General features: G+C 37.6%; 1 non-coding gene across 1 annotated transcript; it reads right to left on the bottom strand.

The window, feature by feature from the left end:
- Window positions 1-77,729: 77,729 nt before the first annotated feature.
- Window positions 77,730-77,836, bottom strand: LOC138834558 (U6 spliceosomal RNA). The gene has a single exon (XR_011374186.1). It is a non-coding gene; the product is annotated as a U6 spliceosomal RNA (small nuclear RNA).
- Window positions 77,837-144,179: the final 66,343 nt, after the last annotated feature.

Genomic DNA, 144,179 nt, shown 5'->3' with positions numbered 1-144,179 from the left:
CTTCTTACTTCTATTGACTTCCCTGCTCTGGTTAATTTTGAAAGGGCAGGCACAAAGTGGCTGATGTGGTATCATTTCCTCTTACTCTTTTCCATGTTCCTTTGTTCTGCAGAATGGCTGATTCTATGTGTCATTGGTGGGATGGTTTGTCCCAGGTGGTATTCAAGGAGGTTTGAACTCAATTCTTGGGCACTATCCCTGAGCACTTCTGCTCAAGGATAGCACTCTACCACTTTGAGTTATAGAAACTCTTGCCGTGTTTTCTGGTTGAAGGTAAGAGGCTCAGTCCAAGCTTCCAGCCTGGCTCTTTGCAGGTTAGTTGGGAGATGAAGTCTTAGGGATTTTTCAGCCCGTACTGGATTTTAATTGCAATTTTGTCACGAAAATCCTTTGTTATTTCCAATTAAAGCAACAAGGAGATCAAATAGAATAAGTAGAGCTTACCTGGTCCTTATCAAGAATTGACCAAATATTTTTGCAATGACAAAACTTGTTAGATGGGAGAATCTGAACACAGATATGCCCAATATTTTAGAATCACAAAGTCAGTACTAGCCTAAACAACACAAAACAAAACAGGCAAAACTCAAATCCTAAAATTTTAGACAAGTTTCAGACATCTTTGCTAACAAAGCACATCAGATGGTTGGGCCTCCGTTACCAGAGTCTGTGAAAAGAGCAACTTTTTAGCAAGGCACATTTGAATAGATGGATGGAGGAGAAGAAAACTTGGTGGAAGTGTAAGGATTGGAGGGGGCAAATCCTTCAACCACCATTTGGCCAAAATGGCGAACTCAAGATGCCAAATTTCTAAAAAAAAAATGCAAAGAAAGCCTGAACAAAAATCAAGCCTAGTTTGGCTAGCCTTTTAGAGAGAACCTAGAATGGGTCTCCTGGATCCATCCCATGTCACGAGCTTCATGGCACAATACAAATAGTTGTAGAAAAGAAAGGGAGAGATAGAGTATGTTGGACATGATTAGCAGAGAGCAAAGAGATCCTGAAAGTGAACAGAGATCGGACCATTTACTATTGCAGAGGCAAGAATTGTCTAAATCTGAGAAAAGCATAAAAAATTACATGGTCTGGCTATCCAGGGAGTGCAAGAGTCATTTCAGAGGGGTTTCATGGCTCGGGCATGACTCGTAGCACCCCGTTAAATGTGTAGAAGAATCAGTCTTGTGAGTGAAGGAGAGTGACCAGGCTGAAGCAATGTCCCTACTTCCCCTAGAGCAGTCTACAGACAAATGGCCAAGATCCCATAACCAAGCAATCTCGGGTTCGGAGGAGACCAGTCTTTCTGATAAAGGCTATAGGAACTCTCTAGCATGGTGTCACATCTGAACAGAGATTGAGCAACAGAGAGCCGTAGAAAGTAGTTTCACTCACCAGAGAAGAGAAGTGGTGTGGACGTGGATGTGAAGGCCAGCAATGGTATTGGTGAAAAGTCTTGTGTGGTGTCTCAAGGCAGTTTAGTTCACAGAAAAGGAGTGGTTAGGAAATTCTAACATTTCCAGCTCTATAACCCCATCTGAGTTATAGCATCATATGTAAGGAATATTAAATAGGTAGGTTTCATTCAGTAGCCTATGAATACGACACACTATTAAGGCAGGAAAAAGAAGTTTATTTACCGAACTGCTGCTCCAACCATATATGGTGGAGAAGCAGGGCCAAAAAGGAAAGGGGAGATAGCAATTTGTATTTCTGTAGAAATTCATCCATGTCTACTAGGTTTTCCTTCCTTTGTAAGTAGAGTCTGGAATTATTTGTTTATGATTGTTTGGATGTCTTGGATGTTTGTTGTAATTTTTCCTGTGGAATCTCTGATAATATTGATTTGGGTCTCCTGTCTTATTTTGTTAGTTTCTCTTGCCAGTGGTCTGTCACTCTTATTGATTTTTTTTATTAAAAACAGTTTTTTGTTTTATTAATTTTATTTATAATTTTCTCAGTCTCTATCTCATTAAATTTCAGCTCTTATTTCGGTTATCTCTTTCTGTCTAGCAACTTTAAGTTCAATTTTTTTCTTGTTTCTCTAGCAGTTTTAGTTGTGTCATAAGATTGTTTACTTGGTCTCAGTTTTCTTGATATGTGCACTGAGAGCAATACATTTGCCCCACAGGACTGCTTTTGCTGGGTCCCATAGGTTTCTTTGTGATGTTTCTTTATTTTCACTGAATTGTAGGAACTTTTTAATTTCTTCTTTAACTTCTTCTGTGACCCATGTATTGATCAACTTAGTGCAGTTTAATTTCCATGTGTTTAAGTTTTTTCTACTTTATGCCTTGTTATTGAGAACCAGTTTGATTCCACTATGGTCAGATATAATACAGGGTATAATGTCGATCCTCTTGTATTTGCTTAAGTTCCTTGTATGAACTATGAAATGATCTATTGTAGAAAAAGTGAAGGGGTCGGCAAGAGTTAGACCCTGCTGGTGTAAATGCCTGTAATTGTAGCTACTCAGGAGGCTCAGATCTGTGTATTCAGGTTCAAAGCCTGAAGAGGCAGGAAAATTCATGAGGCTTTTTCTGGGGTTTTTCAGCACCACACCCTGCGTCATGTCCGGGGTTGTTCACCACCTTTGCCAACATGGGCTGGGCTGGGATGCTTATGCAAGCCAGTATGGAGAGGCCCTCTACCCCACCAGGAGTGAGGTGTTAACCAGTGCTGTTGCCTCAAGCTGGGCTGGGCTGCTTATGTGGACCGGTATGGAGAGTCACAAACCGCCATGGGTCTGGAGTTGTTTACTGCAGCTGTCCCCATCCCAGTTATCACTGCCAACCCAGGCTGGTGTAGGCTGGTCCTGTGGGCTAGTGCCAAGATGCATTGTGCCCAGAGTCTGGGTGGTTTGCCACTACTGCCAGCTGCTGCTGCTGTTCCAGGTTAGGCTAGGCTGTTTACACCAGCAGAACAGAGGTGCCACACTGCGAGTCTAGGGTCATTTGCCACTGCTGACAGCTGCTGCTGCTACTGACTGGGTTGGAGTGCTTGCACCAGCCAGGCAGAGGCGCCCTGCCAGGGAGGGTGAGGGGAATCTTCATGCCGGCTCTTCTGAGATGTCAGTTTGTATTCTCTGGGTTGGCACTGGACCTGCGGCATCTTCTATGAGCCTTGGGATGTTTGTGGGTGTGTGGTCCTCGGAGGGTCCAGAGCCAGGCCACTTAAGCAACCGGGTACAAAGCTCCACCACTTAAGCTGCTCAGCGAGGAGCCCCATCACCAAAAAGGGTTGGGGAAAGGGTTTTCCCACTTTACTGTCTGTGTAGGGTTTTCCCTTTTCTTTTTTCACTTCCTGTATCTCTCTGAGTAATCGCCTTTTTTTTGTGGGTCACTTGCAGAAATGGAGCTTTGAAAACAAAACTCTGTATTTCGTTGGGGAGAGCTGTGGTGTTTCCCTGCTGTTCGATCGCCGTCTTGGCCCCTCCCATTCAGGTGGAGTTTTTCTTAGGTGGCCGGTGGGCCTTGGTTAACAAAGGATAGGTCCATAAAAGAATATGTTGTAAAGCCTGCAGATTGTAACTAGACATTTCTGTTAATATAGCCTTCCCAAATTTAGGAACCAAAGAGGGTGGTCCACCCTAAAGTATTTCAAAGGGATTAAATATTTTAACATAAGGGCTACATCTTGGTCAAAGGAGAGCAATGTGGAGGAGGCTCACCTGGCCATAGACAGACTCTGTATTTAATGTAGTTAGTTTCCTTTGAGGGCATATTCATTCTTTCTAATGCCTTGAACTCTGAGTTCTATAAATGGATTGTAACTTCCAATTTATTCCTAGAGTGTTAGTTAATAATTGAGAACTTGGGCCATGAATGCAGGGCCATTTTTGGACCCCACAGCTAAGGGTAAGCCAAATCAAGGGATTATTACATGCCTCAGCTCAGCCTGAAAATGTGTCCGCTATTACTAATAGATACCAATACCCATACTTTCCAGGCTTTACCTCTGTTAAGTCCACTTTCCCAAATTCATCATCTGAGGTTACTCACATATGAGTTCTTTCCATAGGTTCCAGCTTTTCAGCATTTGCCCATTGGAAATTACCTACACACCTTACAAAGTATTGTCAGGCTAAGGCCCCAATGGTTTTCAGATTTTTAGGTAGTGGCCTCGGGAAATTTACCAAGGTGCAAATATCTACACGTAAACTGTCTGAAAGCTTAATCACGTATGCATTTTTCACAAGTTCAGTGTCAACATTTGCACACTTATTACAACTGTTTTTGCTTCTTCCTTTAATTTTAACGACTAGTAGCTCTAGAGATCCCACTGGTTTTATAGAGTGATCTCAAAAGCTACCTGATCAGCTCAAATGTTTCCCTGTATCTTAGGGTCTCTAGTTTCTTTAACTCTTATACAGTACTCTGAACCTTGGAGACTTCTTCCATTTTATTCTCCTCCTCTTCTCTCAAACTTGTTTTCAAGATCCCACTCTCCTTCTCAATGTGCTCCTTAACCTGTAACTGTTTTGGCAGGGTCACAGGAGAGTTCCTTTGACTGGACAACTGTTGCTCCTTCTCACAACAACTTTGCTTCCTCTTCAGTTCCTCCCTTAAGTTCACAAAGGTGCTATTGCGAGGTAATTTTTCCCACCTCCACCTGTTCCATTGGGACACGATGCTTATGTATTACTTTTATGGTGAAGATCTCAGCAGTCTTCTGAGGCTTTTACTGTAGTAATTTCTCTTTCTGATTTTCCACTTCAGTGTATTTTTGTGACAGATCTTTCAACTGTTTGTTTAGCTCTTCTATTTTTCTTCTTAATGCTCTTTCCCTTTCCCCAGCATTCCCTATCAGAGCATGTAGTCCTTTAACTCTTTCTGAAGATTAATAATCTCTTTCTTGAGCCTGATATTTTCCTGTTTACTTTACTTTGCCTCATCTTCTATGACACAGCACTTCCCTGTCTTCTCTGCTAACTACTTGTTCCTTCTTCCTCTAATGGTTTGAATTTCTGGTGACACTCTTCAAAGCTTATAATCGACATGTACTTCAGCCTAATACTTTCTTATATCAGGTCCAGCTCATTTTTCATGGTCATGATTTCTTAATGCTGCGTCAGAATCTCTTCTTGACCTCATTTGTGTTTAGCAAGGATGGCAGCATTGCTGACCTGTGCTTCTGTCAGCCTCTGATCTGTGTTTCCCTAATTTGCCTCATGCTCACCGAGGCTACTGTACTTGAATTTCATTTGATTCTGAGTGTTTTCTAGGTTCCTTTTGAGGATTTTCTTATCATTTTTGACTCTCACAAGTTCCTAATTTATATCTTCAAATCTTTTCTTCACATCAAATAATTCTCTCTGTTTTCTCCAGTGTGCTCTTCTATGTGCTTTTAATCTCTTGATGGGTTTTGACTGGCACATATTGGTGATTCAGTCTTTTATAAGCCTGTCTTTTGAGATAGAAGTGTGTGAATATTTTCTTTGTCACATTTCTTCTTAAGTTCAGAGGCTGCTTTTAAATTGAACACAGTTGGAATTCAGAGCCCCATGCTCCTTTGCATATTTCTCAGAGATATGAACACATTTTCCAGATGGTTAATGTGATTACTTAACCTGTTATTTTCTGTCTTTCTCCTCCTTGGACATTCCTTTTCCCAATGGTCATTTTGCTTGCAATAAGCACACTGATCTAGTCCTAGAGGTTCCCTACTGCCAGTTGCAACTGAATTGTACTGTCTTTGCCAAGGATTTCTTCATCCTTATTCTGGTACTCCTACCAAAACTCAAACCCCGTTCTTAAACTCTTTTTTTCCAGGGTATCTCTGTTGTCAGACACCCAATGGGCAACCACTTCCAACTTAAAATACACCTTTTCCTCAAATCCTTCTAACTTTTGAAGGTTTCTTCTTCTAATATCTGCGGCTGACTGGGTAACAAAGGTCATATTTAGGGCTCTTTGATTCTCCAGGGCTTCAAGATCTATAGGCTTATAGATCCTATAAGCTCTGGGAAAAGTTCCAGAAAAGCATTAAGGTGCTCACTGAGGAACTGTACGATCTCACTCACTTTAGATTGATGACTTGGCTTTCTAGCTACTGCGGTATTCCTGCTAATCTAACCTGGCAATAATTGGTAAGCATTTCTATGCCTCGATCACTGTTAGTCTCAGCTTGGGTAAGTCTGGGGAACGACTTGCTCCAGTTGGTCTGGTTTAATAGTGGGCCTACTGTCTGGTCCTAGGACCAACTTCAAGTCACCGAGCAGGATTCAGTCACTTTTCTACCAGGTGAAAAGCACCTGTAAAATTTGCTGACACTTATTCCAGATGTGCTTGTTTATGAGAATTGTTGTCTCTAATGAGGTAATGAGCCCCTGGTTTTTTTTTTTTTCTGAAAAGGATGGATTTTTCGGTTTCCAGTTATACAGGTCACTAGTGGTAAAGGGACCATATATTAGAAAGGGAGCCTGCTCACCATGTCCTCCATATTCCTGTCTCAAGGGTAATAAGGCTAACATACCACATTGTACCACCTCAGGCTGGTACAAGTAACCACTTTTGGTATGGAATGACTTAATATTAGAGGTGCTGATGGCAAAGAATAGTTGAGAGAGTACATCAGTGCATCTTCCTCTGAGGGACTCTATAACCCTGGGGGAGAATTTTTTGGATATGACAACTTTAGGCTTTGATCTCCCATCCTGAGAAAAGGACTAAACAGAAGTGCATACAGGACACTGAGAGAAGTATCAGCACACACACAGAGACCAATAGCCACGAAAACTTAACCCACATGTCCCACACTTTTCAATTTTGAACGCTACAGAAAGTCCCAGATGACAGACAGAACATCCCAGATTGCCTCTTGAGGAGGTCACAGATGACCTGGAGGGCGTCACATATGTCCTTCCTAGGAGGCCTTAGATGACCTCTCATGGAGGTTCCAAATGGCTTCCCAAAATGTGTCAGATGACCTCCAAAGGAGGTCCCAGATGTCCTCTCAATGAGGCTGAGATTACCTCTCAAGTATCTCAGATGGCCACTCAAGTAGTCCACATATGAACTCCACAGGAGGTTCCAGATAACCCTGTTGAGAAAGCCACAGATGACTGCCAGAGAAGGTCATATATGGTTTCTCAAGGAAGTCCCAGATGATGTCCAAGATGCTCATATTTTTCTCATCAGAGTAACCCGAGATGACCTCCCAAAGAAGCTCCAGATGACCTCATAAGCGGTCCTAGATTACCTTTTAAGGAAGCCCCAATGACTACTTTTGAAGAGTTCTCAGGTGGCCTCCTGAATAAGCCCCAGATGACCTCTGGAGAAAGTCTAAGATGGCCCCTGAAGGCCCCACATGACCTCCAGGGTAGGTCTCAGATGGCTTCTCAAGGAAGTCGCAGATGTACTCATGATGAGGTTCCAGATAGCTTCCCAAGGAAGACCTACAATACCTCTCAAGAAGGTTCCAGGTGGCTTCACAAGGAAGCCCTACATGACCTATCAAGGAATTCCCAGATGGCTTTACAAGGAAGCCACAGATGACCTCCAGATTGAGTCCCCGAAACAGGCTGGCAAGCTTGCCCAGACATACCCCTAGAGGTACCTAAATGACTTTTTTCCATGTTGGTCCTCCGGAGACAAACACTTGAGGTAGACTCTCAACCCTGAAGGCTGACACTCTCACCTATGGGGATTTTTCCCTGGGGCCAAGGCCTGATGCCATCCAAATGTATTATATCGATGAGGGTCTCCAAATATTAGGACCTCTATTGTTCAGGAGAATCCATCGAGACACAAAGGGCAAGCATTTTATCCCCCTTCCCTTAGTCTATTCTTCCCTGCAGACCTATAATTCCTTCAAGGTCTTTCCCTTTTTCCCTTCTACCAGTTCTTTCTTCTCTTCAGGCCTCTCCACTCTCCACAGGCCTGAACTACTTTGCCTGGGTCCGTTGCCATCCTTTACCTCCTGTTCTCCCTCAACTTCCTCTCCTCTCAGGTCTTTCCCCTTCTGCTTTCATGCAACTTCCTTCCTTACAAGACGTTTCCCTTTTTCTCTTCTCTTCTATTGCTCTAAATAAGCAGCCTATATAAAGTCTGTAACCCTTCTCCACACCAACTGCTTGACAGTTTTCAACTGTCACATCCCAAACTGCCCACAGCCCAATCACTTCTTTACAGCTCAAAACTTCGTGATTACTGCCCCAGGCCCTCCCACAGAATGCCCTATCTTCTTTGGTGGCATATTTTGTCCTCTCCAGCTGGCCAAGAGATGGGGCCACGCTGATTATCAGATCCTATAAATTATCAGGGTCATGCTGATTATTACAGTATTATCCTTGTGAACTAATAGCAATTGAAATTGGAAATTTGATTGTGATATTACAAACTCATTGTGACATCACAAACCCATTTTGACATCACCACCACCATGACATCACACACCCAATCTGATAAGATTGTCATTGTGACATCATGATTCCATTGTGACATCTCAAATCTGTTATGATCTCTTAGCTCCTTTGGAAAATCACATGCCCTTTTCAACATCACAGTCCCTTTGTGTACCCATATCCTTGTTGTTAACTAATGACAATTGAGATCAGACATGCCATTATAAAATCAAAAAGTTTTTGTGACATCCTCAATAGTGTGACATCACTTTTTATAAGATCATCAGCTCATTGTGACATCACCAAAGTTAATGACCTAATCGCATTATGACAATTCTCATTGTGACATCATAGACAAATTGTGAATGCTTATTCTGTATTTCATTGATTCCAAATATGGCATGAGAATTGCTATCAGAAATGAATTTTTGTGCCTACATAACAATTTTGAGCTGGGCGCTTTTGGCTCATGCCTAGCTACTCAGGAGGCTGAGCTCTGAGGATCACGGTTTAAAGCCAGCCTGGGCAAGAAAGTCAGAGAAACTCTTATCTCCAGTAAACCACTCGAAAAACGGAAGTGGCTTTGTAGCTCAAGTGGTAGAGTGCTACCCTTGAGCTGAAGAACTGAGGGACAGTGCCCAAGCCCAGAGTTCAAGCCCCACAACCGACAAAAAAATTGACATCATAATCACTTTGTGCCATCACAGTGCCATTGTGATATCACTAACACAATGAGACATCACAAACCTCTCATGTCCTCATAACTTTTGTGACATGCTTACATTGTGATATCTTAGTCATTTTTCGCCTCATAATTTGTTTTCAACCTCATATTTCATGTATGACATCAGATACCAGGAATCCACTGTGACATCATGACCATTGTGACATCACACTGACAGATGCCATGATCATCATGTCACATTGTGACATCACAAAAGGTTTTGATCTCACAATTAGTTGGTGATGCCATACAGGTAAGAGATCACAGTAGGTCTATGATTTCACAATTGGTTGGTGGTATTAAAATGGCATAAAGTATTTCATTCATTATGAAATCACAGAGAATATGAGTTCACAAATGAACTGTGGTTTCTCCAAAGGCATGTGTTGTCACAAATGTGATGAAGTCCTAGGAGGATTATGATGTCACAGTGTGACACAATGTTCATGATGACAGGATGGGTTTGTAATGTCATGGTGGGTTGGTGATATCACAATGGCAATGTTTTGTACAAAGGGATTGTAATGTCACAAAAGTTATGATTCACAGTTTGTTTATGATATCAAACTACAAGCCACATTTGAAATAGAATGAAATCACAATAAAAGTTTTTCATGTCTATGATGTCACGATGACAATGTGAAATTCTAATTCATATCATTTTAGTTTTGTGATTTCACAATTATCAGATTGTGTCACAATGACAATGTGATGTCACAATTGTGATGATCTCAAAAATGTTTCTGATGTTAAAATGTCATGTCTGATTCTCAATTGTCAATAATACACAGTGGAGATTTGGGTACACAAAGGGATTGTAATGTCACAAATCTATGTATTTTTTCAAAGGTTATAAGAGGTCATAATAGATTTGGGATGTCACAAAGTGATCCTGGTGTCAAAACAGTAATGTCACAATGGGTTTGTGATGTCACAGTGGTGATGAGGTCACAATGGGTTAGTTATGTCATGAGTTCATAATATCACAATTATTTGTCCAATTTCAATTGCTCCTAGTTCAACATGAGGACACTGTAATAACCAGCAGTGCCCCTATAATCCACGGGAACAGATAGTCATCATAACCTCCTTGTCTGGACCAACAGAGAAGGGGGTGCATGCCACTGGAGAGGGGAGGACATGCTGCTGAAAGAGATAAAGTGTCAAGTCCCACATGGTGATCTGCCAAGAAGTAATTGGCCATGGACATTAGGGAAGTGATGATTGAAAATTGTTATGCAGGAAAGATATTGCAGTGGGGGAAGGGTACAGCCTATATATAGGCTGCATGTTCAGAGCAACAGAAGGATAGAGAAAAAGGGGAAAGGCCTGGAAGGAAATACGTGATGAGACTGCAGGAGTGTAAGACCTTGGAGGAGAGGAAATTGAGGGAGAGAAAGAGGTGAAGGACAGCAACTGGCCACCTGGTCAGGGCAGAACAAGCCTTTCAAGAGTAGAGCAGCCTGAAGAGAAGAAGGGAATGGTGGAAGGAAAAAATGAAAAAAAAACCCTGAAAGGTAGGACAGGTCTTTAGAGAAGGAGGATGAAGAGAAAGGAAAAAGCCTTGTACTTTGAAATGTGGAGCTTCGGAGATCATTATTTTGGAGATTGGTTGTTTGCAGACCAGTTAACAAATGGCTGTGCTGCTCTTTGAAGTTCTGAGGGCCCATGGTTGAGGCAGAATTTAGCTCTGGGCATCCAGCCCAGGTCAAGTTAGTCGCCTGTTATAAAATGTAAGACAAGACAGGTTTGTGATGTTACATTCCATTAATGATTTCACAATGTCATAGGGATTGTAATGTCATAATGGTGATGTGGTCACAATGGGTTTCTAAAATCAACCTATATGCCACATTTGAGATAGAATGAAATCACAGAATAGGCAATCACATTGTCTCTATGACCTCACAATGAAAATGTGATGTCATAATGCTATGATGTCATTGTCATTTTGGGATGTCACAAGGGGCCCTTGGTATCATAACAATGTGATCTCACTCTGGAGATGATGTCACAAAGCGTTTGTAATGGTAAAATGGCATGCATATGGTTACCCAAAGGGACTGTTATGTCATAAACACCATGTGCTTTTTCAAAGATGCTAAGAGGTCACAACAGGTTTGGGATGTCACAAGGTGATTGTGATATCACTGTGGCAATGTGATGTCACAATGGGTTTGTGATGTCACAGTAGTGACAAGGTCACACTTGGATAGTGATATCAAAATGAATTTGTAATATCACCATTATATCTCCAATTTCATTCTATTTGATCACAATGAAGATACGAGTTCACATAAGGAGCTAGAAGTCAGAAAGGCCATGAATTTTCTAAAATATTATGAGAACATAATAGGTTGGTGAAAATGCAATGCGACAGAGATATCTCATTGGCAATGTAATGTTACCATTACATGAGATAGTATTGTTTTGAAGTCACAAATAGTTTCTGATGCCATACAGGTGATGAGGTCACATAGGTTTGTGATTTCACAATGGTATGGTGATGTTACAATCTCATGCCAGATCTCTAATTGACAATTATATAAGTTCACAGGGATAATTATGTATCCTAAGGCATATTTTGACACAAGTGTAATGAGTCTTAACAGGTTTGTGATGCCACAATGTGTCTCAGTGGTCATGACATTTGGCAGTGTGATGTCACAGTGGTCGTGATGTCCCAGTGGATTTATGAAATCACGTTATACCTTAAGTATTCTGATTTAAACAATGTATGAACTCAGAGAGGCCAAAGAGATGACACTGGCAGCATGTCAAAAAATTATGAGGATAGGACAGTTTTGTGATGTCACAGTGGGTTAGTGATATCATAATGGCAATAGGTGTCATCAAGGTATTGTGATGTCATAATATTTATGTGGTCAGAATGTATTTCTGATAACAACCCACCTGCCACATTCAAAATAGAAAAAAAAATCAAAGAATAGGCATTCCAATGTATCTGTGACATCACAATGACAATGTGATGTCATAATACTATGATGTCATTTCTGTTTTATGATGTCACTGTGGGCTGATGTTGTCATAATGACAATGCGAAGTTACCCTGGTTTTGCGATGTTAAAATGGTATGTCTGATCTCAATTGTCATTAGCTCAAAATGAGGATATGGGTACACAAAGGGCCTGTGATGTCACAAAGGCCATGCTTTCTTTCAAAGCTTTTGAAGTCATAATAGGTTTGGGATGTCACAATGTGATCATGGTGGCCCAATGGCAATGTGATATCACAATGGATTTGTGATGTCAACACACTGATGAAGTCACAATGGGTTAGTGATGTCTCATCAAGTTTGTAATATAACAATGATGTATACAATTTCAATTTCTTCTAATTAATGATGAGGATACTGTAATAACCAGTGGGGCCAGAATTATCTGTGGGAGCTGATAATCATTGTAAATTATTGGCCTGGCCCACCAGAAAGAGTTGGGAATGCCGCCAAAGGTGGAGGTGCCAAGCCTCACATAGTGAGCTGTCAAGAAGTGATTGAGCATTGGAAAGATTGGGAAGTGATGATTGAAAACTGTTAGGCAGGAGACCCGTTGGAGTGAGGAGGTGTACACCGTATATATAGGTTGCATTTTCAGAACATTGGAAGGGGAAATAAAAAGGGAACTACCCGGATGGAAGAAAGTGGTGAGCCAGGGAAAAACCTGACAAGAGAGGAAGATGAGGGAGACCAGAAGGTTGGCATGTGGTCACTGGGGCAGAGTAGGGCAGGCCTGTGGAGAGTGGAGAGGACTAAAAAAAGAAGGAAAGGGTGGAAGGGAAAAAGGGAAAGACAAGAAAAGAAGGACATGTCTGTAGCGAAGGAGGGAGGAATGGAAAAGTAAAAAGCCTTGCCCATGGAGGTTTGGAGCTTTGGAGATTATAATTTTTTGGTTGTTTCTTTGCAGACCGGTGGGGCTGCCCATTGGAGGTCTGAGGTTTGGTGGTCAAGGCTACTCTTGGACCTGGGTATCCAGTCCAGGATAAGGTAATCACAGTCCCCTTTCTAGTGTAAATTAGTTTATTATATTAAATGTGACTCTATGATTTGTCTCCTTGGTGATGAAGTCATAAGAACAGGAGTTCACAGAAAACGCCTGAAGTCTCAAAGGCCATAGATTTTCTAACACGTGATGTGGCCATAAGAGGTTTGTAAAAACACAATGGGACAGTGATATCACAATGGCAATACCACAATATCATGTTAAAATAATGCTTTGATACCACAATTAGTTGTTGATGCCATTCTCGTGATGAGGTCACAATAAGTTTGTGATGTCACAATGGGTTCATGTCAGTGTGGCATGGCAGATCTCAATTGTCATTAATTGGCAATGAATATATGAGTTCGAAAAGGGACTGGAATGTCTCCAAAGGCATATGTAGTCACAAATGTGATGCCATTCAAACAGTTTTGTCATGTCACAATGTGACATAATGATCATGATATCTGGCAGAATAATGTCACAGGGGATTTATGATATCACCTGTCATGCCAGAAATATGAGATTGAAAACAGATTATGGGCTCACAAAGGACCTAATATATGAAAATGGCAGCATGTCACAAAACTGATAAGGACAGGACTGGTTTGTGTTGGCACAGCAGGTTAATGATATAAGATGGCAATGTGATGTCAGAAAGGATTGTGATATCACAATGGTTATATGGTCAAAATGGGTTTCTGAAATAGAATGAATTTACAGAATAGGCCATAACACTCTTACGTGTATGAAGTAACAATGTCACTGTGATTAATAATGATATGATGCCATTGTCGTTTGGTGATATCACAATGAGCTGATGGTGTCATAAGACAATTTGATGTCACTGCTGATTTATGGTTTGGCAATGGTTATGAGGTCACATTATGTTTCTGATATCAACATACAGGTCAAAATGAAATAGAATGAAAAAGCCGGGCATGGGTGACTCATGCCTGTAATCCTAGATAATCAGGGCCCTGAGATCTGATGATAACAGTTCAAATCCATCTCAGGCAGGAAAGTCCATGTGATTTATCTCCAATAAAACCACTAGAAAACCAGATGTGGCACTGTGGCTCAAGTGATAGAGAGTTCATCTAGAGCTGAAGAGCAAGGACAGCACCCAAGCCCAGAGTTTAAGCCCCATGATAGACAAAAAAAAAAGATTTAAACAGGCATTCACAATCTGTCTATAACATCACAATGACAACGTGATCTCATAATGTTATCTTGTCATTGTAGTTTTGTGATGTCAAAAGTAGTTGATGCTGTCATAATGACAATGTTAGGTCACACTGGTGATGTCACAAATGGCATGTTTGAAATCAATTGCCAGTTCATAATGAGGGTATAGTTACACAAAGGGGCTGTGGTGTCACAAAGGCCATGTGTTTTTTCAAAGGTGCTGAGGTCCCAATAGGTTTGGGATGTCGCAATGTGATAGTGATGTCAAATGGCAATGAAAGCTCACAATGGGTTTGTGATGTCACATTGGTGATGAAATCAAATAGTTTTGTGAAGTCACATCTCCTAATCACATGACCAATTTTAGTTGCTACTATATCACGATGAGGATATGAGTTCACAGAAGACAAGTAAAAAAGGTCATGAATTTTCTAAAATGCTATGTAGACATCCTAGGTTTTTGAAAACACAATGGAACAGTGATATAACAATGGCAATGTAATGTTGCAATATGACGACTTAATAATGTTTTGATATCACAATTGGTGATGCCACACTAGTGACAAGTTTACAAGAGGTGTATGATGTTACAATGGGTTGGTGATATCAAGATGTGACATGTGATCTCAATCGTCATTAACTCACAATGAGTATATGAGGTCACAAAGGGACTGTGATGTCTCCAAAAGCATGCGTTGTCACAATAGTGAAGTCCTAACAGGTGTGTGTTGTCAGAATGTGACAAAATACTCATAATATCTATCAGTGTGATGTCACCATGATGTAGATGTCACACTGGATTCGGGTATCACATTTCATACCTGAATTGAGTATGAGAGGATTATCATTTCACAGTGGTTTAGTGATATCACTATGGAAATGTGGAGTCACAAAGGGATTGTGCTGACCTTTTCTGCTTGACTCATACATGTACTAGATGTTGCAAATAATGGAAACCATGGGACCTATGTTTCTTTGGGCTTGGCTTTCTTCATTTAATATAATTTTAGGTCAGATAAGTGTGATGTTAGGAAAATGAACCCTTAGATATGTATTTAAATGTTTATTTCTTTCATGCATTTGTTTCTAATGCATATATAAGATTATTTCTTTGTTGCTTTGTATGTCCCTCCCCCACTGTATAACCCCTGCTTTCGCTGTATTTGATGTCGGTATAATACGTGGAGGAGATGGGGAAAAACAAGTCGTTTAAGGATACAGGTGGACCCGTTGCAACTATGAGAAGTACAAGTTGTCTTGTCGAAAACGAATTTTACAACTTTGGTGTGTGGGGGGGGATTGGGGTGGGTGGAGGGCAGGCTGGGAAGGGATGTGAAGGGTTAACAAAGGAGGAGGCTGCAATGCTTGATAAGAAATGTACTCATTATCTTGCCCATGTAATTGTAACCCCTCTGTACAGTATGTTCACAAAAAATAAAAATTAAAATAAAAAAAGGAAAATGTTGATGGAGTGTTTATATGCAGAAAACCTGAGAAGATAGCTCAGTGGTAGAGCACTTACATTGCTTGCCTGAGGCCCTGGGTTCGATTCCTCAGCACTACATAAGCAAAAGAAGAAAGCTGGAAGTGACGCTTTGGCTCAAGTGGTAGAGCGCTAGCCTTGAGCTGAAGAGCTGAGGGACAGCGCCCAGACGCAGAGTTCAGGCCCCACGACCGGACCCCCCCCCCCCAAAAAAAAGAAATGTACTCATTATCTTGCCCATGTAATTGTGACCCCTCTGTACAGTATGTTCACAAAAAATAAAAATTTAAATAAAATAAAATAAATAAATAGGGATAAAAAAAACAAAGGGATTGTGCTACCACAATGGCTATTAGATCACAATGTGTTCTCACTATAGTAGGTTTGTGATGTCACAATTCGCTGGAAATGTCACAATGGCATGCTGAATCTCAATTGTAATTAATTCACAATGAAGATATTAGTTCACAAAGGGACTGTGTTGTCGCCAAAGACCTGTGTTGGCACAAATGTGATGAAGTCCTAACTGATTTGTGAGTTCACAATGTGACACCATCCATGGTCTTGATGTTTATCATAGTGATATCACAATGGTCATCATGTCAGAGTCAATTTCTGATATGATATATTATACCTGAATTATTATGTTTGAAAAGAGATTATAAGCTTACTAAAGGCATAAAATATCCTGATGGCAGCATATCACACAAATTATGACTAAAACCTCATGCTCTTTGGAGCTTTCTTTCTTTGAAATTGTATCCTTATTGTGAACTAGTAGAAATTGAAATTGGACATGTCATTGTAATATTACAAACTCATAGTGACAATAGTGACATCACAAACTCATTGTGACCTCATCACTACTGTGACATCACAAACCCATTGTGACATCACATTGCTGTTGTCCCTTCACAATCACATTGTGACATCACAAAACTACTGTTAACTCAGCATCATTTAAAAGACACATGACCTCTGTGGCATCATAGACCTATTGGTTACCCATATCTTCATAGCGAATTAATGAAAATTGTGATCATACATAGCATTGTATCACAAATACTTTGAGTAAAAATTATGACTGTGAAATCACATTGTCATCATGACACCATCATCTCATTGTTACATCACCAAATCTCAATGACACCATACCATGTTTTTCTTTTTTTTTTTCTTCTGTGCATTTTTTATTGTAAATATAGTATACAGAGGGATTACAGTTACATGAGCAAGGTAATGTTGTGAATGCCTATTCTTGGATTTCTTTCTATTTCAAATGTGCCATGTGGGTTGATATCAGGAAACCATTGTGAACTCATAACCTTTGTCACATCAAAATCTCTTTGTCACAGCACATTGCCTTTGTTACATCACTAACCCACTGTGACATCAAATACCTCTCCTGTCCTCATAACTTTTATGACATGCCATTGTGATATATTAGGCCTTTTGTGAGTTTAAAATCTGCATTCGGTCTCATATTTCAGATATGACATGAGATAGCTAAAATCCAGTGTAACATCATGATATCACACCGCTGGACATCATAACCATTGTGTCAACTTTGTGACATCTTAGACCTGTTAGTTCTTCACCTTTTTGACTACATATACTTTGGTGATATCAGAATCACTGCCCAAACTCATATATACTCATGCTGGGTTAATGACAATTGAGATCCCACATGCCATTGTGACATCACCAACCTCTTGGGACATCTCAAATCCTCATCAGTATGGCGTCACCAATTGTGACATCAAAATATTATTATAACATGATGTTGAGACATCACATTGTCATTGTGAAATCACTGTTGCATTGGGTTTCACATAGTATGCGCTCATACTGTGAAGCTTCTTTTATCACCTAGTATCCTCATATTGAATTATGAGTAATTGAAATTAGATATATCATTCTGAAATTACAAAATGTGACATCAGAAAACCATTGTGACCTCATCACCACTGTGACAGTAAAAACCCAATGGGACATTTCATTTCCATTTTGACATTACGGATCACATTGTGCCATCCCAAGCCTATTATGACCTCTTACCACCTTTGAAAACACACATGACCTCTGTGACATCACAGAAATTTTTTGTATTCATATCCTCATGGGAAACTAATTACGACTGACATCAGACATACCGTTGAAACATAACAAATCCTTTCTGACATCATCATAATTGTAACATCATGTTGCCATTACAACATCAGCTCATTTTGACCTGTAAACTACAATGCCATCATAGCATTGTAACATCACATTGTCATTCTGATGTTATAGACACGTTGTGTTTGCCTATTATGTTATTTGATGCTTCTACTAATGTGGAATGTCAGTCGATATCTGAAACCCATTGTGAGTTTGTGACCATTGTGATATCACGATGCCTTATTAGCATCACATTGCCATTGTGATGTCACATTGCCAAATTGATGTCACAAAGGGATTTTGATGTGACAATGGTCATGATATCAAAATGAGTCTCTGATATCAACCCACATGCCACATTTCAAATACAATGAAATCACAGATTAGGCATTCATAATGTGTCTATGTTATCACAATGACATAATGGCAAATGCTATAATGTCATTGTCATTTTGTGATGTCACCATAAGCTAAAAATGTCATGACAAGAATGTGATGTCACACTGGTTATGACGTCACACAGGGTTCATAATGTTACAATGATTATGAGGACACAATGTGTTTCTGATAGCAAGTGATATGCCACATTTGAAATAGAATGGAATCACAGGATATTCAATCACAATGTGTCTGTGACAGCTTTCTTTTTTGGGGGGGGAGGGGTCCGGTCATAGGGCCTGAACTCTTGTCCTGGGCACTGTCCTCAGCCCTTCAGCTCAAATCTAGCACTCTACCACTTGAGCCACAGTGCCACTTCTGTCTTTTTTTCTTTTTGCTTATGTTGCTGAGGAATCGAACCCAGGGCCTCATGCATGCAAGGCAAGTGCTCTACCACTGAACTACCTTCCCAGCCCCTATGACAGCAAAATGGCAATGCGATGTCACAATGCTATGATGTCACTGTAATTTGGTGATGTCACAATGAGCTGATGGTATCATAATGACAGTCTGATGTCACACTGATGATGATGTCACAAAGGGTTTGTGATGTCACAATGTCATGTCAGATCTTAATTCCCATTAGATTATAGTGCAGATAAGAGAATGATGTCACGACATACACAAATGAACTGTGATGACACAAAGGCCATGATTTTTTATCAAAAGTGCTAAAATTCCTAACATGTTTTGGTTGTAAAGTGTTAATTGAAGAGCTAAAGTAACTCATTTTAAATCAAGCCCCCTGAGCTGTGCTGCCCTCAGAGTAGCATCCTGAGCTGTGTTGCCCTCAGAGTAACCCCCAAAGAGAGCTGTGCTGCCAAAGAAAAAAATAGCTCTCAGGAAAACCGCAGGTTGCCACCAACCCTGCCCACCCTTAAGGAACAGAATAGTTGCCAAGGTGTTCCATCAGAAAAAGGGAAGTGCAGTCAAGGTGGACTTAAACCCCCTGAACTTATGAACTTGCTTGTGTGGAAAACCCCTAAACTTGCTTGTGTGGAAACCCCCTGAACTTGTAAACTTGTTTGATAGTATAAAAGCTGTGCTAATTTTGTGCTCTGGACCTCTTAGCGTCACCAGTTACCGAGTGCACAGAAGATCAAGCTCGAGCTTGCAATAAACAACTCTTTGTTGTTTGCATTGATCGTGGTCTCTGGTGGTCTACGAGGGGGATATCCGAAAATTGGGTACTTCATTAATGATATAAAAATGGGTTAGTGATGTCAAAACCAGTTCATAATATCACATCTTATTTCAAATTTCAATTGCTACAAGTTCACAATGATACAGGTTAACAGAACGAGTTTGATGTCCCAAAGGCCATGAATTTTCTAAGATGTGAGGAGATCATAATAGGTTTGTGAAAGCATGATGTTACAGTAATATCACAATTGCAATATGATGTCATATTATAATGTCATAAGAGTGTTGTTATGTCACAATTAGTTGCTGATGCCATAATAGTGATGAGTTCAAAATAATTTTGTGATGTCACAGTAGATTGGTGATATGACAATGTCATTCCAGACCTCAATTGTCATTAACTCACAATGAGTATATGAGTTTAGAATGGTATTGTGAGGATTCCAAAGGTATTTGTTGGCACAAATGTGATGAAGTCAGAACAGATTTGTGATGTAACAACAGAACAGATTTGTGATGTGACAATGTGACAGTGTGATGTCTAGCAGTGTGATGTCACAATATTCATGATGTCACAGTATATTTCTAATATTTCATGTTATACCTGAAATAATGTTAGAAAAGAGGTTGAGCTCTCAATGGACCTGACATTACACTGTGGCAACATGTCATAAAAATTATGAGGACAGGACATATTTGAGTTGTCACAGTTGTTTAGAGATATCACAATGGCAATAATATGTCACAAAGGGATTGTGATGTCACAATGGTTATGAAGTCAAAATATGTTTTTGATATGCAACCACATGCAACATTTGAAATATAATGAAATCACATAATAGGCATTCACAATGTATATATGATGTCACAATGACAATGTCATGTAATAGTGGTAAGATGTCATTACAAATTTGTGATGTCACAATGAGCTGATGTTGTCATAATGACAATGTGCTTTCACACCGATGATTATATTATAAATGCTCTGTGATATTACAATGGCATATCTGATCTCAATTGACATTTCACAACGAAGATATGGATACACAAAGGGAATGTGAAGTCACAAAGGCATGATTCTCATAGGAAATGATAGGCAAGATGTATGGCACAAAGATTATTTTCAATTAAGAGTTCATGAAGTCTGACAATAAGAATCACATTCAAGAATTGGAGGCATTGGGAAAGATCCAAGAATCTGTAATCACATGGTACATAGGATTCCAACACAGCTCACCACATCTCCTACTCTATCCAAATAGGTATTTATTAGCATACTAGCTTCAGCTTATGAATGGATGAATATTGTGCCCCACTCCCACCCAGGGGCTCTATCTCAGGTTCTGGGTATGGCCTAGCTGCTTAGTGGCTCACAAGATGGTAGGCTCATGTGGACCCATTGGGCTGTTGGGCCTGCTAGGCCCTGAGTTTAAATCCCAGAACTACTAAAAGGTCATCCTGATGTGAGAAGTCAATCCTTGCACCTGTTTTCCTGTACTGTGTAAGTGCTTGGTCTCAGCAAAAATAAAGAATCAAGAAAGCATAGGCAACTCCACACCCATGGGAATAGGGTGTCATCCATGTCAGCACAGTTACATATGTCATCCTATAATCAACAAAATACACAATACCTCCTTGAAAAAGAAACAAAATAAAAAGAATAACTACACTGAATGCAAGATGCATACTACACCTGTATGTAAATAGAGATCTTATGTTTCAAAGAGGTGGGCTTCTTATTTTGTCCACAGTTGGGGCTTCAAATCAGGCCCTGGACCAGGCCTGATATTCTAGTCTTCAAAGATGGTGAGCCTCCCCACCCTCCACAGTGCAACAGTTACCCATACCTGAGTTCAAATCCCAGTACTGACAAAAGATTCATCCTGATGTCAGAAGCCAGTCGTTGTACCTGTTTTCCTCTCCTGTTAAAGTCCTGGGTCTCAGCTAGGATGGAGAATGAATGCATAAGCAACCCTATAACCATGGGAACAGGTTGTCATCCATGTCAGCACAGTTATGCCTGTCACCATACTCAGTAAAACACACAATATCTCCATGAATTAGACACAAATTAAGGAGAAGTGAACCTAATGCAAGAGGCTGCCTGCACATGTATGTCAATATAGATCTTATGTTTCAAGCATGAATCTCTTCCTATCCTAGCCCTTCCTGGGGTTTGATGTCAGGTCCTGGGAATGGCCTAGCTCCTTAGTTGCTCACAGGCCTGTATCCTCACCTAGACCCTTTCCCCAACTGGACCTGTCAGCCTCTGTGTACAAATCCCAATACTGCCAAAATATGAATCCTGATGTGAGAAGCCCATCGATCCACCTGTTTCCCGGCCTTTGAAAGTCCTAGGACTCAGGGAGGATAAAGAATGCTATATAGGCAACTCTATAGCCATGCAAATAGGTTGTCATCCGTGTCAGAACAGTTATGTGTGTCATCATACTCAATAAAATGCAAAATGCATTAATGACTAAGACACACAATAAAAAGAATAACTACACTGAACATAAGACACACTCCACACATGTATGTAAATAGAGATCCTATGTGTAAAATAGGTGGGTATATTATTTTTGCCCGTGCTAGGGCTTCAATTCAGGCCCTGCAACATAGACTGATATTGCAGTCTTCAAGGATGTTGAGCTTCCTTTTCTCCCCCAGTGCTATAGATTTACCACGAACTGAGTTAACTCTACATCAGCTTCAATCATCTCAGGGTGGTGGGCTGCCATGGGTACATAGCCGACCCTGGGATCCTAGGCCCTGAAGTCTTGCCGGAAAAAAAAAACAACAAAACAAAACAACAGAGAGAGAGAGAGAGAGAGAGAGAGAGAGAGAGAGAGAGAGAGAGAGAGAGAGAGAGAGAGAGAGAGACAGACAGACAGACAGACAGAGACAGAGACAGAGACAGAGACAGAGACAGAGACAGAGAGAGACAGAGAGAGACAGAGAGAGACAGAGAGAGACAGAGACAGAGACAGAGAGAGAGAAAGCCGTGGGATGGATAGTTTATATTTTGTTCCTTTTTCTGGTAACCATCTTGGGTCTCAATGACACACCTACAAAAGGGTACTTCACTTTGCATTGGGGAAGGCTAGTGGGCTATGACATAGGACCATTCATCCATGTAGGCCCTAAATTCTTGTCCTGATCCTGACACCTACCAGTGGGGTGATTTCCCAAGAGACTCTTCCTATGTATGGGAGTAGCAATAGAATGTGAGCAAACTCATGATTGAATGAAAAGTTTCTGCGTGCATTAGTCTAGTCTAAAATTAGACGCAATGATACTAGGATGCTGATTGATCTTAATGAATATCTTACTAAGCATGAAAAGAATCCTGTTCCTTCAATGGTGGTGTAATAACTAACTAAGAGTTGGTAGGAACATAGTTGATGTCATTGAATCCTAGGTAGATGTCTCTGGCACTCCATACAAATACATATTTCTTGGTATACTACCACCTGCCTATCCATGTATGGCTATTTTGTCCACCCCTGCGGCTTGATCTCAGGGTCTGGGAACTTCCTAGCAGCGTCCTGGGATAGAGGTTGCCATGTTGACACACCCATTCATGAATTGGGTTTGCTAGGCTCTGAGTTCATATCCCAGCATTTCTAACAATTGGATCATGTAGTAAGAAGCATAGTGTGACACCTGTTTTCCCTTTCTCTGAGATTCCTGGGTGTCAGACAGGATAGAGAACACGTCAACAAATCTAGATACTATGTGATAGGATGCCATCAATATAATAAATGGAATGTGTGTTATCACAGTCAATAAAATAAATGGTAAATAAATGAATAAAACAAATACAATAAACAACCACTACAAACAAGATATGGACTGAACCTCTATAGGTAATTACAAATCCTATCAGGCCTAGGGCCCAGGCCTGACTTTCTTGTCTTCAAGCATGGTGAGCTTCCCCTTGGTCCACAGTGCTGCAGAGTTACACAGACGCTGAGTTCAAATCGAAAGCCTGACAGATAAAATGGCACTAATTGCAAGCCAGGGAGATAATTTTTTTTTGCCAAGCAAGATCTTGAACTCAGGTCAGTGCAACTCTGCCTCAGCTTCCATCACCCTAGGCTGGGGTGCAGCCACTGGAACCACAGCCAATCCTGGAATCCTAGACCTCCAGGCCTTGGGGGGTATGCCCAGAAAAGAAGAGGGGGGATGGTGCTTTTACATTTTGCACCATGACCATCTGTGTCTGAATGACAGGGCTCCAAAAGGTACTTCACCTTGCATTGCTGAATGCTGGTGGGCTATTGGGTAAGCCATAGTCCTGCAGGGCGAATCCCAGTCATGTCACTTACAGCTGGTGGGAGATCCTAGGAGACTTGTTCCCATCCATAGGAATAACGATGGAATGTAACAAATGTCACGGTTGAATGAGTTGCTCGTGAATGATTCGCCTATAAAATTCGACATCATGATTTCAGTAGGCTGATTATTTTTATTTAATATGAAGCATAAAAAGAATATTATTTCCTACAGGGATGCAATAATTTCAGGACACTGATTTACTTAATAGTTTATTAAGGATGAAAACAATGACATTAATCATATGGAGGCATAATAAATACCCAAGAATTGGTAGGAATGTAGGCTATATAACGGAATAATGGATAGACCTCTCTGGCACTCTATAAAGATATATATATATATATCATATTAAATATTATATATAATATTCCTAATATACGATATATATAATATATAATATACCATATATTTATATATATTAACGTACTACTATCTGCATGTCAATCTGTTCTTATTTTGTCAACCTCTGGGGCTCAATCTCGGGTCCTGGGAACTGCCTGTCAGTCAATTTGCCCCAGATGGTGTGCTGACATTCACCCATTCATGAATTGGGCCTTGTATGCTATCAGTTCAGATGCCAGCACTCCCAAAAAATGAATTGTGGCATAAGAAGCTGATGGTGACACAAGTTTTTCTTTTCTGTGAAAGTTCTGGTTGTCAAGTATGAAATGGAATACATATTCAAACATGCGTCCTATGTAATCAATGTAATTACTGTTGTACGTGTCATAATAGTCAATAAAATGAACAGTCAACACATGAGTAAAACAAAAAATAAAATGAGTAACTACACTGAACACAATATGGAGTCAACATATGAATATAAATCATATATTTAAAATTTCCACAAATAGGATGATTTCTAGTAGTGGGGATCAACTTCAGGCCTAAGGAATGGACTTGAATTTTTTTACTTCAAGGAGGCAAGCTTCCCCTTCCCTCACAGAGCAACAGTTTTACCCAGACCATGCAGTCAAATCCCAGTCCTGGCAGAATAAATGGCACCTTTATAGTATGTGAGGCCCAATTCTTAGGTATTTCATTCTGCCTCCATTTAATGAATGTGATTGTTTAAATGCTTCATAAAGTGTTAGTTAAAATCTATCAGTGTCCCGTAATATTATTGTGTATAATTTTATGCTAGAATCATTCAAGAACTTCTCATTCAATCATGAAATACATCACATTTCATTGGTAATCATATGAATAGGAATGAGTTTCTTAAGATCTCCTGCCATTTGGAGGTGGCAGGACCAGGATTCAAACTGTGGGCTCCAGCTCCCAGCACTTAGACCTTAGGGTAGGGAACTCACCGATCTGTTCGAGTACATCAGCAAGACCAATGATTATGCAGGAACCAGTGGCTCTCAACAGTCCTCTTTGATACTTTCAAGGCTGTGATAGGAGGATCATGGTCAAAGTCAACCTAGGCAGGAAAGTCCTTGAGACCCCTGTCCAACTTCAGTGCCAACAAAGCCAGAAGTAGAGCTCTGTGGCTCCAGTGGTTAGCCTTAGGCAAAAGCATTTCACAGATTGTGCCTAGATCCTGAGTTTAAGGTCTGGGACTGGCAACAAACAGACATACACAACAATCTGTGCAGCCATCTGGCTAAAGCAGGTCACCCTCTTGTCCCCAACTGGATTGGATAGAGTTTCCTGGGAAAGGGGCTGCTGTCATCTTGACTCCGCCCATTCTGCCTGCATCACAGTATTCGAGACACAACCCCATTCCTTCATGGTTCTTTCTGACCAATGGTATACAAGAATGGTGGCCATGCCCATATTCTGTTCTGCCCTGAAGCACTGGCATTACCTCTGTGGTTGACACAACTACCAGTAGTTGAGGAAGGTAGAGGTGGGTGAGTGGTGAGCAAGAGACTTGAGGCCTAGGAAGAGAGGCTTTCCTCAGCCCCACCATGTGCTAGCCCGTGCCCTGGCTCCCTCCTCCCCTTCCCAGCTGTGCAACATTTCAAACCTGGTGTTGCTAGCTCAGACATGTGGTGCCTCTTGGAGTCTTCAGGCAATGGTGCAATGGTGTGCCACTGGCCGGCTTGTAGCCCTGACCTAGGACTGGACCCCTGTCATCTGCTCCGGGCCTGAGTGTCTGCCATGCCTCTGTCATCGCTGCTGGCCTCACCTGGAGCGGCTGCCAACAGCTTCTCTCAGCAGCACATGTGAGTGGCTGCCCACGCAGGACCACACCCCACAAGCCCATATCCCCCACTCCTCCCCCCTCGTGACCAGGACCTGCACCTCCCCCATGCCCCACAGTCTGGCCCAGGCCCTGCCACAAATGCCCCAGGCATGGGGGTGGGTATTGACCTGAGGATCCCACCCCCATCCCTAGCCTCCAGTGTCCCAGGAAACGGGGAGGTGCAGGGTTGGGTGAGGAGTGGGTGCTACAGAGCCGCTGGCCTGGAGCAGTGGGAGAGACACAGCCGCGCATCTGCACCCTTCCTCTCCATGGTGGGAACCTGGTGGCTTTAGTTCAGAGGTGGGGAGCAGCATGTCCACACTTGCCTTCTGGGTACTTTTCCTTTTTTCTGGGGTGGAGGGTGTTGGATGCAGAAAATAGACCCCCTTGCTGTGTGAGCCCTTGTCTTCTGTGCTCGTCACCCTTTCACTTGAAGAGGTTCCCAGAAAAGCCCAATAAGGAGGTGAGTGTGTTGGGGGTAAGAACAGAAGGTGAATATCTGGGAGGAACACCCCACTCACTCACATGCACCCCGGCTGTCCCCCCGCAACAGCTGTCCACAGTTCTCTCAGGGTGATAACATTTCCCAGCTCTGCCAACTTCTGCTGGTGCTCCTGGTCCATCTGGTCTCCAACAAACTCAGTAGAGGCACTGTTCTGAGTCTCTCTGTGTGTGTGCATGTGTGCGAGAGAGAGAGAGAGAGAGAGAGAGAGAGAGAGAGAGAGACAGAGACAGAGACAGAGACAGAGACAGAGACAGAGACAGAGACAGAGACTGAGAGATAGAGAGAGACAGAGACAGAGATGGAGAGAGACAGATGGATTGGAGAGAGAGATACAGAGAGAGACAGAGAGAGACAGAGAACACACAGAGACAGATAATCTTTCTCCTTGTACAGCCTGACTGTACTTTGGTAAATTGCAGGTGCTGCATTGAGAAGTCTTCTGTCACCGGTCTGGATGTGTGTGTGTGTGTGTGTGTGTGTGTGTGTGTGTGTGTGTGTGTGTGTGTGTGTGTGTGTGTGTGTGTGTGTGTGTGTGTGTGTGTGTGTGTGTGTGTGTGTGTAGATGTGGGTTGTAACAAGGAGACTGGCTATGGTAACTTCTACCTGCTATCTTTTGGGGGGTGCATGGGATTCACAGCTGAGCTCTGGGGACCTGGAAGGGAGGGTCGCTTGAAGGAGACTCAGCATTTAAAAGAACAAGAGATCTGTGTGCCCTGGAGCTGTGTACTCCCTTGGGCCTGGTTAGTGGCAGTGGGAGTTTGGGAGAACCTGGGAGTGTGGCTCACATTGGGTGGCTTCCCAGGGGGACAGAGAGCTTGGCCAACACTTAGTAAGTCTATGAGCCCTGATAGTATGGAGCAGAACAACATAGGTCAGACTCCAGGTCTTCTCATCCTGACGTCTGATAGACAGACCAACCCTATTTTAAATCTTGAGCTGTGATCTTTAGATCTAAGGCTCCTGAATAGCTAGGATTATAGACATGAGCTTGTGGCACTGGGCCTCTGATTCTTTTTGGTATATTATGGTTTGACCTCAAGGCCTTAGGCTTGCCAGTCAGGTCTTCTACCATGTGAGCTAAGCTTTTCTGTCTTGGGCATTTCCAAGATTGAGGCTTAATATATGCTCAGGCTGGGCTGAATTGTGGTCCTCCTATCTGTGACAGGCATGCACCACCAGGCCAAGTCCTCTGTAGTTGTGATTTTAGACACTTAGTGTCACACTCAGTAATTTATTTAGATGGATTTTTCCAAAACAGTCCACGGCAGCCAATTCTTGACCACAGGTGAAGTTCTGGGTTGGGCCTCGACCATCAGACCTCAGTCTCCTCAAGGGACAGTTGTGAGGAAACAAGGGATTAATACAGAGGGATCTCTGGGGCAGGGCCAGACACAGAGGGAGAGGCAGTCAGATACAGTTCTCAGCAATTCTGTGAGAATATAACATGAAGATACCCGGAAGGAGCTCAGATTGTGTGTGTTATTAATGGTGCGACAGGTATAGGATTATGAAACAAAACATGGTGCTCTTTCATTATTACCCTATCCCCATGAGGACGGGATTTCTTCACTTTGTTCAGTTTTGCAGCTGGGGAAATTGAGGAACAGAGAAGCTGGATGACCTACTCATAACTCCTCTGCCATGCTCCCTAGGACAAGGGGTGCTATTCAGTCCACTTCTTGTGGTGGGAAGCCCAGTGCTTGTCAGTCGTGGGGCTTGAATTCTGGGCCTGGGCACTGTCCCCAAGCTCCTCCGCTCAAGGCTAGTGCTCTACCACTTGAGTCACAGCGCCACTTATGATTTTCTGGTGGTTCTTTGGAGATAAGGGTCCCATAGATGTTCCTGCCCAGGCAGACTATGATCCATGATCGTCAAATTTAGCTTCCTGTGTAGTTAGGATTAGGGACCTGAGCCACTGGCAACTGGCTTAAGTGTAATTCTGACCGTCTTTCTTTCACTCTCTCTCTTTCAGGAACTGATTGAATGGGTGCTGGAGTGGTGGCCCAGCATCCCCATGTGGCTGGAACCAAGGGGGCCCTCTCATTCTGGAGGTGAGCTGTGGTTCAGGAGCTGTCTCGCTCAGTCTGTTGTAACAGCTACATGAGGTAAACCCCTCTGTGCCCTGACTAGACTGTGACAGTTATTCGTTGTCCATCTAGCATTATTGGACTCAGTACTGAGTTCAACGTCCTTTCCTAGCAAAAATTTCTGGCCAAAATTATGATAGATTGTTATAGAATGAAAATGTAAAACCATCTTAAGAAAGTCTTTTAGGGCTCTGGGAATATGGCTTCATGGTACGGTGATTGCCTAGCATGCACGAAACCCTGTGTTCAATTCCTCAGTACACATAAACAGAAAAAGAAACACTGGAAATGGTGCTGTGCCTCAAATGGTAGAGGGTTAACTTGACCAAAAAAAAAAAAAAAACAAGACACAAAAAAAGCTGAGGAATAATTCTTTAGCCCTGAGTTTAAGCCCCAGGACTGGCAAAACAACAACAACAACAACAACAAATATTTAGTTAGTAAATGGAAAATAAAGAAACTATACTTGGAATATATAATTGCTCCATCCATACTGATACCTGAGGATAGTACCTAATTAAAGTACTTTACCTATATTTGGATACTGTGTTGAAAAAAAAAAGGTTTTGTTCATTAGGTCACAGCAATTAATGCCAGGAATGTGCTTAGATGTCAGGTGAAGATTAATTCTGGAAATTCAAAAATTCCAGGTTTGTGAGTGGTCACTGCTAATCACAATGAGAAGGGTAGTCTAAGTGAGATTTAAAAACCTTTTGGCCAGTCCTGGCACCAAAAAGACAGAGGCTAATTTACAGTTGTGACTGAAGAGAAGGAATAACTCCAGATGAAAGGAATAAGTGATAGTCAATAAGGTATAGCATTAAACATTCTAAGGAACCATTTTTGGTTATTGAAGAACAAGTTATCAACTAAGCTTATTCCTCATTGCCTTTAACATTCTAAATCTCTTAGGATAGTTCTTAATCTCTGTGTGATAACTATATCTCTTTCTAGAGTGTTCTTTCATACCTGATCTCCTTTGATTACTTTTTTTTAATTTTATTTTATTTGTGAACATACTGTACAGAGGAGTTACAATTACATGGGCAGGATAATGCGTACATTTCTTACCAAGCATTGAAGCCTCTCCTTTGTTTACCCTTCACATCCCTTCCCAGCCTACCCCCTCCCCCCCAATCCCAATCCTTCTCCTTACCCCCCTTCACCCCCCCACCGACGTTGTAAAGCTCGTTTTGGACATGACAACTTGTACTTCTCATTGCTGCAACAGGTCCACCTGTATCCTTAAACAACTGGTTTTTCCCCATCTCTTCCACAAGTTATACTGACATCAAATATAGTGAAAGCAGGGGTTATACTCTGGGGGAGGGACATACAAAGCAAAAAGAGATAATCTTATAAATGCGTTAGAAACACATGCATGAAAGAAAAAAACATTAAAATACACATCTAAGGGTTCATTTTCCTGACATCACGTTATCTGACCTTTTCCCCTTGACTCATACATATACTAGATATTACAAATAAGGGTAACCATAGGACCTATGTTTCTTTGGGCCTGGCTTACTTTACTTAATATAATTTTTTCCAAGTTTTTCCATTTCCTAACAAATGGGGCAATGTCATTCTTTCTGATGGAGGCATAGAACGGCAAAAATCAAGAACTCTAACAACAACAGATGCTGGAGGGGATGTGGACAGAAAGGAACCTTACTTCATTGTTGGTGGGAATGTAAACTTGTTCAACCACTTTGGAAAGCACTATGGAGTTTCCTCAAAAGACTTCACATAGAACTCCCTTATGACTCAGCAATCCCACTTTTGGGCATTTACCCAAATGTTTACAAACAAGACCACACTAAAGCTACCAGCACAACTATGTTTATTGCAGTATTATTTACCATAGGTAAGATATGGAACCAACCCAGATGCCCCTCAGTAGATGAATGGATCAAGAAAATGTGGTATATATACGCAATGGAATTCTATGCCTCCTTTGATTTCTAAAAACCTGTCTTTCTTTATTTCTCTATGAACATTTCCTAATATTAAATACACCTACACAGAGGGAAGAGATGGTAATCTAAGGGTCCCATAGCTCATGAGGCATTAATGTAACAAAATGGAAAAGGAGGACATATTTATTGTTACCTCAATTGTTCTGAAAAGCTGCAATGTCATATCATTTGATTCAGATTTCCATTCTTTGTATACTTAGTGTCATTAAGTGCACTAAATGCAAATTTGAGCCAAGTGCTGGTGTATTATGCCTGTAATCCTGGCTATTCAGGAGGTTGAGACTAGAGGATTGTGTTTCAAAGCAAGCCTGGTCAGGAAAGTCCATGAAAAATTTATCTTCAATTAACCACAATAAACCTGGAAGTGGTGCTGTGGCTAATGGGGTAGAGCACTCAACTTGAGCTGAAGAGCTGAGGGACAGTGCCCAGGATCAGAGTTCAAGCCCCACGACCATGAAAAAAATGCAAATATGACTTTAAGTTTCCCCAAAAGGAATGACGAAGTCAATAGTAATCTTGACAAGCAAAGAAAAAATTCCAAAATGATTCAGTGCACCTATATTTACTGAGTTATTTAAGTTATGGATCCTTTGCTGAACATATTTTCTTCTTTTACAAATTGTCAAATATTAGCATAATAAAAAGCTTCATTTAGTATTTCTTGGTTCAAAATAGAAGTCCATAAAGTTGATGTCAATTAGCTTTCTTACTGTCTTAGTTCAAAGCCAAACCAGACAGAAGAGTTTGTCAAATTCTTATCTGTAAATAAAAACCAAAAAAGCCAGAAGTGCAGTTTTGGCTCAAACAGTAGAGTACTAGCTTTGGGGGCAGGTGGGCAGGGACACTGTACAGGGACAGGGTCCAGCCTCTGAGTTCAAGCCCCAGAACAAGCACAAACTAAACAAACAAAACAAACAGCAGGTATTTCTTTGGGAGCCTCCTTAAAGGAGTACTGGTCTGAGAGAAGGCGGCTTTTGCTGATAATACTCACTGGATCCTGCTTTTTAGGAATCCTTATTGCAATGGAAAACTCCGGACCAGATTAAGAAATTGATAACTGAGTACTGCAACAAGAAAATCATCTCAGTAGTGAAACATCCATGCATAAGACACTTTAAAACATACATGTCTTTGTTTCTTTGCAGCAGAACACTTTTAAAACAAATATTTCCTTTTGTTCTATGCTGGCCTTCAAATGGCATATTGTTTCCTTTTGTTATACTCTCAATCAGAAGTTTACAGACAAGTTTAATATGAGTAAAGAACACACTTCAAAAGTCTTTAGCCCACTTATTAATTGGGCAGTTTTTTCTTTGAAGATTTGTTGTTGGGGAATTTAATTTTTTAAGTTCCAGGTATATTTTAGATATGAGACCCTTGTCCGTTGTATGGCTGGTGAAAATCTTCGATCTTCTCGCAATCCATGGGCTTTCTATTGATGTTGCTAGCTATGTCCTTTGCCATGCAGATGCCCTGCAATTTCATGCAATCCCATTTATCCAAAAGTTCACTGATTTGTTGTGTTTCTGGGTCTCTATTAAGAAAATTTTGGCTTGTGCCAAGGAGACCTAGAGTTTCTCCCATTCCATCCTGTAATGTTTTCAGAGTGACTACTTTGACTCTGAGATCTTTGATGCATTTGGAGTTGATTCTGGTGCAGGGTAATATATAAGGTTCTAGCTATAGTTTTCTACAAGTAGTTAACCAATTTTGCCAGCACCATTTACTGAGGAGGCTGTCTTTCTTCCATTCTATTTTTTTAGCTCCCTTACCAAAAATTAGATGGTTATAGGTCTTTAGGTTCATTTCTGGGTTTTCAATTCTATTCCATTGGCCCTGGAGTCTGTTCTTGTGCTAGGACCAAGCTGTTTGTTTATTGTGAAAATACTGTACAGAGGGGTTAAATTAAATGTGCAAGATAATGAGTACATGTCTTACCAAACATTTTAGCCTCCTATTTGTTTCCCCTTCCCATCCCTTCCCATCCTCCCCAGGTCCCCTCAGTGAATCCTCCTTATCCAACTGCTTCCCCCACACCAAAGTTGTAAAGTTGTTTTTCGACATAACGTCTTGTATATCTCATTGTTGCAATGGGTCCACCTGTATCCCTGATTTAACGATTTGTTTTTTTCCCTTCCCCTTCTCAAATTACTCAAACATCATATACAGTGAAAGCAGGGGTTATATCATGGGGGAGGGACATAAAAAGGAACCAATAAATAATCTTCTAAATATTTTAGAAACAATCTCATGAAAGAAAAAAAAAACATTTGAATACAAATCTTAGAGTGCATTTCCCTAATATCAACTTATCCGACCTTTTCTGCTTGACTCAGATATATACTAGTTGTTGCAAATAAGGAAAGCCATGGGACCTATGTTTCTTTAAGCCTGCCTTACTTCACTTAATAGAATTTTTCCAAGTCTTTTCATTTCCTAACAAATGGGGCAATATCATTCTTTCTGATGGAGGCACAAAATTCCATTGTGTACCTAAACGACATTTTCTTGATCATTCATCTACTGTGGGGCATCTGGGTTGGTTCCATATCTAAGCTACGGTAAATAATGCTGCAATAAACATAGTTGTACTGGTTGCTTTAGCGTGGTCTTGTTTGTGATCATTTGGGTAAATGCCCAAAAGTGGGATTGCTGGGTCATAGGGGAGGTCTATGTGGAGTCTTTGGAGGAACCTCCATAGTGCTTTCCAAAGTGTTTGAACAAGCTTACGCACCCACCAACGATGTCCACATCCCCTCCAACATCTGTTGTTATTAGAGTTCTTGATTATATCCATTTTAACTGGGATGAGGTGGTATCTCAATGTTGTTTTGATTTGCATTTCTTTTATGGCAAGAGAGGTTGGGAATTTCTTCATTTGTCTATTGGCCATGCTTCTTTCCTCTTCAGAGGAGTTTCTCTTTAAGTTTTTAGCCTACTTATTAATTGGGCAGTTGTTTCTTTTAAGATTTGTTGTTGGGGAATTTAATTTTTTGATTTCCAGGTATATTTTAGATATGAGACCCTTGTCCATTCTTTGGCTAGTGAAGACCTTCTCCCAATCTGTGGGCTTTCTATTGCTCTTGCTAGCTATGTCCTTTGCCATGCAGAAGCTCTGCAATTTCACGCAATATCATTTGTCCAACCTTTCTTTGATTTTTTCGTGTTTCTGGGTCTCTATTAACAAAATGTCATCCTATGCCAAGGTGACCTAGGGTTTCTTCTATTCCTTCTTGTAATGTCTTCAGGGTGCATGGTTTGTCTCCGAGGTCTTTGATCCTTTTGGAGTTTATTCTGGTTCAGGGTGATATATAAGGATTTAGATTTAGTTTTCTACAAGTAGTTAACCACTTTTGCAAGAACCATTTACTGCAGAGGCTGTCTTTCTTCCATTCTATTATTTTTAGCTCCTGTATCGAAGATTAGATGGCTATAGGTCTCTAGGTTCATTTCGGGGTTTTCAATTCTATTCCATTGGTCCTGAGGTCTGTTCTTGTGCCGGTTCCAAGTTGTTTTGATTACTATGGCTTTGTAGTGGAGCTTGCAATTTGGTATTTATATGCCTCCAGCACTATTATTTCTGTTAAGGATCGTTTTTGCTATTCGGGGTTTTTTATGTTCCATATGAATTTTTGGATTGCCTCTTCTATTTCCTTCAAGAAGGAGGTAGGAATATTGATAGGTATCGCATTGAATTTGTAGATAGCCTTGGGAAATATTCCATTTTCTTGATGTTGATATTTCCAATCCAAGAGCATGAGAATTTTTACCACCTTCTAAGTTCTGTTTTGATTTCCTTTTTCAGGTTTTTAAAGTTTCATCATAAATACCCTTCACTTCTTTGGTTAAGTTAACCTTGGTATTTCATTTTTGTGTGTGTTTGGGACTATTACAAATGGAATTGCTTTCCTAATTTCAGCCACACTATTCTCATTGTTGACATACAAAAAAGCCAGTGATTTTTGAGGGTTAATTTTATACCCTGCTACTTTGCCAAAAGTTTTGGATCACCTTGAGTAATTTGGGAGTGGAGTCTGTGGGATTCTTTAAATACAATATCATGTCATCTGAAAAGAGGGATAGTTTTACTGCTTCTTTCCCTATTTGAATCCCCTTTATGTTTGCATTTTGTCTTATTGCTCTAGCTAGGCATTCTAATACTAGATTGAAGAGCAGTGGGGAGCGTAGACATCATTGTCTCGTTCCTGATTTTAGGGGATTTTAGAGTATAATACTGGCTGTAGGTTTCTCATATATAGCCTTTTTTGTATTTAGGAAGGTTCCATAGATCACTAATTTTTCCAGAACATTAATCATAAAGGGGTGTTAGATCTTGTCAATTTTTTTCTGCATCTATTGATTTAACCATGTGGTTCTTATCCTTGCTCGTGTTGATGTGATGAAATATGTTAATTTATTTGCATATATTGAACCAGCTTTGCATCTCTGAAATGAACCCTTTTTGATCGTGGTGTATGAGTTTTTGGATGAATTGTTGAGGTCGATTGGCCAAAATTTTGTTGAGAAATTTTGCATCAATGTTCATCAAAGTAATGGGTCTATAGTTCTCTTTCTTTGATGAATCCAAGCCTGGTTTGGGGATGAGGGTTATTATAGTTTCATAGAATGAATTCAGTAGTGAATTTTCTCTTTCAATTTTAATGAAGAGTTGAAGCAATATTGGTGTGAGTTTTGATTTGAAGGCCTTGTAGAATTCTGCTATAAAACCATCTGATCCTTTTCTTAGATGGGAGGCTGCTTATTGCTGTTTCTATTTAAATGCTTGATATGGGCCTGTTAATATGGTTTAATTCATCTTGGTTTAGTTTCCCCATATTGATATTTGCTAGAAAAAGGTCCATTTCTGCCAAGTTCTCAAACTTATGAGCATAAAGGTTTTTTGAAATATTCCCATATAATGTTCTGAATATTGGTTGTTTTTGTGGTAATGTTTCCATTCTCATCTCCGAGTTTATTTATTTGGGTGTGTTCTCATCTTTTTCTGATAAGATTTGCTAAGGTTCTATTTATTTTGTTAATTTTTTCCAAGAACCAAGTCTTTGTTTTGTTGATTCTGTTAATTTAAATTCTGATTTAATTTATTTATTTTAATTAATTTAATTATAATTAATTTATTTTATTTTATTTCTTTCCATTTACTAGATTGGGGTTTATCTTGCTGCTCACTTGCAAGGAGGCTCAGATGTCCTATTGTTGGTTTCACATCTCTCCAATTCGTTGATGTAGGCACTCATACCTATACCTTGCCTTTGCTATGTCGGAGAGGAGCTGGTAATTTGTGTGTACATTTTTGTTGAATATCATGAATACTTGAATTTCATGTTTAATCACTTCCATGACCCACTGGTGGTCCAACAGTGTTGTTCAGCCTCCATGTGTTACAGGACTTTCTTTGGTGGATTTTGGTGTTGAGTTCTAATTTTCTTCCGCAGTTGTATGAGAGAATGCAAGGTATAATTTCAGTGTTTCTGAATTTGGACAAGTTAGCTTTGTGACCTAAAATGTGGTCTATTTTGGGAAATGTTCCATATGCTGCTGAGAAAAACCTGTATTCTGATGCTGCTAGGTGATATATTCGGTAGATGTCTGTTAAATCTAGTTGATCTATGCAGTTTTTTAGGTCTGTGGTTTCTCTGTTGAGTTTTTGCCGAGGTGATCTATCTAGTGGGGAGAGTGGTGTGTTAAAGTCCCCAACAATTAATGTCTTTGGATCTATGTGGGATTTGAGGGAAAATAGTTTTTCTTGGATAAACTTGGGTGCTCCGTTGTTCGGAAAATTGATATTTAGAATTGTAATATCCTCCTGAAGGAGGGATCCATGAATTAGTATATACCGAGCTTCCTTATCTCTTCTCATTGATTTTAATTTTAAGTCTATTTTATCTGAAATGAGGCTTGCAACACTTGCCTGTTTATGGGGGCCATTTGCTTGGTAGATTTTGTTCCAGCTTTTCACATTCAAAATATGTTTGTTTTTAGTCGGGCGCTGGTGGCTCACGCCTGTAATCCTGAGATTTGAGGATCGCGGTTCAAAGCCAGCCCGGGCAAGAGAGACCACGAGACTCCTATCTCCAATAAACCACCAGAAAAACGGAAGTGGCGCTGTAGCTCAAGTGGTAGAGCGCTCGCCTTGAGCTGAAGAGCTGAGGGACAGCGCCCAGGCCTGGAGTTCAAGCCCCATGACCGACAAAAAAAAAAAAAAAAAAGTGTTTGTTTTTATGGGCAAGATGTGACTCCTGAAGGCAGCAGATAGAAGGATCTTGTTTTTTAATCCAACTGGACAGTCTATGTTGCTTAATTAGAGAGCTCATTCCGTTAATGTTGAGAGATAGGACTAAAAGGTGTTTGGGAGTTCCTGCCATTTTATCCACCTTCATGGGAGCTGTGCCAACTGGGTTCTTCCTATGGTTCTTGGATTCTCAGTTTGGGTGCAGTTTCTTGGCCTTTATTGTGGTCTTGTTGGTTTTCTATGTGTAGGATATCTTTAAGTATCTTTTGTAGGCCTGACTTCGGAGAGATATATTGTTTCAATTTTTCTTTGCTATGGAAGGTTTTTATTTGACCTTCAGTTATGAAGTAGAGTTTAGCTGGTTACAGTATTCTTGGTTGATAGTTGTTTACCTTTACGGCATGGCATACACCATCCCAAGCTCTTCTTGCTTTAGTTGTCTGTGCTGAGAAATCTGAGGTGATTCTAGCTGGTTTCCCTTCATAGGTGATTAATCTTTTCTCCTTGACAGCTTTAAGGATCTTTTCCTTGGTCTGAATTGATCCTTTGCAGATTATATTGTTTTGGTGAGATGTCCTGTTCTGGTCTGGCCTACTTGGACATCTAAAAGCTTCTTGTATCTGAATAGGCCTATCTTTTTGCATGTTTGGGAAGTTCTCTGCTGTTAATCAAATTTCCTAGACCATTAACTTCTATCTCTATGTGTTCCTCTATAACCATTACCCTCAGATTAGGCCTTCTGATGATGTCTTCCAAATTTTGAATAGATCTGTCATCTTTCTTGGATTTGTCTTGGATGGTTGTATGTTCTTTCTCTATAATACCTGGGCTGTGTTCAATCCCTGAGATTTGATCTTCTGCATGGTCTAACCTATTGTCAAGACTTTCTACTTTGTTTTTTAATTTTTTTCCTTCTAATTGGTCGGTTTTGATGGCTTCAAATTCTGTGTTGGAGCTTCTATAGATCTTCTATGAACTTCTTTACTTCCTTAATTTGGTGTTTAGTGTATATTCTCAAATCACTTAGTTGATAGGTTATGCTTTCCTTGGACTCCCATTCCTTCTGTTGGGTTCCATTCAGCATTCCCTTTGTGGTCTCCCTGATTTCTTTCAGCTCTCTGTTTATGGATTCCATGAATGCCTCTATTGATCTTAGTCTAAACTCATCAGGATTTCTCAGTTCCTATATTTGTCTTTGATTAGCTACCCCATGTTCACACAATTCTTGTAGTTCCCTTTGAGTGTTCTCAGCCTGCTTATGTCGTTCCTTACTTTCTCTTCATCTGTTCTCAGAATTCCTATCTATCTCTTTGTCCAATCTCAACCTTCTCACGCAATTCCTATCTATCTCTTTGATATCAACCTGCTCAGGCAATTCCTATTTTTCTCTTTAAGTGTTCTCAATCTGCTCATGAAATTCCTGTATCAATCTTTGAGTGGCTTCCTCAAGCTCATGACACACATGTATTGATCTTTTTTTTGCCTTCTGTCTATCCTTATCATGCTCACACTGAGACCTTTGCATGTTTTCACTCTATTCATTTACCCTGTTTACCTGAAGTGTTTGTAGAGCTTTCTGGGAACTCACCTCTGGATTATTTATTATTTGTTCTGTCCCCTAATTGTCATGAATGGGAGTTGACATCCCCAGACTTGCCATTTTTCGTGTGTCTTTCTGGTTTGTTCTGCCTATTTGGCATGAGGGTAACACCAGTTTTGTGCTAGAACACTATTGTTAGGTATGCATCAACCAAAATCCGTAGTTGCACAGTCAAAAGTCTGCAGATAAAATCTAGTTCAAGAGATACAATCTATTCAACATAAAACAACTATGTCTTATTTGCCTAAGAACAGCAAAGAAGCATTTTGCAACCAGAAAGGATTAGGCTTAGGGAGAATGTGGGGGAAAAAGGATTAGAGGGATGTGAGAAGGTGAGGGAGAGTGGACTTAACCAAGTCCTGATCTCAAAGAGGGAAATGGATTGGACAGAATGATAGCAGAGAAAGAAAAAAAGAAAAAAAGAAAAAGAAAAGAATTAATAAATAATCAGAAGAGAGGAAAAATATTATATTAATCTCCAATTCCTCCCTTTGGCCTTCAATATTCCAATTAATTTTCAAAACAATCATGTACAATGTTAGTTTATTTTTTCCTTTTTAATTAGATATTAAGCAAGTGTTTTTGCAGTAAAAAGAGATGACAGTGGTATGAGAACTCTGGTATGAGCACCTTCTCCCTAACAAGTAATGCTCTATGGACTGTAAATATGGAAGCCACATTAAAATTCTCTACACACTCCTCTCCTTCTCTCTCTCTTTCTCTCTCTCTCTCTCTCTCTCTTTCTCTCTATCTCTTACACACACACACACACACACACACACACACACTCACACACACACACACACACACACACATACACACAGACACACACAGCTGCCACCCAGACACATCAGAGATCAGTTGCATTCATCTGTAATGATTATTGATTGATGTTTGCTCCATTGCTTTATTTTGGCTTAAGATCTTGCCTGGACCTTTATTTTTCCCAGAGATCAAGTCCCTAGTTCTTAGTTTACTGTGGGTCTGAGTATTCATAATATGTTTCTGGCTGCTTCAGGCCAATTAACAATACCCTAAATACTGTATCCTCAAACTTGATATTCAAGTCAAACTCCATGAATTTATACTACTGTTCCAAAATACTAAAGTTTATTGGATCTAGGAACCAAGAAAGTGCCCACCTTGATACTTTAGTAGCAATTGACATCATGAAAGTAGAAGAATAAAATGTAGAATACTGGATGTGTATTACAGATAGAAAATCATCATCTATAGGCTCATTTATTGGAAAATTGTCATCCTATATTGAAAGCACAATTTACATATTCAGTTTTCCACTTACTTTGCTTACCTATCACTTCTGATCACAAATACTTTCATGAATTTTTTTGAATTTAATTTAATTTTATTTTTTTGTGAACATACTGTACAGAGGGGTTACAATTACATGGGCAGTATAATGCGTACATTTCTTATCAAGTGTTGCAGCCTCCTCCTTTGTTTACCCTTCACATCCCTTCCCAGCCTCCTCCCCACCTCCCCCAACCAAACCTTCCTCCCTCCCCCCCAACCGCACCACCTTTCATGAATTTTTATAGTATCTGAATAAATCGCATGATATGCATGTACTTATCCTCTAAAGGAAAGACAGTCTGCTTTTGCATCTTTCATTCTATATGACAAACCCTTATTTTTTGTTTCACTGTTTGCTGAATAAATCTATTCCTGGAAACAGGATATTCACATCATTTCCATTTTTAAAATTTGAAATATAATATAAACTTTGTTGTGACTAGTCATTTTCTAAAAATGAGTGATATTCATGAACACCAATATTTTGGTGCCAGAAAGTAAATTGAGACTTTATGTGGTATGATAGTACTTGTGTCTAATTGACTTAACCATTAGATTATTCATGTATAGACAGGTGAATTGTGCTTTTAATGCAAATCCCCAAGGATTTACATTAAAGTCATAAGTGGGGTTTTGTTTTCATGTTCCATAAGTTACATTTATTTCAATAAAAGTACTAGAAATACATGTTTGCTGGAGCAATATAAAAGATGAGAAAAATTCTAAAGAGAATCGATTTATTGATTAAAACAGAAAAGAGTAAAATAGTCTGGTTTCTTGCTTGAGACTGCATAAATTTTATATGAATACAGCTCAAGATGAGAGTTAGAGATAAATTCATATTAATATTATGGAGATTTCTATCACAATATAAGCAATATAGGTATTTTAAGGAATTGGTCATTCAAAGCCCTGGACACCTAATGGATGAAGAATGGTATTGAAAATAGCAGAGGAAAACAATTCAACATGCAGATATTATGATTTTATAATACTAATATGAAAGACATGGAGCTTTTGCCTTTCTGAAGAAGAAAGTTTAGCCAGTAATTTCAATGTTAAGCATCAGTTGCAATGAGTCTAAAGTCTTTTCCTCCAAGATATCCAAGAGTACTATACTCATCCTCTGAACAGTAAGTAATTATTTTAATTAGCTTTGTTTAATTTTAATTTACTTGTAGCAAATAGGTTATAATGTCTGCTCTCTTACTTTCAGTGTACTAATATACACTTGTTGTACCTGGACTCGAGACCCCCTGAAGACCACCAGAGATCACGACCAATGCAAATAACAAAGAAGTCGTTTATTTGCAAATTCGATGTTGGTCCTCCACACACTCAGTAACCAGTGACACTAAGAGGCCCTGAGCATAGAATCAGCACCGTTTTTATACTATTGAATAAACAACTTTAAGGAAGTTTTACATGAGAAATTACATGATTGGTTAATATTTTAAGCAAACTAAGCTATACATATGTGATTGGCTAATATCATTATTGACGGGTTATTGACGGGAATTCTCTGGCCACTGGGTCACCATGTCCTGCATGGCCACCTAGTGATTGGTCAATGCATCTGGAGAAAATTTTTGTGGCTTTCCCAAAGATTATTTATATCTCAATTGTCCGGAAATTGTTTTTCTTTTTGTGTCATTTCTTGGTCAAACCCATGGTTCTTTTAATAATTCATAGCTCACAAGATGGTTGCTAGCTTGTACTGTGCGGCGCGCGCCTTCTCGACCAGCAAGGAAGAACGAACACCACACCAGGAGTCTTCTCAGATCAAGCTTTATTGGAGAGCCTTTTAGTTGATGGGAGAGCTTGAGCGCGAGAGACCGTGCACCCAAAACATGTCCACTTATATAGGGAATAGGAACACGGGTCTTTCTATCATTGGTCATCTGCCTTTCACCGTCACCAGGTGCCACGGGATTGGCTGGGGACCCTACGTGGCTCGCGCATGCGCAAAGCCCAGGACCCACCGTCCCGCCAAGCACCGCCTGAAATGGAGTGGTTACCTCAAAGCTGCAAGGGAGTGGGCGCCATCTTGTAATGGCGTTTACCCTGGCTCCCTACAGTACTGGAGTTACTTAGGCCTTCTTTGTGCCTCTTTAAGCTTTAGGCTCTTCATTTCTCCCTTTCTAATAGGCACCTTAATGGCCAATCATGGTCCTTATGGACCTGCACTATGTCTTTGTCAGGAATTAGTTGATATTGTGTTCTTAATACCATCATCTGCATGGTGTTACACGTTGCTTAACAAACATCACTAGTCGATTTACAATGCAAGGCCCTACTGTGAACACAAGTACCAGAATGATAATGGGGCCCAACAGAGTGGATATTAAGGTGGTTATCCAAGGGGAATAATTAACCATGATTCAAACCATCCTTCTTGTTATTCTCTTTCTCTTTTTCGTTTTGCTAGTGCCTCTCTTACTTTAGCTAAAGATTCTTTTACAACTCCGGAATGATTAGTGTAGAAGCAGCATTCTTCCCCGAGGGCAGGACATAGACCTTCTTGTTGTAAGAAAATTAAGTGCAGCCCCTATCTGTTTTGCAACACTACCTCAGCTAAGGAGTCCTGTGATTTTTGAAGGTAGCCTATAGAGCTTTCCAGGTTTTTGTTTTCCTCATCTATAACAGCATGAAGACTAGTGTAAGATGTTCTCTGAGTAATTAGGGATGCCACCCCAGTTCCTAGTCCAGCTAAGCTTACTAGGGCCCCGTTGTTACTGCTGTTATTATTTCTCTTTTAGGTTTTCTGGGCCAATAGCTTGCTTCAGACATCTTTATCATCATGTCTACATGAGAATGGTAGAGCAGTCGAAGGATATGTTGTACCATGACACAAACACTGTTAGTCCTAAAATACTTCTAAGTGGACACAGGAAGTTAGGCCAGTTGAACATGCACACCAAGCATCTTGGGGAGGTAATAGATATCCGTCCTCTGGAATCCATTCTTGGGTCTGATTACATAAGTGAGTAAAGTTAGTTTGTACTTGTCCCACACATAACCCTTGTCCTATAACTGTCTGTAGAGTAAGTTTTGCTTCCTTTTGTTCCCACTTACATGATTTAGTTGTTTTGAGCATTTGTTAAATTCTGTACCACTGCAATACCCACATAAAATGGAGGTCTCATATCCAAGAAGAACTTGTAATATCAGGACGGATCTGATTGATCACATTGTAAGTTTGAACCAACAGCTGCCATAGGGAATCCTCTGGCAAGGAGATGTTCTCCCTAAGGGGGTCTCCCTTTTTCGGAGGAGATGGGGTCACTACAACCCAGGGCTCTTTCTTGTTGTCTACTTTGGGTTTTACAGCAGAGACTGGTTTTAAAACTGTGTTGGTCCCATCGCTGAAGGGGAATAACTGGCTGTGGTAAATGCCATCATGTGTCTCTCCCCTGTACAATCTTTGTCCCCAATTCTTTCCTAATTCCCATCATAGGGCTTGTTTGCCCTTGTCTATGAAACAAAATTCCAATCTGGCATCAGAATCCTGGAAGACCCTAATTTGTTTTGTACAGGCAGTCCATTAAAGTGGATGGCTGCACATTCTGGTTTGGTAAACATAACAAGGTCTCCTCCCATTCCTTTCCATTTTTCTGAGGTACTTGTTTTACAGTCCCAGCTCTTATAGTAAAAGTCCTCTTGTCCTCCAAATTTCCTAGTGCTTTTTTCCCCTGGGCATATATACTAGTGTCTCCATCTACATTTCATAAGCCTAGGTCCTTCCCATACTCCATCAGCAAACTGACACAAGTTAAATGTGAGCTTGTCTGGGAACCATAATGATGATCCCTCTTTCATGGCCAAAGGGACAAATTTACCCGTTACCTGATTACTAACAATCCAAGTCCAATTTATGTGTGGGGGGATTGCCTGCACTTACTACTATGCTAATACAATTTCCAAGTAAGTTATACATCAATAACCAATTCGTGACTAAGTCTTTTTACAACTGAATTTGAGCTTTAAAGGATTGTTTTGGAGTGTGAGACTTGTTAATCTGATTCCACAACGAGATCCACTATGGGATTTTCAGGCTTCGCATGTGAATGGTGGATCCAGGTAGCAATGCCGTCGACTTTGAGGGCTGCTGTCGGTGTCGTGAAGATGACCACATAAGGTCCTTTCTACCTCGGCTCCAGGTTTTCCGCTCAGTGTCTTTTCACCAGGACCCCGTCACCGGGGCAGAAGTGATATTGGGATTGGTGGAGGGCCCGACTTGTATAGCACCCTCAGTCTGGGCCAGACATCAAGGTGGGCCCTCTGTAGGGCCCTGAGGGAGAACAAAAGTTCAGAGTCATCATCTTTTCTAAGCAACTGTGTGACAAGTTAGGAATTGTGGAAGAGGCACTCCAAATACAATTTCATAAGGGGAAAGACCAATTTTAAAAGGGGAGTTGCATACCCTGTATAAGGCAAAGGGAAGGAGAGTTACTCAGTCTCCATGGTCAATTTGGTCAGGGACTCTTTTAGAGTTGTATGCAACATTTCCATCTTTCCTGAACTTTGGGGTCTATAAGCGCAATACAATTTCCATTCTGTCCGAAGAGCACTTGCAATTCCCTAACTTACCTTGGACATGAAAGCTGGTCCATTATCTGATCCTATCATAATAAGGTAGCCAAAACTGGGAAAGATCATTTCTAGTAACTTCTTAGCCACTACATGTGCAGTTTCGTGCTTTGTAGTAAAGGATTCTACCCATCTATGCAAACTAACAGATATTTATATCCATACTTGCCAAGTTAGAAGTCCACCTCCCAGTAAGTTCCTGGTCTATCTCCTCTGATTTGACTGCCTGTTTCTGTTTGGTTCTTCCTTGCATTTGTCAGTTGACATGCCTTACAGTCCCTGACAATCTGTTCTATTTTAGCATGGTTATTTTTGATCCAAAGTCCAGTATTTCTCACAAGATCTTGCAGCTTCCTTGCACCCATGTGGGTGCTTCAATGCAACTTAAGCAGTACTTTACTTCCTAACTGCTCTGGTAAGATAATGTTGCTCCTAAAATCTCTCCACCAACCATTTAGGCATTGTGCCATCTGCAGTTGATCAAACCATTTCAAGTCCTCTGTGGTGTATATTGGAGTATCCTGAAGAGTTCTTGTACCAGGGTCTGGGTTTTAATCATAATTATAGAGTGGCTTTGTAATGCCACCTCCTGGGCTATTCTGCAGGCCAAGGTATTGCCTTTACTCACAGCATCTTTAAGTTTTTGATGTCTAGGGCAATGAACAATGGCTAACTTAGGCAGCCAAAGAGCAGAAATTAAAGCCAAGATTCCATCTTTATTTTTGATGGTTTTTCCTTCAGATGTCAGTAATCATCTTTCTTTGTAAATAGCTCTGTGTACATGAGCCATTGCAAATGCATACGGACTGTCAGTGTACACAGTTAGCATTTTGTCCTTTCCCAGTGTTAGAGCTTGGGTCAGGGCTATTAACTTGACTCTCTGGGTTGATATGGCTACTGGTAGAGTTTCAGCCCAGACCACATCAGTCTCAATCACTACTGCCACTCCCACATAATTCTCCCTGATGAATAAAGCTGCTTTCATCTGTAAACCACACGAGTTCAGCATGCAGCAATGGCTGGACCCTTAAGTCCTCTTGGATGTTATGGACTTGTGCCAGGATTTCTGAGCAGTTATGTAGTGGCATGTTTAGATCCTGATCTGGTAGGATGGAGAGCCGAGAGAGCCTGGAAATTGATTCTGAGAGGGTTGAGTAGCATTCCTTGGTAATGGGTTAGTTGGGTATTGCTGAGTCACTGATCTGGTGGTTGCTTTAACACACCCTCAATAGTGTGCGGGGTGGTCACATACAGTTCTTGTCCCATGGTTAATTTATCTGTGTATTTTACCATCAAAGCAGTAGCCGCTATAATTCTCAGACATGGTGTCCATCCTACTGTTATTGAATCTAATTTCTTTAACAAGTAGGCTACTGGTTTTCTTCATGGGCGCAAATATTGGGTTAGGACTCTTTTTGCTATTCCATTATGTTCATCCACATATAAATAAAAGGGTTTACTGGCATTAGGGAGTTCCAACACTGGGGCTTATAATAAGGCAGTATTTATCTGTTCAAAGGCTCATTCAGCTTCCTCTGTCCATTGAAACAGTTGCTTCTCCTCGTAAAGAGGTTTAGCCAGCTCTGCAATCCCTTGGATTCACAGATGGCAAAAGGTGGCAGAACCCAAAAACACACTTACTTGGTGCTGTGACTGTAGTGTTGGAATTTTGAAGGACAGTTTATTTTCTGTCTTTGGTGAAACATCGCTGCCCCCATTTCAATAAATAGCCCAGGTAAGTTACCTCTGATTTGCAGGTTTACGCTTTCGTGACCCATGCTCATTAACCAAGGTTTCCCAATATCTGGGGTAAATCTTCTGTTCCGTGGATGAATTCTCTTTCAGTTGCACCAGCAGTTAATAAGTCACCCACATATTCCAACAAAGTCAGACCAGGGTGGCTTCTCCTAAACTCACCCAAGTCCTCATGCAGAGCTTCGTCAAAGAGTGTTGGTGAGTTTTTGAATCCTTGAATGAGTCTTGTCCAGATCCATTGACACCTCCTTTGACATCTGTCCACTCAAAGGCAAAGGGAACTTGATTTTTGAGCACCAAGGGTAGGCTGAAAAAGGCATCTTTTAAATCTAATACAATGTACCACTGCCTATATTGAGGCAGGGTGTTCAGGAGAGTGTAGGTGTTCGGTATGGTAGGGTTATTGTCCATTACCCTTTTATGGACTTCCCTGAAGTCCTGTACTGGCTTATATTCATTAGATTTGGGCTTGCAGACTGGTAGCAGGGGAGTGTTCCACTCTGACTGGCAGGGTTGCAATACACCCAGGTCTAGCAGATGCCTAATGTGGGGTGTAATTCCCCCTGTGCCTCCATGGACATAGGGTACTGTCAAACTCTAACTGGGTCCACCCCTGATTTTACTTTGATGAAGAGAGGTGGTCTATGTTTCGCTATTCCACTCCTCCAGTCTCTGCCCAAGCTTCTGGATACCTTTCTAGCCAATAGGTGATTTCTTGGTCAGGAGTCTAGGGTGGTTGGAGCAACCAGTCCTCATCTTCCAGGCCCTGAGTCAATACTTGTATTGGTCTTCCTTGAGCATCCTCCACCTGGGGACCTTCTGGATATAAGTTAATCTGTGCCCTGACATTGATTAACAAGTCTCTTCCCAATAAGGGATAAGGGCTTTCTGGAATAACGAAGAATGAGTGGGACACTCATCCCATCCCCAGGTCCACTGTTCTTTCGGTGGTCCATGAGTATTGTTTAATTCCCATTACTTCTTGCACCCAAGAGGTTTTTTGTTGTTATTTGGGTTTTTTTAACTGTATTTTTTTGTCTTTTCTTTTTGGTACTGGGGATCGAACCCAGGACGTTGTACTTGCTAGGCAAGCGCTTTGCCACTGAGCTACATCCTAGCCCAACACCTAAGAAATTTTATTTGATGCTTTTCCTTAGGGCTTTATTAAAGCAGAGTACTGGATCCCAGTATCCACTAGAAATTTTACTGGAGTCCCATCCACTCTCAGTGCTACCCTGGGTTCAGGGAGGGGAATTGAACCTTATCATCTTTATTCATTATTAGCAGTACTGTTAGCCATTAGTGTCGAGATTCTATGGGGCTGCCACTGCTTTGTTCAGTTTCCCTTTCTTAGCTCATTCTTTGACCTAATGCAATATTTCTTGGCAGTAAGTGCACTAATGTCTGTGTAGACCTCGACTATTTAGGCATCGTAGGGTTTCTTTCCCTGTAAGACCATGTATACTTTAGCCAAATTGGTATGTTTGCAGGCTACTTCCCTGAGATCCGCCATTAGAGTCTAGGGATAGACCCCTAATCGCCCCCTACATTCTGCCGTGTTGTAGTCCCAACCACCATTTGGAGGCCTGATAATGGAAAAGATGCATTGGCGAAATCAGGTTTAGCAGTAGGCTACCCGTCATGCCCCAGAACCAGTTTCCTAGCCTCAGTTTGAATCCTTTCTCTTTCTTCCCGAAGTAACTGCTGGCAATCATCCCTGGTCAGCTGGCACATGAACATTACACTATCAAGGAGATAAATCAAATCCTTGGGGTTATCTGAAAAATTTGCATTTTGTGTTTTTCAATTATATAAGTCACTCGTGGAAAGGGCCAAAACTGAAGTCGGGGGTCTCTGGTTTTGTCTGGTGGCCCAATTTCTCTGAACAGCAGCATCATGGTGGTGTCAGGGAGTCTCAGGCTGGCAGCTCTCTGAATGCTACCACGAGTTCTTCCTGCTGGCCCTTCCAAGTTGCTGCTGGCTCCTTGCTCCTCATCTCTTGCTGCCTCCCCTTCCTCCATGAGGGGTGGAGGAGGCAGCAGTGAAGTGTATGGGAGGAGATCAGAGTCTAATGAGAGAAGATCTTCACTTCCTTCCTGTAAAATGGTATATAAGGAGGCTGAGGGGGTAGTTGACACAACCTTTTCTAATGCTAAAATGTTGTTTTTATCGACAGAAAGGGGTGGAAAGGGCAACAGACACTTTGGAGGTTCCTGCACCAAATTCTGCCATACTAAAATATAGAGAATCTGATTGGGGTGTCCTGTACTTCCTGGGAGAAAAGCCCTACATTTAACCTCCCAAATGGTGTTTAGATTAAAAGTTCTTTGGGGGCGGGCATCCAACCTCAAAAGGAGGCCACTCTGACTTGCACAAATTAAGTAATTTTTCTTTTTTAACTTCAACACCTAAATTGTTAGCTCCTTCCTTAACATCTTTAAAAGTATCTGTCAGAAAGGTAAGAGGTGTACTTTGGTTCTGACTCTTTTCTGCGTATATCAATCCACACACAAGACAAGAAAAAAGGAGGAAGGCAATTATAAATATCACAAAATTAAACAACTGGTGCTTTCGGGGATTTAGGATAAAACCACAACTCAGAGTGTCTCAAGGAGAAAAGTGTGGATTCGCTGGCCTGTTTAAGATCCCAAAGAGGTAGACGGAGACACTTGGTGATGTTTCAGCAGTGTCATCGGGTAAAAGACTACTCTACTCTAGCTTTGCTTCAAGTGGGCCAACTTTCTAAGCCAAATTTCACCCTTCGAGGCAGAAGACTAGAGATTCTGAAAGAGAAAGTAATGATTGTTGGACAAGAAACTGAACAAAGAATAACAATTTTACATGGAGGCAAACAAGGTTTCCAGGCATCTGTGTCAGGATGAATATGAAAGAGGAAATGTTCCACGAAAGCCACAATACAGACAGACACACAGATTTTAAGAGAAGATACATTAACTGCATGCGGGTGATAGACTGGGTGGTAGACTGTCAGACAGAAAGTGCCGGACTAAAGACAGGAAACATTCCAAATGTCCGCACTAGTGGACAGTCTACCCTGTAAACTCTCAAGCAGACAGTACAGGACTACAGATGGGCCCAAATGTCCGCACTAGTGAATAGTTTTCCTTCTCCGGGCATCTGGTGTACATCTCCCACTGGTCCCGTTGGCTGCCTTATAGCACGTCCACAAGGTTTTCTTGCCAACTCCAAGACCCAACCTGAAAACTACACAAATATCACAGTTACAAAACTTACCGGCTGCTCTTTGTTACTCCCAGATCAGGTGTCTGGGTGAGCTTATGAGGGAGATCCCAGATGAGCCCCTATTTGTTGTACCTGGACTCGAGACCCCCTGAAGACCACCAGAGACAACGACCAATGCAAATAACAAAGGAGTCGTTTATTTGCAAGATCGAGGTTGATCCTCCACTCACTCAGTAACCGGTGATGCTAAGAAGCCCGGAACATAGAATAAACACAGTTTTTTTTTATAGTATTGAACAAACAATATTAAAGAAGTTTTACATGAGAAATTACAGGATTGGTTAACATTTTAAGCAAACAAATGCTATATATATGTGATTGGCTAATATTACTATGGATGTGATATTGATGAGAATTGTCTGGCCACTGGGTCACCATGTCCTGCATGGCCACCCAGTGATTGGTCAATGCATCTGGAGAAAATTCCTGTGGCTTTCCCAAGGATCATTTATGTCTCCGTTGTCCAGGAATTGCTTTTCTTTTTGTGTCATTTCTTGGTCAAACCCATGGTTATTTTAATAATTCATACCTCACAAGATGGTTGTTAGCCTGTAATGGAGTTACTTGGGCCTTCATTGTACCTCTTTAAGCCTTAGGCTCTTCACATTTCATATTATTACTGTCTCTTCATACAAGCCTGGAATCACTATTTCAAAGTAACACAAATATAAAAACAAAAATAATCTGATACAATCAACACAACTCATAAATTATGTGAAAAAATCCACAATATAAATAAATAAACCTGAGGAAGAGGAAAAACAATGGCAGAATAACAACAGAAAATTACCCTAGCTCTCTCTAATGAAACAGATATTGAGAGTCCTAGAAGATACTCCAATTCTAGAGGTTCACACCAAGTGAGCTATAATTATATATAGATATAAAATTCAGAGGAAGATTTTATACTGTCTTCACAAGAAAACAGAAATCTATGAAAAGTTACCCAGCCAGGCAGGTGACTGCTGTGACTGTGTTGGCCAACAAATTCAAAAGCACAACTAAAATGTGGAAACAAAGGGCCACATGGGAAATAAATCATGAACAGAGACAGTCACATCTAAACAAAGACTCAATTCACCTTACCACTGGACAGTCCGAACTGTCATTGTAACCACAAGTATTAACATGACAACATCTCACCACAACTGATCTCTTCTCCTACGCTTAATGGTCTAGACAAAAACCTAAATCCAGAAAAAGAAATCACGACAGAAGATCAAATCCACACCTGGCAAAAGACTGATTATTTATAAAAGATATAGAGTCAGAATAAATACAGATTTCTTAGCTGATATGGGAAAAAGGAGAACCTGGCATGATGTATGACAAACATTAAATGCAAACAACTACCAACCGTGAATACGATCCCAAGCCAAACTATCCTTTATATTAAAAGGATATATAAAAATATTTCATGACAAAAAAAGTTGAAACAATGTATTTCCATCAAATCAGCAGGATAGAAGTTAATCAAATATATCCTACATAGAGAAGATCAAGAAGAACAGGAACTGGTTACATAGAATGCTCCCTACCAGAGAACAAGGTAAATATATTAAGAGTTGATGAGGCACAGCTCCTAACAACAGGTGCATAACACAGCAGGACTTATCAAATATTTCAAAGTCTTAACTCTCAATATCATTGGACTTAAATTTCCAAATAGAAGACATAGATTAGATACTAGTATCAAAAAACAAGATGCATCCATCTAGTATCTACAAGAGACACATTTTATTGACAAAAACAAACACATATTCAAACTGAAAGGCTGGAAGGAAAAATTTCAAGCAAATGGACACCATAAACAGACCACAGTAGAATTACTAACATAAGATAAAATAGAATTCAAATTAAAAATAGGAGGAAGAGACATTATATATTGATAAAAGCAACTCTCCATTAGGAGGATATAAAAAAGTCTAAACATCAATGCCTTGAATCCTAGAGCACCCCCACTTCATCAACCAAATACTACTTAACCTAAAACCACATCTCAACACATCATTGTTATCCTTGGATAGGTCATCCAGGAAAAACTAAACCAAGAAACTGCAGGCCTAAATAACTACATTGACCGCCTAGCCCTAACAGACATCTACAGAATATAAATCAATAGAAACATTCTTCTCAGCAGCTCTTGGAAGAGTCTTCAAAATAGAACATATCTTATGTTACATAGAAATTCTATCCAAAATGAAAGAAAAATAAATTGACTTTCCAAATCATGTCAGACCACAACAGAATAAACTTAGAATTAAACAGCTAAAGCAAAAAAAAAAAATTCTCAAACACATGAAGACTGAACAACACATTACTGAATGACCAGTGGGGCACTGAATACATTATAATGAAAATCTGAAAGTTTCTGAAATTTAACAAATTGAACACACAAAATACCAATTCCTCTGGGACACAGTAAATGCAGCACACAGAGGAAAATGTATACCTCTGAGTGCCTACATCAAGCAATTGGGGAAATCTCAAGTCTGTATTTTAATTATATACCTCAAACTTCTTGAAAACAGGAACAAGCCCAAACCCAAAGCAGTAGACAGAAACAAAAAAGAAGTAAATCAAAGACGCGCACAGGTGGTGGCTTACGCCTGTAATCCTAGCTATTCAGGAGGTTAAGATATGAGGATGGAGGGTCAAATCCAGCCCTGGCAGGAAAGTCCCTGAGACTCTTATCTCCATTAAATCAATAGAAACCCGGAAGTGGCACTGTGGCTCAAATGTAACGCTCTCATCTTGAGGTGAAGAGCACAGGGACAGTGCCCAAGACCAGAGTGAAAGCCCTAAGACCTACCAAAAAAATTAAATCAGAAATACCTAAATAAAGACAAAATAAAACATAAAAAGATCAACAAAACTGAGTTGGTTCTTTCAATAAATTAACAGAATTGACCTACCCGTACCAAATCCGACTAAGAATAGAATTTATATAGATAGAAAGATAAATAGAAAGCCCACAGATTGGGAGAAGATCATTACATGCTCTGCAACAGACAATGGCCTCATATCTCAAATATATTTAGAGCCCCAAAAGTTAACCCCTCCAAAAAACAAATAATCAAAAACCAACAACCTTCTTAATAAGTGGGCTAAAGATTGAAAGAGAGACCTCTCTGAAGAAGAAATATGAATGGCCAATAGACACATGAAGAAATATGCATCATTTCTGGCCATAGAAATGCAAATCAAAGCAACATTGAGATTCCACCTCACCCCAGTTAGAATGACCATTATGAAGAAAATTAATAATAACAGATGCTGGGCTGGTGGGGATATGAACAATAGGGAACACTACTACACTATTGGTGGAAATGTAAACTTGCACAAATATTCCATAAAGAAGTGTACAGGTTTCTCAGAAGAGCTCCCCTATGACCCAGCAATCCCACTCCTGGGCATTTACCCAAATGACCACAAACAAAGCCACACTAACGCTACTATCAAAACTATGTCCAATGTAGCATTATTTACCATAACTAAGATATGAAACCAAAACAGATGTCCCTCAGTAGATGAATCAGTCAAAAAAATGTCATATACATTCACAACAAAATTCTATGGTTCCTTTAGAAAGAATGACATTGCCCCATTTGTAAGGAAAAGGAAAGACTTGGAAAACATAATAAGTCAAAAGAGCCAGACACAAAAAATCATAGGGTACATATTTTCACTCATTTGGAAAAACTAGAATATACCTAGGATATTCTTAGAAAAGAGCACAATAGCTCAATAGCTATATGCATATGACCATAGAAAATTATGCTTATTGAAATGAGCTCCAAGAAATGGATACAAGATAATTGTATAGTGAACTGTTTTTGTTATTTCTATTTACGTTTTCCACTTTGGTTTATTCCCTGTATTCACTGTTTTTGATTTCCATACCCTTTCTCTTATACCTAAGTTAATCTGATTTGGGGAACGAAGGGAAATCACAGAAATGGTGGGACAAAGATTAACCAAAGCAACAGTGATATACACTAGACACTATGTTAGAAATGAACTTTATAACTTTGTGGGGATGGGATATCAAGGTTGGGGGTAATGTACTCATTACTTATTTTAATGAAACCAACCCCCCCTGTATAACACCTTCATAATAAAAAAACCCCTGTAAATACAATAAGAGAACTCACCCAAATAGAGAAATTAGAGAAAAAATTAGACATAACAACATAAATAAGCAAAATTGAGAATGCTATAAGAAAGTACTTTGAAAACCGTATGCCAGTCACCTGGAAAATTCTAGAGAAATTTATGGTTTCCTATACTCGAACTGAACCAGGAAGTAATACATAAGAAATAATGAAAATGAAATGTCAATAAACAATTTCCCATACCAGAAAAATCTAGGACTCAATGGATTTACCATGAAATTAAGGCCTGCAAAGAGCTTGCAATACTCAGATCTAACTCTTCAATGGAATAGAAAGGGAAATGAAATTATCAAACACATTCTATGAAGCTAGAATTAGACTCTTCCCCAAATCAGATAGGGACTCATCAAAGAAAGAGAACTATGAACTGAGCTTTTGGTTTGCATTGATATAGAACTTCTCAATAAAATTCTCACCAACCAATTTCAGCAACTAACAAAAAAATCGTATACTATAATCAAACAGAATTCATTCTAGGATCCAATTGGATCCAATATACTTGTCAATAAACATAACATAAACCATCAGCAGAAGCAGGACAAGAACCACATTACCATATATACATAGATGTAAAAATAGCTTTTAACAAACTCCAATACCCCTTTATGATTAAAGGTCTGAGAAGCTAGGAATGCATGGAACATTCTTCAATATAATACAGAGTATGAATATGACAAAGAGATAATAAACATATACCTAATGGTGGAAGCATGAAGACATTAAAATCAGGAATGATAAAAGGATGTCCCCTCTCTCTACTAATGTTCAATATAGTAGTGGAGTTCCTAGCAAGAGCAATAGGCAAGAGAAAAACATAATGGGGATCCAAATAGGGAAGAAAGAAAAGTATCCCTTTTTACAGATGAAATGATCCTGTATTTAAAGGACCCTATAGCTTGCTCCCTCAAGTTAGTAAAGGTGATGCTAACCTTCAGCAACGTAGCAGGGTATAAAACCCACAAGAATGATTAGTTGTTCTGTGTTACCAACAATGGGAAGATCGAGGCTGGAATCCAAAAAACAACCTCATATATATTAGCTCAAAATCAAATCAAAACTAAACAGAACAAAACAACAACGAAACTAGGATTTAATTAATTTAGCTAAAAATGTGAAGGACCTCTACTGTAAAAACGTTAAAACTCTAAAATGGGTAATTGAAGGAGATTCAAGGACATGGAAAGTCTTTCAATTCTCCTGGTTGGAAGAATTAACATTGTGAAAACTGCAATATTACCCCCAAACAATTGACAATGCAATACCCAGCAAAATTCCAACAATATTCTTCAATGCAGTAGGGAAAACAATCCAAATTTAATATGAAATTACAAAATTACAGATGAAACAGAAGGCTTAGAAATGAACATATGGGCTTATAGTCATTTTACACACACACACAGACACACACACACACACACACACACACACACACACACACACACACACAATGGAATTCTATTCACCCATCAGAAGGGATGACTTTTCACTAGTCTTAAGTAAAATGAAAGGCTTGGGGAAATTATACTAAGAGAAAGGAATGCACACTCAGAGCAATATAGGTTTCATGGATTCATTCATTTATGGTAGCTAGAAGGTGCCTAGAAATCTACAATAACAAGACAGATTGTACCTTGTCCCAGTTAGGAGGGCCATTATCAAGAAAATTGACAATAACAAATGCTGAGGTGGATGTAGCCAAATGGGAACTCTATTACACTGTTAGTAGGAAATTGAACTTGTTCAACCAGTCTGGAATGCAGTATGAACTTTCCTCAAAAGACCAAACATAGATCTCCCTATTACCCAGTAATTCCATTCAGGGGCAGTATTCCAAAAAATAACAAAGAAGTTCACATTAAAACTACCAGCATAACAATGTTCAAGGCCCAGACCCAGAGTTCAAGACTGGAAAAAAGTTACAATGCTGGTATTTGTTTCCCCAAATATGAATCTTTTGACATAAGATTCCAAATCATTCTATTTGTAACAGCTATGATAGGACTTAAATGTAGTTGGTGATAAAATGACTTCTTTATTGAATGTTAGGAAAAGCTGTAAGCAGTCCAAGAAATGGGAGATTATTTTGTTGTTGTTGTTGGTTGAGGGGCTTGATGTCTGGGCTTGGGCACTGGCCCTGAGCTCTTCAACTCAAGGTAAGGGCTCTAACTCTTGAGCCACAGGGCCTGTTCTGGTTTTCTGGTGGTTAATTGGAGATAAGAGGCTCAGGGGCTTTCCTGCCCAGGCTGGCTTTGAATGGCAGTCCTCAGATCTCAGCTTCTTGAGTAGCTAGGATTACAACTATGAGCCTCTGGTAGCAGGCTAAAAATGGGGGGGTTTTATAAAAGAAAATCCACCTCTTCACCTGTGTCTAAATATCAGATATCACTATTAGGACACGGCACCCTCAACTCATTTCATCAGACATTTAAAATTTTCTCTTTTCCTTCATGTGGGAACACTGCAGTCAATATCAATTCAGCTGTGGGACTGGATCAATTGTATGTTAATTGCTAGCATGTAAATCAAGAACTGTTACATCAAAAGAAATAAAACCCTCATTTGGAATAATTGTTTTCTCTTTTTATTACAAATCTGTGTTTGATTACTTCCTAATGTGATATTGGACCTCCTAACAGAGTGATGACATTTTCTTTCTCTTCAGCAATTGGCCTTCTCCGACATGTGGTCAAATATTTAAGAATTCAAAGATTTCCATTGATAATTCATTAAGCTGATCTCTAAGAAAATGTGTATTTCTGGAATTGGTCTTATGTCTTGTTCTTACATGCACAAGTGTTCTATGATTTATTTGTTCTACAAGGAATTCTATTATCCAATCTTTGTGTGAGCAATTTTAGTCTCTCTGATCAGTCTTTCTGACCCTCTCTCGGGAATCTCATTTCAGTCTGCCTCATAATAAAATATATTAATTATTAGCTAAATGACTCTCAGCTTCTGTTTTTTGCCTGACTTCATGTAGGCTGTGATAGCAGCCCTGACTGGCTGTACTTACTGGAGTTTTCTGTTTGTTTGTGTGTTTTTTAGAGATCTAGGATTACTATTCAAGGTAGTAAATTATCTGGGCCCGAGTGATCCCCTGGCCTAGAGTCAATGGCGTTTTTCCTAAAGATACAAAAACACCTGACTAAATTCCTGTTTTAATTGTCTCAAAATGAGGCAATCTGGATCCTTGCAAAGCCATCAATGAGCTTCTGTAACCACTTACAGAAATGTTCTATCAAGATGGCTTTTCAAGGTTGACTGTGAAAAAGGTTCATTTCCAAGTGACCACCATAAAACAGATCACATCACTGGGAACAGACTTTTCTATGGAAGGTTGGCCTTTCTTCCCTGTTTTACGATAGATAAAAACATAATATTCTGCAGTTTTGGCCATCCTGGATCACGTTTTCACAAGAATATTCTGTAGTGTAAAAGAGGACCAATTATCAAAAGAAAGGTGAAAATACTTGTCTACTACAGACTGATTTATCTGGCTTATATCTATTATTATTTTCATTAATTCAAACACATGGATAATTTATATTGCAATTAGACAAGTGGCAAAAGATTAATGGAATAAACATTTATTTTACTTTCATATATCCAATATAATACACTTAACCCCTTATGGACTATTAAATCCAAGAGTAGAAAAAACGTCAGGAATATAAAATGAACCTCAAATTGTGTAATCTGGCACATATACACCATCATCTACTCAGAAATTCAGTCTCTCTATAAATACGTATTTGGTACAAAATAATAAAAATTTAACTAATGAATATGACTTTTAAGAATCATCTGAAATGCTACTCATGTATGTAATTGCATATAACTGTGTAGATGTCACATGCATGAAGAAATTAAATTTCCACAATTTAAGCTAGATGAGAGGAGTCATACCCTCATATACTGTGTGGTGTGTTACCACAGTGCTGAACCCTTCCACCTAATACCAAGAGTCATGTGCAATAATTTATTATTTGATGTCAAGATGAGTGCCAAGTGTAGAATACACTTTGAATTATTCCATTAATTCACATAAATGAAACAGTAATGATATATTATTTTTTAATTCTAATTCTTGTCAATTTTACAATTCATGAAATGTATTATTAAAATTAGTTTCAATTTCTTCTTTTCTAAATTTTAAATTATATATTAAATTTAAATTTAATTTATATATTAAATTTAAATTATATATTAAATATTTAATATTAAGAAATCAGGCATAAGTAACCTGTTATTAAAATGATCTACTATTAAACAGTGATTTGAATTATAGTTCTAACAAATTGTGATGTAAAAAACTTTTATTTTGGGTCTGGTTGTGGGGCCTGAACTCTGTGAATGGGCGCTGTCCCTCAGCTCTTCAGTTCAAGGCTAGTGCTCTACCACTTGAGCCCCAGCACCACTTCTGGCTTTTTTCTTTCTGCTTATGTAGTGCTGAGGAATCGAACCCAGGGCCTCATGCATGCAAGGCAAGCGCTCTTCACTGAGCCACTTTCCCAGCCCTGCTGTAAAAAACTTTTAATAGAATTGTAAGTAATAATTTTTAAACTTACTAGCCTGTTATTTGTTTTCTAATTGTGTCATTTCTTATTCTTGGTCCAAGTCATCTCTTCACCTAAGTTGTTTAGTTTTCTATTTTATCTCTATTGGTTTGCTGATTGTGCATTTTGTTTTCCCTTTGTAGTGACTGACATGAGGCTGAAAATCTGTATGCTAGTTTATTACTTCCTATGTTAAAGTCAAACTACTGCTCCCAACAGCTGTTCTACTCTTCTTTGTATACTATTGTATTTCCCCCACTCCCATCTCCTGTATTGCTGCTCTCAAGTATTTTATTTCATTTTGTATTTAAATTTTATTGTCAAGGTAATGTACAGAGGGGTTATAGTTACATAAGTCAGGTAATGAATTCATTTCTTTTATAACTTTTTAACTTTCCCCCATTTTTCTCCCTCGTCCCTCCCAACATCCCCCCCCAAGATTATTTCCAACATATTGTCTCGTGATTTTCACTTTTGCATAGGTTCCGCCTTTGTCCTTTGTCTCACCATTTTGCTTTTTTCTCTTACTCTTCCCTAGTTCCCTAGATATGATAACCTGGGTATCAAAATCAAATACAGTGACTAGAGGGGATAAACCATATGTGGGGAAAACACAAAAGGATGAAAAGTACATAGTACATTAAGAACAACAACAACAAAGAATATGTCTTGGATTTCATTTCACTTGGAATCACCTTTCATGGTCATATGTACATAGCTATTGAGTAATTCTGCTCATCTACTAAGATTATCCGTGATGTGCACAATAATGCTCCCCTATTATTCATTAAACCCACTTCTGGGCATTTAACTATGTGACCACAAACAAGGCCACACTGAAGCTACCAGCACAATTATGTTTTTTACAGTATTATTTACCATAGCTAAGGTATGGAATTAAGCCAGATGCCCCTCAGTAGATGAATAGATATAGAAAATGTGACACAGACACGCAGACATACACACATACAAATACATGGAATACTATGCTTCCGTCAGAAACAATAATACCACCTCATCCATAAGGAATTGAAAGATCTTGAAAAAACATCATACTAAGTGAAGTAAGCCAGACTTAAAGGAACATAGGTCCCCAGGTTTTCCTTATTTATAATAATTAGGTTACATCAAGGAAAATCTCATGTATTTTAATTTGAAATTTTGTTCTATGTTGAAAACAACATTATTACTATATTGCTTGTTATTCTTTCTTTTTTTGAGGAGGGCTAATATTTATTTAACCATTAAAATGAAGTTTGTAGCCACTGTATAAGGTTTAATATAATGTATCTTCTTAATAATTTTTTATTGTAAAAATACCGTATGGAGCCGGGCGCTGGTGGCTCACGCCTGTAATCCTAGCTACTCAGGAGACTGAGATCTGAGGAACGCGGTTCAAAGACTGCCCGGGCAGGAAAGACCGTGAGACTCCTATCTCCAATAAAACCACCAGAAACCCGGAAGTGGCGCTGTAGCTCAAGTGGTAGAGCGCTCGCCTTGAGCTGAAGAGCTGAGGGACAGCGCCCAGGCCCAGAGTTCAAGCCCCACGACCGACAAAAAAAAAAAAATACCGTATGGAGGACTTACAATTACATGGCAAGGTAATGAGTACATTTCTTATCAAACGTTGTTGCCTCCAACTTTGTTTCCCCTAACCATCAATTCCTATCCCTCCCCCAACTCTTGTGCAAAGGTTGTAAAGTTCGATTTTAGACTTAAAGTCTAAATCTCATTGTTGCAATGAGTCCACCTATTTAAACAATTTGTTTTTTTTTTTTTGCTTCACTTCCACAAATTATACCTACATCAAATACAGTGAAAACAGGGGTTATACCGTGGGGGAGGATCACACAAAGCAACAAAGAAATAACTTATAAATATGTTAGAAACGATAGCAAGAAAGAAAATATAGAGTGCTTATCTTGAGGTTCATTTCAACTTATCTGACCGTTATTTCTTGTCTCAGACATATACTAGTTATTGTACATAAGGGTAGCCATGGGACGTATGTTTCTTTGCACCTGGTTTACTTCACTTAATATAAATTTTTCCAAGTCTTTCCATTTCCGGACAAATGGGGCAAAAGTCAGATATACTTAAAGAATTATGTTCAGCTTATCCATTACTGAAGGAAGAACAACTAAAAGAGTAATCCCCATTAGAAAGAAGAACTCCTATTTACTTATCTTCATTCCTTTGTAAGGCCAGTGTTGCCCCCTGTATCCTCATGTTGTACATTACAACTTTATACTTGATCATCAAGTATATCTACTGTCTTCTACATTGTGACCTAAATGCCCCAGAAATTCCACTTCGCTTTACTTTTTAAAAAAATTCTCTCTAGTGAAGATGTTCTCCCAATCTGAGGGCTTTCTATTGATCTTGCTAGCTATGTCCTTTGCCATGCAGAAGCTCTGCAATTTCATGCAATACCATTTGTCCAACGTTTCTTTGATTTGTTGTGTTTCTGGGTCTCTATTAAGAAAATCTGATCTAGTCCAAGGAGACCCAAGGTTTCTCCTATTCCATCTTGTAATGTTTTTAGAGTGTCGGTTTTGACTCAGAGGTCTTTGAAGAATTTGGAGTTGATTCTGGTGTAGAGTGATATCTAAGGATCTAGTTTTAATTTTCTACAAGTAGTTAACCAATTTTGCCAGCACCATTTTCTGAAGAGGCTGTCTTTCTTCCATTCTATATTTTTTAGCTCCTTTATTGATGACTAAACATACAATGGAGAAGTGTCTCATATCTAAAATATATCTGGAACTCAAAAAATTAAATCCCTCAAAAACAAATCTTCAAAGAAACAATGCCCAATAAGTAAGTGGGCTAAAGACTTGAAGAGAAACTTCTCTGAAGAGGAAAGAAGCAGGGCCAATAGACAAAGAAAGATATGCTCAATCTCCCTAGCCATAAAAGAAATGCAAATCAAAACAACAATGACATACCACCTCATCCCAGTTTGAATGGCTATAATGAAGAACTCTAATAACAACAGATGCTGGAAGGGATGTGGACAGAAGGTAACCTTACTGCATTGGCAGTGTAAACTTGCTCAACCACTTTGGAAAGCAGTATGGAGGTTCCTCCAAAGACTCAACAAAGAGCTCCCCTATCACCCAGCAATCCGATTTTTGGGTATCTACCTAAATGATCACAAACAAGACCACACTAAAGCTACCAGCACGACTATGTTTATTGCAGCATTATTTATCATAACTAAGATGCCCCGCAAGTGATGAATGGATCAAGTAAATGTGGTATATATACACAATAGAATTCTATGCCTCCCTCAGAAAGAATGACATTGCCCCATTTGTTAGGAATTGGAAAGACTTGGAAAAAATTATCTTAAGTGAAGTAAGCCAGGCCCAAAGAAATATAGGTCCCATGGTTTCCTTTATTTGCAATAACAAGTATATGTCTGAGTCAAGCAGAAAAGGTCAGATAAGTTGATGTTAGGGAAATGAACCCTAAGATATGTATTCAAATGTTTATTTCTTTCATGCAATTGTATCTAAATTATTTATAAGATTTTTTGTTGCTTTATATGTCCCTTCCCCATGGTATAACCCCCGCTTTCATGGTATTTGATGTGGGTATAATTTGTGAGTGGTAAGGGATAAAAAAAACAAATCATTTAAATACGGTTACAGTGAGATGTAAAAGTCATTATTTTGAAAATGAACTTTACAACTTTGGGGGAGGAGGAGGATTGGGTGAGGGGGAGGATGGGAAGAAATGGGAATGGGAAACAAAGATGGAGGCTACGATGCTTGATAAGAATGAAAGGGTTAAAGTAACTCCATTTTTGAGGCAGTGACCATTTGTTTCTTGTTTATCTCAGCTAGCAGAGCAACACATGATGGTAACCCAAACACCTGGTTGTTTGCCTTCATAAGCTCTGCAAATCTTTAGCTAAGGACTCTCCTCCTAGGCTCCACTGTGTGAGAGTGTAGGATGAGGCCTGAGCTGCAGCCCGTCTAAATAAAACCTTGCTTTTGCATTTCGGAACGTCTAACTCTAGTTGGTCTTCTCTGTGGGGGTCCTGCAAAATGGTCACTACATGTTAGTGAGGGCTCGTCGAGGATACCTCAAGACCCACGAGACCTCAGACTCCGAAGGTAAAACAGTGCTGTCAAATTGTCTTGTCCTGTCGTTCCTCTCTTTATATGTTTTATTTTCATTTTTGTTTGTGAGGACGGCCACTCCAATTCGTATTGTGTAAAGGGTTGTCATAGCGGACATGCTTGCATGACAACCCTGGAGGAACTGGGAGACATCCCAGATCCTCTTGTGAAGGGGATGGTCCTTGGATCCCTGCCATGAAAATTGTGGTGCATAGGTTGGTTTGGTGTTGGGCCAGAACTGACCAAGAGGGCCTCCTAACTGAGGCCCAACTCACTCACTGTGGGTCTGCTCCTTCTGCTTCCCTATTACAGGGGTCAGCGGACCAATTCAGGAGATCTCCACTTCGTAACCTTTTTTTTTTAACTGTTAGGGCTGTGTATGTTTTGTTTGTACTGTTTATTGTTTTTTGGACTGTACGACTAATGGGACTGGAAATCATGGGCAACACTCCATCTAACCCCCTAGACTAACAAAAAGAAAAAAGCTAAGAAAGGGGAAAAGATATTGTACCCCCCCGGTTTTTCAGGGAGATAACGTGGAAAAAATATTTCCTACCCCATACTCAGCTTCCCAGGTTCCTTTTGCAGAGCCTGAGAATCACCAAGAGGAGGAGGTAGCTATAGAACCAGCAGCCGAAATCTCGGCACCTGCCCTTAAAGTTTCTGAGGGGCCAGTCACTAGAGGAAGCCATGGGATCAGCCCCTCTCCCACTTCTAATGCAGCTGTTTTTTCCTTAAGCACAGTAGGTCCTGTGGATGCAAATGATCAACAGCAATTCTAATATTGGCCATTTTCTACCAGTGATCTATACAATTGACACACCCAAAATGCCTCCTTTTCTGAGAAACCCCAGGATTTAATTCGTTTGCTTGAAACCATTCTCATTACTCATCACCCACTTGAGATGATTGCAGTCAGCTTTTACAGGTCCTTTTTACCACCGAAGAGAGAGACCTTATCTGAGAGGTGTCCCGGAAACAAATCCCTGGCCACACAGGAGCGCCCATCACAGATCCTGCCATGATCGCTGCCTATTTTCCTGAGATTTGACCAACATGGGACTGCAATATGGTTGAAGGTAGGGAGCGACTCCTCATCTATCACCAGGCTCTGTTTGTAGGTCTCAAGGTGGTGCCTCACCGACCTACTAATATGGCCAGAGTCTATGATGTTAGATAGGGAGGAATTGAAAGTCCGGGAGGGTATCTTGAGCAGCTCATGGAAGCTTTTACTCAATATACCCCATCTGATCTTGAGACTCTGGAGTCAGCTCAGATGATTATGTTTTCCTATATAAATCAATCTGCATCATACATAAAGCAAAATTTGCAGGCTCTAGAAAGACTTGGTGAAAAGTCTATTAGGAATCTAGTAGCCATGGAGGAAAAGGTTTACAGTAAGAGAGAGACAGAGGAGCAAAGAAAGGAAAGGAAGGGCAAAGAATGTGAAATTGAGCATGACAAGAGAGACCAGGCCAAGGAAAAGAAGCCAGACTTGTTGGACTTGTCACTGTCACACGCCGTGCATACCTGGTCCACAGATGGCAGCAGTTTCATTCGAGATGGAAAAATGTATGTGGGTGCAGCAGTCACCATGGACACTGAGATAGTGTAGGCTGAAGCACTCCCCCAGGGTACATCTGCACAAAGAGCAGAACTAGTGGCACTAACAAAAGCCCTATGGATGGGGAAAGGGAAGGGATTAAACATTTACATCGACAATCGGTATGCTTTTGCTACCATGCATGTCCAGGGAGCCATTTACCAAGAGAGGGGGCTGCTGACACCTGAAGGAAAGGCTATTAAAAACAAACAAGAAATTTTAAGCCTTGTCCAGGCCTAGGGGAACCAGCAAATATTACCATTATGCACTGCCTTGGCCATCAAAAGGAAACTGATTCAACAACCAAAGGAAATAACTTGTACAATCAGGCAGCTAAGGAGGTGGCCCTCCATCCCAGAGGGGGAGTACTTACTCTAGTAGATGCAGGGCCTCGAGCTTTGCCTCCTGAGCCTCAGTACTCCCAAGAAGACTTGGAGTGGATAAAGAAAATTCCCATGGCCTATAAATCCCCAGGCAGAGAAGAAAATAAAGACTGGTGGAAAACTGGTGAGGGGAAACTTATCTTGTCACAAAGATTGGGCAAGGGGATTCTTAAGAGAATCCATCAGGCCTCTCACATGGGAACCCGAAGAATGCAGGACTTGCTCCAACACTCAGAAGTAAAAATTAAGCAAGGAAATCAACTCATTGAGGACATTGTTAAAAATTGTAAAGCCTGTCAGCTCACCAATTCCCCCAATCAACCAGTTACAAAAGGAGCTCGCCTCCGTGGAGATAGGCCAGATGTGTATTGGGAATTAGACTTCACAGAAATTTAAAGTGGAAAAGTTGGATATAAATATTTGCTAGTTTTTGTAGACACCTTTTCAGGATGAGTTGAAGCCTACCCAACAAAGCATGAGATCACGAACTTCGTGGCTAAGAAGATCCTGGAAGAAATCCTACCCATCTATGGCTTCCCATCCACCATCAGGTCGGAAAATGGACCGGCCTTGGTCTCAAAAGTAAGTCAGGGGATAACTGTGGCACTGGGGACAGATTGGAAATTGCACCATGCTTATAGACTCCAGAGTTCAGGGCAGGTAGAAAGAATGAATCAGACTTTGGAGACTGGCACAGACTGGGTATCACTCCTTCTGTGTAGAATAAGAAATTCACCCTATCACCTTGGGTGTACTCCTTTTGAAATAGTGTATGGACATCCTCCACCTATTATCCCTAGCCTTCAGACTGGATTGCTTGCTCATTTGAGTGACACTGAATTTCTATGTAAACTTGACTATCTATAGCTTGTCCATAAAAGTGGGTGGCCCCAGCTTAGAGCATTATATGATTCTGCTTCTATTCCTACCCCCCATTTGTTTGAACCAGGGGACTGTGTGTTTGTTCGAAGGTACAACTTGAGATTTTTGGAACCACAGTGGAAGGGACCTTACATGGTACCTTTGGCTACACCCACTGCCCTTAAGGTGGACAGCATTGCTGCTTAGATCCACTACACCCATGAAAGACTGGCTGACCCCATTGCCCTGGATGACCATGGGGAAACATGGGAAGTCACTAAGCATCCTACCCAACCACTCCATATATAACTCAAGAAAAGAAAAATGGACTGATTGTTATTGGTATTGTTTCAATTATCATTTGCATAACTCCTGGGAGGCGCTCAGTACAACAAGGGGAACTTTGTGCTGTCCTAGGAGAAGAGTGTTGTTTTCACATTGACCATTCAGGAATAGCAAAAGACAACATGGCTATGGTCATAGAGGGACTAGTCAAGATCGAGAGCTGTTGAAGTGAAGTTTGGGGCCGGAGCCACAATATTGTGTCTCAGGACCATAAGTCAAGGGGGGAGCAAGGGTTAAAGTAACTCCATTTTTGAGGCAGTGATCATATGTTGCTTGTTTATCTCAGCTAGCAGAGCAAGATGTGGTGGTAATCCGAACACCTGGTTGTTTGCCTTTATAAGCCCTGCAAATCTTTATTTATCTCAGGGCTCTCCACCTAGGCTCCACTGTGTGGGAGTGTAGGACGAGGCCCAAGCTGCAGCCCGTCTAAATAAAACCTTGCTTTTGCATTTCAGAACGTCTGACTCTTGTTGGTCTTCTTGGTGGGGGTCCAGGAACGTGGGCACTACAATAAATGTACTCATTATGTTGTCCATGTAATTGTAACCCCTCTGTACAGTATTTTCACAAGAAAAAAAATTCTTGGGAACAAAAAACATCATTTCCCTCTAAATCGATCAGGTTGCTCTGTGTGTGTGTGTGTGTGTGTGTGTGTGTGTGTGTGTGTGTGTGTGTGTGTGTGGTTTTACAAAGATCAGAAGACATTTTTCTTCATTTAGAATACATCTTTCAGGTTATTGTAAATTGTGGCTACTGGGAGAAGACTCTTTCTATATTAAAAATGAAACAAAAATATATTGTGCATACAACACAGTGCTTTATTAGTCTGTAGTTCAACCCTTAACTTCAATTTATATCTTGGCCGTTATTGTGAATAATTTGAATAGCAATGAACTATAGATATATTTATCAGTTACACAAAGAGAAATAAACATATGATCAGTGGGTCAGATGACATTTCAACTTTACATTTCTCTAGAAAACTGCATACTACTTTCTACAAGGAGAATATTAACCTGTATTTTGACTAAGAGTGTGGAAAATTTCTTCTTTTTACTTATGTGGTGCTTAGGAATCAAACCCAGGGCCTCAGGCATGCAAGGCAAGCACTCTATCACTGAGCCACCTTCCCAGCCTTAGCAAATTTCTTTTATCCACATTCTCACCAACATTATTACCTTTTTTTAAAGGGCAGGTTTGTACTATGTGCAGTAACCCAGACTGGCCTTAGAATAAAATCCTATTACTCCAACCTGCTAAATGCTTGGAATTACAAGCCTTTACCACCACACCAGGTTCCTTTGATTTTTTGGATAAGTGTTATAATAGTTATGAACTAGTATCATAGTAATTTTGAATTGCGTTTCTCTAATGACTTCTGTTCCAAAAGAATTAAGCCAACATAGAAGTTGTATTAAACACGACATTGTAAACCCACTGGCTACTTTCATGGCTATTTGGAAAACAGGTCTATTCCGAACTTTTGTCCAATTTTAATCATTTCTGTTTTTTAATGTGAAAATACTGTAGAGAGGGGTTACAATTACATGCGAAAGATAAGTAAATTCCTTATCAAGCATTGTAGCCTCCTCCTTTGTTTCCCATTCCAATCCCTTCCCATCTTCCCCTTGCCACCCAGCCAATCTTCCTCCCCCTCTTCTCCCCTCATATAAGTTTAAAGTTAGTTTTTCAACATAATAACTTGTCCCTCTCATTGTTTCAATGGGTCCACCTGATTTCCTATTTAAAAGATTTGTTTCTTCCTTCCCCTCGACAAATTATACCAACATCAAATGCAATGAAAACAGGGGTTATACCGTGGAGAAGGGACATAGAAAGCAACAAAAAAATCTTATATATACTTTAGGAACAATTGCATGAAACAAAAAAAACATTTGAATACATATATTAGGGTTCATTTCCCTATCATCACCTGATCTGACCTTTTCTGCTTGACTCAGACATATACTAGTTATTGCTAATAAGGGAAACCATGGGACCTATGTTTTTTTGGGCCTGGCTTACTTCACTTAAAATAATTTTTTTCCAAGTCTTTCCAAGTCCTAAAAAATGGGGCAATGTCATTCATTGTGATGGAGGCATAAAATTCCATTGTGTATATATACCATATTTTCTTGATCCATTCATCACTTGAGGGGCATCTGGGTTGGTTCCATATCTTTGCCAAGGTAAATAATGCTTCAATAAACATAGTCGTGCTGGTAGCCTTAGTGTGGTCTTGTTTGGGGTCATTTGAGTAAATGCCCAAAGGTAGGATTGCTGGGTCATAGGGGAGCTCTATGTGGAGCCTTTGGAGGAATCTCCATACTGCTTTTGAAAGTGGTTGAACAAATTTACACTCCCACCAACAATGCAGTAAGCTTCCCTTCTGTCCACATCCCCTCCAGCATCTGTTGCTATTAGAGTTCTTGATTATTGCCATTCTAACTGGGATGAGGTGGTATCTCAATGTTGTTTTGATTTACATTTCTTTTATGGCTAGGGAGGTTGAGCATTTCTTCATTCATGTGTCTATTGGCCATGCTTCTTTCCTCTTCAGAGAATTTTCTCCTTTTCTTTAGCCCACTTTCTTATTGGGCTGTTGTTTCTTTGAAGATTTGTTCTTGGGGGAATTAATATTTTTGAGTTGCAGGTATAGTTTAGATATGAGACCCTTGTCTGTTGTATGGCTAGTGAAGATCTTCTCCCAATCAGTGGGCTTTCGATTGATGTTGCTAGCTATGTCCTTTGCCATGCCCAAACCCTACAATTTCATGCAATCCCATTTATCCAATCTTTCTTTGATTTGTTGTGTTTCTGGGTCTATATTAAGGAAATTTAGGCCTCTGCCAAGGAGACCTAGGGTTTCTCCTATTCCATTCTGTAATGTTTTCAGAATATCTGCTTTGACTCCAAGGTCTTTGATACATTTGGAGTTGATTCTGGTGCAGAGTGATATCTAACGATCTACCCTTAGTTCTCTTCAAGTAGTTAACCAATTTTGCCAGCACCATTTACAGAAAAGGCTGTCTTTTGTCCATTCTATATTTTAGCTCCTTTATCAAAAATTAGATGGCTAGAGGTCTGTAGGTTCATTTCTGGGTTTTCAATCCTATTCCATTGGTCCTGAGGTCTGTTCTTGTGCCAGTTCCAAGCTGTTTTGATTATTATGGCTTTGTAGTAGAGTTTGAAATTTGGTATTGACATTCCTTTAGCCCTGCGCTTTCTGTTAGGGATCATTTTCGCTATTTGGCATCTTTTATTGTTTCATATGAAATTTTCGATTGCCGCTTCTATTTGCTTGAAGAAGGAGGTTGGAATATTGATAAATATCGCATTGAATTTGTAGATAGTCTTGAGACGTATTGCCATTTTCACGATGATGATCTTTCCAATCCAAGACCATGGGAGTCTTTACCACTTTCTAAGTTCTGTTTTTATTTCCTTTTTCAGGTTTTTAAATTTTTCATCATAGAGGTCCTTCACTTTTTGGTAAATTAAATTCCTAGTTATTTTTTTTTTGGAGGCCTATTATGAATGGAGTTGCTTTCCTAATTTCAGCCACACTTTTCTCATTGTTGGTAAACAGAAAAGCCACTGATTTTTGAGGGTTAATTTTATACCGTGCTACTTTGCCAAAGTTTTGAATCAACTTGAGAAATTTGGGAGTGGAATCTGTGAGATTCTTTAAGTACAATAACATATCATCTGCAAAGAGGGAGAGTTTTACTTTTTAATTCCCTATTTGGATCCCCTTTATGTGTATATCTTATGGCTGTAACTAGGCATTCTAATACTAGATTGAAGAGAAGTGGAGAGAGTGAACATCCTTGTCTCATTCCTGAGTTAAGAGGGAATGGCTTCAGTTTTTCACAATTAAGTATAATGCTGGCTGTAGGTTTGTCATATACAGCCTTTATTGTATTGAGGAATGTTTCCTGGATTCCTAATTTTTTCAGAACTTTCATTATAAAGGGGTTTTGGATCTTGTCATATGCTTTTTCCGCATCTATTGAGATAACCATGCAGTTCTTATCCTTGCTTCAGTTGATGTTATGAATTATATTAATTGATTTGCATATATTGAGCTAGCTTTGCATTCCTGAAATGATACCTGTTTGATCATAATGCATGATTTTTTGGATAAATTGTTGAAATCGATTGGCCAAAATTTTGTTGAAAAGTTTAGCATCAATGTTCATCAAACAAAAGGTTCTATAGTACTCTTTCTTTGATAAGTCCCTGCCTGGTTTTGGGATGAAGGTTATGATGGCTTCATAGAATGAGCTTGGTAGTGAACTTTCTCTTCAAATTTCATTGAAGAGCTAAAGGATTATTGGTGTGAGCTCTGCTTTGAAGGCCTTGTAGAATTCCACTGTAAAACCACCTGGTCTTGGACTTTTCTTAGATGGGAGGTCTCTTATTGCTCTTTCTATTTCAATGCTTGAAATGGGCCTGTTCAAATGGTTTAACTCATTCTTGGTTTATTTACAGCATGTCAATATTTGGCAGGAAAAGTTCTGTCTCTGCCAAGTTCTCAAACTTATTAGCATAAAGCTTTGAGGATTATTCCTTGATAATGTTCTGAATCTTTGTTGTTCCTGTGGTGATGTTAAAATTCTCATCTCTGAGTCTATTTATTTGTATGTATTCTCTTCTTTTTTCTGATAAGATTTGCTAAGGGGCAATCAATTTTTTTAATTTTTTCGAATAACCCACACTTTGTTTTGTTGATTCTTTCCATGTTTTTTTGAATTCTAATGTATTTATTTCTGATTTAATTTTATCATTTCTTTCCATCTACTGGATTAGGGTTTATCTTGCTGCTCTTTTTCAAGGAGGCTCAGATGTCTCGTTAAATTGTTGGTTTCAGATCTCTCCAATGTGTTGATATAGCATCTCAGATCTATAAACTTGCCTCTGAGTACTGCCTTTGCTATGTCCCAGAGGAGCTGGTAATATGTGTGTTCTTTTTTGTTGAATAACATGAACATTTGAATTTCCTTTCTAATTTCTTCCAACTCCCACTCGTGAGTCAGCAGTGTGTTGTTTAGCCTCCATGAGTTACAGGACTTTCTTTGGTGGCTTTTGGTTTTGAGTTCTAATTTTATTCCCTTGTGGTCTGAGAGAATGCAAGGTATTACTGCAATGTTTCTGAATTTGGGCAAGTTTGCTTTGTCACCTAAAAAGTGGTCTATTTTGGAAAATGTTCCATGTGCTGAAGAGAAGAACGTGTATTCTGATGCTGCTGAGTGAAATGTTTGGTAGATGTCTGTGAAATCTTGTTGATATTGCAGTTGTTTAGACCTGCAGTTTCTCAGTTTAATTTTTGCCGAGTTCATCTATCTAGTGGGGAGAGTAGTGTGTCAAGTACCCAACAATCAATGTCATTGTGTCTATGTGGCACATGAGGGAAAGTAGATTTTCTTGGATAAATTTGGGTGCTCCGTTGTTTGGAAAATAGATATTTAGAATTGTAATATCCTCCTGAAGGAGGGATCCCTTAAATAGTATATAGCAAGCTTCCTTATCTCTTCTCATTGATTTTAATTTTAAGTCTATTTTATCTGATATAAGGCTTGCAACACCTGCCTGTTTATGGGGGCCGTTTGCTTGGTAGATTTTGTTCCAGAATTTCACATTCAAAATGTGTTTGTTTTTATGGGCAAGATGTGAATCCTGAAGGCAGCAGAAAGAAAGATCTTGCTTTTTAATCCAACTAGGTAGTCTATATTGCTTAATTGGAGAGTTCATTCCGTTAATGTTGAGAGATAGGACTGAAAGGTATTTGGGAGTTCCTGCAATTTTATCCACCTTCTTGCGAGCTGTACCAACTGGGTTCTTCCTAGGTTCTTGGATTCTCAGTTTGGGTGCAGTTTCTTGGCCTTTATTGTGGTATTGTTGGTTTTCTATGTGTAGGATATGTTTAAGAATATTTTGTAGGCCTGGTTTGGCAGAGATATATTGTTTCAATTTTTCTTTGCTATGGTAGGTTTATATTTGACCTTCCGTTATGAAGGAAAGTTTAGCTGTGTATTGTATTCTTGGTTTATAATTGTTTGTCTTTAGGGCATGGCATACCTTATCCCGGGCTTATCCTGATCTTTTCTCCTTGAGAGCTTTAAGGATCTTTTTCTTGGTCTAAATTAATCCTGTGTGGATTATAATGTGAAGGAGGGAAGTCCTGCTCTGGTCTGGTCTAGTTGGAGTTCCAAAAGCTTCTTGTATCTGAATAGGCCTATCTTTTTGCATGTTTGGGAAGTTCTCTGCTAGGATCCTGTTAAACACATCTCCTAGACCATTAACTTCTCTCTCTAAGTGCTCCATTACACCCATTATCCTCAGATTAGGCCTTCTGATGGTGTCTTCAAAATGTTGAATAGATCTGTCATATTTCTTGGATTTGTCTTGTTGTTTGTATGTTCTTTCTCTATAATATCTAAGCTGTCTTCAATCCCAAGATTTGATCTTCTGCATGGTCTAACCTACTGCCAGGAATTTCTACTTTGTTTTTTATTTCTTTTCTTTCTAATTGGTCGGTTTGATTGCTTCAAATTCTTTGTTGGAGCTTTGTTACAGATCTTCTATGAACTTCTTTGCTTCCTTAATTTGGTTTTCAGTGTTTATTCTCAAATCACTTAGTTGATTGGTTATGGTTTCCTTGGACTCCCATTCCTTCTTTTGGGTTCCATTCAGCATTCCCTTTGTGGTCTTCCTGACTTCTTTCAGCTCTCTCTTTATGGATTCCATAAATGCCTCTAAAGATCTTTGTCTATCTCATCCTGCTCTCTCAATTCCTGTATTACTCTTTGATTAGCTTCCTCACGTTTATGCAATTCCTTTCTCTTTGTCTATTCTCAGCCAGCTCACGCAAGTCATGTCTATCTCTTTGACTGGACTCAGCCTGCTCATGCCCTCCCTGTATTTCTCTTTGAGTGTTTTCAATCTGCTCAAACAATTCCTGTGTCAGTCTTTGAGTAAGTGTCTCAAGGTCATGATATTCCTGTATTGACCTTTGGTTTGCTCCTCTCTCTCCCTATCATGCTCACACTGAGTCCTTTGCAGGTTTTCAATTTTTTCATTTACCATGTTTACCAGTAGTGTTTGTATAGCTTTTGGGGAGCTCTCCCCTGGATTATTATTATCTGTTCTGTCCCCTGATTATCATGAGTGGGAGTTGAGATACCCGGACTTGCCATTTTTCTTGTGTTTTTCTGCTTGTTCTGCCGATTTGGGATGAAAGTAACACCAGTTTTGTGCTAGAACACTATCTTAAGACAAGCATCATCCAAAGTCTGTAGTTGCACAGTCAAAAATCTGCAGATACAATCTAGTTCAACAGATCTTTTTATTCAATATCAAACAACTATGTACTAATGAGCTATGATCAGCAAAGAATAATTTTACATACCAGAAATTATAAGGTTTAGTGAGAAATGTGGGTAAAAATAGATATAGAGGGATGTGGAAAGGTAAAAGGAGAGTTAAATTATCTAAGTCCTAATCTCAATAAGGGAAATAGTTTGGATAGAATGATAGTAGACAGAAAAAAAAAGAAGAAAAAATAAGAAAAACAAAAAAGAGACAAGAAAGAATAAAAAAACAAATATTAAAAATTATTAATTGAAACACTTAAAATTTATGCAAATTTAAAAACGTAATATTCACAGAAGAACAGGGATAGGATGAGAGAAGGGGAGGGATAGAAAGGAGATGCGAAAAAGTAAAAAAGAGTTGAAAATATTATACAGGTATAAAGAGGTAGTACTGCTATTAAGAAACTTGTCAAAGAGGATTTGAATTGAGTAATAAATTTCTGGATTGTGTACACAATGGGGGATAAGGTCTAATAATCAACTATTGGTATATCTGAGGATGAGCAGAACAGCAATTAAGTCATGCAAAAAAGAACGAAAGAAGAAAAAATGAAAAGAATGAGAAAGAAAAAAAGGATCAAAAGTTAAGTAGAGCTAAAACACACACACACACACACACACACACACACACACACACACACACACACACACACACACACACACACACATACACACACATGCGCGCGCGCACACAGATATTCCCCCAAAATAAAAATTATAAGAGGAAGAAAAAAAGGTTAACAGCAAACAATGGGAGGCGGGGAAGGGAAGTGAAGGGTAAACAAAGGAGGAGGCTGCAATGCTTGGTAAGAAATGTATGCATTATCCTGCCCATGTAATTGTAGCCCCCCTGTACAGTATGTTCTCAAATAAAATAAAATACAATTAAAAAAAATGAAAACAAAAAATTTAAACAAATTTTAAAAGGTACAAAAAATGAGTTCTTTGACTTTTTGGAGGGTGTGGGAAGATCCTGTATCTCCCTTTTGTCTGTAACCAGTCTCTTGTTGGAGTCTCTGGTCTGCTTGTGGTGTTTGATTTTCCTGTGGCTGGATTGGTTTCTTAAGTTAGTTTGTTTGAGCAGGCAGAAAAATGTTCTGCTTTACCCAGAATTTTGTGATCCTCCTCCCAGGCTAGTTCAATGGGAGGGAGATCTGCTTTGAGTCTCACAAAAGAGGGAGATGGATTTTTCCTCTAGTTTGGAGATGCTTGTTGAGGCTTGGTTCTGGGTAGAGTGGAGGCCTTTCAGCAAGCAGTAGAGTTTCCCTGAGGGGCTAGCTTCTGAGACACTTACAGAGCTTAGCCTGGAGATATACTCAGGGTTTATGTTTACTGAATTTCAGTTGATTGTCAAGACTGCTGTAGGGAGGGGCAGACTCTGGCTCTGTTTATCCTGTGAAGAAATCAACACTTGAGGAGGGCAGAACTTTCTCTGCCTGGGCAGGATGACTTTTCCCTGGGTGGAGCTGAGCCTGGCAGGTGAGGTCGGGTTCCTGTGATCTGCTAAATGACTCTTGTTTTCTTCCAAGGCCTGAGTTGGAGCTAGCTGCTCAGCCAGGCCTTTATCAGTATAAAAGATGGAGATCTCCAGTAGTGGGGAGGGGAGGGGTTGCCTTCCCTCCTCTGCTCCCTTAGAAGGAGTGAGGATGTCAGGCTTCTACTCATGCCAGAGTCTTGGTTCCTGATTCGTCGCTGGTCTGCAATCTGCAGGATGAAGATGTGTGTTCCTTGTCAGTTCTTGCTGTTGCTGTGTAGAATCCCCTAGCCTGCTGATCTGGGGCTTTCATCCCAGACTGTCTGTGTTTCATGTTTTATGGCCTACGGCTGCCACAGCCACCGCCACAGCCACAGCGGAGCCTGCTGGCAAGTGCACGGACCTGTCTCCTTGCCTGGATTTTCCCTCTCTGGCCAAACTCTCTGGTGTTGGCACCCTTGGTGTGATTCTTTTACTTAGGACTGTTCACTGGAATACTTAAACTGCTTTCTATGAGAGAGCCTGTTTAGACTCCACCTTCTCTCCTACCATCTTCCCTGAACTCTTTTGAATTTTAATTATTTCTTGTTAATCTCATTTTTAATCTCTTTATACAAAATCAATAATTAATTCAAGGGAGGAGAAAGGAAAAAATTAAGCAAGTCTTTACATTTTCCAATTTTCAATAACATGATATTGCTTATATCATTTTCTGTTCAATCTTTAGACTATATAATTCAATTTAGTTAGACCTTTCATAAAGCTATATGTATTTTATTTATTTTATGTTAATTGTTTTTTCCAAAGCCTGTGTGTCTAATTTCCCTTGGTTTCTTTCAGTGTCAAGTAGTTTAGATTTCAAATCGAAGAATAAATTGAAGGAAGCAAACAAAAAATACAGTTCTTCTCATCTGATAATGCCTCAACAAGAATGAAGAAAGAGTTCATCCTGCTAAGGACCTACGATAGGATATCAAAAAGAGAATTCATTTTTCTAGGTATTACCTATCTTTGAATGGAACTTAAATGATATAAAACACAATATACTGCTCAGGTACTTTTACGTTTTATCAGTTTTGCACATTATCATATGGACATTACCTCAGTCTACAACATTCCTTCATTATTCTGTCCTTGATACTTTTACACTACCAAGACATAAGATAACCAGTTTGATTTAAAGCATGAGACGTTGTACACCTGGCTTCCTTGGAAGCAGAGCATGGTCAATAGATCACATTCCTTCTGGTTGCTCACTACCTGTAATGTTTTCTGTAATATTATTGCATTCTATTTAGTATTAAAAAATTTTGGCTAAACTCAAAGCTCATTAACAGAAGTTTATGTTAAGTATTTTGCAAGTTTTATTTCTCTCAATTCTTAAGATAACATTTGCTATAATGCTAATGTTATTATCATTTTAGCGTTGGGAAAAATTGTAATTTAAGGCACGAAGTGCATGGCTCAAAGACACATAGTGAGGAAGGAAATGAGTCACAGTCTCCAAAAGCCTTTTAGCAATACAAAAATGTAGGTAAAAATCTCTCCATTCTCTTACACTCTCATTTCAATATTCATATTGTCCTATAAATAATAGCATACCAAATATTGCCCATGGTGATTGTTTTCTGTTACATTTTGTCTCCAACACAGACTCTGTTGGTGACATTGGGTTATCATGCACAGAGCTGAGCTTATAAATTGAGGTCCAAAGACAGTCAAATTTCTTTTGTCCCATAGCTCCTGTATCCTTTTTTAAAAAGTACTAAAACTTTTAAATAACAAAACTTACTATCTTTTAAGAACCCGAAAATGAAGTAAATTCACATATAATCACTCCAAAATGATTTAAAAGTAGGAGATGATAAAACAGGCCCCCATCAAGTAAACTTTCTTCTACTTTTAAAATTATTCTGAAAGCCTTGTCCTGGCTGGTAACACCTTTAATCCTATCTACTCGGAATATCTACTCAGGAGCCTGAGATCTATGGATAACTGTTGGAAGCCCCTCAGGGCAGAATAAATTCATGAGATTATTTTTCAGAAATTATAATGAACTAGCAAAGAGCCAGGAATGGAGATGTAGCTCATAGAGGAAAGGCCTAGCAAGACCTTGAAGCCCTGATTTCAAACTCTGAGCATGCCAATGCACAAGCATGTGCATGTGTGCACGTGTGCATGCGTGTGTGTACACACACCCACACACACACATTTATTCAAAATACCTTCAAATCAGCATATCAGTGTTCTGCATTAATTTCTTTGTTAGTGATATTATCTGGGTAAAATAGAGGAAATAAACTCTTGTATATAAGAACATTTTTATACATTTTTTTTTACTGTGAAAATACTGTACAGAGGGGTTACAATTACGTGGGCAAGATAATGAGTACATTTCTTATCTAGCATTGTAGCCTCCTCCTTTGTTTCCCCTTCCCATCCCTTCCCATCCTCCTAGCCCTCCCACCCAATCCTCCCCGCTCCCCCCACCAAAGTTGTAAAGTTCGTTTTCAACATAACGACTTGTACTTCTCATTGTTGCAATGGGTCCACCTGTAAAAATAACTGTACAGAGGTGTCATATTTATATGAGCAAATAATGAGTACATTTCCTAACAAGCATTGTTACCTCTTCCTTTCTTTTTCTTCCACCATCCTTTCCCTCCCACCTCCAGAAATACACTCCCCTCCCCCTTCCCCTGCCTAAATTGTAAAGTTCATTTTTCAACATAGTGTCTTGTGCATCTCAACCTGTATCCATATTTAACAATTTTGTATTTCCCTTCACCCTCCCCAAATTAGAGGAACGTATACACAGGATGTAGGCGCACCAACTTCAAGTACAGTGAAAACAGGGGTTAGAGCTTAGGGAAGGAACATATAAAGGAACAAAAAAAATCACATCACACATTATAAGTATCTTAGAAACAATAGCAAGAAACAAAAAAAACACTTGTCTTGTTCAGTTCCTGTAATATCATCTTATCTGATATGCACATAGCTTCCGCTTATCCCAGACATATATTAGCTGTTGAAAATAAGGGAAACCTTTGGACCTATGTTTCTTTGGACTTGGCTTACTTCAATTAATAAATTTTTTTCAAGTCTTTCCAATTCTTAACAAATTGGGCGATGCCATTCTTTCTCATGGAGGCATAGAATTTCATTGTGAATATATACCACATTTTCATGATCCATTCATCTTCTGTGGGCCATCTGGGTGGGCTCCATATCTTAGCTATTGCAAACAATGCTGCAGTAAACATAGTTGTTCTGGTAGTTTTAGTATGGTCTTCTTTGTGATCATTTGGATAAATCCCCAAAAGTGTGATTGCTGGATCATAGGGGAGCTTTATATGGAGTCTTTTGATGAGCCTCCATACTGCTTTCCAAAGTGGTTGAATAAGTTAACACTCCCACCAAGAATCAAGTAAGGTTCCCTTGTGGCCACATCCTCTCCAGCATCTTTAGTTGTAAAAATATGGAATGATTCAAGAATTTGCATATCAACCTTGCGCAGGGGCCATGTTAATCTACTCTGTACTGCTCCAATTTTAGTGTATGTGCTGCTGAATTGAGCACAGAGCATTTTTTATATATAAAGTGTAATTGATTTTCTTGAACTAGACAATTCAAAGAAAAGTAAGTTTTGAAGAATTCTCGTGAAATTTTAGAACCATGTACTTCTTACATAAGCACACATTTAAGAATAGCCAAGATTGACATGTCAAAAACAAAATAATCCCAGATATTGTTGTTCAAGAGATGTGTAGGATCGGGGGAGGGGGGGTGGAATTGGGTGGGGGGGCGGAGGAAGGCTGGGAAGGGATGTGAAGGGTAAACAAAGGAGGAGGCTGCAATGCTTCATAAGAAATGTACTTACTCATTATCTTGCCCATGTAAATGTAACCCCTCTGTACAGTATGTTCACAAAAAATAAAAATAAAAAAAGAGATGTGTAGGAGGACGAATTCAATTATTCTGTATAAGGCACCTGTCATAATGAACACTGTGGCAAGTGTTAAAGTATTTTTAAAGTTTTAATGTTTTAAATATATTTAATTTTGGAAATTTGCTTATATAGGCCAAAATTAGGACTGTTTGTCAGGTCATACAACTTTTCTATAAATATTTAAGATTTATGGTAGCAGACATATGCTACTAAAAAGTACATTTCAGAGTTTATAAAAACATTACTAATGAGATGTTGCAAAGGCTTAGTGTAAAGAAGCAGAGTGAAGAGTTAAGACTTTGTTAACTGCACAGTTTCTCTTAAAACTTTAGGGCTTCCTTACTTTATATGTTAGTGAGGAACAAATGATGATATAAACCATATACATATACATATACAAATGATGAGATGAGTCATAAAAAGCAATCTTAGTGGGTAACTTTAAAAACTACACATAGCCTATAAAACTCTTATTGAACATCATAATCTTATTCAGTGTTAAATGTACAGGAATGTGAGAATAGTAAAATCAAATATGGAAGTACACTTCAAATACTGAAAACATTGGTAATTCTTTGGTATTTTATTTTATTAATCATTAATATTTATTTATTGTGTTTCTTTATTTGTAGTATTATTTCCCTTGTAATATAGTAAAACCTTTTGTTATTCATCATCAGGAGGTACTTTGAGAAGGTTACTGGGATGGCCAAACCATTTTTTATAGTTGCGTGTGAATTTACAAAAAGCAAAATTAAGAACAAAATATTGATTAAAAATTATCAAGTACAGTCAGAATCAGGAGGGATGATAAATGTCCACACTTAAAATCCTAGCCCTAGGCTGAAGCAGTGATAATACAGAGTTGAGGTCACAAAAGTGAGAGACTAGGTTTTGTTTTGTTTTTTACTTTGATTTTGTTGGCCATGGGGTTGAACTCTGGGGCCTGGTTGCTGTACCTCAGCTCAAGGCTAGTGCCACCACTTGAGCCACAGAAACACTTCCGTCTTTTTCTACTTATGTGATGCTGAGGAATCAAACCTAGGGCCTCATGCATGCAAGCAGGCACTCTACAACAGCCACCATCCCAGCTCCTGATAGACTGGGTTTTAAAGATTCATCTAAACAACATTTTTTTTCTGCTTTGGGTTATATAATGAAATATATGAATATCTTTTCATATTTTTGTGTATTGTTATACTTGTAAATTTATACTAACCCCAGCCACTTCATTCTTTTAAAGTCATGAAATATCTCTGAGAATTTGCTAATGTGAAATTGTGTTAGCATTTTCAATTACTTCTGAGTCATTTTTAATTTTTATTAAAATCATTTTATATTTTGGGTTGAGGGATTATCATACATCAAATACCTTCAAATGTACATGTAGAGTCTAAAGATAACAGTATGAATATTCTCGTACAGCTCTTTTTTATCTGTTATGCACTTTCAGTATCATGATATTTCTCCCTCTTTCACACTCTCTCATTTCCTCTCTTTCTCTTTCGTGCTCCATGCTCCATGTCTGCTACATAGAATTTCCGCTGGTCTACTATTATCCTTGAGGATCCACTGGCTTTGTGGGAACATGATGGGGACTAACATTTTCCCTTGCATTCTTGAAGAATTATGAGTGACATGATATTTTTCTTTGACATTCTAAATGGCAAAACAACAGGTCTAGGAATTCCTTTTCACGTTTACTACTATTAAAAATTTCATCTCATAAGAATCATTTGGATGGATATGATATTTTAACTTGGGCTGGGAAAGTGGTTCAGTGGTAGAGCGCTTGCCTTGCATGCATGAGGCCCTGGGTTCGATTCCTCAGCAGCACATAAGCAAAAAGAAAAAAAGCCAGAAGTGGCGCTGTGGCTCAAGTGGTAGAGCGCTAGCCTTGAGATGAAGAGCTGAGGGACAGTTCCCAGGCCCAGACTTCAGGCACCAAGACTGGACCCCTCCCCCCCAAAAAGATATTTTAACCTGTGACCTAAAAGTTCTTTTTCTTTCACAAACAACTTTTGTCTTTGATTATCTGTTTGTAACTACATGTAATGAAAACAAAGCTCTCCTATGGAAAATAGACCGAAGTTGTTCACAGGGATGAAAAAGAATGTAATGGTGGAAGTGAGTACAATAGAGCACAGGTCTTCAGAGCAGTTTATCATGAACACTTTGTGAGAATGACAATGTTCTGGGAACTATAGATTAAGTCACTGAACAAAAATATATATGCATATATATTTGTATATGTATATTTATTTATATATGCATATATGTGTATATGCCCTTATATAGTACACATATATGTTAGTATACACACAAATTCACATATACATATACACATGTATACATGCACACATGGAGAAAGATACATAATTATAGCCAACGCAAGTTTCATTAGTTGCTGAAAATGCCTTAGATGGGATGCTTGGAACAAAATATGTTCAAGATGTATTTGTCTCTAAGAGTTCTTTTACCACTCCTCTTATCTCTTAAAACTGGTAGGTTTTGACAGATTGGACTTGCAAAATGCAGTATACGTGATAGCAAGTTGCTCGGAAATATCAGTATGTAAAGATCATATAGTGTCTCCCTGATCCCCAAGGAATGCTTGCTCTTATACACACTCTCAACAACCAAAGTAGCAGGAGAATATCATGGTAAAGAATAAAATTATAAGCCTTTAAATGGCATCCTTCTTTGAGCTCTTTTCCAACAGCCAGCATCAATTCCTAAGCAGATTAGTAAGTCCTGATAAAACTGGACCTCAGGTCAACAGGTAACCAACTCATGTGAAAATTCCTATGAGAGAAATGCTGACTGAGGTCTTGCTGATTTTCTGGCCAAGAAAATAAGAAACGAAGAGATTATTTTTAATATATTAAAGTTTGAGAATAATTTGTAACCTGTCAATAAATGTGTAGAACACAACTAAACCAACTGACAAAAAAGGTGTCCATTTCATTTATATGCTCTTGGACTTGGTGACTGATTTTACTTGTGTCTACACAAGTAGAATCAGCATAAATCAAGCCAGCATTTCTTCATTTAATATACAAAGATAAGATTCCGGGTGACCCATTGTAATAATGAGATAATAATGTAATAATGTAATAATAAGACACTTTATCAGAGAGTGGGTGGAGGGATGAGTTGAGGAGGTGTGAAGAGAAGGGATGGTAGGGGAAAAAAAGGATGGGGTAAAAATGCTCAATAAGAACTGGACTCATGCCAGGTGCTGGTGGCTCATGCCTGTAATCCTAACTACTCAGGAGGCTGAGGTGTGAGGATTGTGGTTCAAAGCCAGCCAGGGAAGGAAAGTCCGTAAAACTCTTATCTCCAATAAACCACCAGAGAATCGGAAGTGGCACTGTAGCTCAAGTAGTAGAGCGAGAGCCTTGAGCTGAAGAGTTGAGGGACCGTGCTCAGGCCTAGAGTTCAAGCCAATGACCAATAGTAAAGAAAAAAATTGTACTCATTACCTTACTTATGTAATTGTAACCCCTCTGTACAGTTTCTTTACAATATAAATATCTATCTATATATATATGTATATATATTAAAAAGATGCAAGGAAAACTTTTGTACGTATAGGAAGTTGTATTTGTCACTCAATATCAGTAAGGTATTGGTTTTAGGACCACAGGCATATTAAAACATCAGATACTCAACTACTCTACATGAACACAGTATATTATTTACATTAGAATCTGCCCACAACCTAGTGCAGGTGCAGTGTAATTGCTATGAAAATTTGTACTACATTCTATGTTTGTAATAAAAAATAAAAGTATATGCACTGTCAACAGATACAAATTTTTTCATATAATTTTTGTCTGCATTTTGTGGATGGAATTGGAAGCACAAATTTCATCAGCAAGACTGGTCTGCAAAATGTAACAAAAAGCTGACACAGAATAATTGAATAGTACTGAACTCCAAGGAGAAGTACTTGAATTGAGACATTAACAGAAAGTGTAAGCATGCAAGTACTTTTTAGAAATAGTGCTGCTAGATTTCTCATGGAGAGCTTTCATAACACTTTGTGAAACACAAGCCACAACCTCACTGAAGAGTAAAAGGTTTTCCCTCACCTTTCTGTCATGTCTATATACACAATGGAATTCTATGCCTCCATCAGAAAGAATGATATTTCCCCATTTGTTAGGAAATGGAAAGGCTTGGAAAAAATTATATTAAGTGAAGTAAGCCAAGCCCAAATACACAAAGGTGCAATGGATTCCCTTATTTGCAATATCTAGTATATGTATGAGTCAAGCAGGAAAAGTGAGATAATGTGATGTTAGGAAAAAGAATCCTTAGATAAGTATTTAATTGGTTTTCTTTCATTTATAAGATTATTTCTTTGTAGCTTTGTATGTCCCTCCCCCACAGTATAACCCCTTCTTTCACTATATTTGATGTTGGTATAATTTGTGGAGGGATGGGGAAAAAAAAGTCGTGGACGGGGATCCAGGAAGATGGCCAAGGAGAAGCTGGAGGCATAACAGGGACGAAAGAGCCAGACGTGGAGGGCGAGCGGATTCTACTCAACACCAGCAAGAACCGACAAGGAGCAGACATCTTCATCCTGCAGTTCGCAGACCATAGATGACCCAGGAACCAAGACTCAGCGTGAGTAGAAACCTGACTTCCTCACTCCTTCTAAGGGAGCAGAGGAGGGAAGGCCACCCCTCCCCCCAGTACCAGAGATCTCCATCTTGTATATCGACAAAGCTCAGCAGAGCTGCCAGCTCCAACTCAGGCCTTAGAATAAAACTAGGGTCATTTAACAGGTCACAATAACTTAACGGCGGCGTGACCTGCCAGACTCAGCTCTACTCAGGGAAAAGGCACCCAGTTCGGGCGCTAGCCCTAGGAGTGGCTTTCTTTATCGGGTAATCAGAGCCACAGGCTGCCCCTCCCTTTAGCAGCCTCGACAATCAACTGAAATTCACTAAACAGAAACCTTGAGAGTGGCTCCAGGCCGGGATCTGTGAGTTTCTCACAAAGTAGGCCCCGGGAAAAGCTACTGTTTGCTGAAATGTCTCAACTCTACCCAGAACATAGCCTCATCATAGCATCTCCAAACTTGAGGAAAAAGCCATCTCCCTCTTTTGTGATACTCAAAGCACACCTCCCTCCCCTTGAACTAACTTGGGAGGAAGATCAAAAAATCCTGGGTAAAGCAGAGCATTTTTCTGCCTGTCCAAACAAACTGACTTAAGAAACCAACCAAGCCACAGGACCACAAGCAGACCAGAGACTCCAATCAGAGGCTGATGACAGGCACAAGGGAGATACAGGATTTTTCCGAACCCTCCCACAAAAAATCAAAGAACTTTTTTTTCTCTTCTTTTTTTTTATATAATTTTCACAAAATTATTTTTCTTTTCTAAAATTTTTTTAATTTTAAAATTTGACTTTAAAAAAAAATGTTTTCTAGTAACTTTTTCCCCCTTATAATCTTTATTTTAGGGATACATGTGTGTGTGCATTTTTCTTTGTTTTTTTTTTCCTTCTTTTAAAAAAAATATTCTTTTTGTTTTTTGCTTAGCTAGACTGAACTTCTGATCTTTTTTTTCTTTCTTCCTTATCCTTCTCACCTTGTCATCTCTTTTGTTCTTCTTTATGGGACTTAATTGTTGTTCTGCATATCCTCAGATAAACCCATATTTGACTATTAGACCCTATCCCCCATTGTGTACACACTTAATCCACAAATTTATTACTCAATTCAAAACTTCTGAGACTTAATTAAATTCCTTAATAGCAGTACTACCTCTTTATACCTATATAATATTTTAAGTATTTTTATTTTTAAGTTTTTCACATTTCCTATATATCCCTCCCCTTCTCTCAATATATTCATGTTCTTTGAATAGATTGTTCTTGAACCTGCATATTATTAACTTTTATTTTTCTATTTTTTCTGGTGTCTTTTTTCCCCTTTCCATTCTTCTTGTTTTCTCTCTCTCTACTTTCATCCTATCTAACCTATTTCCTGCTTTGAGACTAGGACTTAGTTAAGTTAACTCTCCCTGTCCCTTCCCAAATCACTCTATTCCTATTTTTTACCCACGTCTCCCCCTAACCTAATAATTTCTGGTTTACCAAATTATTCTTTGCGGTTCGTAGCCCGTTAATATATAGTTGTTTTATGTTGAATAGAGGTATCTGTTACAATAGATTTTATCTGCATACTATTGATTGTGCAAATTCAGACTTTGGTTGATGCTTGCCTTAAGTTAGTGTTCTAGCACAGAACTGGTGTTACTTTCATCCCAAATGGCTAGAGTAAGCCGGAAAACGACAAGAAAAATGGTAAGTCAGGGTAACTCCACTCCCACTCATGATAATCAGGGGACAGAACAGATAATGAATAATCCAGAGGAGAGTTCCCAAATAGCTCTACAAACACTGCTGGCAAACATGATAAATGAAAAGATTGAAAATATACAATGAACTCTGTATGAGTGTGATAGGGAGAGAGAGGAGACAATCCAAAGCTTTATACAGGAATATCATGAGCGTGAGGAAGCTACTGAAAAACTGATACAGGATTTGCATGAGCAGCTTGAGAATACTCAAAGAGAAAGGCAGGAATGGCCTGAAGAGCATGAGAACACTCAAAGAGAACTACAAGAATGGCATGAACGGGAGGAAGCTAAGCAAAGAGTAATACAGGAATTGAGAGAGCAAGATGAGAATACACAAAGATCACTAAAGGCATTCATGGGATCCATTAAAAAAGAGCAGAAGGAAGTCAGAGAAACCACAAAGGGAATCCTGAATGGAAACCAACAGAAGGAATGGGAGTCCAAGGAAACCATAACAAATCAACCAAGTGATTGAGAATAAACACTGAACAACAAATTAAAGAAGTCCATACAAGATATAAAACAAAGCTTCAATAAAGTATTTGAAGCCATCAAAGCTGACCATTTAGAAAGAAAAGAAATAAAAAACGAAGTAGAAAGTCTTGACAGCAGGTTAGACCATGCAGAAGATTGAATCTCGGGGATTAAAGATAGCCTAGATATTATAGAGAAAGAACATACAACCATCCAAGACAAGTCAAAGAAATATGATAGATCTATTCAATATTTGGAAGACAGCATCAGAAGGCCTAATCTGAAGAAAATGGGTGTAGAGGAGCACCGAGAGACAGAAGTTAATGGTCTAGGAAATTTGTTTAACAGGATCCTAGCAAAGAAATTCCCAAACATGCAAAAGGATAGTCCAGTATCACATGCAGGCTGAACAACACACTGCTGAATCACGAGTGGGTCATGGAAGAGATTAGAAAGGAAATTCAAATGTTCATGCTATTTAACAAAAATGAACACACAAATTACCAGCTCCTCTGGGACACAGCAAAGGCAGTACTCAGAGGCAAGTTTATAGCTCTGATCTCCTACATCAACAAATTGGAGAGATCTGCAACAAACAATTTAATGAGACATCTGAACCTCCTTGAAAAAGAGCAGCAAGATAAACCCCAATCCAGTAGACAGAAAGAAATAATTAAAACAAAATCAGAATTAAATGAATTAATATCCAAAATAACTATCGAAAGAATCAAAAAAACAAAGAGTTGGTTCTTCGAAAAACTTAACAAAATTGAAAGACCCTTAGCAAATCTTATCAGAAAAAGAGAGAACACACCCAAATTAATAAACTCAGAGATGAGAATGGAAACATAACCACAGAAAAAACCATGATTCAGAACATTATAAGGGAATATTTCTCAAAACTTTATGCTAATATGTTTGAGAACTTGAAAGAAATGGACCTTTTCCTAGCAAATATTGACATGCCAAAACTAAACCAAGATGAGTTAAACCATCTTAACAGGCCCACATCAAGTATTGAAAAAGGAAGAGCAATAAGAGACCTCCAAGCTAAGAAAAGTCCAGGACCAGATGGTTTTACAGCGGAATTATACAAGGCCTTCAAAGCAAAGCTCACACCAATACTCCTCCAACTCTTCAATGAAATTGAAAGAGAAAGTTCACTACCAAACACATTCTATGAAGCCATCATAACCCTCATCCCAAAACCAGGCAGGGACTCATCAAAGAAAGAGAACTATAGACCAATTACTTTGATGAACATTGATGCAAAACTTCTCAACAAAATTTTGACCAATCGACTTCAACAATTCATCCAAAAAAATCATACACCACGATCAAACAGGATTCATTTCAGGGATTCAAAGCTGGTTCAATATACGCAAATCAATTAATATTATTCATCACATCAACAGGAGCAAGAATAAGAACCACATGGTTATCTCAATAGATGCAGAAAAAGCATTCGACAAGCTCCAACACCCCTTTATGATGAAGGTTTTGGAAAAATTAGGAATGCATGGAACATTCCTCAATACAATAAAAGCTGTATATGACAAACCTACAGCCAACATTATACATGATGGTCAAAAACTAAAGCCATTCCCTCTTAACTCAGGAACAAGACAAGGATGTCCACTCTCTATACTTCTCTTCAATCTAGTATTAGAATGCCTAGCTACAGCAATAAGACAAGATCAAAAACATAAAGCAGATCCAAATAGGGACAGAAGAAATAAAACTCTCCCTCTTTGTAGATGACATGATCTTGTATTTAAAGAATCCCACGGACTCCACTCCCAAATTACTCAAGCTGATTCAAAACTTTGGCACAGTAGCAGGGTATAAAATTAACCCCACAAAATCAATGGCATTTCTGTATGCCAACAATGAGAAAAGTGTGGCTGAAATTAGCAAAGTCACTCCATTTGTAATAGCCCCTCAAAAAATAAAATACCTATTAATTAACTAAACCAAAGAAGTGAAGGACTTCTATGATGAAAACTTTAAAATCTTGAAACAGGAAATCCAAACAGAACTTAGAAAATGGCAAAACCTCCCATGCTCCTGAATTGGAAAGATTAACATCGTGAAAATTGCAATAGTTCCCAAGGATATCTAAAAATTCAATGCAATACCTATCAAAATTCCAACTTCATTCTTCAAGGAAATAGAAAAGACAATCCAAAAAATCATATGGAACAATAGAAGACCCCAAATAGAGAAAACTCTCTTCAATGGAAATAACATTGCTGCTGGAATATCAATACCAAATTTCAAACTCTACTATAAAGCCATAGTAACCAAAAGAGCTTATTACTGGCCTAAGAACAGACCTCAGGACCAATGGAATAGAATTGAAAACCCAGAAATGAACCTAAACACCTATAGCCAGCTAATCTTCAATAAGGGAGCTAAAATAGCAGAATGGAAGAAAGACAGCCTCTTCAGTAAATGGTGCTGGCAAAATTGGTTAACTACTTGCAGAACACTAAAACTAGATCCTTATATATCAACCTGCACCAGAATCAACTACAAATGGATCAAAGACCTCGGAGTCAAAGCAGACACACTGAAAACATTACAGGATGCAATAGGAGAAACCCTAGGCCTCCTTGGCTCAGGCCGAAATTTTCTTAATAGAGACCCAGAAACACAACAAATCAAAGAAAGTTTGGACAAATGGGATTTCATGAAGTTGCAGAGCTTCTGTATGGCAAGGGATATAGCTAGAAAGATGAAAAGAAAGCCCACAGATTGGGAAAAGATCTTCACTAGCCATACAACGGACAAGTGTCTCATATCTAAAATATACTTAGAGCACAAAAAATTAAATCCCCCAACAACAAATCGTCAAAGAAACAACTGCCCAATAAATAAGTGGGCTAAGGCCTTCAAGAGAAACTTCTCTGAAGAAGAAGGATGGCCAACAGATACATGAAGAAATGCTCAACCTCACTAGCCATAAAAGAAATGCAAATCAAAACAACATTGAGATACCACCTCACACCAGCTAGAATGTCTATAATCAAAAACTCTAACAACAACAGATGCTGGAGGGGATGTGGACAAAAGGGAACCTTACTTCATTGTTGGTGGGAGTGTAAACTTGTTCAACCACTTTGGAAAGCAGTATGGAGGTTCCTCAAAAGACTTCACATAGAGCTCCCCTATGACCCAGCAATCCCACTTTGGGGCATTTACCCAAATGTTTACAAACACGACCACACTAAAGCTACTAGCACAAGTATGTTTATTGCAGCGTTATTTACCATAGCTAAGATATGGAACCAACCCAGATGCCCCTCAGTAGATGAATGGATCAAGAGAATGTGACATATATACACAATGGAATTCTATGCCTCCATCAGAAAGAATGACATAGCCCCATTTGTTAAGAAATGGAAAGGCTTGGAAAATATTATATTTAATGGAGTAAGCCAGGCCCAAAGAAACATAGGTCCCATGGTTTCCCTTATGTGCAATATCTAGTATATGTGTGAGTCAAGCAGAACAGGTCAGATAGGTGATGTTAGGGAAATGAACCCTAAAATATGTATTCAAATGTTTTTTTCTTTCATGTGACTGTTTCTAACATATATATAAGATTATTTCTTTGTTGCTTTGTAGGTCGCTCCCCCACAGTACAACCCCTGCTTTCACTATATTTGATGTCTGTATAATTTGTGGAGGAGATGGGGAAAAGCAAGTCGTTTAAGGATACAGGTGGATCCGATGCAACTATGAGAAGTACAAGTCATCATGTCAAAAATGAACTTTAAAACTTTGCGGGGGCGGGATTGAGTGGGGGGCGAGGTGAGGCTGGGAAGGGATGTGAAGGGTGAACAAAGGAGGAGGCTGCAATGCTTGATAAGAAATGTACTCATTATCTTGCCCATGTAATTGTAACCCCTCTGTACAGTATGTTCCCAAAAAATAAAAATTAAAATAAAAAAAAGAAAATGTTGATGGAGTGTATATATTCAGAAAACCTGGGAAAGCTAAATTTTTCCAAGTAGGATAGTCAGTATTCTGTGATCCAGCGGAGAGAAAACTAGGTAAGCATCCATTTACAACCGTCTGAATAATTCTGATTCAGCCCATAACAGTTATCTATCCATACCTGTGCCCAAGTGAGAGGATTTTAAATGACTTTACTGTTTTAAAATTTAAATTTAAATTTGAAGTGAAATTAGTTCCAATGCATTACCTTAAGACATTTAGAAACAACTAAAGGTCTATAAGATTTTTTTATTTGAAGTGATGTGATATTGGAATTTGGTTCTCTATAGTTTAAGCAATTTGCAAAAGAATTGGCACAGTAAAATTTACATTTGCAGCAGACTTGACACTTATTAAATTTTGTATATTGAAAAGAGCATAAGCGTCAACAATATGTCAATGCTATCCTGTTATTTATCTCTAAATGTTTATGCTTCTGGTCTCTTAATATTAAAACCAATCTTTTAAAATCTTTAGCTAGTTTTGCAAAGGGGTTTCACTCCATCATGTCAGTGTGGAATAGAGTGTATGTACATTTCATTGTACAACTCATCTGGATAATTGTAAATCTTTCCACTTTTTTTCCTTCCCTTTGCCCATCACCACCTATCCCTTCAAGTTTCCTACTTATATTCTCACATATGTATGTTGAGTGATCTGACTCTATTAGTCCAACATTTCCCCCTCCATTCTTCTATCCTACTCCCTTTAAGTCCAGCTCCTTATTTAAGACTTATTTCAACTTCATGGTATTTTGTAAAATATCTCTTCCTTTGGCATTTGGCTTTGGGCTTGCCACATCCTCACTTCCATGTTTGACCTACATAAATGAGGCTATTTCTCCACATTTTCAATCTGTGAATGCCTGAGATAGGTCTCCTTTACTATTCACCTTCTGTCCTAAATTTAGAATTGGACCTTCAAGGCCATCAAATAGAGCTTTTTCACTTTCTACACACTGAAGATGGAAGGAAAATAATTTCCATGCTCTCAATATTATGCTATCCATCATGAATGTCCATCACATATCACTTCAACAGTCTAAATTTAAAGTTATGCTCTCCATTATATTCACATATTTTAAGTGAATATCGAGGACAATTTACCTAGTATTGGAAGTTTAGGGACGATTTTCAATTTCTGATGAAAGAAACAGGAGTCTGTTTTAATTATGCAGAATCCACTATGTAGTGAGTGCTGTAGTCTTCTAAATTTTCAATAAATTCCGAGTTACTTTTTATTAATAATTGAAAAAGTTTTATTTCAATATTTGAAATGCTGTCCCAATTATTTTAAAACTTTCACATTAAGTTAGAATGAAATCCCCCCCCCCACATTTCCCCTACTAGTTCAGGTTTATGTCCTTTGGCTTTATTGTTTCAGGGGATGAGGATAAACAGATGAGGGTAAATAGAACGATGATCATTGCTCAGATATCCCCTTCCTCTTCTGTTTCTGCTATTATTTTTTTTTTAATTTTTAATTGTGAAAATACTGTACAGAGGGTTTACAATTACATGGGCAAGATAATGAGTACATTTCTTATCAAGCATTGTAGCCTCCTTCTTTGTTTCCCCTTCCCATCCCTTCCCAGCCTCCCTGTTTCTGCTATCCTTGTAGAAAGGAAGACTGGAACAGGGAATAAGAGTAATACTTGGACAAGGGAGCATTTCTGGCATATCAATGATTGTTTCTCAGAATCACTTAAACTGCTTACTCTTGCCTTGTCTGTAACAGTAACCTAACTGTGGCTTCCTTCCTACAGGAGTAAGCACACTAACAGGTTTTACATGTAAATTTGTATTTTATATCTCAGCTTAGTACTACCAAAAATAGAAAGCTTTGGTTACATAAATGCAAAGGCACTGATTGTTCAACAATACCTTGGTGAGGAATAGACAATTATACTCAGCTCCCCCCTCCTCTTTTATCCTTCCTTCCCCTCCCATCCCATCACTTCCCTCCCTTGCCTTCTTCTTTCTTTATGTCTCTCTCCTCCATATTCATTTCTATCTTCTCTGTTTTTTTCTTCCAGTAGCAAGTGATTTCGTTTATCTGGCAATATATACGTAATTGAACAAATATGTTTTCTCCTCTTTTTGTGAATATTTATTATTAAGAAGTGAGTTCTAGCAGAGCACTAGTGGCTTAAATCTCCATACTAGGTGGGTTCAAATTTGGCAATTGTAACTCAAAGCTATTCCAAGTAGATAAACCTAAGAGATTCTTTTATCCACTAGTGGTAAAAGGAAGAAGTGAAAGTGTGTTTCAGGAGGTATAGAGTAAGCATTGAGAATTAAAGCCCAGATTGTTAGGTTTTTAAAGAGTGGTTGAGTAAGAACCACACAAACACAAGGTATTCAGGAAAGGGGTAAGTTTATTCATCATTCCCGCTGGCACCAGGACATGTTGGACCTCCATGTGGCTGAGAAAGTCCTGGGAAAGACCTGGAAAAGACCTGAGAAAGAGAGCATCTAGGGCTGGGCTAGGCCTTATCTAGGGTATGGGTGGAGAAAGGAGTGGCCACATCACTTTCAGATATGACCTCAGCAGATGCAGATGTGATATTTTCCAGGAGTGCCAGTTGCCTAGGTGACGCAGGTACTGGGAGGAGACTTTGCTTGGAGGAGGGTGGAATCTGTCTCTATCCAGAAGCAGACCTTATATTCCAGCCTTTTAATAATCATGAAATAGGGTGTGGATCCTCTCTGGCTAATTCCTGCTGACGAGGTGTGTCGAAATTAGGGGTAAAGGGCTGGAATTTGGTCCCATCCCAGAGAAGGCAGTGAGCTGCAGCTGTCCCTTGGTGAGTGTGAGTCCTTTGTTAAAGTCTGGCAGAGGCAAGTCTCTTGGATGAAGTCTAGAGAAAGTCTCATGAGGCATTGAGGGGCTGGAAGAAATTATTAGAGAGCAAATAAATGGAACGTGGAAGGACTTGGGGCTGAAAAATGTTGGTAGAAATGTCCCTATCTGGTGATTAGGTAGAGGAGGATTCAGGTAACAAAGGCAAGAATGTGAATTCCCATAAAGTTAAAAGGTAAACAGGTATGAACATTAAATGGTAGGCTTCTTACTTATATTCATCCTGGCTCTGGTTAATTTTGAAAGGGCAGGCACAAAATGGCTGATATGACATCATCTCCTCTTACTCCTCTCCCTAGTCCCTTGTTCCCCAGACTGGCTGAGTCTAGGTGCTCGTTTCTGGGATGACTTGTCTCAGTGAGTATTCATCGAGATTTGAACTCAAGGCCTGGGCACTGTGCCTGATCACTTCTGCTCAAGGCTAGTGCTCTACCATTTTGAGTTACAGTACCACTTCCAGGGTTTGGCTGGTTAGAGTTAAGAATCTTCAGCCATACTTCCAGCATGGCTCTTTGCAGGTTAGTTGGGAGATGGAGTCTTAGGGATTTTTTTAGCCCCAGTTTGCTTTGAATTGCAATCTTTGTCACGAAAACTCTTTATTATTTCCAATTAAATAACATGGAGATCAAATAGAATAAGTAGAGTTTACCTGGTCCTTACCAAGAATTGACCAAGTAATATCCTGCAATGACAAAACTCGTTAGATGTGAGAATCTTAGCACAGATATACCCAATATTTTAGAATCATGTAGTCAGTACTAGAATACATAACACAAAACCAAAAAGGCAAAACTCAAAATCTAAAATTTTTTACATTAATATTTAGACATCTTTGCTAACAAAGCACATCAGATATTTGGGCCTCAGTTACCAGGGTCTGAGAAAAGAGCAACTTGATAGCAAGTTACAATAGAATAGATGGATGGAGGAGTAGTAAACTTGGTGGAAAGGTGTGGGTCAGATAGGAACAAACCCTGAACCCACCATGTGGCCAAGATGGCAAACTCACGATGGTGAATTTCTGAAAAAATGCAAAGAAAGCCTGAACAAATAGATGAAGCCTAGATTGGCTAAGCTTTGATAGGGACGCTAGAGGAGGTCCTCGGGACCCAACTCTCATTACACACTTCAGGGCACAATCCAAAAAGTTGTAGAAAAGAAAGGGAGAGATACACGAAGTTGGACATGATTAGCAGAGAGCAAAGAGATCCTGAAAGTGAACAGACTTCTGACCGTTTTCCATTGCAGAGGCAAAAATTGTCTAAATCTGAGAAGAGACTAAAAAATAAGTGCTCTGGCTATCCAGGGAGTGCAGGAGGCATTTCAGAGGGGTTTCAAGGCACTGGAGTTACACACAGTTCCCCATTAATGGTGTAGGAGAGAAAAGTAATCAGTGAGTGAAGGTGGGCTTATCGGATGGAAGTGGCCCCACAACTTACCACTGAGCCCTCTAGGGGGAAGTGGCAAAGCAACCAGAGTCAAGTGCCCTCAGCTCCAGACGTGACTGGGCTTTCAGTTAAAGGCCTAGCAGGTTCTTCGGCGTGGAACCACATTTGGAGGGAGACTGAGCGACAGAGAACCCTTAGAGAGTATTTCACTCACCAAAAGGTACAAGCATGGAGGTGGATGCAGAGGCCAGCAAGGAATTGATTCACTTTGTCCACAGTAGACAGACCAGTTTCCAAAAGCCCTTCCGAACTGTAGTATTCCTCAGAGCAAAAAAGGGAAAAACAAGCAAAAGAAAGAAAAAAAAGGAGAGGAATCCCACCTCCTATCATGATTTTAAGCCTTTCCAGGGTTCAAATGGCACCATTTATGTTATGTTTTTAAAAAGATGTTGCTGAGTAAGAACCACACCACAAATGTGGTATTAAGGTAAAGAGTAGGTTTATTCATCAATCCCACTGGCACCAGGCCATGTTGGTCGGCTGGGAAAGGCCTGGGAAAGACTTAGGAAAACCCTGGGAAAGAGCACGTCTGGGCATGGGCTAGGCCTTGTCTAGGGGATGGGTGAAGATAGGTGTGGCCACATCAAATTCAGATGTGACCTCAGCAGATGCAGATGTGACATCTTCCAGGTGTGCCAGTTGCCTAGGGAACAAAGTTATTGGGCGGAGACTTTACTGCAAGTAGGATAGAATCTGCTCTCCATCCACGAGCAGACCTTACACAGGTAGTGCGCAAGGCCGGGAGTTCAAACCCGAGTACCAGCACAACATAAAAAAATGAGTCCTTTATCTTTGAAAAGGGATATTTCTCCAAAAATTCATACCCAGGAAAATTTTCAAGGTCAAAGACTGTTTGAAAGGCTCTTTCACATCTTAAACTGATTTCTCTATTTGTTTCACATTATGGAAAATAGGAATCACACTACACATTAAAAAGTATGCACATTGTTGAACATTTTTAATGTTCAACAAAATGTAAAAATTGTTTGTATTTTTAATGTAAAGGAAGCATGTGAAAGGAATTCACCTCATTGGGTGAATTAGGTTTGACTCACTGACAGACTTTTGCAAGTAAATGAGGGTCTGTTTACATGTAAAGAAATCTACACAGATGGATTTCTAGGAGGGAGAACAAGCTAGCTGCTGTCCAGGTTTGAATCAAAGTAAGTTTATTCCTATGAAATGACAAAAAGTAGCATATCTCATAGAATTATATGCAAACAGCAATTTCAAAAGGTTTAAAAAACTCATGTCTATGTTGTGAACAACCAAGTTTTCACAAACAAAAAAGAGTTTCCTGAGCCAAAAAAATATGTTATAGCAAAAGAAACTATGTTAAATATAGTTAATGGCTGAGGGACAGGTGTAAAAGAGTTCTGTAATAACAACTATACTATAAATTTTTCATCAAGTCCCTAACAAGAATCTCCAAGATAAGCCTTGCTTAATCTGTCACAGAGGACTGGGTTTATGCAATTGTCAGTTTTGTTTAGGTCCAACATCTTCTATGGTAGCTTTGTTTGCAAAACCCTCATACCACATGCAGTGTCTGGAAAAACGTGCTGTCTTGCTAGGCACCTAAGGGATTTTTGTGCCACTGTGAATATTTGTCGTTTTACTTCTTGTAATTATACCTGTCAATGTGAAGTCCTTTCGTGACAAGAATAATAGCTTCTGGAAGTGGTACCGTGGCTCAAGTGGTAGAGCACTAGCCTTGAGCTGTGGAGCTGAGGGACAGCGCCCAGGCCCAGAGTTCAAGCCCCACGAATGACAGACACACACACACACACACACACACACACACACACACTCACACACACACACACACACACACACACACACACACACACACACACACACATACACATACATATTTACCACTTTAACTCATGTTAGGTTCCTGACATTGGATATCACACAATGATCTAATAATCAAACTTTCCTCCCCAGACATAAAATACATTCATACTTCCACACAAACAAAAACACCAGATCCTTCAAAATAATGAGAATAATGAGCCATCTACTCCGTGATTTCATTCATTCATGATGATGCATTTTTCATATCATAATTAAAAATCTTTTTGAGTCTCTCTGATTAGTAGACAAAAATATGTTATCATATAATAGAAACTTTAGGTAAAATTACTTTCCCCTAGTTAAACTTTAATATATCATATCAAAGACTTCTCTTTCCTTCTTGCAGAGTCTGTTTCTGGCATTTTGCCCTAATGTCTAATATTAAATTACAAAGGATATGCCATATTCCTTAATTCATTTTTCCTAAAGGTTATGCTATAGAGTTGAATCTGATTTGTTTATTGATTCTAAATTAACTTTACTCAACAACTTGTATTATTGTTTATATTGCTCCTAAACCATTTGAAATGTGAAAAAGAACTGGATATTCACCTTAGCAATGATTGTGAATGGCAGCAATGTTTGTGGGGAGATGAAGGACTTGACTTATCTGGAGTGCCTAAAAGATGGCAATGCTATTTAAAGGGCTGATCGTTTAGTAATCTTTTAAAGTGTGGTCTTCTTATTTCATCTAAGAAGATGAAAGTATGCTTTTCATCACATTCTGGCCTGTAAAACACTGGAATCATTTCCTTTGTACATCATATACCCTGCTGCTTTTGTAGTGAAACCCACAAACAACTGCACAGCTGTGTTAGCTGCTCTAGATTTTGAAATTTTCTTCCAGCAGCCCTCCCTAGTGATTCAAGCCCAGACTCATGAGATAGTCATATAATCCACAGTTATAAAGCACCACAATATAAAAGACCACGTGCAAAACGAGGTTCATTTTTTTCTTTGTTATTTCCTTTTTTTTATTGATTGTCTTTTAAGGAGCATGGGGCTGTTTATTTTTCATTATTGTTGGTATGACTTAAATAAATTTACCAGATTTTTGAAATAAAATACATATAAAAAGGCATATTTAGTCACAAAATAAAAGTAAACATTTGAGTGATTCTTTTCATTCTACTCCTGTTCACAGTTATTTTAAAATAACTTTGAGATGAGACAAGCATATGTGTAAATTGCCATGCATCAAGCACACAGGACTCTCTAATCTTTGGGCTTTGATTTCTATATCAACTCCACCTAGAAAAGAAAATTATCACTTGCTTCATGTCTTAAGTAATCTACTTAAAACAAGTTTAATTTTATCAATACATCTCATAATCTATGGAATTGATGCATTGCATAAGTATTTGATTTCTTATTTCCACTACATTAATATTACACTTATTGAAGTTTTTTGCACATGAAATAATGACATTCTTGAGGATAAAACATTCCTGTTTTTCATTTTGGTTGCCGAAATGGAACTATTAGAATTTTTGAAAATATAACTTTAAATCAAAACCTTCAAATTTCATAGGACTTCAATTGTGTTACTTACATCTTTAATGTTAGAATATAAAGCATTATTAAATAGAAAGCAAAATTACGTTATCACTCCTCAATTTCTGAATTGATTTTATAATAAAAATAATTATATTTATATAATATATATACTGAAACAAAGTATGTGATATGGAAACAAAAAACTCCTTTTTGGTTTTGTGTTCATTGTTATTATTTATAGTTTGTGATGATCCTATAGGCTTTACCTCATGCCTGGTATATTCATTGTATGTCTTCAGGAAGGTAGGGGTGAGCACAGAGCTTTAGGGAAAAATTGCAGCAGTGGAGTTCATTGAACATTGATAAAAGTGAACTATTTAACACACGGGTAGGGACAGGAAGGTAGTACTGGGAACAAGTGAGGGAACTGAAGACATTTTATAAAAAGAAATGTACTCATTACCTGACTCATGTAATTTTAATCCCTCTATAAATCACCTTAATAATACCAGACTAAATTTATTTAAAGGCCAAGAAAATGTTGTTTCTTAGAATCCTAATAGTTTGCTTTGTTCACTGGTTTGGGCTGGTTGAGTCTATCTCTGAAAACAGATACATTGACATTCATTGGGAGAAGTTGTGAGCTCATTGGGAGAAGTTGTCAGCTACTAGATGATAAGTCAATTATGATTGTCTGTATGGTTTTTGAGACTCTGATTCATTTATTTCTTTATTCTAATTTGTATTATTTCTGTCTACTGGTTTTTGTTTTGGCTTGTTCCTGTTTTTCAAGTTCCTAGTGCTGATTCAACATTCTTCTGATTTGTTGATGTACACACTCAAAGATATAAATTTTCCTTGAGTATTGCCAGTGCTGTTGTATCCCAGAGGAGGTAGCATTTTGTCTGTTTCACTTCCACTGAATTTTATAAACGTTGGAACTTCCCTCCATATCTCATCAGTAACTCACTGATGATTTAGCAATGTGTTATTCAGTCTCTGTGTTTCAGAATTTTCTGTGATGCCTTTTGATGTCGAGATCTCATTTGGTCCCATCATGGGCTGACAGAGTACAAGGAGTAATTTCCTTTTTTTTTGAATTTTCACAGATTTTCCTTGTGATCTAAGATATGATCTATTTTGGAGAACGTTCTGTGGGCTGCTGAAAGGAATATATATTGTGACACTGCTAGATGAAATATTCTGTAGATATCTGTTAGGTATGGTTTGCCAATACAGTTATTTAGCACTGAAGTTTTTTTGCTAAGTTTTTACCTGGCTGGCCTGTCCAGAGGTAAGAATGATGTGTTCCAGCAACCAACAATGTGTTTGGAGGTATACATGTTTTTAGGGTAAGTAGTATTTGTCTGATAAATTTGGGAGCTCTAGGATTCATGGCATTGATATTTAGAATTGTTATATCCTCCTAATGGATAGTTTTCTTTACCAATATGTAATGTCTTCCTTTGTCTCTTTTTACCTTCATACCACTTTTAATTTAAAGCTTATTTTATCTATTATTACTATAGCTACTCTGGCCTGTTTATGAGGTCCATTTTTAATTTTTAAAGATGATGTACCGAAGGGTTACAATTACATAAGTCAGATAATGAGCACATTTCTTTTTGAAGTGTCACCTCTTCCTTAATGTTCTCCCAGCTTTTCCCTTTCAACCTCCTTCCCCTATAAGTTGTATAGTTCATTTTTAATGTAGTGTCTATTGAGTAGCACTGCTGCATTTGTTCACCCTTTGTCCCACCATTTCTGCTCCCCCTTGCCCTTTGAAATCTTACATATAAGACCAAAGGTGCAGAAAGAAAAACCAGCGTCAGAAGAAAGGAGGAAAAAGCAAACCAATAAAAAAATCTTTCATTATCATTTATTGGAGATCATTTTGATGAACATTATTTTATATGATAATATTCATGTAACTATTGAGCTTTTGTGATCCTCTACAAAGGGCATCCTTCTTTGATCTCACTGTATACATGTATAAAATCCCATATAATTTATCATGTGCAAGTGTAATGTTTTCTCTTTTACCATCCAAGTGTGTTTACTTATAGAATTAGAGGCACATTCTAATAAAACAAGTGAGGGAAATCAGGCAACCTATATTTCTTTGAGTGTATCTTTCTTCACTTAATATGTTTGTTCTAAGTCTTTCCATTTCCTTATGAATGGCATAATATTATTCTATCTGAATCAATAGAATTGCATCAAACTGAAAAGTTTCGTCATGGCAAAGGAAAAGTTAGCAGGATATATAGAAAGAGAACAGAATGGAAGAAGAATTTTACTAGCTAATCATCAGACAAGGGTTTTCATAACTAACCCATATTTAGAAATGAAAAAGTTAAACCCAACAACAATAAACACTCAAAAAAGAAAAACCCAATTAATATATGGTTAATTACTTAAAGATAACTTCTAAAAAGAAGTAAGAATAACAAATAGACACATCTCTCTGCATAAAAGAAATGCAAATCCAAACAACACTGAGACTCATCTCAACCCTGTTACAATTTCATTATGAAAAAATGAACAATCACAGATACTGATATGGCTGTGGCCCAAAGGAAACTCTATTTCATTTTTGGTGAGACTGTAATCTTGTTCAATCACTTTGGAAAAAACTATGGAAGTTGCTCACAAAACTGAATAGAGAGCTACCTATTATCCAGCAATTCCACTTACGGGATGCAAGGAGGTACAAATGAATTATCTGAAATGTCATAGTCCATGGAGAATGAAAATACTATAATTCTCTTTAAAGACTTTCAAAGCCCAGCGAAATAAATAGCAGTAAATGTGTACTGCAAGAGAGGACAGTGGGGAGCAATGTGAGAGGGGTAGGAAATTGAAGAGGAAAAGGATAGAATACAGACAACAATCCATTGTATAATTCCCAGAATTGAAATATACAAAGGAAGGAGTAGTGTGAAAAGGGGGTGGAGATGTTAAAGTCGTAACACAATTCCAGGTGCATTGTACATATAAACTGCTTTGTTTAATGGCAAGTAATTCCATAACAAAATATTGACATACGTAAGAATTGGGCTTGAGTGGGAGGGGTGGATGAGAATGTTGAAAGGGGTGATATTGATCAAGATACACTGTATCCCATATACTGTTTCAGTGAATGGAAAATCCTTTGTACAACTACTTAAAGATAAAAACTTTTTGAATCTTAATTATGATAGTTGAATAGAGTTGAACCTCAATTCAATTCCAATTTAAAAATATTTCTAACCTGGAGTCTTGGAGAATAAAATTCAAATAATAAAATATTATAAGTATTTTTATCAAAATTTGTGATATTTATAAGAGAATTCTTCAAAATAAGTGGCATAAAATAAAAAGCAGTATATTACCCATACTCTAGAAGCTTGAACATTGATTATAAAAATGGTTGTTCCAAGCAATTCCTTTTCTCATGGGGGTTCACTTTCTGGTTCATTATATTTATTTGCTGGACATTCATAAGGCAGTGTAATTATATTGGGCTTCCTTAATCAGGATTATTATTGCAGGGTCATCTCTAAAAGGTTGATTCTAATGTCACCAGACAGGGGAATAGAATTTCAACATGTGTATCTGAAAGGAGTTACATCATCCAATACACTTTGCAACTTTTGCTTTAACTTAGGGTAGTATATCATTTGGATATTATTTCATAGAAGATAATAACTTAAGGACAAGCTTATATCATTTGACTTATGTGGATGATTCTTCTTAAAATGGGAATAATTATAGTGATGGCAAAGTGAAGTATGATAGTTTAATGGCTCTTGAATCACATCATAGGTAACTATGTAAACATTGTACAGCCTTTCTAAGGCCCTTCTGATGTATTTGAAGAATCTCTGATGAGTTAATTGCTTTCAGAAATATTTGATTGAGCCAACAAATACAGATATCATTTGATTTTAATTACTTTCTACTATTAGGACTTTCACAGACACCACAATCAGAGGATATTAATTTCTCTGATAAAATACATAATAAATTTTTTGTAATTAATATAACATGAAGAGTGTAACGTTAATAGCACTAAAATGCTAATATTCACATTATATAATACATTGACATTCGTTGGTTACATCAATTTTTAGATTATTTATAATTTTTAGAATATTTATAAGAGTAAATTGTTTGCAATGTATAGACAATAAGAGAAAGATTTGCATGCATATTACTACAGATGCAAACAGATTCACTTGGTTATTCATGATCCTCTATTCGTTAGTTTCATTCATGCATGGAGAACATGCAAAGAAGTGAAAATTGGAAACTTGAATTTACTAAAGGGTTAATTACATGGAGTTTCTGTTGGACTAATAGCAGATTTTAGAAATTAGTTTTGCCTCTTCCGTTCACCCTCCTTTCCTTCCTTTGTTCCTTCATTTCTTCCTTCCTTCCTTTTTTTCTTCCTTCCTTCTTTACTTCTTTCCTTTCTCCCTCCTTCCTTCCATCCCTACTCTCTTTTTTTCCTTTCTTCCTTTCTTTCTTTCTTTCTTTCTTTCTTTCTTTCTTTCTTTCTTTCTTTCTTTCTTTCTTTCTTTCTTTCTTTCTTTCTTCCTTCCTTTCTTTCTTTTACTGAGAATATTTCTTATGGCTATAGAAAATATACCAACTGTTGTACTCCAAGGAATTATTAGTAATTATAAATATAACTAGATTAATATTAATTTAAATATCCTGTTATATTTTGACAAATTATACTAAAAACAATTTCACAACCGTTGTAAGATATGCAACAAATATTACTTTTCATGATATTGTTTATTTCTTCAAACAAAAATAAGAATTTAGACATAATATTGTGTATGTGTGTGTTGTTCTTGTGATTCTAACTCAAGACCTCTAACTTAGTTTCTTTTTTCCCTCAAAGATATTTCTCTATCATTTGAGCCAGAATTCCATTTTTGGCTTTGTGTGTGTTTGTGTCTGTGTGTGTGTGTGTGTGTGTGTGTGTGTATGTGTGTGTTATGATTTGCGTGTGATATTTGTGTGTGTTGTGATGTGTTTGGGCTTTGAACCGCAGCTTCCTGAGTAGCAAGGATTACAAACTTGAGACACCTTCACTTAGCACAGATTTAATATGTGTAAGAATAAATTAAATTCCATATTATTTGAATTTTAGAGGCTCCATTTAACAAATTAACGTTTAGTTATTTATTTAGTTATTAAACTTGAACGTGCAGTGTGAAAACTAGTTTTCATTTTTATGAAAAAATATATATACTCAAAGGTTTAGATGACAGAATCTTTGGACAAATTGAAACATTCTATTATTCAAAAGCGAAAAAGAATCAATCAAATTTCTCATGTAAACTAAAAGCAACAGGCTCTGTCAGGCTGAATGAAGCAATTTTACATTACATTAAATATTATATACTTTGGTCACATAATTTTCTTTTCCTTTAAACATAAGCTATATTTGACAGAAAAAAAAGTAGATTCATAAATTTTGGGGTATATAAAAATCTCAGTTACTTGTCATGTATTTCTCAGGTTTGAATAACAAGTCATTTCAGAGAAACACTGAATTTCATGTATTTTATGTCAATAGTCATTTTAAAAATGAATCAATCTCAATGAGATAACTAAAGAACGATATTCCATCAGTTATCCAATTATTCCAACAGCCTTTAATAGAACTTATTTTTGAATAGCTACTCTCTATAGAATAACTAAAAAATAAATGATCATGATAATATTTATTGTTACTTCAACTAGAAAGAAAGAACCTCACTAAAGATGACACACACTTGAATGGAAATGCCATAAAATTATGAAAAATTCAAGTCATTATTAGTTAGATGAAATAGTCATTTTTGAAGGTCAAAAATGAAATCTCTTGAAGCTTCCTTATCTGTCAAATTAAAAGCATTTGTACTCTAAATATTCCATTCATTTCTCCAGCAATTGTATAACCCAACCACCTTTATGCCAAATAGCTTCTCTGATTAAGTTATGTAAATATTTAGGAACAGAAGTTATCACAATTGTATAGATGTATCTATCCACCACGCAATAAATTAAATCTGAAATCAAAAAGGATTGGGATTAATAACTACCTTTCACTATGTTGCCATAAAGAGGTGAACCCTTTCAAATGGGCATAGTCATAAAGATTTGGTGACTGAGAACTTGTGATCAAAGAGGATGTTAACATCAAAGTCCTTTTCCTCTTCCTTCTTTTAATTCTCTTTCTCCTTTTCCTTCTCCCTCTCCCTCTTCCCCTGCTCCTCTTTCTCCCTTCCCCCACTCCTATTCCACCTCTTCTTTACTTCCTCGCTTCCATGAATACAAATAATCCATCACATGTTCCTGACATGGGGTACTGTGCCACCAGCAATCCAAAGCAATAAGGATAAGAAACATACAATGAAATGTATAAAATCAGAAGTCAAGATTTATCTTTCCTCCTTTTAAGTTAATTTTATAATGTATTTTGTGATATTAATAGGATACTGAAACAACATGTTCTCATTTATTGTAAGCGATAAGATTTACTGGAAAAAAAATCAGACCAACATCGCCCTAATGAAATGATTGATTAAATTAATATTATATTAGGACAAATCTACTTTAAAATATTAGAAATAATTGAGTAAGAGGCAAAAAAATCACCTCTATGATTTCTTATGAAAAGACAGCAGAATACGATTTGTTAACAAAAATGGGTCCCATGGAACAATGGGAAACAAAATCTACACCTACAGATTGTTATATAGCTAGAAATTAGTTTTCACTATCCTAAGTCTTTGACATTTTAGGTTTGTTTACACAGCTACTGTCATCTCTTAGGAAATGACTTTATTAATACTCAAGGGTTTGCAGCTTATAACCCAGCAACAAATAATACTTCTAAATGTAAAAAGGCAGGGGGGTCTAGTTCAAAGCCTTGGCTTGGTGCCAGCTTAGTAAGGTATAGCTGCACCAGGGAAGAGGGGTAAAACAGGTGTGGTTATAAAAAAAAAAAGCACTGGTCTGAAGCCTCAAAATACGGACCCCATTCTTTGTGGACCAAACAGTCTCTAACATGAGGTTCTTTTTAAATTAACAAGCACGATTTTAGATTTTTGCAGAGTGAGATAATGCATAGTTACAGATGAAGTCTGATATGTCAGGTAATCCAGTCTGCTCTTTCACATGTTACCCAATAGCCATGTTTCAACACATATGACTACAATTAGATTGTCCAAATTATACTGTGACTTTTACCTCTCATGAATCAAAATTCTGTCTAATAATTTCTGTCTTCCAGATGTTTTCACAACATTTCTCATGATCTTTTCTACTATTTTGTCTTCATTACTGATGCTCATACTATTTTTGTGTTGTTTTCTTTTGTGTATATGCCATTTTTAGTGCTTGAACACAATGTTTAATGGTCTCCCTTGTATTTTTTGCTCAGGGCTGATGACACGCTATTCCTTGAGCCACATCCTCACCTTCTGCCTCCTGCTGGATAATTGAAGATAAATTTTCACATTTTTGTCTGCTTGTACTGATATTGAGCTAAAATATTCAGCTGTTAGCTTCCTGAGTTTCTATGATTCTATACATGAACAACTAACACCAAGCTTTGCTATCCTATTATTTTAATTATGTCTTAGAAGAAAGTGAAGTCTATTTGTGTTAAGTGTGTAATTTTCAAATACAAGTTTGAATCTACTTGATATAATGTAACTCTTATCAATTTTAACAGTTAAATCAATGAATGCTACACATTCCCAAAGAAATATAATTGAAAAAATGCATAATTATTTTCTTTAAACAAGCAAAGGAACTATGAATTCTTTCACTTTACAATTCATGTTTTATATAACTTTAATTAGCAAACTTCCATGAATAAAAGTAAATATATTAATTTTATACTACAAGAAGCAAAGTGATTATACTTAAGAATAGATATTTCATCACAGTCAGAAAATAACTTTTTGAGCATTCTCCCCATAAAGAAATGTTACATGCAGAAATTAATGGATATGATGTGGCTTGATCATTAAACAACATATAAATGAATGGGAATATCACTCCATATTTCATAAATGTGTAAAAAATAATTATGTTGCTAGGCTCCAATGGCTCATATTTGTAACGCTATTTACTAAGGAGGCTGAGAGGTGAGAATCATGGTTCAAAGCCAGCCTAGGCAGGAAAGACCATGAGACTCTTATCTCCAATGACCCACCAGAAAACTGGCTGTGGCTCAAGTGGTAGATCACTAGTCTTGAGCTGAAGACCTGACCGACATCGTCCAGGTCAAGATTTCAAGCTTCATGACCGACAAAAATTAAAAATAAACAGTTACAAATAAACTAATATTTTCGGATAAATGTTAAAATATGTATTTTAAAAACCTTTAAATCCTCACTAGATATACTAGTTTAAATAAAAGTAGAGAAGTGAACTCTGGTTTTAAATGTCATTGAATCAATTGTGTAAATCACACATTTCTCACTCAATTCATATTTGTATGTTTATATACTTATATGCCATAAATATAATTAACTGATATGTGATAGGCAGTGTTGTTTTAGGAAACTCCCTTGGCTTTCTAAGATTAACCCTTCTACCCTAAAATAAATATGCCATCCAACCTTGTAAGAGGTTTCATCTCATTGAATCAGAAAAATATAAACTGTAATCATTTTTTGGAACAACTGTAATATTTTACATGCATTTCACTTAGTTTAAGAACCAAAATATTCAAGTCATCTTAACTGTACAAGTAATAACACAATGTCTTCTGAGCTTTTCAGTCTCTTAAGAGATGAAAACCTTTAATTATATATCTGTTTTTTTCTGCCTCACATGCTATTCCTTAGGAAGCTCTTTTGTGTAACCTTGTGTTCCTGATTAGAAGACAGGATCAAAGGGAATAATGAAAATAGCCAAGGAAAATATTTGAAACAATTATAAAACAATCGTCTACACTCCTGTATTCACTGGTTTCAATGAGAATATACGTTAAAGTATCACGTTTTTGTTATCATTTAAAGAGCAATAATTAAACTTCAATTAACAGTGAAGAAGGGAACAGAAAACTGAAGACAGCTAGACTTTGAACAATCCAACATAAGTAAAATGGATTTATCTTTTTTTTTCTATGTAGTTGCCAAAATAATAGAGAGCAACAACCAAAGGAAAGAAAACACCTAAGCCAAAGCAGTAAAACGTTTGTCTATAAAATATGGTGAGCGTCTGACTCGTTCAAAATCAGGCTTGCAAAGAGGAAAAGTGTATTTGCTTTAATGTGAACGATAGAAAATATAAAAATCTTTTATTGAAATTTTACATATCTAGACTAGGACTTCTTGTGTTGGAGAAGAAGAAAGGTATGCAAAAGTTCAAGATTGCTTGACTATTCCCCAAGATCATTCTACTTTATCAGCTATAGCAATGCAAGTAGCCTTGGTTACTCTTAGTATCATGCTTGTTTGCATTTAGAAGCATTATTTGTTGCTGGGTTGTAAGCTGCAAACCCTTGAGTATTAATAAAGTCATTTCCTAAGAGATGAAAGTAGCTAAAATGTCAAAGACTTAGCATAGGGCAAACTATTTTCTAGCTATATCACAATCTGTAGGTGTAGATATTTTTTCCCATTGTTCCATGGAACCCATTTTTGTTAACTTCTTTTTCACCATCCGGTGATCCTATAACATCCTATACTATCCTGGGATTGCTTATCTTTACTGGATTCTCTAATTTCTGTTCGAAAGTTAGGAAGGAGAAAAGATTGAGTTACCGTTTCGGTTTTACTTTATTTTTTATTATCTTAGAAACTGTAAATCAAAATAACATAATTTATCTTTATAATAACAGGAGACATATTTCATTTCTTTATTCTTACCCTAGCCTTCCACATAACTTTGGTACTTAGTGATCCCCAAATATGAAAATGAAGATAGGGAGCTTCTTGTTTAAATATTATTTAGGAATTCAAGACTTCATTAATGCAAGGCCCTTAGTAGTATGTACATCTTACATGTGTAAAAAGCTGGTGGCAACTTTTTCTTATTCTCAGAAACTAGGATTCGTGGTATCCATGTAGTTGCATCAGGAAAAGGCTGTGGTTGATTTAGCTTACTACACCAAATCTGCTGTAAAATATTTTTACAAGATAATTGTCTTGAATAATCCGTATTTATCATTTACATTTCTAAAGGACAGAAATCTAAAATAAGTCTCACCAGATTAAAATAGAGCCTCCTACAGAGCTAAAATATTTTTCAGGTGAATCTAGTGGAAAAGGCATATACTTCCTGTTCCGCTTCCCAGAAACTTCAGTATGTTTGTTCTTGTCTTTTTCTTAAGCTTCTAATGTAGCATCTTTACATCTTTCTGATGTTTCTTACCTAATGATGTCCCTTTGGAACTACAACTGGGACTTTTGAGTATACTTTGCCCATCTGATAATTATTCAAATTTGTGTTCCTTGGGCAATGAAAGGTGATTGTTTTACAAACTTATATATAAAATGTAAATCTACATTTGATTGATTAGATATTTCAGGACTATAGATATTTTGGGAAGGTATTTTACTGCCTATCACAATGAGTGTGTAAGCATTCTTTCTACAGGTTATAACCTGTTACCCTTTCATTAATTTTGAACAACATATTCCTTCAAAAAAATATAACTAGAAAAAATTTGGTTCCTGAAAGCATTTAATCCTGATTAAAAATTGTCATTTACTAGAAATCTTAAATATCAGTCAGCAGCTCCTGAAGCAGTGCTGGCACTATCACTTTTTGTATATTCTGCTTACAATCTTCTCTTTTCAAGAGCATTTGATTGTTATTATTTTGGAATTATGGTTAATAGTTATTTGACTGCTATTTTTAAAGAATGCACCACCAATACTCCTTCTCGTCTTTTAACTTGTTTATGTGTAATCTATTTCTGAAAGAAACACAGCTATTTGAATTACATGAACTGCTTATTGAAGTGTGGAGAGGAAAAGAAGAAAAAAGATGTCCCTGTGTGTATGTCATGTTGAAAATTTACCTAAAAGCAATTTTCTTCACATCATATATTTTTCATTTTGTTTCGATTCTGATAAAATTTAGCCTCTCAACTCACACAATGTTAATGCAGTCTTATTTCATGCCTACTAAAAGCAAACAGCAAATTACTACATATTTGAAATTTTTTAATTGTTAAAATTATTATTTATTAAAAACAATATTTTTAAAAAATTAGCTAAGGAAAATTGTTTATTAGATGTTTAGAGTTGTGTTCAGTCTCTGTTGTTGAAGCCAGAAAGGGAAAAAATCTTGCTTTTCTTTTTCCTTGGGCCACTCTGATTTATTTCATCTATTTCTGAAAGAATAAAATTCAGTCTTTGGAGCCTTTTGCTTGATATCCACAATGTGTCATTCTTTCTTTATTAATAGGAGAATTTGGAGAAAGGCTGAGAATTCTCACTAGAAAAAGGAGAAGAGGAAAAGAGAAGTGAGAAATCTAGATATTTCTTTCTCATCTCAATCACAAGTTCTTGATAATGATTGTGGTTGTTAGATACAGTACTCTAGAGGGATTAAACACATTTATAGAAAGAGTTAACCCCTCAAGTGATCACATAGAGAATGCTTATTTATTTAAAAAATGTAATAGCATCAAACAGGAAGTGTTATCTATTTATTTAGTACTTGTTTAGTATTAAATTCTAATGTGCTGTAGTCATACAAGAATGGTAAGAAACTAACATATTAATATCACATACTAATGTTCACCTAATTCTTGCTGTGTTTGAGTTTTGCTTCAATTTTACATGCTATATTCTTCCAGTATATAATTTGAAAAAAGATTCCCTCTGGAAATATGCTATTTTTATCGGTAAGGGTAAAGAAGTTAGCTCTTAGACACAGACAATGGGACAGAAATCTTCTATGTTCCATGTTACTGGAATTAGAGAACATCTTAATACTGAGACAGCATAAAATCTCAAAGAAAGCTGGACTAATCATTTCAATACTACATTTTGTTTTGCTAGGACATGAAACCATTTTATAGACAATACTTTATACTGGTAACTTTTTTTTTCCAGAACTGTATTTTGTTAATATATGTGACTATCCACCAGAATAAATGTCTTCATTTTCTGCATTTTGTGCAGACAGCATATTAAAGTAGATGTTGAGTTCGTCAGTAACAATTTTAAAAGTGCAAAAAATGTGGACCAGGAGCCAATATACATATTTTTCCAACATCACCTTCTACATTCTCCTTCTTCCTTCCTAGGAAATACACCCAATCAATAAAAATGTTTAGATTTTTGGCTCTTGAACTTGAAAGTGTAAGTAGATTTTTATGGATGTCAGGGATGAATTTTTATGTTTTTTTTTTATATAATAATGTAACATACAACATCCCTATGAGTCCTGCAGGTCTTAACACTGTACTTCTTTAGGGATGTGATACGAATGTTAGCCTTACTGGACTTAGTATTGTTTTCCACTTCCTTTTCTAACACATAGCCTAAATTATAATACATAGTAATGGAATGAAAAATTAATGCCATATTAAGAAAGTCATTTAGGGCTCTGGGAATTTGGCTTCATGGTACAGTGATTGCTTAGAATGCAAGAAATAATGGGTTCAATTCCTCAGTACCACATAAACAGAAAAGGAAGTGGTGCTGTGCCTCAAGTGGTAGAGTGCAAGCCTTAAGGAAAAAAGAAAAGAAAAGAAAAGAAAAATCTCAGGTAGAGTTCCCTGGCCCTGAGTTCAAGCCCCAGGACTGGCAAAAAATTCTTTAGCTAGTAAATGCCAAAAAAGAACCTATAAATATATAATTGCTTCTTCCAATAATGGCATAACAATAGTTCTTAATTCATGTACTTTACATATATTAGAAGGCTGTGTTGAGAAAAAAAAAACATTTTGTTAGTAAGTCACGGCAATTCATGTCAGGAATTTGCTTAGATATCAGGTGAATATTAATCCTGGAAAATCAAAGATACCAGGCTTTTGAGTAGTCACTGCTAATCACAATGAGAAGGGTCGTCTAAGTGAGAATTGGAAATCTTTTTGGTCAGTATGGCACCAAAAAGGCACCAGCTAATTAATAGTTGTGATAGAAGTGAAGGAATAAATACAGATGGAAGAAATAAATGAGAACTGTTAGTTTTTTTTTTAAAAAGAGATAGCCAAGTAAGAACAGCACCATACACGTGGTATTCAGGTAAGGAGTAGGTTTATTCTTCGTTCCAGTTGGCACCAGGCCATCATGGTCCTCCACGTGGTGGGGAAAGGCCTGGAAAAGATTGCTGGGAGATCTGGGAAAGAGAAACAGCTGGGAAAGAGAGAGCTGGGAAAGAGAAAAGAGCTAGAAAAGAGAGAAAAGAGCTAGAAAAGAGACCATCTGGGAAAGAAGTGGGAAAGGGAGAGCTAGGAAAGAGAAGAGAGCTGGGAAAGAGAAGAGAAGGAAAGAGCTGAGAAAGAGCTAGAAAAGAGCAGAGAGAGGGCCTCTGGGCCTGCGCTAGGCCTTATCTAGGGTGCAGAAAGGTGTGGTCACATCAAATTCAGATTGACCTCAGAGGATGCAGATGTGACATCTTCCAGGTGTCCTAGTTGCCTAGGTAACACAGGTACTGGGTGGAGACTTTGCTGAGAGGAGGGTGGAGTCTGCTAGCCATCCAGGAACAGACCTCACAATAATAATAACTAAATTATACCAGAAATTCTTCTAGGGAAACATATTTGATTATTGAAGAACTAATTATGAACCAAGCTTATTCCTCATTACCTTTAGCATTCTATATCACTTAGGCTAGTTCTTAATCTCTGTGTGATAAATTGAATGCCATTCTATGTTTCTTTCCTATCTGATTTCCATTGCTTTCTAAAAATCTCAGTCTTTCTATATTTCTCTACTAACAATTATTTATACTAAGTCCACCGCCACAGACATCAGAGGATGGTAAAGTAAGAGTCCAATAGCTCATGAGTCATTAATGTAACAACATGGAAAAAGAGGACATATTTATTGCTACCTCAAATTTTCTGAAAAGCTGAAATGTCATCATTTGATTCAAATTTCCATTATTTGTCTACAGTATCATTAAGTGCACATAAATACAAATATGAGCTGGGTTCTGGTGGCTCACACCTGTCATCCTAGATATTCAAGAGGTTGAGACCAGAGGATTGTGGTTCAAAGCTAGCATGGTCAGGAAGGTACATGAGACACTTATCTTCAATTAGCCATCAGAAATCAATAAGTGGTGCTGTATCTAAACTGGTAGAGCACTCAATTTGTGCTCAAGAGCTGAGGAACAGTGCCCAGGATCAGAGTTCAAGCCCCACAACAAACAAAAAAGTCAAATATACTTTAAGCTTCCCCAAAAGGAACTACAAAGTGAATAGTTATCTTCCCAAGCAGAAAAAATTTTCCAATATGATTCAGAGCACCTACTTTTGCTGAATTATTTAAGTTATGGCTTCTTTGCTGGATGTTTTCTCTTCTTTTAAAAATGGTCAAATATTACCTTTATAATAATCTTCATCTAATATTTCTTGGTTCCAAAGAGAAGTCCATGCAGTTGATGTCACTTAGCTTTCTTACTATCTCAGTTCAAAGCCAACCCAGGCAGGATAATCTGTCAAATTCTTATCTCTAATTAAACACCAAAAAATCCGTAAGTGGACTTTTGGCTCAAGCAGTAGTGTACTAGCTTTGGGGTCAGGTGGGCAGGAAAGACAATTGTTCAGGGACAGGGTCCAGGCTCTGAGTTCAAGCCCCACAAGGAGCACAAACTAAAGAAACAAACAAGCAAACAAAAAACCCCACATATTTCTTTGAAACCATCCTTAAAGCACTGGTTTGAAAAGAGGCTCCTTTTGCTGATCATACTCACTGGATCCTGCTTTTTGGAATCCTTATTGATATTGCAAACTCAGGACCAGAAGAAAGGAATGGATATATGACTTTTACAAGAGAATCATCTCAGGAGTTAAATATCCATGCATAAGACTTTTTAAAAACTCCGTGTCTTTGTTTCTTTGCAGTAGAACATTTTACAACAATGTTATTTCCATTTTTTCTATGCTGGCCTTCAAATGGAATATTGTTTCCTTTTGTAATACTCTCAACTAGAAGTCTCCAGAAAGTTTTATAAATAAAGAGCAAACTCGAAAAAGTCAGGGACAGAGTTTCCTTCAAGCCTTGGATTATTTTCTTGTACAGTGAAAGGACAGCACACATTAACTTGAACTTTGTCATTTCTCTATGTTCAATTTCTCTCCTGGATTCAGTTTCTACTTCCTGTAAAAGTTCCTTCCAATTACTTCAGTAACAAACTACGGTGCTGCTCCAGGCAAAGTGAATGTTTTCTGGCTTCATTGAAATAGCACAAAGACATCTTTGGGCATGAGGTAACACGTGTTTCAGAGACAACTTAGCAACGAGAAAATATAGAATTTACATGGCTTATAAAACATTATCCATGTACAAATGGCCATATAAGACTATGTTAAGTGAAATGAGCCCCAAAATAGCGACACAACTTGTTTTTTTCTTTCTTACTATTGTTTTTAATGTATCTAACATATATTATGTGGTTTTTTTGTTTCTCTTCTATTTTCTTCCTCCATGGTATAACCCATTTCCACTGTTTGATATCGGTGACCTTGCACATACATTTTTCTAATGTGGGGAGGGGAAGGGAAATAAAATGGTGAAACAAGGATACTGTATGACCTGTTGTAACAATGAGACGAACAAAACACTATGTTGAAAACGAACTTTACAACTTGGGGATAGGAGGGGAGAGTTGGGGTGGTGGGGAGAAAAGGCATGGCAGGGGAAAGACAAAAGAGGAGTTAACAATGCTAGTTAGATAATGTAGTCATTAACTTACTTATGTAACTCTAACCCTTTTGTCCAACATTTTCACAATAAAATCATGAAAAAGTAAAACATTATCCTGGAGTACATCAAATTCAAATTTCCTAAGTGCTCTGTAAATTAAGACCTATTTTAAGTGGGAAGAAGGTTCTCAGAAATATTTTTTGTCAGTGTTTGTATTGTGCATTATTACCCAAGTGTACATAAGTTAACAGAAGGAGAAACAATAGGAATAGGAGAAAGAGAAGTTTTGTATTTAAGTATAATGGTTCAATACTCTATAGAAGACTTTGCAAATAAGACAACTTTCAAATAATAAACCAAGGCAAGTATGTAGATTTATGGGAGTGACATAGAGAAAGCATTACTACTAAGTGGAACACAAAGGATGAGACCAGTCTCCTTCTTCTACTAGCTCTAAATCATGATAGCTAATCATTCAAATTTGTAAAAAGTAGAATGGAAGAATAATGCTGGTTCCAAGCAATTCAGATGTAAGACAATGGACTTAACTGGAAAAAAAGGCCATGTCGAGAGCAGGAATTTTACTAGCAATGAACTAGTGGCTAAGATTACATTTCTTTTTCTTTTTCTTTTCTTTTCTTTCTTTTTTTTTTTTTTTGATGGTAGTGGGGCCTGAACTCCGGGCCTGGGCACTGTCCCTCTATTCTTCAGCTCAAAACTTTTTCTCTACCTTTGAACCCCACACCACTTCCAGTTTTCTGGTTGTTAATTAGAGACAAATGCCTCAGAAATTTTCCTACTCATGCTGGATTTGAACTGCAATCCTCAGATCTCAGCCTCTTGATTAGCTAGGATTACAGGTTTGAACCACTTGAACGCTGCTTAGGATCACATTTCTAACAGTGTATCCTCAGTATATGTAATGTGTATGTTCATCTATGTTTATATGAACTCGAGTTAAAAATCTGGGAAACAGCTTAGATTTTACACTCACAAAAATGCTTGCAGTTCAAAAGATGATACCCCTGGAGAAATAAAACTTAAGAATGTAAAAGAGTCTGGGAAGTTCAGTTTGCATCTAGCTTGGGCAAAACACTATAATTAACCAGCCAAAAGATGCATTAGAATAATATCTCAAGTTATGGAATACTAGTTATGAGCAAGTTTGCTGAAGAAGAGCTTGAGGTTTTTGCATACATATATACATACAAATATGCACATATACACAGATGCACTTATATGTTCAAAGATATATATGGAACAACTCTCAGATTCTGTAGAAAAGTTAGAAAATATGTCCTCAGTAAAAATAAAATCAAGTGATAATTTTTAATATTAGAAAGTCCTCAAGTGAAATTTCCCCCAAAAGCTTGAGAATATTACATAGGTGGGAGCAGAGATAGTAAGAAATTCAAGTCATCATTAATAAAGGGATCAGATCCAGAGAGGAATGAATCAGAGACCCCTTCAGTGCACTTGAAAATGTTCATATCCTGTGTCAAATGTTAGAACATCTTTGAAAATAGTGCATAAACAGCCTGAGCCATCACTCTAGTGGAAAATATTATTGGAGAAGTTCAGCATTGCTAGTCTGTATCTAGATTAAATAAATAAAAAAACTATGGTAGGACAATGTGATACAAGCCAGGAATTCTAGCACTCAGACTAAGACAGGTGATTAGAGAGTGGAATGACATAGTGATACTTTCAGTGGAATAGGTAGTATAATTTTGTCTCAATAAAACAAACCAAGAAAAGAATAAAAAATAAGCCAGAAAGGAATAGACAGTTGGGAGTTTGGGCTAATTTTGTCAATATGTTTTGAGAAGTCAAGTTTCCTATTGAAATGCAACTCATATATAATCCTCAGTTGTGTTTAAATGTCGTCTTCATTACAGAACATTACTAGATGCAAAAGAGCGCATGATTCCCAACCAAGAATTTGAAAAAGCAACCATCATTCTGTTAGATTCCAAAGAAATGATGAAGGATTTCAAAAGCTTAAGCCTAGAGGAATAGGAAAGTTCATTTAAAGTAGGACTTTGTAGACCTGGCTAAATAAGAATTTAGATTTAAAATAAATATATTTGTTTGTAATTTAATATTCTATAGGTTACTATAAATTGTTTTTAAGTAGAAGATTTAATTTACAAATTCACAAATGATTCTGGCATTCTATTTGCCTAAAATATTCTTTCATGTAAGGTAAAATTAGAACTTAGTTAACAGTTAATTTCAACAGTTCATAAGTAACATGATAATGTGAATAATCTAAATAAAGTTGACAACAAATTAATGCTATTAATTTATAAATTCACCAAAAGAGCAACTTTTTGACACTTTGGTGTAACATGGTATGAAGAGAGTAATTGTGAGACATCTTAACTTCTAGGCCTGGGCACTATCCCTGTGCATGTTTTTGCTCAAGGCTACTGCTCTACCACTTGAACCTCAGTGCCACTTGTGTCAGGCTTTTCGTGAGCAGTTTATTGGAGGTAAGAATCTAAGAAACCGTCCTTCCTGGGTGGGATTTGAACCAGAGTCTTCAGATCTTAATATTCAGACATTCAGATCTCCTTAATATCTATGATAGTTAAAATATATAACTATAAATAATATTTGCAAGTGTTCTGATCTCAAGGGTAACACTGGGTGGAAAATGATGCAGCAAAGTTTAGTGTAGTATTCTTTCCACAATACTAAGGGCATCACATTAGCAGAAGTGTAGTATTTTTTCACAATAGTTATATGCTTGTCATGTTGTGAATTTAAGGAATTTTAAGGTGCACATTACAAGTTGGAAATTTTGGGGCTAGGATGACTTTATGGCATAAAAACTTGGGATTAATGGTTATAGACATGATGGCTTACTTTGATGAAAAAATGTTTACTCTTGAGGAATTAATATAGATACTTCATAGTTTTAACTTCTACCAGACTGTGGCTATTTTTTCTGTTGAATTTAAATATGTAACGCCCCATTGAAAACTGCACTTATTGCAGAATTAAATAAAATGCAAACAGGTACTTTTTTGAATGTCTCTAGTGTAGCATGTTCAGAATTTGAAAATGAGTAGTTAGTAGTCATAGGAATGTTGAAGAACATATATACTCTGTCCTCTTAACAATTATTCCATTTTAAAAGTTAGGAGTTTCAACAGAATTGAACTATTTTTGTTTTAGTATGAGACAATACTAAAACAATGTTTTTCAAAATAATGACAATTATATTCTGAAAATATTGTATAGTTTGATAATATTCAAGTTGATGACCCTCTGATAAAGGGGTAATTAATTCAAATTAGCAGCCAAAAATATTCATTTCTTAAAAAGGTAATACACATAGAATAATATTTACTATACCAATACAGTAATATTATATTTTATACAGCTCATTTTTAATTTAATTATATCGTCAAGGTGATATATAGAAGGGGTTGCAGAAATTATAAGGTAGTGAATACATAACATATGTAACTTTTTACCCCCTCCCTCATTTTTCTCACAGTTTTCCTTCAGCCCAATACCCCTCATAAGTTGTAATGTAAATTTCCAACATGTTCTTTTGTGAGTATTACTATTGCATTGGTTTGCCCTTTGTTCTTTGTCTTGCCATTTCGTTGTTCCTCTTCCCTTGCCAAATTAAGATGAATGTATATACAATACACAGGATATTGAAATCAAATATAAGAGGGATAAACCAAAGGGAAAACACAAAAGAAAAAAGAAATCACATAGTACATTAAAAACAACAACCACAAACAGAAAACTCTGTTCCCATATCCATGAGACTATTTTGCTCACCATCATCTTATATGGTCATACATACATAGTTATTGAGCAATTCTGCTCAACTGCTAGGACTATCCTAGATATTTCCTACTTATTAAAAATGAGGAAACCACGGAATCTGTTTCTTTGTGTCTTGTTCATTTTACTTCGTGGGATTTTTCCAAGACTTTCCAGCTCCGTATGAATTTGAAGTATAGAATTCCACCATGCATACACAAACCCATTTTATCAATTCGTTCATCTACTGAGTGGCATATTGGTTTAAAACATGACTGCATGTAAGTATCACTTAGGGTCATTCAAAAATGAGAGATGTCACTTCCCCAGACATTCTAAAAGCATGAATTCTAAGTAAGATAGGATTTTATGGTGGTACGAGTTTTGAGAAATCTGGATGAGTCTCATGTATATCTTGCACTGAATTAGGCAGGAAGCTATCCAATATCATAGAGGATAAAAATGGTAGTGTCAAAAATATTTCCCTTGAGAAAGATATAGGAGGCTGCCAGAAGTATAAAGTAGTTCAGATAATTTTGAATAATTTAATAATGCAAGCTTAAGTATGTCTCTTTAAACAATAATTATGTAAGTGGAAGGGCAAAAGAAGGGGACAAAAAGAAAATAACGGACAGCAGATCATTGTCCCAAGATAGAGTAAAAAAGACATTATCTATAACTTTCAAGTTAAAGAGAGACCAGTAGAATACATCCCATTTAATTTAGGTACATGCAAAATAATTATTGGCTTTTTTCTACTTTAATGCTCCAAAACAATTGAAAACGTATAAGAAAAGTTATGTGATTGCCATTGCTTCAACCTGAATACTAACTGTGATGAGCCCTTTTTTTTTTCACTTTGCAGTTGGAAAATATCCGTAGTTGATGATGATGTGGCTGATTAGAGTCAGAGTTATGGGCTTGTTCTTGTACATTTATCCCAGAAGAGGTTAAAGCAATTCCCCCCCCCAAGATATCCAAGTACATTGTCTGAATCTGTACTTTGAACACACCCTCACACCTGAGCACATTATTTGAAAATATACTTCAGCATGTCATGGCACAGTCTACTTTGTGCCCTTGTCTTCTTTGCACATTCCTTTTGAGTTCATAGTTGTTCTATTTCCATTTCATCTGTTAAAACTGCTAAGAAAATTGTTCAACTACCACTTCTTCTTTGACATGCCCAGTCTATGTATGAAGGTATATTGTCCATGTTAAGCAATAGGGTAGTGCTCACTCTCTGAAGAGAAAAATTCCATAATATGACCCTGTGTCCACATTAGAGTGCGTAGAATTTAAAGCATTTTAAGACAAACCGTGATATTAGAATTGAAAGGCTCCTTATGGACATTTTCTGGGAGGTCATTAGTTTTCCCAAGAGAAATATAAATATCCACAAAATCTGGATTAATATTTTTAATGTTACCACTGTGCATGCATCCATATTATAGATTTGCACAAATAAAGAAACAAAAAAAACTAAACCATAACAAGTAGATTGACTATGTGCTTATAACAAATTATGGAATAGTATTGCAAATACCTAACTAGTATGAATTAACTTCCTCTCTCCACAACACTACACACAAATATTTAAGGGTGTGAACAGAATTATTTCAAGTAATATACTATAAATGTTAATTCAATATCATGTGTATATCTAAAATTCCCTTGAAAGTAATAGATTCTACATTCTATTGAAATATTAGTTATTTTATTCTAGGAAACATTTGGAACAATAGACTGTATATCTTTGAAATGAAAAAGGTCAAAAAATCATAGCATAAAAGTTTTAGAGGAAGTCTGTCTTCAGCAATATATATATATATATATATATATATATATATATATATAATATGAAGAAAGACATACATTTTCGAGATTATTTGTCATCAGAAATATATACATATATCTGAATTTATGTGTAGAATGATGTATATTATAGTGAAACAAAAATCTTAAAACATAATTAAAATTTTAAAAATACATTAAACCAAGTGTCAGTGACTCACGCCTATAATTTGAGCTATTCTGGTTAATGAGATCTTAGAATTGTGTTCGAAACTAGCCCAGAAAATACTTTTTATGGGGCTGGGAAGGTGGCATAGTGGTAGAGCACTTGCCTTGCATGCATGAGGCCCTGGGTTCAATTCCTCAGCACCACATAAGCAAAAAGAAAAAAGCTGGAAGTGGCGCTATGTCTCAAGTGGTCGAGCTCTAGCCTTGAGCTGAAGAGCTGAGGGACAGCGCCCAGGCCAGAGTTCAGGCCCCATGACTGGACCCTCCCCCCACCCCCCAGCAAAAAAGTACTTGTTAGATTCTTATCTCCATTTAACCACTAAAAACAGGAGTTACCTCTGTGCCTCACGTTGTAAAATGCTGGCTTTGAGCAAAAAAGTCTTAAGGATAATGCCCAGGCCTTGCAAACATCAACAATATATATCACATTAATTTCAGAAAAGCACCTTTTAACTGCTGTGAACATTTCTTAGAAACAATAATACAAGCCCCTGGAAAATGTTAAGTAAAAACTATAGAATATTAAGTTTATGTTAAAGACATGACTATTTAGTTTAAGATATTTAGGTAATGATTAGGAATTAAGAATAATGATAATATATTGGGACTGGTCTTTTATTCTATTTTACTATAGTAATAAAATGATATTTGTAATGATTGTATAAAAATAATCTTGTTTGTTATTTGAGCTATAATAAGTAATAAACATTTTAAATTGATTTCCATAGGAAAAAATCATTTTCTTAATGGTATCAGTTCTTTTGATTTTTTTCTTTTCTTTTCTTTTTTTCCTTTTCCTCACTTTTTTTTAAATTTTATTTTTTATTGTGAACATACTGTACAGAGGAGTTACAATTACATGGGCAAGATAATGACTACATTTCTTATCAAGCATTGCAGCTTCCTCTTTTTTTACCCTTCACATCCTTTCCCAGGGATCAATTCTTTTGTAATGTCAAAACAATTAAAAAAATTAGTCCAAGGCTGGTTTGCTCTAAGACTATATTTGTTTTCTTGTTCTAGTTTTTATATGTTGGTAGAAATTAAAATTCAAAAAATTCAATGGATATTGGTATTCAGGAACATCTTCATAGGTACTAATATTGGAGTCTGTCAAGTGGAATTGTTTTATTTCATTTGTTATTTTCACAAATAAATTAAGATGATTATGTATTTTGTTTCTTTTCACTGCTATTGGCTCTTACCTTAAGAATAGTTTTTTTTTTCCTAGCAAAGTAGAGAATACAATTGGATTGAGGAAGTAACATGTGACCTTCATAGAATGCAGATGCATAGATTTGGGTGATCTGTCATTTGCTAAAATTTTCTTCCAGAAAAGGTTATCAATTACTTATAAGTGATGCATAATTCCTAGATATTACAGTTATCACAACACTTTTTGATTGAGTCATCTCTGTATAAATTCAAAATAAACACCAGACCAAAAAAACTCAAAGTACACAGAAATCACATCTTTGTTTTAAACGCTGTAGTTTACAAGGAATTTTTAGCCAACAGTGAAAACATCTTTTTAGGTATTCTGAAATTTGTGTGAAGTGTTTTTAACAATAGTTTTCTTTTTTTGCTGACATGAAATTCACATCAATATATAATCTACTTTTTTGTATACATTTTAGTGCTTTGGAAATAAATTGTACAATAATAGGTTTTCCAAGCCTAATTTTCACAAACTTGCATTTCTTCAAATAGAAATGCTGTAAATTTTAGAACAGACATTAAAATAGATATAAAATTCACTTACAGGAATTTGTCCAGCATACATGCTCTATAGTGTGTCTTTTCACATTTGTTATTGGGGATTATTTCCAGGGTCTCACACATATTATTCAAGTGCACTGTCAATGAACTACATTCCCTGTCCAAACAAGTTTTTTACTTCTCTTTAATACATACATAGAAGTGTAATGTCTGGATCATATACAATTCTCTTTGACCTTTTGAAGACTTGCAATCTTGCTTACTAAAATGATCGCAGTATTATACAAATCATTCTACTATGTAGAGTTTATCATTTTCTCCACAAATGCATTACTATATTTTGTGTCAACTTTTTATATTAGGGTCATACTAGTGAGTTTCTTTGTCTTTTTTCTTAGAAACTAAAGAAGAACTTATTTCATATGCTCCTCCTATTGACTATTAATTTATATATGTTCTTCAAACAAATATCCTATTCAGGTAAAAATTTATATAGAATTAGAAGATATAAAAATACTATAGATTCAGAAATATTGTAGCATTAACATTGTAGCATTAACAAATATGTTCCCTGTATCTGTTGGATATGTTTTCACTTCGGTTATAGTATCCTTTGAATTATGAAAAGCTATCACTTGATATAATCCAGTTTATTCTTGCTTTTCTTTAGCCGCTAATGCTTTACATGTCAAATTTGAGAAACCCTTAGTGATGCAATGTCGTGAAATTTTACATTTATGTTTTATAGGTTTTCACATCTCACATTTAGTTTGATAATCATTTTTATTTTATTTTTTTGTATAAGGATGGAGGTAGGACAGGTGCCTGAGTCTCATATCTGTAACCCTAGTTACTGAGGAGTATGAGTTCTGAGGATCACAGTTTGAAGCCATCCCGGGCAGAAACGTCCATGAGACACTTATATCCAATAAACCTCTAGATAACCAGATCTGGTGCTGTGACTCAAGTGGTAGGGCAGTCACATTGAGCGGAATAGCACACAGACAGCGCCTAAGCACAGAGTTCAAGACCCATGAATGACAAAAATACAAAACAAAACATAAAAGGACTGAGGTAGTAGTCTAAGATCATTCTTTAAATCTCGAGAGAGAATAGTGTCAATACACCCATTTAAGATTTTATTTTTATTTCATAGAGTCATAGGATAGTTTTCAAAATCTATTGATCATAAAACTAAGAATTTATTTTTGACAAATCTGTTACATTCTTCTATGCATCTGCTCTTATAGTAGAACTATTTTATCTTCACTACTAAACATGGTAATAAGATTCAAAGCTAGTTTGAAGGCCGAAGCTACACCATTGTACAAGATTGTTCTGACTGACCTGTATTCCTTGAATTTACATACAAGTTTGTTGAGCAGGTGGACCAATATTCTACAGAGATTTCCAGATGTTTTATACTCACTCATATTTTGTGCCTTGGAAAAACACAAGACCCCAGATATTATACATAGAGAAATGTCTTTAGAGAATACTGGAAACAACTAAAATTAATTTAGGAATGAGTTAAGATTAAGATAATGCTGTAACATAATAAATCTAAATGATAACAACTTGAGCTGTACAACAGAGGAGAGTGAGAGGGGAAAGAATGATGGACCACATAGGAGCTATATGTCATTGCTATTGTGTTTCAAAATACAGAAAGACTTCAGAGAAGAGAAGGAGAAAAGTAAAGTGTCCTGAGTCAAGTTTCTTTTTAATCCATCTAATAGTTTGGACCAAAAGTCAGTAAAAAATGGGAAAAAATAAAATATAAAATAAAGCATTGTATAAACCTGTTACAATGTAAGGAAATTTAATAGGAATATGATAATTATTTCCCAAAGAAATAAAAGAAAGAATATCTAAACTGTAAAGGGAGAAAGAATGAAAAGAGAAAAGAAGCAAAGTAAAACCTTTATCAACAACAAACACAAGAGTTTGGAAGTGGAAAGGCAGTGGGAATATTGTAAATAACAATAAAAATTGCTAGCGTGGATAGAATATGGATCACATTTTATCATATATAATTTTGAAAAAACATACTAGGAATGAAAGTTTCAAAGTCATGATTTAAAACAATATTTGGATTATAACTAGGCAGTGTAGCCCAGTGGTAAAACATTGGCCTAGCATGTGTGAAGCAATGGTGTGATCTCTCAAACATTACAAAGTACACACAGAGCACACACACACAAAAACCACATAAACACACACATACACACCACATACACACATTTGGAATATTGATATTATCATATTAAATGGAGGAAATTATCACAAATAGTAAAAGTATGTTAATATATGAAATCTTAATATTGCTCGTACAATTTACAAGTTTAGTAGAAATAAAATAATCACAATATACTTGGATTTTATAGATTAAGTAAATTGAAAATTATTAGAAGACATGAGAATCTTTGCAAATAAGTTTAAATAGTAAACATTTTTAAACATGTGTCCTTTTATTTTGACAAAAGATTGATGTTACTGGTGTTTTAACTCAAGATTTAGAATATGGTAGCGAAGTGCCCTATATAACACTAGCGATGGCTATATCTCTAATCATTGCATTCTGAATAGTTTTAAAATAAGGACACAGAGTTTCTCAGTATCTCTCGAATTACAAACCCTATTTACAGTGTCCACCATAGCTAGAAAATGGATGCCACAAATCACAATGCGGAGATCAAACTTTTTTTCAAATTCAAGTAAAAATATTTCCAAAGAGTGACCAAGTAATGAAGCCTTTCTTAATAAAGTATGTGCTTCTTGAAAATACAGTAAGTATTTGTTACCTGGACAAATATGTTTATAACTATAAGAAAATAAATTTATTTAAAATCAATAGCCATATAAAAATTAAGAAAATAATTTTAAATAGTCATGTGTTAAATATTATAAAAGCAAAATACATGTGTCTGAATAGTTTACATGTGTAAAAATCATGCAAAAATAAATTACCTAATCGTACAACTCTGAAAAAAAATGAATTACCCTAAAGAAACAAAAGAAATCATTTAAGCCCAAAATGTGAAATTTAAAGAATAAAATGAAGTGTACTCTTTAGTTGACTTAATTAAGTGTAAACCCTCTGTATATCAATTTTATAATAAAAGTGCATTAACAAAGAAAGCAAAAGTACCCATGGATCAATAGCAACTGCAAAAGCACCAGTAGTTCTTCTTTTGTGTGTACAAAAAAATCGATGGAAGAGATAACAATGTTCCTTCCCTATGAAATGTACTCATTACCGTATTTATGTAACTGTAACCCCTGTGTACACTACCATTGAAATAAAATTAAATTGAAATTAAAAATAAACCAAATGATATACCAATTAAGAATTGTTAGAATTCATTGGTTAAAAACTTTGTAAAAAACTGCCCTAAATACCCAAGGAATATACTTTGATGATACTATTTAAATACTTCAACTTCAGCAGAAAAGCAAAAAGTTTAAAAACTGTTACAAAGTAAAGTAATAAATTAGAATATATTACTATTAATGATAATCATAAGATGAATTTATAATGGTAGTCAAATATGTAAGAAATGATGCAATTTGCACTTAATAAGTGAGAAAGAATTTTTTAGGTCTTTTTAAATTATCATAAGATAAAAGAAGAAACTGTTCTGTCACATCATATGATAATCAGATGAAGCTGATATTAGAGCAAAGAACAGATTGTACTAAGTTTTGAATGTTCATGTATATACTTATTTTGGTTGTGGGAAATTGTGGGTATTTCAACTTGGGGTATATTTTTCTTGCTAAGCAGGCGTCATGTCAGTGGTTAATTTTAGGATAGCGGTTTCCTTTCCACAAGAACATTCACCTGATCTGTCCTTTTAGCTTTCTCATCATCAGTGGCATCCGAGATGAACACCAAATTTTCCAGCATGCTACCTTGACTGTCATGGATCAACAGTCCTTCCATTCATAGTAACTAGATAGTGAAGGATGGTGGAAATGATCCAATGCAGCCAGCTATAGATTGAGAAGGATTTCCACTGAACTTTTGGCCTGGGTTCTGTTCTCAAGCCTCCTAAGTAGTTAAGAGTACAGATAGGAGCGCCTGGTGCCAAGCAGTAACAGTATTTTTAAAGCAATTAGGCATATATATGACTTAGGCTTGTGATTACCTCAGGAAATGAATAAAAGAGCAGTGAAGCATAGACGACAGGCAGAATTTTAACTAGGTACTCAGAGTCTGAATAAGCTTAACTAGCTACTCAGGAGTCTGAAATCTCATGACCACTTCAAAGACAGTCCAATCATGAAAATACAAGCGATTATCTAAAAAACAAAAACAAAAACAAAAAAAACACAGAAGTGGTTGAAGTGGAAGACCACTATGCTTGGGCACAGAAGCTGAGGAATAGTTCCCAGGCACTATCAAGCCTCAAGAATGATGAATGCATTCATGAGCACATGCACATGTGTGTTTCCATACTCATATGCGCATAAACACACACACACACATACACACAAATGAGTATTTCAATGTGAATTCTTTATTTTTCTACCTTGCTGTACTTTATTTTCCTGTATTAGCTCACAAATTAACAAAATCAGCTAAGGACCAATTTACATAAAATTCATCATGTTTCTCTAAAATCTACACTCTTTTTGGATGCCTGTTTTTATTTGACCCAAAAGTAAATTATTCAGGAAGTCAATTCATCACTCTCAAGTCTATAGTATTAGATGATTGCTTAGGTTCTTACTAACAATATGATTTTGTGAAATCCTGCATCAAGCAATATATTTCTTTCACTAGAAGTGAAGCCTCTGTCAAACAATTAACAATAGGTTTTTCTCCTCCTGGCATGCATCTGTAGTTATATTATCTTCATAAATTTCATGATCTGTGTATGACAAAGACTACCGTGAAAGTAAAAACACCCTTCTCAGCGCTTAACATTTGTATACCATTCATAGATATGAAGGTGTTTAAATGTTACTGAAATTGCTTTGGAATAAATAATGTTCACCCTGACTATCTTGAGAAAGAAGAATTGGTTTCGCAGCACTTTAGGTAAGAACATCAGGGAAAGAAACAAAAGGAAAAGTGAGGAACAACTCAACACATACATTCAAATGAAACAAAACAAGACAAGGAAACAAATTATTTCAGTACTCAAGAACCTGCAGGAAATGCAAAGATTTTTTAAAAATCAGCTATGACAGCTTATGAAAATCCTGACTACATGGGAGTGCACTGATGTGAGAACAGTCGCTAACGCCCAGACTAGACAGAAAAAAACTGTACATAATACCATGCACTTGTTCTTCTAAATTCCAGGAAGAATAACATAAAGTGGACTGAGGCCAAGATCTCACACATGTAGGAAGAGAGTTTCTATCTGAAAAATTGTCTGGATAATTTAGTGCTGGGCACATGACAAATTGAAAAGAAACCCATTTAGGGGGCACAAGACACTGAATTCAAACTGTGATATTAGGGGTATAAAAGAAAAAAGGTATGTTTTTAAATAATTGGAATAATTGTAACACTTGAGTATTTTAGTGGAGAAAAATCCATTAGAGAGATGGAATGAACCCACGTTCCAATGCTACTTTAGTGATAATGTTTAGTGGTACTTCAGACAAAACAGATTTACCTTGCAAATGAGCATGGATGTGCATTTGGGTGATGGAAATACTCTACTTACACAGGTGTAAATTAAATAGATTTTTGGGGGTAAATTTTAGTTATTGAACTAAGAGCCTGGGTGATGTCCCTGAGCTTTTTCTCTCAAGGCTACCACTCTATTACTTTGAGCCACAGTTCCAATTCTTATTTTCTGTTGGTTGTTTGGAGATAAGAGGCTCATGGACTTTCCTGCCCTGTATGGCTTTCAACCATGTTCATCAGATCTCAGCCTCCAGAGTAACCAGGATTCCAGGCATGAACCATCGATGTTTTTAATAATTTAGTAAATTGTATAGTTACCGAAGTTATAAATTATCATTGTAAACTATGTAATATATGTATGTATGTATATATCAATACATATGGATAGAAATAGTTTAACATATTTTTGTATTTACAGTACATATATCAAATCATCCTTCATTATAAAATAAAATGGAAACAAAAGTTAGTAAGTAGCAAAACAAAGGGAATTGTTACAAGTTACTTTTTGTTGAATAAAATATGTATCAGTTTTGAATAAAACCATCTCTACTTTAACAAAAATGGATAATTGCTATTAATTCCAATCCATCTATTTGCCCATATTGTGCATACTCACACATAAGTGTCAAAATCAAACCACACTTTTTGTCTGTATTAAACTCGTCTGTAATAATTTAGGGGATAGATGAAGTAATCAAATAAAGATTAAAATAATAGTAAGTGAGGCTATGAGTTAGAGCTGAAAAAGTTTTTAAATATGATAATAGCTAATTAAAATGTATATTTCTTACTTTTACTCTGTTGTTATGTCTCTTATTCCCACATTAGGAAAGTACATAGAAAGTTCTCACTAAATTTATGTAAGTATTAAAAATAAATTGTAAGAATATGGGCATAGTGTGGTTTTAGCTTATTGAGACATGTATGGTAGACTGTGTTTTTGAGGACTTGCAATATCTTGTGATAGAGATGAAAGGAAGGATGTGCTTATTCTAGAAAATTGGCTAGAGGATTGCTCCCAGAAAGATAGTGATGAATTCTTCCAAAAGGTTACAGTAAAATCACTTTCACAACCTTGTTCATTACTGCACTTATTCACCACAGCCAAGTTATGGAAACAGCCAAGATGCCTTTTGGCAGAGGGATGGTTGGAGAAAATGTGTCATATATACACAATTGGATTGCACCTATCCATTATGAGCACTGTTACATTATTTGCAAAGAAAGGGATAGATCTAAAAATATGTTAAGTAAACGAAGTGAGAGCCAGACACACAAAGGACCCATGTTCTGTCGCATATTTGGAAGCCAGAATTTTATGCAAGTTAAACAACAGTATTAACCAAAGTTTTCATTTTTCAGAGCAGTATTTAAAAGGTGTAATTTCTTATAAAATTGTACTTTTAATCAAACAAAATGAATAACAGGAAACTATCACTTGGAAGATGTGAGGGGAAATCAAAGGGAAGAAATAAAGAGAGTTATGGAGTAAGAGTGAAGACATTATATTCAATGCAAATAATATGAAACTAGAAAAAATTAAAGGGGTGAGGTTTGGAAGGGTAGGGAAAAGTTATATAAAGATCCATTATACTTAAAAACTCATTTATTGAATGGAAATTCCCATGTACACCTAGTTAAGATAATGAAAATATGATAAAAAAAACAATGGAGACATTTGATCTTCAACTGTGTTCTCTTAAAGTCAATATAATAGGTTCCTCCTCAGAAATTTTCTTGCAGGTATTTTCCTCATAGTGACAGAAAAGTGATCAATGCAATGAATATCAACACATCACATTGCACATATAAAATCATGGTAAAAATGTTAGAATTCATCAAATTATAAAATAACAGGTAGAATGTGCCAAATGCTAATTGATTGTTTTTCCAAGTACCTTACCTATGGTATATAATTTAATCCTCAAAAAGGTAAGTGTTAGCCTGAGGATCATCTCCCACTGTATCAATTAACCTCATTGTATTTTAGGACTAAAATACCAGCACTTAGTCTACAAATTCTAGGAAAATTTCCCAGAATTTTTGTTTTCACTTTCACAATATTTCACATTATCTTTGTTAGAAAATAGGGAACTATAATATGAAAACTCAAAGTTCATAATCAATGCAAACCTCAATGGTGAAAGGAACTGCTAAAGAATAATATTCTTGGTTTCTAGCTCAAAATAGTAGAAATCATATTTTAACCCTTCACTCAACACTGCACTGCCTGGGGAACCTATCTCTGTTTAACACTGTCTTACTGAAATAATGACTTCCCCAATTCCTGAGGGAAACAGACTGCAGGTCTTATGGACCAATCATTTCCACATTGTAGCTCAACTAAGTCGTTTACCATTCGAAGTATTTTGATTGCTTTTTATACCCAACATTTTGAGAGAAAGGTACTACTTTAAAATGCTATTAAAGCAAGACTGATATAAAAATCACCTTTGACCCCAGATAAATATTTTACCTTTCCTATACACAAAAATGCACTCTGACCTATCATTAATGTTAGGAATGAGAGGATAAAAAATCATAGACACCAAGACCGAAGTATGAATTAAAGACTCTCCAACTTCTGAATACTATTGGTTTAAAAAGAGATGAAGGGCTGGGAAGGTGGCTTAGTGGTAGAGTGCTTGCCTTGCATGCATGAAGCCCTGGGTTCGATTCCTTAGCACTACATAAGCATAAAGAAAAAAGGTGGAAGTGACGCTATGGCTCAAGTGGTAGAGTGCTAGACTTGAGCTGAAGAGCTGAGGGACAGCGCCCAGAGTTCAGGCCCCACTACTGGACCCCTGCCCCCCAAAATAAAGACATCAATACTACCAATTTTTTTCAAAATTTCTTATGATAGTGAAGATTCAATTATAAACTATTAACACTTGAAAATAACTCATTTTCATGGGAGTAGAACACAAAACACAAGATTAATCCTAATCATATTAAAAGACATTTATTTTTACTAAAAATTCACTCTTATAACTACAAAGATTCTAAAAATAACTGAAGCACAGTGACACAAAAATAATTTAACTGCCTCATCTACATTCAAAGGACTGTGCTAATAGAAAACAAAATTATACTAATAATTAAGTTACCCAATTCACTTACATTCTTTTATTCTATTTCCTTTAGTTTCATAAAAACTGGCTTTTCATGAAATGATCCATAAAAAAGCCTATATACCCACTTACATTTCAGATCTTAACAATATTTACTTCAGAAATGTCATTAGCTGTATAATCAATGAACTAAAATATTGCTAAAATATTTAAATGTTTTTCAGAAATTGCAAGACTTGGTCTGGGATGTTATTTATATTGGAAAAGATATTCAAAAAGCCTTATTTGTTAAAGTTGTGATAGTTACTCCCACAAAAGAACTATTAATGAAGAAACCTTTATATGTACAAAACAACTTCAAATGAATCCACAATCTGGAGATGACACATGTTTTTTTTTTAATATATATCTAACAAGCATAGCCACAATACTGATTTTCAGTCAATATGATGTGATATTCAAACCTTAAAATTACGGGGTTTATTATCTTAGTGTGAATAGATACTATCTTACAAAGAAAGTTATTTTCAACCGAAATCTGTAAAGAGTTTATCCACCTTGAGTTTCACAGAAATAACCAGAGAGTAATACCTATTTGGTCAAGTCGATCAAAATCACTCCATGAATATTTCTTAAAAATATAACCAATTTAAGAAGTCAAATACATGTTTTGTACTGACAGTCTTCTTACAGCAATAACTTACTACCTAATTATATGTGTATCTTTTTACCTAACATATATTAAGAACTGAAAATGATCTCTTTTATATAACTTATGTTGTAAATGCTTTGATTATGATGATGTTATTAACAAATAAAATGTACAGAAGGGTGGTTCCACTGAAATGACAGGACAGAACACTGATAAATAAAAAAACATTGCAACAGAGTTCTTTTCAGCCTCACCCTTTTCATATTGGCAAGCAGCATTGCAACATCACACACACATACACACAAACACACACATAAACACACATGTGTGCACACATACACACACATATACATGCATGCCAAATTCAGGGTTTATTGTACAAAAAAGCTCAAATAAAATATTAGTGATTAGGACAAATGATAATTTGCCTTATTACAAAATAATACATAATTCAGTCACCATGGTAGTTACATTTTATCTGCCCCTCCACATGTGACCACTTCATTTATTTTATGTAATTCATTAACTAATTCATTCCTTCATTAGTTAAATACTAATACTAGAGCTTGAATTCAGGGCCTAGCTCTGTCCCAAAATTTATAATTTTTTGTTTTAATTTTCTCAAGGCTAGCATTTTATTGCTTGTACCACAGCTCCATTTCTAGCTTTTGCTGGTTACTTTCAAACCAGAATCTAATAGATTTTTTTCTTGGTCTGGTTTCAAACCACAATCATCAGATTTCGTCTTTCTGATCTAGGAATAAAGACACGAGTCACCAGTGTGGCTCCTACTTTTTCCTATATTTATCTATTGCACAAACTTAGATAGCAATTTAATATTGAGAGTATAGAAGCAAGATGTATAGTGATTATATTGTTCTGTCAGAAATTTAAGTTAGTAATGTAAATTTCTTCTTAAGACCATACACAAAAAATACTTAAGAAGAAATCTGATGATGATGATGATGATGATGATGATGACGTTTGTGTGTGTGTGTGTGTGTGTGTGTGTGTGTGTGTGTGTGTGTGTGGTGTATGTGTGTACTGTTGCAATATGTTTCACATATAAGCACTGTGCAGGGGTGTCCAGACATTCACAGTAATTGCGTGAATATCTGCCTTGAGCTACCAACTCGTGGACATTGTCTAAGTGTCCACTCTAGGCTTCCCAATGAAGAGGGCTATACTCATCCTAATCCCTAGTATTCATAGGAGTGGCCTTTTTGGAAAGTAGTCTCCGCACTGTAATAAGGGGCAAGAAAAGCACTCTACCACTGAGCCACTTTCCCAGCCCAAGGATTAAGATTCTTGTTTGTAATTTGTTCAAAGCTATGTCTCTTTATGTAGGCTACTAAAAATGTATTTACTAATTTCAAGTAAATATATAAATTCTATTTCCATCTCTTTTAACAAATGAAAAATAAAATTGTTTGCTTTGTAAATGGATCATAAGCATGGATTTTTTGGCTAGCTAGGTCATTGCACATCTGTATCTCTCTTCCTCTCTCTCTATCATGAGTCTCATAGACAATATGGTTGCCCCATAATTATCCTAATTTATTTTGCTTTTATATTTTTGGTTGCATCATTTCACTTTCTGCACTGCCATTTCCCAAATCAGCACCACATAATCAGAACCACAGAAGTGGCTCTGTGGCTCAAGTGGTAGAGCACTTGCCTTGATTTGAAGAGCTCAAGGACGGTGCACCACCCCAGAGTTCAGGCCCCACAACTAATTGTTTTTTAAAAAAGAATCTAAATCCTTGATAATTCTTGGAACCGATCTGACTGAAATCAGTTGAATCACACTTTTCCTGCACAATGAAAGAAAAGGTCCAGGCTAGGAAAGCAGCTAGAGAAGGCAGGCAGATTGTTTCTGTGACAAAACTTTGTGGAAAATGGTATAGAGTATTACTTAATGGAGATCCATTTGCACTGGAAACATGATGCTGAATTATTGCTTGCTGATTCTGAACTATTGCTTTGATCATTATATTCTCCAAGAAGGAAAAATGAAATTTAATTGATATCAAAGGACTACTAATACATTTTGACTTATCATTAAGCATCTTCAATCATCAAAATCACCTGAAGAAATTAGATAGGCCTACTTTTTTTTTTGGTCCTGTCCTGGGGCCTGAACTCTGGCCTGGGCGCTGTCCCTCAGCTCTTCAGCTCAAGGCTAGCGCTCTACCACTTGAGCCACAGCTCCACTTCCGGCTTTTTTATTTTCCTTATGTGGTGCTGAGGAATCGAACCCAGGGCCTCTGGCATGCAAGGCAAGCGCTCTACCACTGAGCCACCTTCCCAGTCCAGGCCTACTTTTTTAGATGAAAACAAGTGTTTTTAAAAAGCAAGAATTTAGGTAGTCATACAAAGGACTTCTATTTTACTACTGCATTATACATTTTTTTCTAATGTTGGTTACCAATAAATAATGGATCTATTAGCAGGCTCTTAAAGCTCATATATTGAATAGTAAGTTCTCTTACACTATATCTTGGTATTTCCCAAATTATTTATGTAGAAGGCATTGTTTCCTATTTTCTCCTTCCTAGAATAAGCTGCACATGAATCATGAATACACCACTGGTCCTCACTTTTAGTCTGTGCATTTGAATACAGAGGAAAATCTTTCCTCTGCTCTCTATCAATTCATTACTCTCCAGTTTGAATAATTTAAAATAGTAAAAATGGAAAAAGAGAAAATAAATCATGGTGAAAAAACATATGCAGAAAATTCACCGGATTTTTCTGACCATTTCAACCAACGTGAACTATTGTGGAAATAGATGGACACCTCATTCCCACTGGTACTCAAAAATCTCTGGTTAGGCAATTCTGATGAAGACACGGAACAAGATGAAAACGTGAGGAAGGTATCATTGGCAAGAAAATAATGGAGAAGAATGCCATGCAAATTTCTTCTTTGGGATGCCGAAATTAATCGGCTTATTTCAGTGCCGAGACTACTTTCCAAAAAGCCTACTCATGTATACTAGAAATGAGGTAAAGTATACCCTTCTCCATCGGGAAGCCTAGAGTGGACATTTATACATTGTACATGAGTTGGTAGCTCAAGGGAAAAATGTCTTCCTGACCCTTTACCCTTCTTCCATGTAGGAACAGACCAAACAGAATATCTTACCCTGACAGCATAGATTGTCTTACTGGAACAAAACTAATCTTAGTTACAAGGGTTCATAGAGAGATGAACACTTCAGACCGAATTGTTCAGAATAGAAGGTATTTTATCACAATATAATTATTTATTTATTATACCTATTATTTCAAAAGTAGATAAAGCCAAGAAGGTGAAAAAATTGTTCATATTCATGTTTGCCTAATATCCTGGCCTGTCTACCATCCAACCAGGCAGGAACTTACACTACTGACTTTCTATCACCAAATATTTCCATAGCTACTGGAGAAGTCCATATGTTTTTCCTCGATATTAGGCCTTAAATTGGTAATGTTTTAATCAAAGTGTTTCCTCTTGCCTCCAGGCTGTAAATTTACAAATGGTAAAGTTTTAGGTCTAACTCTACCAAAAACTGAGGCAGAGATAATGGAATAATACTTTAAAACAGAGTTGCCTTTGATACCCTAACCACAACAGAATATTGCATAAAAATTTCTTTTTTTTTTTTAATTTTATTTTATTTTATTTGAGAACATACTGTACAGAGGGGCTACAATTACATGGGCAGGATAATGCATATATTTCTTACCAAGCATTGCAGCCTCCTCCTTTTTTTACCCTTCACTTCCCTTCCCCGCCTCCCCCCTCCCCCCACCCATTTTACCCCCTCCCCCCACCCAATTATACCCCCCTCCCCCCCCCCCACACCGACATTGTAAAGCTGGTTTTGACATGACATTTTGTACTTCTCATTGTTGCAACAGGTCCACCTGAATCCTTAAACGACTTGTTTGTCCCCATCTCCTCCACATGTTACACTGACATCAAATATAGTGAAAGCGGGGGTTACACTGTGGGGGAGGGACATACAAAGCAACAAAGAAATAATCTTATAAATGCATTAGAAACACATGCATGAAAGAAACGAAAACATTAAAATACATATTTAAGGGTTCATTTTCCTAACATCACATTATTTGACCTTTTCCGCTTGACTCATACCTATACTAGATATTGCAAATAAGGGAAACCATGGGACCTATGCTTCTTTGGGCCTGGCTTACTTCACTTAATATAATTTTTTCCAAACCTTTCCATTTCCTAACAAATGGGGAAATGTCATTCTTTCTGATGGAGGCATAGAATTCCATTGTGTATATATACCACATTTTTTGATCCAATCCTCTACTGAGGGGCATCTGGGTTGGTTCCATATCTTAGCTATGGTAAATAATGCTGCAATAAACATAGTTGTGCTGGTAGCTTTAGTGTGGTCTTGTTTGTAAACATTTGGGTAAATGCCCAAAAGTGGGATTGCTGGATCATAGGGGAGATCTATGTGAAGTCTTTGAGGAACCTCCATACTGCTTTCCAAAGTGGTTGAACAAGTTTACATTCCCACCAACAATGAAGTAAGGTTCCTTTCTGTCCACATCCCCTCCAGCATCTGTTGTTGTTAGAGTTCTTGATTTTTGCTGTTCTAACTGGAGTGAGGTGATATCTCAATGTTGTTTTGATTTGCATTTCTTTTATGGCTAGGGTTGTTGAACATTTCTTCATGTGTCTATTGGCCATCCTTCTTTCTTCTTCAGAGAAGCTTCTCTTTAAGTCTTTCGCCCACTAATTTATTGGGCAGTTGTTTCTTTGAGGATTTGTTGTTGGGTGGTTTAATTTTTTGAGTTCCAAGTATATTTTAGATATGAGACCCTTGTCCGTTGTATGGCTAGTAAAGATCTTCTCCCAATCGGTGGGCTTTCTATTGATCTTGCTAGCTATGTCATTTGCCCTGCAGAAGCTCTTCAATCTTATGCAATCCCATTTGTCCAACCTTTCTTTGATTTGTTGTGCTTCCGGGTCACTATTCAGAAAATTTCGACCTGAGCCAAGGAGACCTAGTGTTTCTCCTATTCCATCCTGTAATGTTTTCAGAGTTTCTGCTTTGAGTTCAAGGTCTTTGATCCATTTGGAGTTGATTCTGGTGCAGGGTGATATATAAGGATCTAGCTTTAGTTTTCTACATGTAGTTAACCAATTTTGCCAGCACCATTTACTGAAGAGGCTGTCTTTCTTCCATTCTATTGTTTTAGCTTCCTCATCGAAGATTAGATGGCTATAGGTCTGTAGGTTCATTTCTGGGTTTTCAATTCTATTCCATTGGTCCTGAGGTCTGTTCTTATGCCAATACCAAGCTGTTTTGATTACTATGGCTTTATAGTAGAGTTTGAAATTTGGTATTGATATTCCTCCAGCAGTGTTCTTTCCGTTGAGGAGCGTTTTTGCTATTCGGGGTCTTTTATTGTTCCATATGAATTTTTGGATTGCCTCCTCTATTTCCTTGAAGAATGAGGGTGGAATTTTGATAGGTATCCCGTTGAATTTGTAGATAGCCTTGGGAAGTACTGCCATTTTCACGATGTTAATCTTGCCAATCCAGGAGCATGGGAGGTTTTGCCATTTTTTAAGTTCTGTGTTGATTTCCTTTTTCAAGATTTTAAAGTTTTCATCATAGAGGTCCTTCACTTCTTTGGTTAAGTTAATTCCTAGGTAATTTATTTTTTGTGGGGCTATTACAAATGGAGTTGCTTTCCTAATTTCAGCCACACTTTTCTCATTGTTGGCATATAGAAAAGCCATTGATTTTTGGGGGTTAATTTTATAACCTGCTACTTTGCCAAAGTTTTGAATCAGCTTGAGTAATTTGGGAGTGGAGTCTATGGGATTCTTTAAATACAAGATCATGTCATCTGCAAAGAGGGAGAGTTTTATTTCTTCTTTCCCTATTTGGATCCCCTTTATGTCTGCATCTTGTCTTATTGCTGTAGTTAGGCATTCTAATACTAGATTGAGGAGAAGTGGAGAGAGTGGGCATCCTTGTCTTGTTCCTGATTTAAGAGGAAATGGCTTTAGTTTTTCACCACTGAGTATAATGCTGGCTGTAGGTTTGTCATATACAGCCTTTATTGTATTGAGGAATGTTCCATGGATTCCTAATTTTTCCAGAACCTTCATCATAAAGGGGTGTTGGATCTTGTCAAATGATTTTTCTGCATCTATTGAGATAACCATGTGGTTCTTATTCTTGCTCCTGTTGATGTGATGAATAATATTAATTGATTTGCGTATATTGAACCAGCTTTGCATCCCTGAAATGAATCCTGTTTGATCATGGTGTATGATTTTTTGGATGAATTGTTGAAGTCGATTGGCCAAAATTTTGTTGAGAAGTTTTGCATCAATGTTCATCAAAGAAATGGGTCTATAGTTCTCTTTCTTTGATGAGTCCCTGCCTGGTTTTGGGAAGAGGGTTATGATGGCTTCATAGAATGTGTTCGGTAGTGAGCTTTCTCTTTCAATTTCATTGAAGAGTTGGAGGAGTATTGGTGTGAGCTCTGCTTTGAAGGCCTTGTAAAATTCCGCTGTAAAACCATCTGGTCCGGGACTTTTCTTAGCTGGGAGGTCTCTTATTGTTGTTTCTATTTCAATGCTTGATATGGGCCTGTTAAGCTGGTTTAACTCATCTTGGTTTAGTTTTGGCATGTCAATATTTGCTAGGAAAAGGTCCATTTCTGTCAAGTTCTCAAACTTATTAGCATAAAGTTTTGAGAAGTATTCCCTTATAATGTTCTGAATCTTGGTTGTTTCCTTGGTGATGTTTCCATTCTCATCTCTGAGTTTATTAATTTGGGTGTGTTCTCTCCTTTTTCTGATAAGGTTTGCTAAGGGTCTGTCAATTTTGTTAAGTTTTTCGAAGAACCAACTCTTTGTTTTGTTGATTCTTTCTATAGTATTTTTGGATTCTAATTCATTCAATTCTGATTTAATTTTGATTATTTATTTCCGTCTACTGGATTGGGGTTTATCTTGCTGCTCTTTTTCATGGGGGTTTAGATGTGTCATTAAATTGTTAGTTTCCGATCTCTCCAATTTGTTGATGTAGGAGCTCAGAGCTATAAACTTGCCTCTGAGTACTGCCTTTGCTGTGTCCCAGAGGAGCTGGTAATTTGTGTGTTCATTTTTGTTGAATAGCATGAACATTTGAATTTCCTTTCTAATCTCTTCCATGACCCACTCATGATTCAGCAGTGTGTTGTTCAGCCTCCATGTGATACCGGACTTTCTTTGGTGGCTTTTGGTGTTGAGTTCTAATTTTATTCCCTTGTGGTCAGAGAGAATGCAAGGTATAACTTCAATGTTTCTGAATTTAGACAAGTTTGCTTTGTGGCTTAAAATGTGGTCTATTTTAGAAAACGTTCCATGTGCTGCTGAGAAGAACATGTATTCTGATGCTGCTGGGTGAAATGTTCGGTAAATGTCTGTTAAGTCTAGTTAATCTATGTAGCTGTTTAGATCTGCGTTTTCTCTGTTTAGTTTTTGCCGAGTTGATCTATCTAGTGGGGAGAGTGGTGTGTTAAAATCCCCAACAATTAATGTCTTTGGATCTATATGGGATTTGAGGGAAAGTAGTGTTTCTTTGATAAATTTGGGTGCTCCATTGTTTGGCGAATAGATATTTAGAATTGTAATATCCTCCTGAAGGAGAGATCCTTTACTTAGTATGTAGCGACCTTCTTTATCTCTTCTCACGAATTTTAATTTGAAGTCTATTTTATCTGATATTAGGATTGCAACTCCCGCCTGTTTATGAGGGCCGTTTGCTTGGTAGATTTTGTTCCAGCCTTTAACTTTGAAAATATGTTTGTTTTTACGGGCAAGATGTGACTCCTGCAGGCAGCAGATAGAGGGGTCTTGTTTTTTAATCCAACTAGACAGTCTATGTCGCTTAATTGGAGAGTTCAGTCCGTTAACGTTAAGAGATAGGACTAAGAGGTATTTGGGGGTTCCTGCCATGTTATCCACCTTCTTGGGGGCTGTGAAAACTGGGTTCTTCCTAAGGTTCTGGGATTCTCAGTTTGGGTGCAGTTTCTTGGCCTTTGTTGCGTTCTTGTTGGTTTTCTATGTGTAGGACATCTTTAAGAAACTTTTGCAGGGCTGGTTTGGTGGAGATGTATTGTTTCAATTTTTCTTTGCTATGGAAGGTTTTTATTTGGCCTTCAGTTATGAAGGAGAGTTTAGCTGGGTACAGTATTCTTGGTTGATAGTTGTTTGTTTTGAGGGCATGGCATACGTCATTCCAGGCTCTTCTTGCTTTGATTGTCTCTGCTGAGAAATCTGAGGTAATTCTAATTGGTTTCCCTTTATAGGTGATTACCCTTTTCTCCTTGACAGCTTTAAGGATCTTTTCCTTGGTCTGGGTTGATCCTGTGTGGATTATAATGTGACGGTGGGATGTCCTATTCTGGTCTTGTCTATTTGGGGTTCTAAAAGCTTCTTGTATCTGAATAGGCCTATCTTTTTTATGTTTGGGAAGTTCTCTGCTAGGATCCTGTTAAACAAATTTCCTAGACCATTAACTTCTGTTTCTAGGTGCTCCTCTACACCCATTATCCTTAGATTGGGCCTTCTGATGGTGTCTTCCAGGTGTTGGATAGACCTATCATATTTCTTGGACTTGTCTTGGATGGTTGTATGTTCTTTCTCTATAATATCTAGGCTGTCTTCAATCCCTGAGATTCGATCTTCTGCATGGTCTAACCTGCTGTCGAGACTCTCTACTTTGTTTTCTATCTCTTTTCCTTCTAATTGGTCAGCTTTGATGGTTTCAAGTTCTTTGTTGAAGCTCTGTTTTAGGTCTTGTATGATTTTCTTTACTTCCTTAATTTGGTGTTCAGTGTTTGTTCTCAAATCACTTAGTTGATTGGTTATGGTTTCTTTGGACTCCCATTCCTTCTGTTGGGTTCCATTCAGCATTCCCTTTGTGGCCTCCCTGACTTCCTTCAGCTCTTTGTTAATGGATTCCATGAATGTCTTTAGTGATCTTTGTGTATTCTCTACCTGGTCTCTTAATTCGTGAATTACTCTTTGATTAGTTTCCTCCCTTCTGTGGGATTCCTGCAGTTCTCTTTGAGTGTTCTCTGCCTGCTCACGCCATTCCTCCCTTTCTCTTTGAGTATTCTCAAGTTGTTCACGCAAATCCTGTATCAGTTTTTGAGAAGCTTCCTCACGCTTATGATATTCCTGTATAAACTTCTGGGATGCCTCCTCTCTCTCCCTATCACGCTCATACAGAGTCCTTTGTACATTGTCAAACTTCTCATTTATCATGTTTGCTATTAGTGTTTGTAGAGCTATTTGGGAACTCTCCTCTGGATTATTCTTTATCTGTTCTAATCCCTGATTATCAAGGTTGGGAATTGAGATACCCGAATTTTCCATTTTTCTTGTGTTTTTCCGGCTTACTCGGCCCATTTGAGATAAAGATTGCACCAGTTTTGTGCTAGAACACTATCTTAAGGCAACCATCAACCAAAGTTTGCATTTGTACTGTCAATAGTCTACAGATACAATCTAGTTCAACAGATACATCTATTCAACATCGAAGGACTATATGTTAAAGGACTTCGAACCGCAGAAAAGAATTTGGAAAACCAGAAATTATTAGGATTAGGGAGAGATGTGGGTAAAAAATAGGAGTAGATTGGTGTGGGGAGGCACAGGGAGAGTTAACTATGTCCTAATCACAGTGCAGGAAATGAGTTGGGTAGGATGCAAGTAGAGAGAGAGAGAGAAAGAAGAGACGGAAAGGGGAATAAAGAGAGACCAGAAAAAGAATAGAAACGTAAAAATTAATGTTATTATAGAGGTTAAAAGACCGTCTATTTAGAGTGGAATGTGAATATGTTCAGAGAAGGGGAGGGACATAGAGGAGATGTGAAAAGCTTTAAGGATGGGAACGGGAGAAGAAAAGATCAGAAGTTCAGTAGAGCTAGATAAAAAACAAAAAGATAATTAAGAAAGAAAGAAAAAGAGAAAGAAGACAAGAAAAGAAAGGAAAACTCTTATTCACGTATTCCTAAAATAAAAATTATAAGATGAGAAAAAAAAAAGGTTACTGGAAAACAATTATTTTTTCAGAAGAGGCAAAAATTAAAGATTAATAAAAGTTTTAGAAGGGAAAAAATTTATATATATATATATATATATGGTAGCAAAAAACAAAAAACAAGCAAAAAAAAGAAAAGAAGAAGAAGAAAAAAAAAAGAAAATAAAAGAAAAAGAAAAAAAAAAAAAGAAAAAAAAAAGAAAAAAAAGTCTTTTGATTTTTTTTTTTTGGGGGGGAGGAGTGGGAAGAATCCTGTATCTCCCTTTTTTCTGCAACCAGTCTCTTGTTGGAGTCTCTGGTCAGCTTGATGTCCTGTGGCTTGATTGGTTTCTTAAGTCGGTTGGTTGGAAGAGGCAGAAAAATGCTCTGCTTTACCCAAGATTTTGAGATCCCCCTCCCAGGTTAGTTTTCTGGGAGGGTGGTCTGCTTTGAGAGTCACAAAAGAGGGGGATGTGGTGATGAGGCTAGGTTCTGGGTAGAGTTGAGGCCTTTCAATAAACAGTAGCTTTTCCCTGGGGCTATTTTGTGATAAAGCTCACAGCGCCCAGCCTGGAGCCATTCTCAGGGTTTCTGTTTTTCAATTGATTGTCGAGGCTGCTAGAGGGAGGGGCAGCCTCTGGCTCTGGTTACCCAGTGAAGTAAGGCACTCCGATGGCTGGCGCCTGAGCTGGGTGGCTTTTCCCTGGATGGAGCTGAGTCTGGCAGGTCACTTCACCGTTAAGTTCTTGTGACCTGCTAAATGACTCATTTTATTCCAAGGCCTGAGCTGGAGCTAGCAGCTCCTCCGAACTTTGTCGGTATCCAAGATGGAGATCACTGGTGCTGGGGGGGGAGGTGTGGCCTTCCCTCCTCTGCTCCCTGAGGAGTGAGGATGTCGGGCTTGTACTCACGCCGAGTCTTGGATCCTGGGTCGTCTCTGGTCTGCAAACAGCAGGATGAAGATGTTCACTCCTTGTCGGTTCTTGTTGGTGTTGAGTAGAATCCGCTCTTCCGCTGTTTCTGGCTCCTTCGTCCCCGACTCTCTGTGTCTCAGGTATGTCTCCGCGGCCGCCGGAGCGGCAGCTGCTGCGTTTCCTTGGCTTCCCCTCTCTTGTCTAACTCTCTGTCCTGTGATGACACACTTGGTGTGATTCTCTGGCTTAGGACTGTTCACTGGAACTCTAAAACTCCTTTCTATGCGAGAGCTTGTTCAGATTCCAGCTTCTCCTCCGCCATCTTCCCGGAACTCCCTAAAGGTTGTCTTCATTACAGAACATTCCTAGATGCTAAAGAGCTCATGATTCCCAACCAAAAATTTGAAAAAGTAAGCATTATTCTGTTAGATTCCAAAGAAATGATTAAGGATTACAAAAGTTTAAGCCTGGAGAAATAGGAAAGTTCATTTAATGTAGGACTTTGTAGACCTGGCTAAATTAGAATTTAGATTTAAAATAAATATTTTTGTTTGTAATTTACTATTCGATAGGATACTACAAAATTCTTTTCAATTAGAAGATTTAATTTAGAAATTCATAAATGATTCTGGCATTCTATTTGCCTAGAATATTCTTTCAAGTGAGATATAGTTAGAACTTAGTTAATCAACAATTCCAACAGTTCATGTGTAACATGATACTGTGAATAATCTAGACAAAGTTGCCAACAAATTGATATTAATTTATAAATTTAGAAATCGAGCAATCTTTTGAGATTTTGGTGTAACATAGTATGACGAGAGTAATTGTGTGACATCTTTTCTCTTCTACCTATACAAAGCACAGGAAGAAATTTCCTTAATTATTTACCGATGTAGAAAATGAGAAAATGCAAGGTTTGGCGTTTGGTTTTATTTTGTTTTTGTTGTTTGTTTTGTCCTAGGGCTTGACCTCTGGGTCTGGGCACTGTACCTGAGCCTGTTTTGCTCAAGACTACTGCTTTAACATTTAAACCTCAGTGCCACGTGTGTCTAGATTTTCATGAGCAGTTTAATTGGAGATAAGAATTTAAGGAACTCTATTCAGAAAATTTCGACCTGAGCCAAGGAGACCTAGGGTTTCTCCTATTCCATCCTGTAATGTTTTCAGAGTGTCTGCTTTGAGTTCAAGGTCTTTGATCCATTTGGAGTTGATTCTGGTGCAGGGTGATATATAAGGATCTAGCTTTAGTTTTCTACATGTAGTTAACCAATTTTGCCAGCACCATTTACTGAAGAGGCTGTCTTTCTTCCATTCTATTGTTTTAGCTTCCTTATCGAAGATTAGATGGCTATAGGTCTGTAGGTTCATTTCTGGGTTTTCAATTCTATTCCATTGGTCCTGAGGTCTGTTCTTATGCCAATACCAAGCTGTTTTGATTACTATGGCTTTATAGTAGAGTTTGAAATTTGGTATTGATATTCCTCCAGCAGTGTTCTTTCCGTTGAGGAGCGTTTTTGCTATTCGGGGTCTTTTATTGTTCCATATGAATTTTTGGATTGCCTCCTCTATTTCCTTGAAGAATGAGGGTGGAATTTTGATAGGTATCGCGTTGAATTTGTAGATAGCCTTGGGAAGTATTGCCATTTTCACGATGTTAATCTTGCCAATCCAGGAGCATGGGAGGTTTTGCCATTTTTTAAGTTCTGTGTTGATTTCCTTTTTCAAGATTTTAAAGTTTTCATCATAGAGGTCCTTCACTTCTTTGGTTAAGTTAATTCCTAGGTATTTTATTTTTTGTGGGGCTATTACAAATGGAGTTGCTTTCCTAATTTCAGCCACACTTTTCTCATTGTTGGCATATAGAAAAGCCATTGATTTTTGGGGGTTAATTTTATAACCTGCTACTTTGCCAAAGTTTTGAATCAGCTTGAGTAATTTGGGAGTGGAGTCTATGGGATTCTTTAAATACAAGATCATGTCATCTGCAAAGAGGGAAAGTTTTATTTCTTCTTTCCCTATTTGGATCCCCTTTATGTCTGCATCTTGCCTTATTGCTGTAGCTAGGCATTCTAATACTAGATTGAAGAGAAGTGGAGAGAGTGGGCATCCTTGTCTTGTTCCTGAGTTAAGAGGAAATGGCTTTAGTTTTTCACCATTGAGTATAATGCTGGCTGTAGGTTTGTCATATACAGCCTTTATTGTATTGAGGAATGTTCCATGGATTCCTAATTTTTCCAGAACCTTCATCATAAAGGGGTGTTGGATCTTGTCAAATGCTTTTTCTGCATCTATTGAGATAACCATGTGGTTCTTATTCTTGCTCCTGTTGATGTGATGAATAATATTAATTGATTTGCGTATATTGAACCAGCTTTGCATCCCTGAAATGAATCCTGTTTGATCATGGTGTATGATTTTTTGGATGAATTGTTGAAGTCGATTGGCCAAAATTTTGTTGAGAAGTTTTGCATCAATGTTCATCAAAGAAATGGGTCTATAGTTTTCTTTCTTTGATGAGTCCCTGCCTGGTTTTGGGATGAGGGTTATGATGGCTTCATAGAATGTGTTTGGTAGTGAGCTTTCTCTTTCAATTTCATTGAAGAGTTGGAGGAGTATTGGTGTGAGCTCTGCTTTGAAGGCCTTGTAAAATTCCGCTGTAAAACCATCTGGTCCTGGACTTTTCTTAGCTGGGAGGTCTCTTATTGCTGTTTCTATTTCAATGCTTAAGCACAACAAATCAAAGAAAGGTTGGACAAATGGGATTGCATAAGATTGCAGAGCTTCTGCAGGGCAAATGACATAGCTGGCAAGATCAATAGAAAGCCCACCGATTGGGAGAAGATCTTTACTAGCCATACAACGGACAAAGGTCTCATATCAAAAATATACTTGGAACTCAAAAAATTAAACCACCCAACAACAAATCCTCAAAGAAACAACTGCCCAATAAATTAGTGGGCGAAAGACTTAAAGAGAAGCTTCTCTGAAGAAGAAAGAAGGATGGCCAATAGACACATGAAGAAATGTTCAACATCCCTAGCCATAAAAGAAATGCAAATCAAAACAACATTGAGATATCACCTCACTCCAGTTAGAACAGCAAAAATCAAGAACTCTAATAACAACAGATGCTGGAGGGGATGTGGACAGAAAGGAACCTTACTTCATTGTTGGTGGGAATGTAAACTTGTTCAACCACTTTGGAAAGCAGTATGGAGGTTCCTCAAAAGACTTCACATAGATCTCCCCTATGATCCAGCAATCCCACTTTTGGGCATTTACCCAAATGTTTACAAACAAGACCACACTAAAGCTACCAGCACAACTATGTTTATTGCAGCATTATTTACCATAGCTAAGATATGGAACCAACCCAGATGCCCCTCAGTAGATGAATGGATCAAGAAAATGTGGTATATATACACAATGGAATTCTATGCCTCCATCAGAAAGAATGACATTTCCCCATTTGTTAGGAAATGGAAAGGTTTGGAAAAAATTATATTAAGTGAAGTAAGCCAGGCCCAAAGAAGCATAGGTCCCATGGTTTCCCTTATTTGCAATATCTAGTATAGGTATGAGTCAAGCGGAAAAGGCCAGATAATGTGATGTTAGGAAAATGAACCCTTAAATATGTATTTTAATGTTTTCGTTTCTTTCATGCATGTATTTCTAATGCATTTATAAGATTATTCCTTTATTGCTTTGTATGTCCCTCCCCCACAGTGTAACC

This window comes from Dipodomys merriami, unplaced genomic scaffold (assembly GCF_024711535.1).
Source record: "Dipodomys merriami isolate MVZ:Mamm:240054 unplaced genomic scaffold, mDipMer1.0.p SCAF_219, whole genome shotgun sequence".
Classification (NCBI taxonomy): Eukaryota; Metazoa; Chordata; class Mammalia; order Rodentia; family Heteromyidae; genus Dipodomys; species Dipodomys merriami.
Note: the sequence above shows the minus strand (reverse complement) of the source record. Positions and strands in the feature narration are given on the sequence as shown.